Source organism: Python bivittatus, unplaced genomic scaffold (assembly GCF_059951505.1).
Source record: "Python bivittatus isolate LINGU-HERP-01145 unplaced genomic scaffold, Pbiv_v1 ctg000080_np1212, whole genome shotgun sequence".
NCBI classification, from domain to species: Eukaryota; Metazoa; Chordata; class Lepidosauria; order Squamata; family Pythonidae; genus Python; species Python bivittatus.
The window spans coordinates 73,902,841-74,042,500 of record NW_028277035.1 but is presented as its reverse complement, the minus strand read 5'-3'; the positions used below and the strand labels follow the sequence as shown (position 1 = coordinate 74,042,500).

Genomic DNA, 139,660 nt, shown 5'->3' with positions numbered 1-139,660 from the left:
GTGATGCTGTTTTCATGTGAGATACAGAGCGTTTTTTTCAAAAACATTTTTGAATCACGCACAGCACTATTTTTAAATATTCAGTAAATCTGTAATCTTATACAAACTTACCAAGGAATAAGCCATGCTAAACCCAAATCTTTTCTGAATAGGTCTGAATAGATAAGCAGACTTTTCAATCAATACTCTTACAACTCAGTGTAGTAGTCGTGCTGGTGGAAGGTGTGAACGATTCATGCCTTCGCTTATTTGGGGAGAGATGATGATGATGATGATGATGATGATGATGATGATGATGATGATGATGATTTTACTTTAATCACTTTAACCTTGGTTCCATCAAAGCTGAACTCTGGCTCTTGAAGCTGTTCCTAGAGCTGGGCTCTAAAAGATAATGAAGTAAGCGTAAAGAACCTGTTTCACTGGGTTTATAAAAGATTATCCTTTTAGAACCTGAGACACTAAAAATCTTACTGAACACTGAATGAGTCCAAGCATTTATGACAGAAATAGGGAACCTTTTGGAGCTAATAGGCATATTTGGAATTTTGGAAGTGGGAGGGGACACTTGCCAATTCATAACACGGCTGCCATTCATTCATTCATTTGTTCATTCATTCATTCATTCATTCATTCATTCATTCATTCATTCATTCATTCTATGTGTATACCATTTAATGAAAACAACTCCCAGCAGTGTACAGCAAGTCATGCTGGGACATAGTGATGTTGCTCCATGCTCCTGTTCTTCCTTCTAAGGATGATCTTTATTACCCAGCTTACCTTTGTCTTTTTTGCTAGGCATATGGTATTTCCAAAGAGTGCAATAGGTTTGTAGCCAGGTATTTTTTTCCCAAATATTTTTTGTTAAACTGATCAAATAAAGAAAAATGCAAAAGCATTTAAGAGCATTTATGGATCAAAGGCACCTCAGAACTGGTAAGCATTGCAAGAAGAAAACAAAAACAGAAATCAGCAGGATCCATGAAGCAGATGGAGGGGAGTTCAAAAAACCCCAAGAAGTGGTCACAACCATGTGATTGAAGTTTATATAATGTTGACACATGTACAAAATGGGTGGGGCTTCAATCACATGGTTGCAACTGACTTCTTGCCTTGTTGACTGATGGACCCCACCATGGACACTGCTGCTTGAAGATATGTCTTAAATAAAGCAACTCCAAAACAATTTACCATACTGCTCACAAGTCTTCTTCCTTGCCCTTTGTCAAAAAAGGCTAATTCAGATGTTGAAAATAATACATTAGTTGCTGGATTCCAATGCAGTTAAGGAAAAGAAATAATATTGTGAGAAGCTTGGTTTATTCTCAAATCAGATTTAGATGCTATTTTTAAGCTCAGATTATCATTAAAGTTGAAAGGTAGGGATTTATTTGAAAAAGCTTTATGGTAGTCCTCTAATAAAATTGAAGACAAAACCCTATATTCTTTTTATACCCATCAACTGGAAAATCACCAAGATTAAGCATTTTCTCCAGTTTCAGAGGTTTAACTGTAATAGCAATTTCATTCTGGATCACTTTAAAATGTATAAACAGTAATAAGCTTCACAGAAGCATGGTTTGAAGTTTTAACACACTTGTATCACATGCTTTAATTTCAGACATCGATGAATGAGAAATCAGGAAAAAAATCTAGTCAAAACTTTTTCCTGTGTATAGACAATAGTATACTCATTTTAGAAAGGATGCCAAATATCCACTAAATTAAATTAAGATATGTATTCTAGCAAAATATTAGAAATTTAAGAAAATAACTTTTGCAATATATACATCCAATAGAAAATTCTATTAATTAAAACAGCAACTCAAATTCCACATTCAGAATTACCACTTATGTAAATGTCTTTCACTCAAGCTTCCTCTAAAAGCTGTTTACCCTAAGGAAGAATATTGGTCTCCTAAAAAAGATAATTTCATTCCCCATACAGTATTATTTCATTGCACTAAATCTTGTCTATGCTTAGCAGGAGATCCCAATCCTTTCCTTGTTACAAAAGAAAATTCCATCTGATATAATTAATATCAAAAGCATTGATATCTGAACTTCATGCAAAATACTAATTCCCATAAAGTGAGAAAAATAAAGTTAAAACACATGCGCATATCCCCTACAGTGATAAAATTTAAACATTTCTAAATCCTGTTTGGTGTTTGTCAAACATTGCTTTACACCCCTGTTCCACCCAACTCAAATGAATAAACCAATCAGGTGGCTGTTACTGTTAATATTATATAAACTTAACAGAAAATGTCAAGTGAAAGATGTTTCATAAAGAAGGTAACCTTTAATGTAAGAAGGCATTAAATACAAGGGTGGAGAAAGAGAAAACAGAGACTGCAATTTACACACTTTCCCTGCAACCAAAATCATACAGACGTAAATACAAACATATAATTAACAGGCAAACATAAATAAGTCTAACAGCCTCATTACAGTAAACAAATCAGCAAAACATTAGAAAGAAGGGGAAATGAACCTCTCCTTGTAACTAATTATAATTAATTTTACATTTATATTACATTGTTTCAAAAATAAATTATAATGGTGCCATCCACTTTGTTCTGTCCCTATCTACTTTGGGGAGCATGGATCTTGATGTTCCGCCTGAAAATCAAGTGTGTCCTTTGCTTAAAAAAGTTACTCACTCTACTTTATGGATTTTGGGGGAATAAACTGCCCAAATGCAGTGTGGCTTACTGCTGAACTACATACATAGGATTTCATGCTTAATGGAATTAACAGTTTAGTACTGTAAACACTGCAAATATCAGTGTTGACAAGAAAAGTGTCACAACTTGCAAATGAACTTTAAACTGTGATGGCGTGTTGATTTTTAATGCTCTATGCACATAGCTGAAATTATTTGCATTAATCATATTCTTACTGCCTTTGAACTGAAAGGGGGGGAAACCCCAATTTTGTTATTTTAGACAGTTGAAATTGCTGTGCTTTTTTAAATAAAAAGATGTATATCAGCAGTTAATGAAGAGGAAATAATGATGACGGTGCGTTGTAAAATATATTAGAACACTAATTAGACTACAACCAAATTGCCTATGGAAGTTTTTCAGACATCTACCTGGTAATTTTCAACCCCCGGCGTGAGTTCATTTAACAATGCCTGCATTATTAGAAGACGGAGCTAAAATTAAATAAAAGAATCCCGGTGTGGCCCAGCATGAAACCTTTCTAGTTCCCTGTATTTCCCTGTATTTTGAGAAGAACTCTTTCTGTTGAATGATTCTTAAAAAATACACCTCAGTTCAGAGAAGATTGTCTGGATGGGTTTCACTTCTTGTGTTTGTACAGATAGGAGGTTCTGAAGGGGAGCAATGACACCCATGCAAAATAAATAAATAAACGAAATGTGTAACTGGCTCTTTGAGATACTGAGCAATGTGCAATATTCCAAATGTTATAGTTGTTAGGAGAGGTCATTGGTGCACCTGTCTGATATATCCTACTTGTTTAGAGAGGGGTCTTCATACGGGCTTACCTGCTCAGACTCTACAGCAAGGTTGAAACTGATGATAACTCCAGTGTTGGCCTTCTGCATTGCTGATGGCATTTTTGGCATTTCTATTCTGCTCTAAGGTGCCCATTATAGAGATAAGCAACCTATTGCTTGAATGTGGTTCTGGTACTTTCATTTAATGCATTAAAGAGAGTCAAAAGTGTAAGAACAACATGAAGTCATTGGTTTGTTTTTGTTGTTTGTGCTCTGGCCAGGATTGTCATTTTCTTCAGTCCAGCAATATTAACATCTAAGATCGGTCTTTAAGAACAGTCATAAAAAACTGCCTTATGTGTTTCAGTCTTCATTCATTGACAAAGATCTCTTCAAGGTCTCAGGCAGAAGGTTTTTCAATTCTCTGTGACAGAGATGGGTTGCAGGTTGTTTTTTAAAAAAATGAACTTAAAAGGTTGAAAGGGGATATGTAAGTGACAGGATGGTGACACTGGAGAGAATGGGCTTGACATTTTTGGTGGTTCTTTGGCAGTAGGCAGTTTAAAAGCAAGGTAGATTTCTCAAGCCTATTTCAAGCATCTATTTTACTTCCTATTTCTGTTTTGCTTAAATTGTGCAATCAAAATTTGATATAGTCATTAGATTTCCTCAGTGAACTCTGAAGACTATAAAAATGATTTGCCACTCGAAGATGTATATGCAGACATATACACTTGGGAAAGATAAACACAAAAATACATACACACAGAAACAAAAATGCATTTTCTGGTGAATACAGTGCTTGCAAAAATATGTACACTGGGAAAAATGCAGGCAAAAATGTGGATACTGTACAAAGAGAACTGCAAATGAAAAACACTTTCAAAATGTCTGTGCAAACAGATGAGCCAACTGGAAGCTGAAGATGCTAAATTTGGTGGGAAAAAGTCCCTTCTGTTTTCAGACAGAGCTAGGATGTTTACATCAGGTAATACTAATGACAGTGCCAGCAGTTAAGGTTTTCCTTAGCATACACAGTATTACTAACCCACAGCAAGCTTCACAAAGAGCTTGCCTATCCTATAGCTGGTAAATGTTGGGATAGGCTAGTTTAAAGAAAGAAGAGATATTGCATGCAAGATAAATGATATTCTTCAATGAATATACTTCCAAAGTACTATATACACATTCCCCATGGACTGGAGATAAGTCATTCTGAGAGAAAGACACTCACTTTCAACAGGCTTTGAATATGTTATTTCTTTGCCTACTAAATGTGAGATTACGGTTTTCAATACTTTATTATTGCACTTTTTCATTGTGTATTGCTGTTTTTCCATTTTGTTTTCTCTTCTGCTCTGAAGTTGCTTGGAATGCTGAACGGGCAGGACTTCATCTCTCTTGGATTTTCCCCTTGTCCTACATGCTTTGAAACCAAACTTCTCTAAAGATTTACACAACATAATTTTGTTTACTGCAAAACTTGGCTCCAAGTGAAATAATAATCTCGCCGGTAGAGCAGTAGGACACAATACACTGAACAATTTTTCAAACAAAGCTTTAAAGTAACCCTATAGTAGCACTAGATGATTTCCTTTTCTTTCCATTGTGTTCCTCTCTGTTTTTCTACATTAAAGAAAGGTGTAATGTTATAAGCAGGTATTGTAACTTTATTTTAATGTGCAGGAATATTCAAGAAAGCCTCTCAGCTTCTGTTCGGAAAGCAATCAGGATCTGGTATTTGCATGGACCTACATATTATGCTGACTTGTTTTAAAGTTCAAGGTGTAAAACCTGTTGTGTGGATTGTTCCATTTTCCTCCATGAAAAGGATAGTTAAGGAAATTGTCCACCTTTGTCTTCCCTGAGCCAAGTTGCTTTTGGGGAAAAGGTAGGGATGGAAATCAGACATTGTTCTCAGTGTTCAAAGCCAGTTTGGAAAAGATGGAATACTTTCAGAGTAAGCTGAGCAGCAGTCCTTGCTTTAGACTATTCTTTGAGCTGTCCCTGAAAATAAGCATAAGTGCCATAGCAACCTCCTTTCCTGGAGATGGTCACCGTAAGCAACTGCACTGAAATGTAATTAAGGATGATAGTCAAATATTTATCAGCACTTAATGTATAGCAAAACTACACATCTATTTACGTTGCTATCAAATATGTGTTACTGATCCAGGTAAAGAAATATCAGGAAAATAAACAATAATAACTGTTCAGATTGATTGGCTCCTTTTTTTTTTTAATATCTGCTTTTGCCTCCTTCTCCCCTCCTTCTCTTCCTGACAATCAGAAAATCCTCTTGCTGTTTTGATTTGGTTATAGCTAGGCATTAGGGGCTAGATCCCTCTCTACAGTAAGGCTCAGAGCCTCCATAACCTCCTTGGCTCCCATAGAGACATCTTCCTGTGCATGAGAAATGTTCAGGGACTGTGATGGAATGTATCTACGAAGGGGGAGGTGATGTGATGGAATGCAATAGAGCACCAGGTTCTCAGGAAGGAGGGAGCACATTCCAGGAGGGGAGCGGGGAGACAAGAGGCAGCACAGTCTGGAGCAGGAGCGTGGGAAGAGGAAGAGATTTAGGATAGCCACTCCCTAGAATCTCTCAGGGTATATCCACTAGGTTAGAGCAGTACAGATTTAGTCTGCAAGATTCCGTCTATAATGTGTAAGCAAATAAAGGAACTTCACTCAACTGGACTGTTTCCCTGTTGTTCGTGGGGTGAGCCTGATGGGGACATGATGGAATTTAATGCATTGGAAATGCACAGTAATATTCAGGAACTTTAAAAAGATCATGACCTGTATCAGTCTTAGGTGCCAGTTCACCTAACTGCCTAGGACCAGGTTCAGCAAAATTCCTTAGGAATCCTCCCATGTTAGAGACAATTCTAGTCTAGGCTTCAAAAATTCTAGTACCCAATTCCGGGCAGAAGCATAGTGCTAGGAAGAATCTGAATCATGGAATCCAATTCCTTGTCAATGCAGGGAATTGCTGTTGCAGCATCCATAATGTATAGACATCTAGGCTTTTTTGAAAGTCCCCACTCAATGTATACTTAGAACTTTTTAAGAGTAGCCCATTGTTGAATAATAACTTGTACCAATGAAAAATTCTCCCCTGTATTGAAGTGTGAACCTCCTGGTTGGGGAGCAACAGAAAGCGAATTTGTTCCATTATCTGCCTGACAGGGCATGAAATAGTTGGACTTAACTCTGCCTTTGTAGTGCTCTATTCTCAAGGCTAAGCACGCTCAGATTTGACTACCTTATCCCTATGCAAATCCTATTTATTTGCCAGAACTCTGAATGAATTCCACCCACTTCTGAATTTTACCACCCTATAGCAAAATATTATGACATCTTCCTCCAGTGTGACTCTTTCATCTTATATCTCAGCCTAGGCATGACTTGCTCTATCATTTCAGAGTAAACACATAGCAGAGATCATTCTTTCTGTGGTTAAATCTGTTTGTGGTCAAACAAAAGAAAAGTCATGCTAGATACTGTAAGGCCTCAGATCCATCCAGTCCAGCATTCTGTGTCACTCAGTGTCCAACACTATGCATTTTGGAAGCTCACATGTCAGGATTGGAGGCTGATACATTCCTTCCACTGTCATTTCTAAGTAGTCAGCATTCTGCTTAAGATTCTGGAAGCAGTAAACAGCTATAAATTGAAAACCTGATCCTCCATGAATTTGTCCAGTCCCATTATAAAGTCATTCAAATTGGCTACTATTACCACAACTTCTGCAAATAAATTCCACAATTTAACCCTGTGCTATGTAAAAAAAAAAAAAAAGTATTCCTTTCTGCTGTCCTAATAGGAAGACTGCTGATATATGAGATGACCTTAGAGCACACAAAATAATAAATATTAATTATCAACTTGATTAATAACACATACTCCTATCACTGTGCCTTTCAAAGGGTTAGTCATAGAAGTGACAGGAGGTTAGTGCACCCAAATTGTCTAACCACCACCACTACTCATTCTGGGGGCAACCGTACAAAGTTTTAAGGATCCATGAATGCTGTCTGTAGGTGCTACTTCCTGGACTAAGGTCTGGATTCATCACTATCAGTCATAGCAAAGCAATCACTAACTTCCAACCTTTCCTTCTTATCTTTTTCTCCAATCAGCTTATATGGACAGTGAGGTTATTGCAAAGCTGGATACATAAATATCTGTTGGTCAAACAGATATTTGCTGGCTGGGGAATTCTGGGAGTTGGAGTCCACCATCTTAAACTTGCCAAGGTTGAAAAACACTGGCCTAGAAGGTTCAATTTGGAATAGAATAACTAAGGAAAAGTCATTTGAGAATCCTAAAGCCACTTTTTGCAAAAGAATAGTGATTCTACTGAACTTAGGGGTGATCTTTTAATGAAAAGTGAATTCTATAAGGAAGACTGGACAGAAGAATAATAGTACAGAATAATACTATGCTGAAATCTGTTCTGCATTTTCCTGAAAGTTTTCCTTCCCTGTAAAAGAGACTTCGGTTTTTCCGTTTGATTCTTGGGATGGTTGAGAATGTGTTTCCTTCTTTTCATGATGTTTTTAAGACTACCGTATTGTGTTGCAGTGACCAAAGAAACTTTTTTTTGGTCTGTTACAAGACTCTTCATTGTTCTGCAGTTTCTGTGGCTGCTGATGGGGAAACTTCTATTCTGATTTGCTTTAAGGTTGAATAGAAGAACAGGGAAAAAAGTTTTTATCTGCTGCAGAGAATATTGTACAATAAAATACAGAGTATTCTCACACCCCCTGGACCGCTTATAGTTTCAAAGTTTCTAAGAGAGAGTAGTTTCAAATCCTAACAGCACAAAAATAGTTGGCAGAGAATCCATGCTCTGTTATCAATCCCTCCCCCCCCCCCAAAAAAAAAGTATTCAGAAAAAATGCTTGCTAATGTTGCTGTGTTAGTACTGATTCTGGAAATTGCTTTTAATCATGGGAATAGATCTGCAGTTTCTCCCACTGATGTGGTTGTAGTCAAAGCAGCATGATCCTTGGAACTGAAGTAGGTAGGTAGGTAGGTAGGTATGTAGGTAGGTAGGTAGATCTTTTTTCTTTCTTTTCTTGTTTTACAGTTGACAATCTTGACTGAAGCCAGTCAAAAGGTGTAGAAGTGGCAAAGGCATTTTATAGAGGTCAAGCAGATGGACTCTTTCTCCAAAACTTGTTCTTTCAACATGAGCTGTAAAGTCCTTTGGTTTAAATAGGCAATGTTACATTGTTTAACAACTGAATGTCTTTGCTGCTTTAGGAACTACTCTTTTTAAGTGACCTTGTTGAGAGTCAACTGCCCTGGTTCTAAGCTTTTCTTCATAACCAGATAATGAGAGTTTATCTTTCCTATAAATCTTGAAAACTGAAGAATAAAAAGGCTCAGAATTATTATTTAAGGACTGCTAGAACTTGTGTGGCAAGCCAGATATTCCTGCTTCAAGCCTTCTCATTAAACAGGCATAGGAAACTGGACTGAAGCTGATAACTGTAAGGCTCATGAATCTTATGGAATAAGAAGACATTTGGTATTTCTTGCCATGATATGACAAATAATGACAGTGAGAAAGTAAGTGAATGCTAGATGGGACAAACAAAACAATCACTTGCAAGGATATTGAAATAATAAGTAAGATGCATTCCAAGAGCTGCTATGACCTAGTGAGGAACATCTGTCTTCTGTGAAAGAAGGATAATAGAGATGGAGGGGGGAAGGCAAAATACATAATAGAAACTTCATTGTACTAAAGCATGTTACAGATGTGCTCACACAAATAAAGTGGCTGCCTGACTGCAAAGGTCTATAAGAAGCTTTTTTATAATATGCTTGGAACTAAGTGAAGGAGAATGATAGCCACATGGTACACATATACTCCAAGCCTATATAGTGAGGTCAAGGACAATGAACCCTCAGCATAAATTTGGAAGACAGACTCTGCACAATAATTGCATATAATAAGAGCAATGATGAAAGAGGACTGATAAGTGACTACTAAGCAAACTTCATTCTGCTCCCTGAAATGCATGAAAATACCTGTATGATGGAGAAAAGTACAGCAGATAAGTGGCTTAGACAAACTGGGATACTATATCTCTTCCAATTAGGAAGCTTGAAAGATTAGCAGTAAGTGAGGAGTACCTGAATCTTGCAGTAACCTTGAACTGGGTTACCATTCCATTGCCATCAAGCAAAACCTATAATAGCTTCTATGAATCTGGTGGAAGAGTGGGAGAATTCAATATAATGGAACTGTTTGAGAAAATGGTGAAAAGGTGAAAACACCCTGAAGTTGAATTTGACTCCTGGTGACCATATGGGTATTAAAATACCAATATTGGCAGCAATATTGAAGGTTTTTGTCATTGTCTTTTTCTAGAATGCTTTTCAACTTCTTAGTGTAGCCTACAGCTATGGTATTCTGTGGTGATCTCTCATCCAAGCAATAACCAGGCCTGACTCTGCTTAGCTTCTGGGTCTAGACAGAATTATTGTATGAAAATATTTCAAAAAGTAATATTTTGATTAAAAAAAACCCCCACATTTTCCTAAAAAAGTATGGAAAGATAGTGGCATTATTTCTGCCAAAAAGTGGATCCAAACTATGTATGAAGGTTTAGCAACTGAAGGCTTGGATTTTACTTCATCAGGTTTTAGCTTATTTATGCATACAATGTTTTTTGATGCATATGTTTCTTGCTACCATAAAACTCCCAAGTCACTTTGCATCCTTGGTTCATTCCTAGCTTATTATTACTGAAGACAGTGTTTTGTTCCATTTAGTTTAGTAAATACTGTGTTGTCTTTATTCTTACAGAATTACATATAAGAGGAGAATTCCACGTATAAATCAATCAGGTAAATTCATCCCAGGAGCATCAAGCTATTACATTAAATGCATGATTAAAAAAAAAAAGATAAAAAAATAAAACCCATTTGTAATGTTGACTACTAAATAATATTGAATAATACAAAGCCAGCATATGTTAAAGACAAATATCTTAATGAAGGCATCTTTAGGGAAATGATTATAATACAATGACATATTCATAGATTTTATTTTGATCATAGAGCATACACAAAATAATTTCTACATTGGGTAGCAAATCTGGAAAGTGGAAATTCTGCTGATCAATTTCTTATGGATGAGAATGGATTCATTCTTCCACTTTTTTATTGAATATATGGAGATTTCAACTCCTGAAAAAAAGGTTTTGCCTATGTAGTTTTGTTAAGACACAAAACAGGGGCACAGTACTGTCATGGTCACACAGTTTTACCTCTCAGCAAATTAGATTTTTAAAAAGGTTTGTTCCTGGAAGCTAATGGATTGCAATGAATTTTGAGAGCTTTGGGGGTATTTCAGGCTACTATGATTAGGTTTTTTTATGAAACCCTAGTTCTTCTCTGGGAAGCAGAGATTATGTAAATGTTGACCAATTTGTGCCAAGGATTCTTTCCCATTGAATGAAACCCATGAAAACTCTTGGTATACACTTGAACTAAGGCCAATGAATCACAGATAAACAGCTGGAACACTAGTAGAATGAGTACACCCACCTAAACCGAGCTATCATTATCAAGCCTACCCTATGGTGAGGAAAGCAGTGAATGTGATTCTGTCAGTGTCTTCCAATGAATTATTAAGGAAATTGTGGCCATTTGTAAACATGCCAGTAAAGATTTTGGTGGATTACACAAGCAAGATATTCTGAGGCTAAAATCACTCACACAGTTATAGACTCTACATAGAGGTCTGTGTCAGTTTTATTGTATGAGGAAAAGGCATGCAAGCTAATTGAAAAGTCTACCTAACCATTTGTATACTTAACATTTGTTCATCTTAGCTTATTAATTCTTCTAGAGAAGAAATGATGGGCTGGGCCCAGGATATTTTAAATGTATCCTTGGGAGAAGAAGCAGTTCCAGGATTCAGCAATTGTAAGTCTACTGCTAATATCCCTTTTTGGATAATAAACTCATTAAGTGACAGAATCTCAGATACTCTGAAATGGAACTGGAATGAGATAGCATTTTTTCAGACTAACAAATCCAATTAAAAGATATAAGCTTTCATGAGCTACCTCATCAGATGCAGGAAATAGTGAAACTGATGCAGGATTTAAATTGGGATGAGCCAGGGAGGGGGGAAGGGAAAAGAAGACAGGAAGGTCATGCAGATGCAGATTACACAAGACCGATTACAAGTATTTAATCAAAACATATTACCACCACCACCACAAAAAAGTCCAGGCTACAAATAGTTATTTAGCTCTGATTAATATATACCATATAAATGCTACGTCTCACATGAAGAATATAAGAAAAATTGGATCAGCCCACAGGCCTATCTAGTCCAGATTTCTGCTGTTATCAAAGCCTGTGGGAAGCCCACAAGCAGGGCTTGAATGCAACACCACACTCCCATTCATATTAAGAGGTGTCTCAGAGCCAGCTGGACTTAGGAAATCCTACAATTAATCAGACTGTAAACTATTTAGAATCCTAAACACTCGCACCTTAAGTTGTACCTAGGAGGCAACTGATGACCAGTACAAATTTTCCAGTACAGGCATCATATGATCCTTGTACATTGCACTCATCAGCAGCCTGGCTACTGAATGTTACAGTATACCCATGCAGTTTAAGGATACTTTTCAAGGTTAGCCTCAGGTAATGGACATTTCAGTAATCGAGATACCATTAATAATTTTCATTTCGGACTGACTTCAGGGGTTGGAAATGTGGGGAATGGTGTTGCAGTGGCTCTTCTCATTCCTCTGGGGCCAGTTCTAGTCAGTGTTGGTAGCAGGGGAGGGATCCTGCCCTTATGCCTAGAATGAAGGTCCCTCAGGGCTCCATACTCTCTCTGTCTTTATTTAACATGAAGCCACTGGGTGAGGCCATCTGTTGGCATGAGGTTAGATAACATCAGTATGCTGACAATACTTGTTATACCTGTCTACCCTGAGAAAGCAATGTCATCAAGTCCTTTCCTGGTGTCTGAATGGGGAAGATCAGGCTTCAGCTTAACACTAGCATCTGGGGATTTTCTATCTTTAGTTCTGGATCGGATACCACTCCTCCAGACAAAACTGGTGCACAATTTGGGGGTCCTCTTGGAGTCTTGTCTCCTGCTTAAAGAGCAAGTGGCAGTGGTGGCCAGAAAGCCCAAATTCATCTTGTGCTCCAGCTGTATCTATTCCTAGGTCAGGAGGCCCAATACCTTGGTCATGTTCTAGTTGGACTATTACAACACTCTGTACATGCAGCTGCCCTTGAAGAGCATCTGGAGGCTACAACTGGTCTAGAATGCAGTTGTTAGTTATGGATAGTTATGAGCATACCAATGTAACACAACTGCTTTGTGAGCTGCACTGGCTCCCAGTAGGTTTCTGAGTGCAATTCAAGATGCTATTACCACTATAAAGTCTTTCATGGCACAGGACTGGATTACTTGCAGGACTGCCTAATCTCCAATTCACAAATTACAACTCTAGACAGCTAAGACAGAATTAAAGACTAAAACAAACCAGCAATTTTTTTTTTCAAAGAGGAAAGAAAATATAGTGTAAACTGAGGCCAACCCATAACCATTCAGCTTTCCAACTGTTATAGGTCGTTTGGAAAGCCAACAGAATTAGGGCCATCTGAATCTAACTAACTAACTATAAGATTACTGTTATTAAGTTTGACTGGCTCAGGAAGGGTCACAGTTAGTACACTAGCCATAATTGTATATTTTTCAAATGTTTCACTTCAACTACCACCCACATTGACAGCAAAGAGTCAAGGAGTATTTCCAGCCTTTGAACCTGTTCTTTCTGTTTTCATCTTACTAACAGCATCTCCATCTTGCCTGGATTTACTTTCAGTTTATTTTTTCCTACTATTAAGATCAGGCCAAATTCAGGTTAGATGGTAGGAATGCTAGAGTTGGATTTCATCAGTACACAGTCCAAAGCTCTGAAACATCCTTCAGTGGCCTCATGTAGATGCTAAACAGCATAGGGAACAAGCTAGAATCCTGTGGAATACCACAGATGAATAGCCTAGGTGTTGAATAATACTCCCTCAGCATCATTTTCTGGGCATATCATGACCTTTGGAACCAATCCCACCAGATGGCCAGAACGTTTGGTGATATTGAAAGCTACTGAGAGGTCTAAAAGAATTAACAGAGTTAAAGTACCCTATCCAGTTTTGGCATATGTCCATTAGGTGACCAAATCAGTACCATATCCTAGATGTAACTTGGATTAAAATGGGTCCAGAAAATCTATTATATCCAGATACTTCTGGAGCCATGATGCCATCACTTTCTCAATAACCTTACCTAAGAATCAAATATTTGAGAGTGGCCTATAATTAGAAAGATTTCTTTTTTTTTTTTTTGCCAATAAGAAATTTAGGGAACTCCAGTGTCACACCAGAGATCACCTCACCAAGCTAAGGAAGACTGTTGTGCAACAAGCTGGATGGTCACTAACAGATTCCTAACACAATCAGATTCCAGGCAAAATGGATGGCAGTAGCAAAGTGGCAAAATTGGTAGACTGCTGGTCAGTAAAATGGGAATCCTCTAGACTATAGCCATACCACCTTCCTGCACTCATTTTAGGCTATTGCATCATAGAATAACTTGGTGGAGAGACCTGGGAAAGATTAACTCCACTTCTCCTCCTTCTCAGCCAAGTCTTTATAATGCATATCAAGTCAGTGCTTTCACCAAGGAATAACTCCTGAGTAATAGATGGTTAGATAACTCTTAAAGAACTACATTTTCTGAAAACTTACCTTTGTTAGAAACCATGTTTTCTTCAGCTAGATGTGTTCTGCTATATGTAATTTTAACTTTAATAATCCTTTTCACCAATGCACTTTGAACCGATGTCAAAACAGATTACTTATAATTTCTTGGATCTTTGTGATTTCTTTTTTAAATTGACATTTTAATGGGAACTTTCTAATCTTCTGGTATAGAGTCCAATTTTAGGAACATGATACATATTTTGGTGAATGATCACCAACTTCATATTTGAGTTCCTTAAATGTTCTCAGATGGATGCTATCTAGCCTATGTAATTTTCAATTTGTCTAGAATATTATTTTCATTTTATCTCCATAGATTGTCTTTGGAAAATATATCTTCAACTTCTGTATTGAAGGCAGAGACCCTCTCCCTCCCCCCAAAATCAATCAGCTTCTCTACAATCCCCTACTTCTTTAACACAAAGATTCCTAGCCATCCAACTACTTTTGTTTCTAACGATTCTTTGGTTTTATCAGTATGCTGCTACCTCACTACACATATAATCTGCCAAATCCCAGAGAAACAACAATGAATTGTATGTCTTTAGCAATTTCAGTTCTAGGTCCTGTAAATAATAATTCAATAAACTGGATACATTCCTCATGAAATGTTTCCTGCTCGGCCTCTATAAAGATTGACAAGAACAAATTAAGGAGTCTAATTAAAGGGGCATTGCATAATAAAGTAGCACTGTGCTGAAATCTGTCTTCCAATTTCTAAAAATAAAAACTTCTGTTTTTCTATCCTTTGAATTATTTTAGAAGGCCTTTTGGTTGTGCTTTTGAACTTGTGAGGGGGCAATCAATGCTGATATTGCTGCTTTCCATTCTACAACTCCCCATCACTGTATAGACTCTTGGCTGTCCACGTTGACTCATCTGAAAAAGCTACACGGCAGGAATTCTACTACTAGCAAGATGTGGAAAGAAGAGACACACTTTATGTGTTGGCTTGACCACCTTAGTCCTAAGCTGGTCAGATGTGGCCCTTATTTAGGATAAAGGGAGACTGAGTCTATACAGAATGCAGATGCTATGAATTGTCTAGAAGAAAAATGTGGATGTGACATGTTATCTTGCATAACTATTCATAAGTAATCATATGAATATTCATTAAATGAATATACATACTAGGGAGATATATATTTCACCCTTGTTTCCACCCAAATGTCATTCCTCAATGATCATCATGTTTTTTTACATAATAAAGGTACACCTTGTTAATTTTCTCCAGCCTGTTGGTTGATTCACTTTAGTATTTCCCCAGCAGCACCAGTGTCGAGGCACAAACTCCACCTCTTTTATACTTGTGTTATCACATCTATTCCTTTTCTTTCCCTTGAAACTGATGGTAATGATCGTTAGTCAAGAAATCATACGTATTCTTGAATTTTTAGTTAACAGACAAAGCAAATAATTAGTGTTGGCGAATACATTTCCCACTCTTTGGATTACTAAAACATACAGGAAAAAATAGTTGAAATCCATCTCCAATTAAAGACATTTTTCATTGTGTTTGTTATGCAATAGCTTACATTGAATAAGATGTGTATTTTATTTATTTATATATCAAATTTGTCACTGCCCGTCTTGTTAAAAAGTGACTCTGGGCAGTATAACACATAAGACTATGTCAGCAGTTTCATTCCTTCCAAAAGGCAGGATAAATAAACATGTGCTTATGATTGAACTTCCCTAACCAATATTTAAAGCAATGTGTGTCACTGGGTTAATTTTGAAGTTCAGTTTCTATAAATGCAGAGCTCATGTATAAGACACTGGGCTTTGGCATCTGCAGCAGCATCTAGGTCCTCTAGATTCCATGCTGCATCTTCTGCCAGGAGCCAAGCAGGGAGAAATTTCTGACTCAACTATTGCCTTTTTAATTATTTCTCTGCAGCTATGCAAATTACAGTCAAGCTGCATATTGTATCAGATATGGAAAGTATCCAATTTTGGGGGTGCTGATATTCTGGGCTGCACAACCATTATGAAACAATATTGTAAATGCTAGGTTCTGATCTTGGTTAGGGTCAACATTTTGATCTCTCCTTTAGTCAAGAAATCATAGTCATAGTTATCATCATCATCATCTACTAATCCCCTACGCGGGTATGAAGAACTTTCTATAGTTCCTGATGGAAATATGTAATTGTGGCTTTTGCACGATTACCTCACTGCACGACTGTCATTTTAGTGCTGGGCATGTTGTACAAGAGATGTATATAAGTCAAGCACATCTTCCTGGTTTCACTGAGTGTAGTTTATGTAGCTGGGAAAGTTATATGTCTAGGCTTCCATCTTCACCCCTAATGTTAAACAGTATTTCTAACGTAATGCAAGTAATCTAGCAACAGATATTTTCATCTTCAGTCTTTTTGCTCAGCCCATCGGAATCCAAAATATTGGAAGATACCCTGTCATGCCAACTTGTCTACTGATGGCACCTCATTTCATTTTCAGCTCTTGGATCAGAATCACAGAGCTATGTGGAATTTATGTATCACATTTGATCCATAATTGGCTCTTTAAATGGATTAAATAAGAGGCTTCATGGCACCCAGCAATAGATAAAGAATACATTGTTTCTTAATAATATGGTCCAGTTATTCCCAATTCTATTCTGCAACAGGGCAGAAAAACATTTAATTTCTTTCACATTTGGCTTGAGAAAATGGGGTTGAGTTGCATGGTAGCATTTGAGAGTAATTATAAATATAACAACTTCCAAAACAACTTTTGGAATAGTTTAGAGTATGCTGAGGGCAATATACAGAGACATTTCCTGTTGTGGAAAATTATGGAATGGCACAAGAGAAGGGATTCTCATTTTTAAAAACATTCAGTGTAAGTGCAAACATCTTATGTATTTATATGGTGAAAATCATTCCATAAAGAGAAGACAGTGACTAGTAAAAGAAACTGAAGCACTCTGGGGGTACATGTTTCTGTTTCCATATTATTTTATTCATAAAGGACAAGTCTGGATTCAGCCCAATATTTATATAACTACCACAGTGTAGTCTTCAAACCTTTCTTCAGTGCACAAAGCCATTAATCCTATAAAGTTGATACTGAACATAATTAAGTCTCATATAGCATTGTCCTAATTAAAAAAATACAGCTAAGAGACCTTAGCCTTGTGGTTTGAAAGATTTGGTTTTGGTTTAGAAATAAAATGAAGGTATTAGATAAAATTAGATGAAAGCTAATTTTGTCTATGTTTCACATTTCCATACCTTAGTGATTTTTTTTTTAAATTGTCTGTCTTGATGGATGCATAGTTAAAATGTCTTAAGACACTTCTATAAATTACAGAAGATCCTATGTTCTAGGTTAGATTTCAGATTGTATTAATAAATGAATGGCTGAACCTGATAAGCCTTATATGACGCTTTTCATGAATTGAGCTCACACTAAAATATATCTTGAATAGTTCTGGAAATAGAATATCTGTGAATTTCATAAAAAGCATGAACACCATTAGTTATTTTAAAAGAGAAGCTTAAGTTCAATTTTGGCTTCTAGCTTAACTATTAATATGTAAACTTAGAAAGGAGAACTATCTATGGTTTTACTGTTACATTGAAATATTTGAAATTCTCACATAACTAGAAATTTTCAATATTATAAATATTTTATTAGAATAAAAAAAATTACATACAGATAGCCATAGGATATACACACACAGCTAATAGTTGAAAGAAAATTAGATAAAACTTTTCAATATGAAACTAGTATATTCTAAACATCTCATGGAGACAATAGCGTTAGAAGGTAAATTCAGTAAATTGATCATGAAAATGGTAGTAATAGGAACATGGTGTAGAATTTTCTTGCAACATGAATGGTAAATTTACCACTCAGTGGATGAACATGTGTTATGTATTATGCAAAGGAACTTTATTCCCATTGAAAGACAAGTGTTTGGAAGCATCAGTAGTTCCCATGTTCCATGTTGAGGAACAAATAGCTACAGTATTCATATTTTACTATTTACATTATATACAGACACTAAAAGGAAAAGTTGTCAAAGTTGTAGTCATGATTTTTTGTTTTGTTTTGAAAACCTAATAAAATATAGAGCAATGTTTGAATTTTTACAGATCTTGTTCAAGAGTCTACTTCAGTGTTCAGTAGAAAGGTCAGAAAAAGTGAATCCATACAAATTGTATGAGGGGTGAAAATTATTTTTAGAAGCATCGCAATTGTAAACAAGGTATGCCAAAGAGAGATTTTTATGTATTATTTGCAATGAAAACATTGGTCAAAAACAAAAACAACTTGTTTATATAAATAAGAAAGCAGCAGTGAATCTATCATCCAGAATAATTCCAAACAATGGGGTAGAAAAATTGCAATTCGACCTACATCCAAAGACAGTATGAACTGGCATATAGAACAGCAACAAATTTAGGGCTGCATATTCAAACACATCACATAGGATGTTATTTCCTGGCTATAAGGCTCTGGTGCAATGCACTGGAAGTGTGATGTTCTATTCTGGGCACTTTATCTGTTTCTAAAAAAATACAAACCAAAATACTGACAGAAATACGATGTAAAGCGAAAAGAACAAGAAAAGCTATAGCAGCTTACAAAAAGGGATGTGCAAGCTTAGGTAAAAATAAGTTAAGTACAGATCCTTTAGAGCAGTGTTGTGCAAACTTGGCCACTTTAAGATGAGTGGACTTAAACTCCCAAAATTCCCCAGCCAGCCATGCTGGGAGTTGAGGTCCACTCATCTTAAAGTGGCCAAGTTTGCACAACACTGCTTTACAGTTTGGTATATCAAGAAGATTCTACATGTTAAGTGCCTAATTAGAATTGGATACTATGATAGCTGCATGGATGAACATAGTTGCAAGTTCCATAGTTTTGTTGTACCGAATGCAAGGCTTCTGAAACACCTTCATGGATTAATATGGTTTTGAACCAAAAAGAAGCACAATGCCTTGCTTATGTGGGTGGAAAGACCAGTAAAAGATAAGGCATCATTCAGTGCTCTAGTGTAAAAACTAATCCTGGGACCTTCCATATTTAAATTTTGAAGCTGTACAAATACATTTTCAACTAGGACATTCTAGGAGATTGCATCAGTCTAGACCCGAGAAGAATGCTGCCTCCTTGAACACTGCCTCTGCAATTAAAGCAAACAAACGAAAATGAAACCCTAAGCTACTAAACATTAATGTAAATGAGGCAACAACAACAACAACAATAAATGGAAGCATGATGAGCTTTTTAGTAAACCAGGTTATTTTTTTTCTTTTTTGATATTTAACTATTTACAACAAAAGTAAACATGTATAATTTACATGTATATAAACACAGATATCATTTATTCAAATGAAGTTTAGCACTGAGAGGCTTTTAGAAAATTATTCAAGGTTTTTCATCAAACAGTGGTGAAATATAATTTGTAATTAATGCCATATACTAGATTGGTTTCATTTCAGATAACGTTAAAATAATTTCTTGTTACTTGGAAAACATAAAGACTCTCAAAGCTTTTTCCAATGCTCATCTTCTTATTTTTGTCACATCAGAAATATGTAATGTAAAAAGTCCTTTGGTTCATTAAATCTTAAGGCATTTTATATTCCTTTAGAAGGAATTGTTTGAGATGGACATGGTCTTTATTTGTTTAGAATGAAATATCAGAAACGATAAAAAACGTTTAAATGCAGACTGGTAGTAAATGCATGCATAATTCCCACCTACTATTCCTGTTGGTTTTGTAATGGTTGTCTTAAAAAGCACTTTAAAGTAAATGATACACCTGGCCTTGCACTATCTAAAAATATGTCATCACAATATTGCATTGAAAATCAAGAGCAAAGTTATTGGCATCAGGCTGGAGAGGCAATTTAAGACCCCTGCACAACTTCCTCTTGCATCCATACCTGCAACAAATGAAAAAAACAGAAGATTAGTGGAAGAACAAAAGAATGTATTTTTAACAGTACCCTGCTATTCCATGCCCTACTTCATGTTCTCTGGATTCTTAGAACTGCTGTGATCCCCAGCCTTTTACCTGCCTTCAACCACAACTGCCTAGACTACACTTTGACTCAATTCCCTGAGAGCCAGTTTGGTGCACTAGGCTAGCTACTGGGGGACGTGAATTATAGTCTTGCCTTAGGCAAGAAGCCAGCTGGGTGACTTTGGGCCTGTCTTTCTCTCTCTGCCCTAGGATAAAGGCAAGGGCAAACTGCTTCTGAAAAATGTTGCCAAGAAAAATTCCATGGACTTGTCCATGTAGTTGCCAGGAGTCACTTGATGGCATTAAAAGAAAATCCTTACAGGTGTTTCCTCCAGATTTTTCTGTAGTTGCTTGCAAGCCTAGTCTAGAATTCATTAGGAACCTCCAAGCAACTGTAATAAATAAATAAATAAATAAATAAAAACAAAAATACATGTTTGAAATTGCTCTGGGCATCATCCTTTATACTGTATGTTCCTAGGCTGCTTAGAAGAATCCTAGAAACAATTAAGAGAGGAAATGCAGACATGCTTTTAAAGGAATATTTAAAAGGGGACTCTGAGGGGATGGTGCTCGTGGTTCCTTTGGCCTTCTGGAAACTATTTTTTCACTAAGGCTTCTAAGCAGCTTTAGTAATACATGTTCCCACTGATTGATATAAACACAGTGCTCTATTTCTTGCTAATTTTTTTAAAATGAATAATTTCATGTTTTTATTAATGTTGCCTTCTGTAGGGACTTTATATATAATTTTAGTCTAAAACAAATAATTGAGAAGCAGTATATTATCTATTTTAACATAACAAAATAATATTTAGAGGGTAAGCAGAAAAAGCTAGGCTTTTGTGCCTATTAGACTGTGCCTGCTTAGGAATGTAAGACTGCAAACATGCATACACATATGCATGGATGAATATAGATCTGCACACGTTCTACTGTTAATTCAAATGTTTGTTATAGGAACATTTAATTTTTTTTCACACTTAAAAAACAAACAGACAAAAAGCCCCTCCCCCTTTTTTTAAAATCTCTTTTTTTCTGGATTAGATGAGGAGCAGCTATCAGATTAATTTATCTTTTGTGCCCCTTTGGTGACAAATGAGGGAACAAGGGACTTCTATGAATTCCCACTGGTTCCTACAGCAGAACCTCAAGTGTTTTGTCCCCCCCCATTCTGGAATACTCAATGTCTTTCCTGTTGGGGTGTAGCCATTTTGGAACTTTCTAAAAGATTGTTCCAAGGCCAGTTGTTTTGTCCCAGTTTCAAAACAAAACCTTTTTTTCCCCATGCACACCATTGACATTAAACTATTCTGAATTTCCAATTTTGTAAAATAAAATAATAGAATTAATTTCCTCTAAATACACCACTGCCTATTTTATATTGTAATTTACTGGTTGAATTGGATGTAACTTGTTATGTATAGAGATGCTGAATATTGCTTTTTCTTGTTTCCCCCCATTGTTTTATTGCATTATAAAATGCAAACAATACATTATAAAATGCAGGTATTAGCTAGGTACAGTGGTATTTAGCAATATAAACTAAAAATTGTTTGCACTGTAATGGTTTAGATAAGTTAAATCTTTAAGTAAGGGGAACAAGTTTATCTCAATGTTAAGTATAATTTCTGAAATGTTAATAAAGGTTACTTGAATTGTACAATGGAAGCTAAGTATGGCATCGGTAGACAATTGCAAATGCATTAAATTATTTTATAATATAAAAAAAGATGTTTTTCTATCTTAGGGTTTAATGCTTAATAAAATGGTCTCCACTGTATTGTTATTTATTATTTATGTTATAAATATTTAAAAGAAAAAAGAAAAACAAAACAAAGAGAAAAAAGAAAAAAAGAAGCTGTCTGGAAAAAGTAGGTAAGTACATTTGATTTCTAACTTCATCTTAATTAGTTTCGTTTTTATAATATTGCCATAGAATCATAAAGTTGATTCTACCCTCTATTTAAACACACCAAATGAAGGGCAGCCCACCACCTCCTGTCTAACAGGTTCCATTATTGAACTGCTCTTTTTCTGATGAACTTTTTCCTTAACATTCACATGGAATCTACTTCCTGTAATTTAAATCCATTACTGCATGTCCTGTGCTCTGATAAGAAAGAACAGATCTTGGGTTGGTTCTATGGGACACCACTTCAAGTATCTGAAAAGAGCAATCATATCTCCCTTTCATGCATGTTTCCTAAAGGCTATCCTGATTCTTCAATCTTTCTTCACAGCTCTTAGTTTCACATCCCTTATCATCCTTACTGCTGTTCTCTGAACCTGTTCCAATTTCTTTGAATCTTTTTTTAAAGTGTATTGCCTGGACACAGTATTCAAGGTAGCCTCTGACCGAAGTAGAATAGAGTGGAATAATTACTTCCCCTAATTTGGAATCTATACTTCTGTTGAGGCAACCCCAAACTGTATTTGCCTTCTTTGCAGCTACATCATTCTGCTGGCTCATGTTCAGTTTGCAAATAATCACTATTATAAGATCTTTTTCACAAGGCAGGGATCTCCCATGCTATACCTGTTTTGTTGCTTCTTCAGTGAAGAACTTTGACTTATCTCTGATAAGTTTCATTACATTAATTTCAGCCTATTCTCCAAAGTATCATTATTGTTTTGCCTTTTAATTCTGTTTCTGGGGTATTAGCTATTCCACTCAATGTTCTTTAGTCTGAAAATTTAATAGGAATTCTCTTGACCTTTTCATTCACTGATATGAGTCCATATGATATCTCCCTCCAATTTGATGAGCACTCTCTGAGTACAGTTTTCAAGTTGGCTATGTATTCAATTAATGGCCATGCTATCTAGCCCACAGTTAACTACTTTGCTAAGTAACATGTCATGGGGTATTTTGTTTAATGCTTTGTTGGCCAAGATGTACAATGCTTACAACATTCCCAATTATGGAAGCTACCCAATCAAAACTGAGATGAGATCAGTCTTGCATGATTTGTTTTTGACAAACCCTTGCTGACATTGTTCTCCAGGTCCTTACTTATCAATCCCTTTATAAAATCCTCTGGAATCTTCACAGGTATCAATGTCAGATTGGCCTATAGTCTGATAAATCTTCCTCCCCGCCCCTTTCTTTTTTGAAGATAGGGCCAAATGTAGTGCTACTGGTTTTATCAGAAGATTGGTAAGGAAAAATTGAATAGTAGTGTGTGTCTCTTTCCCTCAGTTGTATGGTACAACAGAACTTTGTACTCCCATGTAGTGATTGAGTACATAGTATAGAATGAAGCGTTTATTTTAGTCACTAAAGAGTCATACTCAGGTTATACTTTGTTCTGCTTTGTCCTTGGTGAGGCACTGTGAAGGGCAGGATGATGTATAAGCTTGTCAAAATTCCCATGGGTGAAACTCTGATGCAGACCTAAGTGGGAAGACGCTGCATGCTTGCTCTCTTTAAGGGGCTCATCTACCACCACCACCACCACCACCATCATCTCTCTGAGGTTCCTTGACTAGCAAAAGGGGCATAAAGTCATTCTTTATCTTGCTGTATTCAGTATTCATGAATATTCTTTGATTGCTGTCTTGGGTTATCTTATATTCTTCAGTATTTTTGAATAGTCATTGATTACTATCTCACATTACGTTACTGTGGTATGTTCTAATACTGCCTTGCAATAAAGTCTTAAGTATTTATACTGTGTGGTCATTGCTTCTGTAAGAACCTGTGACCCAACTGGGCTGGGCTGGGGCAGAGCAGCACATAAACATTTGCTCTTATCCAGTCCTCTGGCACTTCACTTGTTCTCAGGATTTCTAAAAATAATATATAAGGATTTAGCTCCTTTGGCACCCAGAATGCAATTTATCCAGTCTTGGAGATTTAAACTCATTAAGGTGGCATTCTCTGACTATGATTCTATCAATTTCAAATGTCCATTATGCCCCTTCAACTGACTCTCATATTTTCTTGTAGGAATATGTATTTTTGTGTTGGAGAAGACTGAAACAAAATTGGAGTAGCTTTGAATTTCCTTGGTTACCTGTTCACATTTTGCATTCTTCATTGAACAGCAGGCATATTGATTCTTTTCTTTTCCTTTATTGTAAGCATTTAATACAGTGCTTTTTGTTATTTTGTGGATCCTCTTTTAACTTCAGCTGCTTCTGAAGTTTGGTCTTCTTGACATCATCTATACAATTGCAGGCAACCTGTCTGTAACTTCCTCTGTGATCTGGCCCTCTTTCCATTTTCTGCATGAATTCTTTTTTGTTTTCAGGTATTCACTTTTTTGGGTAGTATCATTGGATTTTTTTTATTTTTTTTATTGCTGTCCTCCTCATTGGAATTCTTTGCAGATAATACTTCCTTCTACAGTTCCTCCTACCCTCTTGAGTTGTTCCTATTTCCTTCCACTTTGTTGTTCCCACTCACTTTGCTTAATCAATATGAACTGAACTGCTTGGAAAGGACTGATATATTTAGGATCCCTTACTGAATAATTTCAACTTTGTGCCTGGCTCATAATTAATAAATAATATTCCTACTCCCAAAGCAATTTAAACCCAAGAATACATGCGATTTTATTACATTATTTGCTGAGAGAAAGGCTAGCTGTTTGCTTGATTTGTTTTCAACATAGAACTTCATTAAATACTAGCTCAAAAGAAGTATAAGGCCACTGAGACTCACTTATACCTGATAATGGAGTGTGGCAGTTTATATAATACTCACAGCATAATCCCCATACCTATTCAGAAATAAATCATAAGGAATTCAATAGGACTTATTTTCAAGTATAGGATTATAATTAGGCGCCAAAAGCACTTGTATACTGCTCTTGTACCTCACACTGATCAAATTTTACAACCTGCTTGGAAAATAGCAATGTTCTTTTTTTCCCTCCAATAATTTCATTTTACTACTCTGAAATCTAACCTCCTTTGTTCATGTCATCTGTTGTCTTTCAAGATACTAATTTTTCTGACTGATACTATCATTTTATCTATACTGAAATGAATGTAAATGAATGTTTTTTTTTTTACTTCCAATACTGTCTATTTTGGGAGGAAAAAAGCCCTAAAGTGAAGGATGATTAAATGTTTTATACTAGAGTATAATATACTGTACTAATTATGTTTTTGATAAATATACTTTTTTTTTGTCTACCACTGCTTCTACAAAACAAAGTTCTGTGATGTTATTGAAGAGCCTGGTGAGTACTGTCTCCATCGATGAAAAGATTAATTTGCCATTCTTTGCAAATGCAGTTACTGATCCAGGGTCTGACATTCAAAAACAATCAGATTAATTAATTGGTCACATTTTTGGAAATTATTCTCTGTGTGAGACTGGCCAGTGGGCCCAACACAAATAACTGCCTGTGAAAACTAGGTAGAAAATGCTAACTGTATGTGTTTGGGCTTGATTATGTTTATGCAGCCAGTAAATCTCTTCCCTCCAATTAAGCATAGTCATATGGCATTCAAGCAGTTCTGTAAACCTCAGATTTTAGTAGTTTGAGAAATGTTGTTCAGTAAAATTGTTTACAGGTCTAAAACACAGGAACCCTATAATATAGTGTTATTTCTAATATTACCCTGTTGTTTGACTATTGGCCTTTCATCCTTTTCTTCTTCTTTTCAATTTCTTTCTGTGTTTTGTTTGGGAACGAAATTATATGATCATTTTATAAATTCCAAAACAAATTATATGTGAAATGGAACTGTCTTTTGAAAAGTTGGACCTGATTCCTGGTACCTGTATGGATTTGTTCACGCTGTTTTCTTGGCAGCACCAAGGAACAGATTGGTCACTGCATACTTCCATGATGCACTTCAAATGAACAAACAAAAGCTTTTTAGTCTAATCTACAGCCCTGGGATTTTCTGGTAGTCTCTCAACCAAGTATTAACTAGGTCTGATCATTCCTTGCTTTCTTGGGATCAGCCACAGTTAGCCAGATCCTATCACTTACTGTATCAAACTTTCTTTTACTGATATGCACTATATATATTTTTCCTCTTACAGTTTACTCTGTATTTTTGTATTATATGTATTTTTCCTCTTCCTTTTACTCTGTGTAAATGTGTGGTTTTTTTAATAAATTCTAACTATGTATTTATTTATTGTTTTAATCTGTTGTAAGCCGCTCAGAGTCCCCCATTGGGAGGAGATGGGCGGGGATAGTTTGATAGATAGATAGATAGATAGATAGATAGATAGATAGATAGGTAGATAGACAGACAGACAGACAGACAGACAGACAGACAGATTTTTAAATAACCCTTTGAACTCATATTGCAAGAATACAATCTTTCTTTGATCTATCAGAAATGATAACTGATGTGTAGTTATTTATATAGTTCACTTACTAAAGACATTTTCCTTCAATTTCCTAAAGTAAGCATTAATAAATTTTTGCTATTTCCTTGTAAAGGTCTACTCCTAGAAGATTGTAAATGAGTGATGAAACACCTTCCCTTTTCTGTTAGCTTTTCTGCTTAAAGCATTTAAATGCAAAATCCTTAAATGGAACTTTTAACTGAACATTCACCTCATATTTTGGCCATATAATGCAAAATGACATGCTAAAACTAAAAAATCTTAGTCTATCCCCTTATTTGGAAGCAGGTTCATGAGAAAGACCAGACCAATTTCTTTCATTAAATAACATTCATATGTTACATTAACTTTCACCCTAAAGATTAACCACATTTTAACATATTTCTAATGAAAATTGAAACTTTGTATATCGGCATTCTTTAAACTTACTTGCTAATTTAGGAACTTTAATCTGGTCACTGCTAATGCCATCTCCACCATCAGTCACTGCTTTCACTTCTATAATATATTCATCATTTAAAGGAAGCAAAAGTTCAGCAGATGTTCTATTTGTGTTCAGGACACTGAGATGGTTCTGATTGCTAGTCCAATATAAAACCTGCGGCATAAAAAGAAAAGTGATGACTTCAGTGATACTACTTAAACACCATTTAATCTCATTTCTAGGTGGAAGAAAAAAAAAAGATTCCTGAAAAAGGGTGAAAAGGAGGCTGGAAATTGTCATGGTCAGTCAATCACTTTGATCACAATTTTAATTTACTACAGCTTAAAACGTTTGTTTAATTTACTATAGTAAATTAAATAAACATTTATTACAACAACAAATTGATAAACATTATGTTTGGCTTTTCAGTTAGGGAATCTGTACCAAGCACTCAAATAAGTAAGTAAGAAAGAAAGAAAGAAAGAAAGAAAGAAAGAATAGGAATAGGATACCCTGGATATTAAAGCAGACCAAAAGAATGTGAAGATTTGTGACCTGTAGGTAAAAGAAAGCCTGCATATAGTAGGAAATTATTCTGCATAAAACTTAACTGTGTCTTTCATGCTGCATTTATATGATGATACAATTCATAACCATGTATTTAATTCCACTGTAATAAACATTTATCAGGATAGAATTAACATATAAATGGCAATAGTCCAAGGAATTTATTAAACTGATCATGAAATGTGGACTAAGGAATACAGATTTTGTTTTGAGCAACTTTGGTGAGGTAACAATCTTAACTAAAAATAGGTTCTGATTATATTCTGCATATTCTAAAATATTATGTTTAATATTATTGATGGTTAGAGTTATGTATACAGTAACTTTTTACAGATTGCTTACTTCATGCCTAATTTTCTCCCAATAGTAAATCAGAAGTTGAGAAATTGGGAACAAGAAAGGAGAAAGGCATGATATAAAACTGGTCCCATCCACATATCCTAGGAGTTCAGTTCCCAGAATTCATGGAATATGCTACTTAAGGAATCCTTAACACTTCTGCTTCCTATATTCTTATTATTTGCTTTAAAGTTTATTGAATAGTCTTGGATAAGCCACTGACTCTCAGTTGGGCTATAGTTACAGGGTTGTATGCTGTATAGAGCTCACTGAAGAAAGGACCAAAGAAAAAGACTGAAAAACTAAATGGGTGAGAACTGTAAGAAAACAATGCATATAGTAAAATCTCAATTGTCTGGACCTCCATTCAATTAATTTCAGATGCACTGACAAAGTTTTCCTTACAACTTCACTCCCAAACAATGGACAAAATCTGTTCTTTCCAAAGCAGTTCAGACAACTGATATAATTGGATAATTATATACTTTTCATTTTACAACATTTGCATAATCATATTAAACAACTGAATCACATTGGTGCAAACATATAAAACAGCAATTACATAATTATGCCTATTAACCAGGTATTAAATTTGGATTTAACAGACATTCAGATTTAACAGCATCCTTTCCCCTAAATAATACATTCAACTTAGGTTTTGCAGTACATACTTTCATGATACGATGCAGCACAAAATACCAAAATCACATGCAGTGTCATCCTAGCCATATTTCTTCAGAAATCTTATGCTTTCAAATCTTATACACTACTAGCAATTTTTTATCTTTATGAAGCAAAAATAATAGTATCCACATGAAACAGGAAGATATCCGCAGTTTCAGGATAATTCCTACTAGAATTAAGGAAGAACAGAAAAACTTTTGGAAATGAGCTTCTCCCACAACCTAGTCCAGCAAGGACTGAATATATTCAGTGCACACTGCATTTATCAATGCAGGTTGATAAATGGAAGTTTGGAGGTATGAAGTAAGCTAGGAGGATGTAAGGATGACTTGCAGAAACACTGAAGAAGAAAAGTACTTATTGCAGTACAGAGTAAAAAAATGCTATCTGTAGGACTCACTCCCACATCTGCATGGGATTGCAGTTCAGTACTAGCCATATGTTGAAATAAATATGATTATTCACAGCACAAAGGTTGCATTATGGATAGCCTACCCAATGCATGGAGTTTCACCTAAATGGCTGAGTTTTTGAAATAAATGCATATGTGGAATACTAAAGGATTAATTTAAAGTAAATTTTTGTTTACCATATGATATCGTGCTGTATTGCATTGTTTGCTGTATTGCTCTATGTTTTGAAATTAGTTCTAAATAAATTGTTCTAGTACTTTCTATAGCCAGCGCATTCTATTTTTATGCTGGAAATCACTAGGATACATCTATGTTGAAAAGTGATATACAAATTAAACAGTACACAGTAATCACAGTAATTATACAGCATAAAATACATAAAATATATAATTATATGCTATCAATACGAATATGAATCAATATGGCATCTATCCCAGAATACTGCAGGTTAAGATGACATATCATTGTTTCTTGCTACACTTTTTTGGGAGGGGGGGGTTCGAGTCAGTGTTGACTCTGAGAGACTGCCGAGACCACTCCTAGATTTTAAAATGGATAGTAACGTAGCTGTGTTGAGAAACAGAACTCCGATATTTTTCCAAAACTGGCTATTTCTGATGAGCAGTTTTAGCTGTACCAGCATTGCCTTGCTTTTACTTACCTTATAGCCAACTACTTCTGACTCATTGTCCATGGCATGCACCTGTTCCCAGTTCAGCACTACCCTGGAGTCTGTAATGTTCCACTCTAAGTTCCCTGGAGGCTGGCTGGGTGCTTAAAAACATAACAAGTACATGATTTTAATTTACGTGGCATTAGAAATTTATTATGTCAGAGCAAATAATGCAGGTAACCGTCACCACATCATTTGTAGACTGTCTTCGTGTTTGAAAATATTTAGACGGATGCAATTTTTTTTTAAGTCACTGAATTCCACTGAATATTCCACTGAGTGAAATTCACACACAAGCCCACAAGTGATTTTATGCCAGTTAGAATGCTATTTAGAATGAAATACAGTGGTACCTCTAGTTACGAACGCCCCTCCTTACGAATTTTTCAAGATACGACCAGCTCCGGCCCCAAAAATTTACCTCTACTTGCGAACTCTGCCTCTACTTACAAACCGGATCCGCGGCCATTTTTCCTGCTGCCATGCAGTCGCGGCTTCCTGTGGGCGAGATCGCGGTAGCAAGGAGACATTCAGTGAGGCTTGTGGTGTGTTTTGTGGCGTTTGGAAGCTTTTTGTGGCGTTTGGAAGGTTCTTGAGGTTTAAAAATAAAATGCATATGTTTCAGAACTGTTTAGCCGTATTTACATTGAACCTTATGGGGGAAATTTACCTCGGGGTGCGACCAAATTCAGAGGGTGGATTAGCCGTATTTACATTGAACCTTATGGGGAAATTTGCCTCATGGTACGACCAAATTCGGAGGGTGGAACGGATTAACCGTATTTACACTGAACCTTATGGGAAACTTTACCTCGACTTGACACCAACTCGAATTGCAACCAGAGTCACGAAACGGATTAAGTTCGTAACTAGAGGTACCACTGTATGTGCATATGTGCGTATACACACACACACACACACAAACATATACAGGAGACTCTTTGCATAGGTATCTACACAATTCTTTGTCATTATCCTTTCTCTTCTTCTCTTAATGACTTGTTCCAGAACCCTATGAATGACTGCAAAAAAGAGACCAATTTATATTTTGAATTAAACTATGGAAGAACAATAGCCATTTTGATTTTTCAAGAAGGTGTTATCTGAACTCTATTTAAAAATAATGAATAAAATAATTACAATTATAATAAAATAGAAAGAAACATTAATGCATTTGGAATTCCCTGGGGTTTTATCCTAGAACACATATGCAGACATGAAAAAATAACTAATTCCATCAGTCTTCTGCTACTGAGATTTTGAACTGTATGGAATACTCTCACATTCAGTATTCATGAAAAAAAAAAGGGGGGTATTTTTGAGATACTAATCTTGGAAATACTTTAATTGTAAGAATATTTGATTTAATTTACACTTTTTAATGCCGTCATTGCCCGTTCACCCCTGCTCTGATACCAGTTTTTCTCCCCTGCTGGCCTTTGCCTTCCTGCACTATTCCCTTATGCCAATGCAAAGGCACATAGTAAAAGTTCATCAAAATAACGTGACCAAGGAAATTTGTCTATGAACAGATATTACCAAGGAAAAATTAATTCAGAGACAGAATAATTTCTCCTGAATGGGTGAATAAGAGTAGTCCTTGTTTAGTGACTGCCGCGTTTAGCTACCATTAGCAATTACGACAGAGATTAAAAAGTAACTTCATGACCGATCCTCACATTTACAACCTTCACAGGTCTGTAAAGCACAAGAAAGCTGAAATAAGATCATAAGCACAGTCATGGTTTCACTTAGTGACTGTTTCGCTTAACAACCAAGTTGCCGATCCCAATTGTGGTCGCTAAACAAGGACTACCTGTACAGGAAAATTACAGAACCAAAAAAAAAAAAGATTTTTTTTTTTGTAAAAATTGAAGTGAAAAGTCACTTTTAGATACTGATTAAATTATTCAGAAAACTCAGCAGATTTTACTTACTCCTATCTGATTACCAGGCAAAATCCATCTGTAACAAATTGCTATTTCCTAAAATTACAGGATAATTACATTAGCATTTGGTCAAGTGAATAAATAATTAAATCTTGGGCACCAATTTCAAAGCATGCTAATGATCAGTTGTGTAGCTTGTTCTCAGGATGACCTCCTATTTAATATGTGGATGGTCCTACTGTGAACTATCATGTACATGAATCTAGGATCTGTGTACTACAAATATCCATGCAAATGGAAAGCAGTTATAAGAAGCAGAAAGGATTGATAAAACGGATTGCATGCCAAATCTAATTTGATGTTTGCTTTCTGGGGACTGGAAGAAAGGTGAAGATGGAGGGAGGGAGAACAAGGAAATTATCTGGCCTCAATTTCACAGTGAGCAAAGAATTTTGGAGATTATATTGAGGTGATTATGTGCTATCAGATCATAGTCGTCTTTCAGGTCTTCCAATGGCAGACTTCAAGGTCTTCCAATGGTGTATCCATTACTGCTGCAACTGAGTTCATTCATCTTGCTGCTAATTGTTCTGTTTATCACTTTCCTTTCACCTTTCCCAGGATTGCAGACTTTTCCAGACAACTAGTTCATTGCATAATGTATCCAAAGTATATTATTTGAGCCTGGTTATTTGTGGCATGAGTGGCACTCTGGGTTGATTTGTTTAATGATCCAATTTTTGTTTTTTGTGGCTATCCCTGATATTATCTTCTCCAAACAAAGAATCAAAGTTCAAAAGCTTTGAAGTTCAATACTCCTGCTTCTTCAAAGTCCAACTTTAGCTTCCATAGAGTGTCACAGGAAATACCACTGCCTGCACCATTCTGATCTTTGTAGGAATCAACACATCCCAGCAACTGAAAATCTTTTCAAAGACCTTCATGGCTACCCTACCAAGGGCTAATCTGCAGTGTATTTCCTGACTGCTGGTTCTGATACAGTTGACAGTCAATCCTAAAAGGTAGAAACTATCCCCCATTTCAATATCTTCATTGTCAATTCTAAGGTTGCTTGCTGTACTTGTCATTTGTTTGGCATTCTTTATATTTAATCTCAGTCCCATTTTTTTCACTGTGCTCCTTGACTTTCATTATTGGAGCTTTGCAATTCCCAAGTTAAGCTAAAGCAGCAGAAGAAAGTCACCAAGTTACCATAATATGATCTTGAGCATATACCTACCATTTTTAAGGGTAGAGAATGAAAAGAATCATGGAATGAAAGAAGTTGGTAAATATGAATGTAAAAATATGAATGTAACAACCAAGAAACAGAAGATAACAAACTGGATGTCAGAACAAATGGTGGAAATTGTCAAGAAGAGAAGAGAAGCCATAGTCAGGAAAGACAAAGATCTCAGGAAGGAACTGAACCAAGAATTTCAGAGAACCGTTAGAAGAGACAAGAAGCAGTATTACAACGACATCTATAAAGACATCAAAATGGAGTTGTGGAAAAACTGGAAGTCTTACAAAAATCTCTGAACTTAGGAGGTTCCAGCCTCAAATTGGTATGCTAAAGAATTGATAATAACTATTTCAAGGATCAAACAAAGTTGGGAGGAATATACTGAAATTCTGCATAGCAGAAATATCAACATCCAAGATATCTGAGAGGGTATTCCCCACTTACAAAAACCTCTACTATTATAAGGTTTGCTACCGAGAGTTTCTTAGATGGGCAGCCATATAAATTGGATTAATAAAAAGATTAAGTTAGATCAGCACCCTGGACATTACCAAGTTGGAAATCTACAGAAATTTATGGAATGTCTACACAAATATGGTAAGCAGCTCTCTGAAATGTTTATGACAATACAACAACACTAACAGAACTGCACTAATCCAGTGTGTTGTGTTGATCACAAAAGGGAAATAATACCTAGAACAGTGATAGCGAACCTTTTGGGCTTGGTGTGTCAAAAATTTGGAAAATGCCTAACTTGACTCCACTGGTGTGTCACTTCCACTGAATAAAAGAGAAACAATTCTTTACATATTTATTTATTTTTTTAAAATACAGTCCAATCATGTGTGGTGCTATGTATTATATAAAGAAACGTCAGATAATTACAAAAATGAAATACGAGTAAAACAAACTCAGTTTCTTTGGTAACTCAAACAGGAAGAATAGTTGTTGGGTGTTGGTGAATGCTGGCGTGTTGCTCAAAATGGTGTGGCGTGTCACTTTGACACACATGTCATAGGTTTGCCATCACTGACCTAGAAAGACTCTTTGGGTCCTACTGTGTTGAACCACATGGCAGAATGATAAAGGAAGAAGAAAAAGAGAGAAAAAGGTTTTCTTCCTCTATTTCTGTTGCTGCTCACACAGCTATTCAGAGTTCCTGCTTGTAGTTACTTAAAGTGAAAGCTGAGAAAGTGGCTTTTGGGCCTGGTAGAGATGGAGAACAACTTTTCCCTTCCAAACTTGGGAGAATGGAAGCTGAAATAACTCATGTTAGTACATGTTCACCCAAATATATAAACCTTGGCATACAGTTAAATGTGTATAAAATTACACAGAGGAAAATGAAATGAGCTCTGGAAGAGCCAGGCTTTAATGAACAAATGAAGCTCTAGAATTTCAGAAAATAACCCTTCAGGTAACAAAATGATGGCCTTCTAATTACCTTCAGTATAATAGTATGTTTCTAATACATTGAGAACATTTTGGCAGGAATATGTTGAAGTCTAATTGCTTTTTTGTATCCCACAATGCCTGTAGTAGTATGCATTGCATTATATTTAAATTGTTATTCCCTTTCCAGAAGACACGAAAGTAGATTTTTTTGCTGAGTTATTCAGATGGCAAGTATGTATAAGTTTCCAAAGAACTCAACACAGAACTCAGATTACAAGATTCTAAGCATGCTTATTAAAAAAGGGTTTTTTGGGGGGGAGGGGGAGGGATGGAAGTAATGGGATCCCACTTCTGCCCTTAATGCTACTGAAGATACGTACGTGGTTTTTTTGTGGTAGCATTGACAGTGGCACTGAAAGGACCTGCTCCTGCACTGTTGTATGCTCGAACAGCTGTATAATACACCAAGTTGCTCATCAAGTCTGTTATTTTTACTGATGTCTCCTTTCCAATGGCTTTTACTCTGTTTGAAGACTGTTCTTTCCCGCCATTATTCCAATACCTTACCTAGAGGGGATAAGTAATAGCTTAATTTAAAACACATTGTTGACACCATTGCTTGCTCAGATCTACACTTTATCATCTGTTGTTTAGTTAAAATAGCTGAAATGCAATTTTGTTTCCAGACAATCATGGGGAAAAAAACCCACTAAGGGCAAAAATGCTTCTTTTCATATACACTCCTAAAGAGTTTTATTTTGATTTGAAGAAGTTATACTTACTGAATAGATTTCTACCACTGGATGGGTACACCAGATTTTCTACTGCTATGTATAGAAAAACAGCAGAATCAAATTGTGTACCTGAGTATCAGATTGTGCACCTGTTTTTGTAGTCAACTTTAAAAATATAAATTCACACAAAGGCCTTGCCTATATTCAATTTTATTTAAAAACCTTTCCAAAAGCAAAAACCTATGTATATTTAAATGCAACCAGGTTTATATAGATTACATTTAGGTTGGAGATACTGTGTTTGTCCTGGGTGGAGGTGCAGCAGATACCAACTAAGCATGTACAGAAGTTGGTTGCCAGCTAATTTTCATTCTCAGTGCAGTTTTAGTGAGCTTGCAGTAATTGATCTGGTGCTATGCCAGCAAATAAGACAAAACTCAAGTTGTCTATGAAAATCTGTCAATATTTACATTTGGCTTTTATGCTCCCCATAAGACCAGATTAATGTGTGGCTATATCATGTGTTCAACTAGGTTCAGAAGCAGAAAGCTGCTTTTCCAACTCTGAAGAGCCCGGCACTTTGGAAGCTTTGCTTCCAGAAAGTAGGAGTGGGGGAATGGGGAGAAAAATAACATTTCTAGATGTTTACATGGCTCATTTTTCTGCTGAGAAGTAAAGACAAGGCAGCTGATTTCTAATAGGAGACTTAGACTTCCAAACTGCAAATGACTAATTATTTGAAAGTGAAAAGTAGCCCATCACAGAAACAACAGCTTACAGGAAGAAGTACATCAGAAAATCTGTTTTACCTCATAGCCTAGCAATCTCCCACTGCTCATTTTCCAAGGAATGGGAATCCAGGATACTTCAATTGTGGAAGACGAGAGACTGTTTGCAGAAACACCAGAAGGAGCTATTGTAGGCTCTGAATTAGGAAACAAAGAATGACAAGTAAATTATACTGATGAAAAAAATGGAGAAATCTAAGTTGACTGATTTGCTGCTCAGTTCAAATGGCTGCCCTGAAATTAACAAAGCAAACACCTGTTTCATTCATTTGCAGAGAAAATGTCTAATGAAATTATTGAATAACTCACCCTCTTCGGCAGAATACACTGTGGCCACTGGACTAAATGGTCCTTCTCCTTTATTATTATATACGCCAACCTTGACTTCATAGGGTGAAAATGGTAAAATGCTTTCATTCCTAAAGACGTATCTTGGGGTGTCAGGTGATGTAACAACAGTCTGTATCCAGGTTGTAATGCCAAGAGGTCGGAAAGCAACCACATAACCAAATCCTTCACCATTCTGTAATTCTTCAGGAACTGGCTAAACACACAGATGGTATACAAATAAGATACTAAAATCATCATCATCATCATCATCATCAAACTTGCACAAACTTAGCATACTAATTCGAAAACTTATTTATTTATTAAATTGTATGCCGCCCATCTCCCCCGGAAGGTGACTCTGGTTTGAGATCTCAAAAAACCTCTAATCAATCAATTTAATAGCATAAATATAAAATATAATATAAAATATAAAGGATTTTTTCCTTTTTATTTTTGTGAATGCATATTGTTATAGGTTTTAACTGTATATTTATTTATTGTTTTAATGTGTTGTGAGCCACCCAAAATCCCCCATTCGGGGGAGATGGGTGGGAGACAAATTTAAATAAATAAATAAATAAATAAATAAATAAATAAATAAATCTTTCTGAATGCTGATAATTTTAGTTAAGTAGTAAAGGGGAAAAAATGACCTCCTATATATGAAAATTTAGAATACACTAAACTTCTATATGTAAACTTACTTATCTGGTAATAGCTCCCATGACATTCAGTGGCTCTTACTGTTAAGACAATATATTAAATAAAGCTGAAAGAATGGCATATAGGACCTTGACGCCCATATACATTCATGAAGATTGTTCTATGGAACTTATCTGTTACACAAAGTTATTGTATTTTTCCATCAATAAGACACCCCCATGTACAAGACGACCCCCACTTTTCCAACCCAAAATTAAGAAATCAATATTTTGAAGATAGTGCAGAACACATTTTTATTTAGTAATTAGGTAACATTGACCTGATACACTTGGTGGGAGAAGGTCCAAACCGTCTCTCCGCAGCTCTATTTCCATGCTCTTTTGCATAACTGATTACATTCAATCATGAGTGAAACTGCCATAGTTTGTCTCTGCAAACAGACTTCCTCCAATTGGTTTGTTCAGCATCAGCTGACATCAGTTACATAAGGCTCGTGATTGGAGGAAGCCTGTTTGCAGAGACAAGCTATTTCACTTGTGATTGGAGGCTAGCAATAGGAGGAAGCCTCTTTGCAGAGACAAAGTATGGGCAGTTTTGTCACTGCGCGGTTCTCTCCTCGGCTGACTTCCTTGCATAAGACACCCTTCAATTTTTAGCGTAAGGATTTTAGAAAAAAGTATTGTCTTATAGTCAGAAAAATACGGTACTTTAACAAAAGCTTTGAAGATTATGCTCTGTTTGTTCCACAATGCCTTCAGATCTGTCAAAATTTCTTAAATCTATTCTATTGCTAGCATGAAGATATGTCAGGTTAGGCAAACAAGTGCTTGAGTTCAGATTGGTTGTTCACCTTGTCCTTCATTCACTAAAACGTAAAATTAAATGAGGCACTGCATTACCTTATGCCTTTTCCACGAAGGTCAAAGCACCCCTTTCAGATATACAGCATAACCCTATTTAGTTATTGCTGTTTGCCGCTTATTAAGCACTAATAGTTAACTGAGCGCTATACAGAATATAAAACAACTTAGGTCTTTCTTTAGCCAAACTAGGAAGACAAAAGACTAATAGTAAACCAAACAGATATTTAATTACTGCTGTCTAATAAATTCATATGTATTAGAAGGAAGGGTTGGCAAAATGAGTCCAAGAAAAGGGAAGAACGGGCAACACCCACTTCATATTTGGGAAACCTTATGAAATGATTTGAAAGACATAACAGCAGGAGGGAAATAAAAAGGAATTATATACAAGAAAATGGGAAAATATAAAAAAGGTAGAACTGAGAAAAAGGGAGTATAAGAGGAAGGTTATAACCAGCAAAATAGAATTGAATAAGAACTGAAACATAGGCAAAGTAGCATTACAATAAGCTTTATCTGTAAAAAGCCTATGGAGTTATTCATATGGTAATAAAGTGGAGTACAATTCAAAGTGTGGATATACAAATGAGTCATTCAGTTTAATGGAAGGCATTCCCACATGAAGTTTTCACATTATTTTTAATTTTTTTTATCCCACCTTTCTTATTTTTATAATAACTCAAGGCAGCGAGCAAAGCTAATGCTCCTTCCTCCCCCTATTGTCCCCACAACAACAACCCTGTGAGGTGAATTGGGCTGAGAGAGAGGGACTAGTCCAAGGTCACCCAGCCAGCTTTCAAGCCTAAAGCAGGACTAGAACTCACTGTCTTTAGTGACTGTGACATGACATTTAGTGGCATTACTCTAGAATAAGCTCCAGACCTCTGTGTTCTTATGCTATCATCTGTTGTCAAGAGCTAAGGGCTTTGTAAGTGGAAACACTATGGTTGGAAGTACCCATTTCCATCTTTCTGTGTATAAGATTGAAGTATTAATGAGACAACTTAAAGGATCTTCTGTGTATCTGTTTGGGTAGCTGTCCATGGCCAGTGCGGGCTAACGGAAATAGACCCAGAATTCTCTACACGGTACTGCTAAACGAGCATGTGAAACCATGACTAAAATTATGGAATACTTTATTAACTGTAAATATAAATTTATGAAAAATAGTATCACAGTAAAAGGTCAAAATAGAAACAAAATGCACACATAACAAGTCAATGATATGTATTTGTTACATGATTATTCACATCAGTTAGATAGGCTGGTATGTATGAATACATGCTAGATAGTTATGAATCTGTTGGGGGAAAAAGATCCAAGAAGAGCACTTACATCCCATGTTATGACCAGTTCAGACCTGCTGCCTCCTCCTCCACTTACTTCTGATGGTGGTACTTCTGGAACTATGAAGAAGAAACAAGCATTATATCCGTAACACTTATATGCTGATTACCTTTGTTAAGATGGGGGAGGGGCAGACAGGCAAGATACTGCTTCTGAACCTTTCAGCAGCACTGAGTAAAGTGGTACGTACATACATACGTACATACATACATACATATTTGACCACCTGCAGGAGCTGGGGATTAGAGGCACTGTTTCCAGTACTGTACTTCTTTAGTGGCCAATTTCAATTGGTAGTTATAGGCGAGGAGAGATCAGCTCAGGGGTCACTAATTGTGGGGTGCCATGGGGCTTAGTCCTCCCCCCTCCTTATTGGACATCTACATGAAGCAACTAGAACAAGTCATGCATCAGTTTAGGGTGATTAAGAGTATTATGTCATCCCGCAAATAAAGAGAGAATATACGTATGCACATATATGACAAAACAGACTATGCAAGCCACACAAGCAATGTAGGCATTCTTAGAAATTCAAAAGAAAAAAAAATCATATTTTTATATAGTAAATTCCTGTATAACACTTCTGTTCAATAATCTCACAGACCTCCTTTATTTTCTTACTCCTTAACTAATTGTAAAAATAGGAGTTTTTTTACTATTGTGAACTAAACTCTGATCTTGTATCCACATTTAATTTTATTTTTCTAAACTTTAGCAACAGAGCTGCAATACAGAATAATTTACTTATTCTCATGCAAGTTTTTTTCTTTTCGCTAATATTCCAGACCTGAACATCAAACAAGGCTACTTAGTAACCTGCTCTAGTAATCTCCAACCTGTGGTGACTGAAATTAGTTTCCCCTTATCTTATGATGGGAGGGTTCAAGGTACATTCACTCTGCTACACCTCATCTAAAGGTGTTCAATGGTGCCCAAAGCAAAACATTCACTGTGCCAGCTGTGCTAAAGCCATTCTCTTAGGGAAAGATTATTTTTTTCTCTAAAGGTTAGGTGACACTGGGTTGACTGAATCTCATTAGCATAGCAACCCTAGATTATTCAATCTCCCTTTTTTGTTTGTTTAAATTAATATAATTTTACTGCTTGTCCTTGCATACACAGTCAAAATATTAAGGGTCTGATAGATGCTGAGTGATGTGTTCTCCCGTCTCTTGAGACAGATGGGGTAGTGGGGTAGGAACATACAAGAGTTGCAAACAATAAAGACCCAGTTTGAACTTTGCTGTGCTGAAATTATCAAAGGAAACAAGCAAACAAAGAGACCACTAACCTGCCTCTTCAGTTCTTACTTTTTCTGAGGGTAAACTAGGTTCTCCACCTCCAATTTTGTTACTGGCAACTACACGAAATTCATATTCAACCCAAGGATTTAAGTCTACTGCAGTAGCGGTGAATGTTCTCCCATCAATGCCATCAGGAACTGTCATAAAACATTTTGGAAGAAATTATGAAGTTCTCATTTTTCCAAGGGTTATAAAATATTTAAGGATAGTTATAAATTTTACCTGTTTTGACTCTTTGCCAGCCTACTGAAAATGGTGTCCTGGCCTGGACAGTATAACCAGTGATTGGGCTGTGATTATCTAAGCCCTCATACCAAGAAACTTGAGCTGTAGTAGCTGTTATTTCATCCACTTTTACATGCTCTGGTGGTCCAGGTGAACCTAATGCAGTAAGATACCACGTTTTAAAGTATGTTGTAAACATATACATTACAAATCACTAACCCATAGCACTGATTTTTATTCTTCCACCATTGTAAAAGAATAAATCAATTTATATGGCAATAAAAGACTTTTTTTACATTCACTGAACCATTGTTTTGTTATTTTATAGCAATAAAAGCAAGCTCTAAAATATGAATTCAATAACACAATAATAGATTATGCACTCTTTCTGAAATCTTTATTCAGATTTCTCTACCTTTAAATTGTGTCTTTTAATTTATAGTCCTTGATGTCCTGTCCTGAATCTGTCACTGTTTTGGCTTGACAAGTTGTTATCTAAAGCAGTTTTGCTGTGATGCTTAACACAACATCAGCACCATGGACAGCAATGCAGCACTAGGGACTCTGCAGCTTTCTAGAAAATCTTGACGTTTTTCCCATTTGCAAAGGTGCTTGAGGAGAAGGGTCCTTGAGAGAAGAGCAAATTAAAGCCCCTTTGAAAAACAATAATTTCCTATGGTTGGAAAGTTCACACTTAACACATTCTCCAAGTCATGTTCTTTTTAGTTATTATAAATAGAGATGGATTGGTTTTATATTTGTATCTTCAAACTTTAAAAATATTTTAATGTCTATACTGGAAAACTCCCCATTGTGGGGAGATGGGCGGGGACAAGTCTACTAAATAAATAAGTAAGTAAATAAGTAACTAAATAAATAAATAAATAAAACACACTACAAATTATTACTATAATGGCATTATCAGTTTCAAGTTGGACATGGAGACCATCTTTTAAAATATTGCTCCATTCTGAATACTCATGCCTGAGTGAGAAAGCTTGCAAAATTAATTCAGACATGCAGGTAGTCTGACGGTGCAAATACTATTTTTACCTGAAGACTAAGCATTGTGTCTGTAAGAAAGCAAGGTGAATCAAATGTAGAGTTAATTGGTGATGACTGGTTTTCCATACAGCTCATTTGTTGACACTGAAGATGCCAAGTGGTATTTATATATACAATCGTAATTTCAATTATCTCAAATTTTCTTGGGACAATTATATTAAGAAATGGAAGCATTAATAAGTGCTAACAGTACCAAAATAATGCTGAATGGAAGGTATTATGTGGTAACCAATGATGGCTTTGCACTAGTATAAAATGCTATTTTACAAGCCAGGGAACATATTATTCACCAATCTCCTATTTAATTGCAGTTCCCCATGCATACTAAAAGGTTCCCTGAGGATGGCTTATAATGCTGAGAACAATGATATGAATTGGCAGTTTTGAACACTGGATGCTCCACCTCATTTGAGTGGAAGTACAGTTCATTAAGGCAAATTTTTAATAGCGGCTCCTTCAGTCCTATAGAACCAGAAAGTCTTGTTTTACATGCTTCTTCACTAGAAAGTACTCAAAATACAAGTTCTGAGCACCTGTGATTAAATTAATTTCTATTTTTACAATTCCTTAATGTTTTTGGTTCGCTATTAAGGAGAAGAAGGCAGCTGGCATCTCCACTAAAACAAGCTGCTATGTTTTCATTACTTGCATTCATTCACACAAACACATATATGGCGTTGTATGTTTGTTACATATATTGTAGTTAATTTGCTTAGTTCGCTCAGAAAGATGCCCAGAAGAAAAGAGGTTCATTCTCATGATTTACTCGAAAAATCAGCCATAAACCCTTACAAATGGCATTCCTTAGAAAAAAAAAAAATACCTCGCACGATAAGATCTGCTGCAGATGATACACTATCCACGTCAGTCTTCACTGTGCACACATATTTTCCACTGTGTTTCAGCTGGATATTCCTAATCATTAAGTCTCCAGATGCACTCTGTTGAGAGGAGTAAAAAATGATAACAATTAGCTTCAGTTACAATATGCTTGAACTCATCAATTTCAAGACAGTTTTTTTCTCAGATAAAGAGAGAATGGAGTAGAAGATGAGACTTCAAGCAGAAAATAATAATGTGATAAGTGATAATGTGATAAGTGATAATGAGATAAAAATGATGTGATAAATAATAATGTGATAAGTAATAATGTGATAATTGATAGGCAATATGACTGTGCAGTACTTCTGAATTGAAAGGCAAAAAGGTTATTTTGTTGTATTTTTTCCTGGAATCTGTGCCATTTTCCAGGAGAAAACTAGAGAAACTGGAGCACAGTCATACCTGTACCTTAGACTGAGAAAGCTTTAGAGGAGTACCAACTGGGGTTGCATGGAAAGAAATGCTCAGGTCAAAATTCTCCAAAACTAGATACCAAAGATAATTGGATACTTCTCTTTCTAATGAGAGGAAAAGGGGAGGGCACACCTCAGGAAGCTGCTGTGGATGCAGTGGGAGTTTCAACTGAATTAAGAACAAAAGGGGATGTGTTTAGGAAATGGAAGATGGGTGTAATCACCAAGGAGGTATGCCAGCTAACATCTGCAGAAAGAAGACTAAAGCACTAAATGAAGCTAAAGCCAATCAAAAAAGCTTTTCCCACTATATTGGTAATAAAAGAAAGAAAAAGGAAAGGATGGGTCCCTTGCTAGAAAAAGATAGTAGGACAATAACAGGTCATGGCATCTAGGCAAGGCCCCTCAACTCCTATTTTACTTTGATCTTCTCCCCAGAGGGAACTGGAGCAAAGTAGAACAACTAATGGAAGTAGAGGCAAGCCAAGATAAAAGATGCTTAGACAAGTTTAAGTGTCCAGAACCAGACAAATGGCTTGTCTATGTGTTGAAGGACCTTGGGTATGGCATCTTGAAGCCCCTTTCTGCAACTTTGCAAAACCATCTGGGAAAGGTGTCACAAGTTCAGGGATGATACACACCTCAAACAGGGCACATATTTCTTCAAGATAGTGGTTTTGCTATTAAAATGTTGCTGTTATTACAACAGAAAAACTACCTATTACTTTCATGCTTCCTACAGTATTTCTATAGGCTCTCTTAATCTTTCAAATCTATTCTAGCTGTATGTCTATTTTATTAATCTTCCTACAACTTCCTAACTACTGGAATCCTATTGTTTACTTTCTATCTCTAACTACCATTCATACTTTATTTTCACATAAACTACAAACTCTATATAGCATTTTATTCTAGTTTCACCTCTTTTTGATCTTACAAGGCCCTTCTCACCACATCTAGGTTTGGTTGTTTTACATTTTTTGGCAATGTACAAGGCTTTCATCTTTTCTTTCACTGGCCATCATGAGAGGTTGTTTCAAAACTGACCTGCATCTTTTTCTCTCTGAAATTTTGAGATTTTTTTTTCTCACTTTGTTTCTTTTTTTTACAGTGTCTATTTCTTCCCATAGTTCCTCAGGTCTCTTTCACACAAGTTAAATAAACTAAATCCATTTCTTACTCTGATCTTATGTTAACTGTATGTCCTCCAAATGAAATCTTGATGGCACATTTCCTCTGTCATTTTAATCAGTATATTTGATACCAACAATTCATAGTTTGTTCATAATTTGGACTTGGAGATATCCTGGCTGACTTAGACTGAACCTTTCCATCGTCTATATTTTAATGTGTAATTAATTTGATTCTACTGTTGTCCTTCCTGTGACGTTTAGGTGTAGAGTCTGCATTCACGTTTATTTAAGCCAGTTAGCAGCAAATAAATAATTCTCTCTGCAAAACTCAGAGTATTACATTCTCCTGTCTTTATATTTATCTGATTGAAATCTTCCTATAATTAGAGATGCATCTTTCTCCAACTTTTCACTGTAATCAGCCATTAGTAGTGGGTGGTAGAAGTACTACATTTCTAGATTGCCTCCTGCAATCTGTCACAGAATCATTCAGTCTTCAACCACTGGATCTATAATCAGAGTATACAATTGTATAACACTGATTCTCAGTGAACAGCCATCAATTTTAGTAGGTATGATTCTGTTATTTATGAGTTGTAGACAACTACTTTGATTCTGTTACTTATGAGTTGTGGACAACTACTTAGCAATGTCATTTTTATGTTTGCTACTCCATACCTTAATATGGTCTCATATCCTTAACAGTAACAATCTGATTTAAAGCACCCCATTCCTGTCCATCCATGTTCACATATATCCAAAACATTCAGTTTAGTTCAATTCATTTCTGCGTTGCCCCTCCCTCCCTCCCCATTTTAATATTGGCATCATTAGCAACCAGACTTCCTTGCAACAGTGGTCTGGCCACATCATCACTTCCAGATGTACTCATGAAAGGTCAACACTTTTCCCCAACTGCAGACAACATACCTTCTGACCTGGGCACCAATATTTGACATCCAGGTCATTTAATTGTTTTAGCTATGCCCATAATGCTTTTTTGACAACAATATAGAAGTAGTTTCTTATTGCCTTCTTCTGAGTTTTTGGATTCCTTCTTGTACATGGATTGGCTTCCAACACACCCACTGCAGTTCTCATTTTATTTTTCTTTTCTTCTGACCTTATCAGCAAAAATGACCAAGCAGGAGCTCATAAGGATCATTGAAGCTATTGACCTTTATTGCTCTAAGGATCACTGAAGCTATTGATCAGTCTGTCAAGGTACTAAGGGATAAAACATACACAAATGCCTATGATTTGCCTTGACCAGCTTTAGCTCTGGTTAATGCAAATACATTTCAGTTATGAGGAAATGGCTCCTTTGTTACCCCAGGAAATGCTTCTTCATTTTGTTTTGAACAATTTAATCTTTGGTCTGCCATCTGATTATATTATGACCATAATGTGGCCCATTTTCTAAGAACTTTAATTTTACTGGAACCTAGAACTTAACTTTATGGTACTTTTATCATTCACATTACAGCTTTGAATTTATCATAGTAGATATAGTTAATCCTGAACTGGACAAATGCAAATTATGAATCAGTTAATTATTTTTATTCTTAAATATTTTGAAGAACAATGCTGAAAATCATGCAAATTTGAACGTAAATTTCCTCTGATATAAAAAAGGCTGATACTGTTCTATGGGTATTTCCTCCAGTTAATCATTTTGCCATACACACTTTGACTAACTCAAAAGATATATTATTGAAACTAATTACATTTTGTAATATTTTCTCAGAACAAAGATAGAAGCAACCTCTGAACACATAAATGTATCTTATAACCCAAGCTAATCTTGGAAAGGAAAAACAAATCCAAATAACTGGAGACTATATAATTAAAGGCCTCTTAAAGGATTAGCTCATGATAGATGAGAAGATAGATAAGTCTCCTTCCCCCATCCTCTTTCTTATTTTTCAAATCTGCAAAACTTTCTCTTTCTTAAGCACAGGAATATTCTCAAATGTTATGATTCAAGGTATTACACTTTAGATGCACCAACAATCTACTGGTATCAACACCCCCCCCCCCAATAAGATAATCACCAAGTGATAGTATTTTGCAGCCTGCTGTTTAGTTTGGATGAAAGAATGGGTGTTGCTGAGAAACAAGAGAATGTTAGAATTAGAAGAACATAACCTGAGGTATTGGTTGGCATGGCTTTTTATGGTACAAGAAAGTTAAAAGTTAATATAGATTTTAAAAATCATTGTATGAGAAGTGCCATATTAAGAATATGTACTAAATACACACCATTTATTGGTCTTAGTACAAGAAGCATTTGATAGAAAATAAACAGCGGGCAAAGAAAAATGGTTAATGTATCAAGATTTGTTACTAGAGGAACATGGAGAACTTAAGATGAAGTCAAGAGAACAACTGACTGCAGAGGGATTTCGTTTTCAATGGTTTTTATATGCACAATTAAGAGAAATATTGAATATAGATGAAAAGGTAACTGGAACTGAACAATATAAAATGGAATTTGAAACTGAGCTATGTACAAATGATGAACATGTGATTGCAAAAATGTATAAACTTTTGTTGAGATTTGAAATGAAAAAAGAACAAATTCAAGACTGCATGATAAAATGGGCTAAGAATTTTGCTTATAACATATAGATGGGTCAATGGGAGAGAATGTGGGTAAAAGGATTTAAATTCACACTGTGTTATAATTTAAGAGATTTTTTTTATAAAATTATGTACCGTGGGCATATGACACCAGAGAAATTATCTAAAATATATAAAGTCAATATATTCCAGTCAATGTTGGAAATGTGAAAAAAATGAAAGGACATTTTACCATGCATGGTGGACTTGTGAAAAACCAAAAAAACAAAACATATGCTGATACAAAGAATTTTAATGGTAAATACTGAGATGAATCCAGAATTTTTCTTATTGGGACTTATGGATAATAACTTAGAAAAGACTTATGGAAGATTGATTTTATATATGGTAACTGCAGCTGCACAACAATGGAGAAATCATTGTGAGAAATACTCACAATGGAGGAATGGATTGTAAAGATGACAGAATTAGCAGAAATGGCAAAACTGACCTGTTTGGTCAGGGACAAAACTACAAGTACTTTTATGAAAGACTGGAAACCTTTTATGAACTTTTTGCTGAACATGGAAAAAAAGTGAAATGGTGATCTATGGATTTGCTGATTGAAAAAGGGGTTGAATGTGGGATATAAAAGATTTCTGTAATGTAATCTGAATGAGGAAGGAGGAATAATAATTTTATTTGTAACCACTGCAAAGAAAACTGGAAGTTGCTTCTTTAATTCACTTTTTAAAACTTTCTTTAACTGTACTTTCTTTACTTTTTCTTTTTTCTTTTTCTAACTTTTCTATATATATTTTCATGTTTATCTTTTATCTATCTAAGCATTTTTTCAACAAATTTGTATATAAAAAAGATAATCATCAAATGAGAATTACATGAGACAACTATCAGTAGTCTATTTAGATTTTTTTTATGCTGCAATGATATTAATAGTAAATAAATGGAGTTAAAAATATAATCCACATTTGGACAGATTTTTTTTAAAGGATGTGTGTATTTTCTGTTCTAAGGCTACACAAGAAACATTTATGAGTTTAATAGCAAAGAAAAATACCATGAAAAATACTTCATTCAAAACTTCTTTAAGGGTGAACCAAAAGTATTGTCTTTGTTGTAGACTAGCTCAGAGTCATATGTGATCATCTTGTAGCTGATTTCTGGAGTTTAACCATGAAAGAAAATCAAATGGATGGTTGACCATGATGTGAACTGCAATGCTAGCTGCAGTGGGAGAGAATTCCTAGAAGAGACATAGTTTGGTTTACGATCATTTGAAGCGTGGACCTGAAGATAATGGATATACAGATGAAGTGCAGAATATCTTACAGTTCCCAGCAGGACAAAGTACATATGCAACTAGCTAGATGCTGGTTATAAAAATGGAAAAACCTAATTAAAAAGTAGATACATTATCTTAGCACTTGAGCTTTTCTGAATATATGGTGTCCAAAACTCCTGCCTGTTATTTTACACTTTTTATTTGGCAATGTTTCACTATTTGTGTCTTTATCTTCAAATTAAGACTCTTAAATGTAACACCTTGGTTCATGTACTAGGGATCAAATATCAGTGATGCCATTTTCCTTTTTTCATAATGAGCATGAAAATATTTTTGCATGATTGAGTTATTGACCTAATTTTAGAGAAGTGTTTCCACAGTTTGCAATCACATTTCATGTTCTACTATGCTTTTAACACACATCCTAGAATAAACCCTATTTCCCTATGTCCCGCTTAAATTTAGTCCATATATTCAATAGGGCATACAGTTTGCTGTCAGGAAACACACATTATTCAGTATGAATATTTTAAACCCTAAGTTGTATTTTCAATATAAAATATCATCAGCCAATCAATTAGTTTGTCATAACTGAATGGATGTGATTGGCTATTCCTTTACAAAACCTAAACAAAGAAAGTTCACATTCTTCTTACTGTACAAAAAGTTTGAGAAGATTGGGGTCAAGCATGTAAATTCTCACATCAAGCAGGAAATGACACTGTAAAAAAAATCTTCAAGACAGAAAACACAGGATGGGAAATATATGTATAATACTTCCCATATTTAGTATCTCTTTCAGCACAGCTAAATTAATCTTGTTCTAAATATTCAGAGTATTAACTTACTAGTGGGACTGTCAAAGAGAATAATTTTGCTTTAAATAAAAGTCTGAGTACTTCTTTGATGCAAATAGAAAAATCCATACCATATATAATTATAGTAAACCATAAAATGCTGCAGAGGGTGTCCATGTGTATTTAACTTGAATTGTAATCCTAATAATTCATCGTATTACCAAGAATATGCTACCAAAGTTTTTACAATCCATGTAAATCAGTCTTGGATGCTATGAAAGCAGAAAAAGAAAGCTCTGAAACTGTCAATGTTTCATGTAGTCTTGGCAGTAGAAGAGATTTCATTCACAGCTTCAACTAGCAAAATTAGATCTGTGCTGCTGTGGATAGTTTACAGTGACAGGAAGGTCACCTTTCCTGATGAGCAGTTTGCTGACCCATAGAACACAAATTGTCAACAGGCTGGGTAGAATTAAACAAGTAATAGCATTGTAACCATTTATAATACTGATATCTGCACAATTTCAGCTGACGTTAGTCTTTCTGAAATGATAACTGCAATGTTAATAATTCAGGGAGTCTTGGTAGCCATCTGGCATAATCTGAGCCTTATACTGTTGGACCCTATGGAAATTAGTAGATGATGGGTAATCCATCATTTCTAAGATTTTTACTACTCAATATCTAAACAAACAAACAATAAATAACAGTGATACTTAAAAGCAGAAAACTAAAAAATCACAAGACGACAATTTAAAAAACCTCATGGAAATAAAACCTCCTTAAGTCATAACAAAGCAATTAGAGGCCATAATGAGGACTAACAGAGCTGTGAAAATAGAAACCATTTGCCTACTTGAACATCACTGGCAATGTGCACAGCTCTCTGGGAAATTATTTGGGGTTGTAGACAAAAAGGCCTGCTCTCTGTATGCAAGGGCACTTGGAGCAGACTGAGCAAAATTTCAAGAGCCCCTACCATACTATCCAGAATAAGTACAGTACTATTTGAAATGCTATTGTTTTTCTCTGCCTGTGTTGCATCTGCAGTTTTCTGAAAAACAAAATAAGATCTACTCTCTTTTACCTCTTTTCCAATCAACTCGTTTTCCATGAATATGTGTGAACATAGCTGTTTAAAAAAAAAATCCACAAAGGTGGATGAGAATTGATAGAAGAGAGATGAGAGCATTCGCCAGAGTCTGCTATCATGCAGATTTTGACTACCCAGCAGACATTACTAGTGATTTGTATCATCCCTGACTGCCCTTCTTTCAGCTCCCACCTGCCAATATATTTTTAACTGGGTACCCATGCAAATCACCTACATTTTGTGAGCAATTTTTCAAATTGGGTTATGTGAACATTTTCAAAAAATGCGGCTTCTTTCATTTCTGAACTTCTTTTGTTTAGTAGGCAGTAGTTATTGGCACAGAAATATTCTACCAGTGTACAGGCTGCTTAAAACAATAAAAATGAGGTGTTTTTTTTTTTAAAAAAATCTTTTTATTTTGCAAATATTCATCCACTGTTTGAAACAATCAGCAATATAAATAAGCTCCATGCTATCATCATTTATTTAACTACAAAGCTATAGTCATAAGGCTATATGATAATGATAGTCGACAGAATATCATCTAAAGAGGAATATAAAGCTCTCATTTTTTCTCTTTCAACATGATTGGATTTCTAATAATAAAGCAAAATGTCACAATTACATTATAACTTACCCCACCCACTCTCTCAAAATGAGATGCATCTTTTCTGAAGTCAGTCAATGCACTATTAAAATACCATGTGAAACTTATATCCAGCAGTGGGTCATGCTGAACTTGGCAGGGTAAAATTACACTTTCTCCTACAGTCACATCCATATTTGATGGTGCCAGTGTTATCCGGGTTGGTTCTGCAAAGAACATACTGAGTCAGTTCTAGCTATCTGTGCTAATGTGTTACATTCTTGATGCTTTTTAAAACAATGTTCTATTCCACTTAAGAGTACGCATAAGAAACTGAGTCAACTCAAAGCTCCCTATTAGATTTTCCAAACTCCATGTACACTCCAGCAATATTAACAAAAAGTAATAATGTTGCAATCATTTTATATTTGCAAAAATTGAACTTAAACATTTCCAGACTTTAAAAAATGCAAACTATATAGTTTGATAATTTGTGTCCAGTCTAATCCTTTAATGGGAATCAAGCAGAAAGATCCAGTGGGTCAATATGCTACAGTGTGGTTGATTCCATGTTGCATAGCACTCTTGTGTGAACTAATCATTATACTTTGTAAAAACTGTTTTTGGGCTATCACAAAGTGTAAACACTAATGTGGCTTACTCAACAAACCATGGTGAAAATAAAGGCTGAGACTGATAGATGAACCCAAGCCTCATAGTTCTCCCACAATGTGATAAATGTGATAATGGGATTGTTCTGGCATTTCTTGTCCACCTGGAACCATATGAAGAAGTTGCAAAGGCCTACTTGCATTCATAAGCCTGGCATGTCTGATCAGAAAGGCAGAGGCAAATGTGTGCACTTCAGGAGTTTATTGCAAAGAGCAGAGAAAAAAATTTATAAAATCAAAAACTGTACAAAATCTACTTTTGAAATAAGAATATGCTATGTGGATATTCAGGCATAAAAATTTTGCAGAGACAAACACAAAACCTGGAAGAGGACAAAAGAATGACAAGCTGAGGGCATGGTTCCTTCCTTCCTGGAAAATACCTACCATTACCTCCCTTCCTCCTTTTTGTAATGGATTTCTCTAATTTTAAAGCATATAATTCCTCAAGAATTGGTGAGGACAACAACAATATATATATATATATATATATATATATATATATATATATATTTATTTGGCATGACGGTGACCACCATTTTGACATCGTTGCAGCAAATTTCCTGTTTTATTTGAAGACTATATTTAAAATTTGTATTTCATTTTCTTTAGTAAATAGAAAAGGTTCCGTGAATGATTTTCCTTGCTCTCTCCTACTGCACTTTATTTTCCAATTCTGTACAGCATCTTCCCTTTGTCAAAACTGCCGTGGTGTCAACTACTATTCCCTGTTGACTGATAATGCAAGAAAATCCTGTCTTTGAACCTTTACTGGAACATTCCATGGTTATAAATAAAATATTGTTCCCTTTTTTTTTTGCTATTTCTTTGTTCTAGATTCTGGAGGGGAGGTTCATGCCTCCCCTCAGAATGTTAACATCTGATGACACCTCTTACAATTTCCCCAACCCCTCATGCCTCCCTGGGTTTAATAGATGTTTTCAGCAGTTTTATGGCTATTCCATGCCATCTGCTCTGGCATTTCTGCACCTCAGACAGAGAAACAGTCATTTCAGTGTATAATGTGGCATTAGTAGCAATTTAATAAGATGTTAAATTATATATTTCATGTGAACTATGTACAGCATGTTATTCTAAAATAAGATGAAAATTCAAAATCAAAATACCTCTTTCACACATTATTCAATTCATATCATTTTCAAGTGAAAGACTATTAGCTATCTAATTACCTGTAACTAATAAGGTAGTTGTGCTACTAGCTTTTCCAAACTTGTTCTCTGCCAGGCAAGTATAACTTCCAGCATCTGATTTACTCACATTAGCAATTTGGAAGCTTCCATCTTTTAACAATGATATTCTAAAAATAAAAGAGGTAGAAAATATAGGGTTATTTTTTGGGGGTGTGTGTGTCTATGACCGTAAATTTTAATAAATTAAAATATACACAAACAGTTCTTGTAACAATTCTAATATGTCTGTGTACCTGAGATGACACAGTATGCTTCATACTGTATTCATTATCAGATTACATAATAAGGTATTTGTTTGGGAACTTCCCTCTATGTTTCCACACTTCAGTGAATTTGTGGATGAAAGCAGACATTCTGAAAATATGCAACCATGTATTTCATTATGGGTGCAAGGTTGTGAGCGGTGTCCTTTTCAGAAAGCAATACAGAGTGGAACATAATAGCTTTATTCCCCAACACAATTGGAATATATCTGCTTCCCACCAAAGAGATAAGGTACATGGGAAAAAAATCACAAAGATTCCAGGAAGATTTTTTTTTTTCATCTGCATTACAGCCAAGCTGTGAGAGGGGGGAAGGGAGAAGTACAACTGATCATATTGGGTGTCTTCCCTCCTTGTATGGAGTGTTTTGATAAGGACTATCTACAGTACTGTGCAGCTGAAATTAACTTAAACAGAACCAGATTCATACAGGATTCAAAGCAGCTGCCTGAAACCTCAGAGGAGCTACAACTGCATTGTGCCTCCAAGAGGCAGAACCAGAGAGGTGTCTTAGGGAATCATTGTGCAAGACTAATACGTAACTACCTTCTTCCTATTTTACAAACTCTTCCTTTGAATACAGTATAAGCAATGCTAAAAATAAGACAGAATAAACACTATTACAAATATTAAAACAGGAGTTGTCTGAAGAGTAAAGTCTCCACTTCTGATGTGCTGTGGCCCTCTTTCATGCCACGAGAAGCTGGCTTAGCTGAACCAGCGTGCTACTCCCCCATTCATAACTTATCATCATGATAAGCAATGCACCAAAGTAAAAGAAAAATCTCATTAGTATATCCTGAAATCATGTTACAGGGACACTTTTACAACTTAAGAATAAGAAACTTTTTCAAATTTTAATTTGTTCTTTGCTGGCTCATTAATAGACTGCTCTTCCTTGCATAATCCCGGTTTCTAGTTAAAAAAGTAACCAACAATGTACCTGAAATGGAACTGATATAAGGGATATGTGCATCTGGTATCTTTCTGTACTTTCAGCCATCGTCAAAAGCCATGTTGATTAACTTGATAATTAGCTTCTGCTCCAGAAGACATGTTACGGAACTAGTTTCACAGTGCTACTTCTGGATGTTGAGAATTCCTGAGTTGTCCCACCTCTGGGATTCCCTCCTTAACCTGCAGAAGCCAAGGTGCCCTAGTTGTCCCTGCTGAATGAGGACCGACTTGCCACTTCCTCAGCTTATTTTCTTTCTCTTTCCTCACTGAAAAACGGGGCAAGGTGAAAACTAAGGTTTAGACCATTGTGCCAGCTGTTTTCTGCTGTGGTACTCCCTTCACTGATTGGCTGGAGGGAGTGTTGGCCAACACAGGAAGGGGAAAATGAGGACAGTTGCAGGGTGTTGCACAGCACAATGAATGTTATGATGATGAGGGGCAAAGACAGTGGATGTGAGGAAGGCCTCTATGTTAGGCATCTGGTGGCAAAGGGATTTATTATTTTTTCCCAGCCATGGATTGGAGGACTGGAATGCTGGAGGATGAAACTACAATAATGGAAAATGAGTGGTGAGTTAAACAAGATGGACAAGCTGGATTCAAGGTTTATCAACCATGTTCCTCGGGCAAATTAGTTACAATTATTTCACATTGCATGTGAAGTGTTCTATGTCTGAAATTATATAAAACATGTTTCTTTGCTTCTTCTCCTTCCAAGTGAAACTCCTGCTTTGGCTTCTAATCGACTGCATCAATTAACATTTGGCAAGGTAGAAAAAATTGCTCTGAGGACGAGACCTATGCTACATGCTGACACCCATCTCTGCTTTAGTGCAAGATCAGTCTCTGCCCTCTGTGGTACTTTTGAAAACAGATTACAGAAAGGAACTGAAAAATGATTGATACATGCCATGTGCATTACAGATTATAGCAGTCTGTGATTCCATTGGTATCGTAAGCAATAATGGAAAGGGAGAAGATTATCCAACTATTATTACATAAGATTGTTTTATAATCTCAAATTGGTTTTAGAGATTTCTAGAGATACACATGTACTACCTTTCTACATCAATATGAAACAATGTTGACAGCTCCATTGATTTTGCAATAGAAAAAAGGGTCATCATATTAAAACAATATCTATCATCTAATTATAATAAACAACTTATCAAATGCTGAGATGTAAATTAAATTAATTGTATCATGATATTGATAATAATGGATCATGTCAGTTTAAAACTACATATATCTAAGAATTACTTTCTGAAAAGACACAAAACAAATTAATAACAGAAAAAAGTAGTATAAAAAGAAAGAAAAGGTGTTATTACCAAAGGAGGCTAATGCATATAGCAAAGAAACAATAACATATGTCAAAATATTAGACAGTCTACTTTTACAAAAAGGTTGATGACTGAAAGAGAAAAAAGTGCACATATTGTTTAATGATGTCCTTTTTCAAAATGACTGGCTCCCATTAAAATGGTTTATCTTTTTAACTGAATATTGGAAATGGAAACATTTGCAGTTTCTTCTGTGTTAATGCTCTGCTAAAGTGTTATCAATTTTATAGCTATGACTTATTATTAAGATATCAATGTGATATGGACTGTGAGTACCCCTGAAGATGGTATATACATTGATTAAGCTGTAACAAATGCATAATATTTATATGGCTTCAGTAATTATCCAACTGATAACATAAACATATTAACACCCTTTCTCTAGAGAAAGAAAAATAAATCCAGTTTTCAATACTGACCCCTATTAAGTTCTTCTCTCTCAAGTGAAGTATTTTCTGAAATGGTCTTTCAAAAACTCTGTGAAGGGGATTATCTAGGCTGAGAAAGAGTGACTAACACAAAATGACAGAGTGGGGATTTGTTCTATTCTAACTATGTGACAATATTTATGATCCCACCTATATTTGTTTTAAATGGACACCGAAAACTTTAAATTTTATATAAAGACATAAAGCTCAGACTATGCATGCATGAATTATGTTAATTATTTAATGCAAGTGACTTTAGTAGAGCTTTGCCTTGAAATGCATATAAACAGTAGAGCAAGGAAATTTTACATTAATACCACATATATCCCACTTTTCCAAACTCCAGAATGCTATCAAATAGCTAAAAGATTTGTGGATGAAACTAGAAATATAGCAATACAATAGCTTGTGTGATTTGATATAAACAAAATAAAATTGCAGAAGGCCTTTTTTTTTTAAAAAAAATCTTGGATATCAACATTTTAGTATATAGAAATAAAGCCTGGCTGGTCATCTCTGTAAGCTGAGAATGGCCTATTTCTTGTAGCATATGAGCTTGGGACAAAATGGTCCCACCTGGAATGTTCTGAATTATTCCGAGTTGGCTGCATTCTCACATGTTTTGAAGGATATAGGAAATAATAGGTACTATAGGAAATAATAGGTACTCAGAACAAACCTTTTTTTATTTGCTTTTGCCCCAGATTCACAAGAGTAAGCTGCATGGTAGTCCATGCTGATTGCTACCCAATATCCAACCAACCGAGAAAAGGGCCAGGGAGATGATTTGAGTTGAGACAATCCAGAAATAGCTGTTTTCAGTTACTGCTTGACTCTTGTACAAATAAAAATAACAATGTTAAGGCCAGCAAATAAAGCCTGCCTGCACTGTATTTTAAAACATCGAAGCAGGAAAAAACAAAACAGCTACCACATATTGTTATGTATGAGAGCATGTAAATGTAAACTAAATAAAAAAAATACACATTCCTAGCTTTATCTTGAAGCTCCAACAGGACTGAAAAACCAGCATGCATTTTCAGCAAGTACATTGTGAAACACATCATCAAGGTACAAGAGAGTGCGCAGAGAGCTCAAGAAAGCTTAACAAACTACCCAAACCAACAGAACCGGATTTAGATATGCCCTCTGAAAGATCATTCTCAAGAGAATACAAGGGCATGCTTTGAATACACTAAACACCAAACATTCAACAAACCAAAACAGACAGTCTTCGTCTTTGTACTTTCACAAACATGGATATCAAACAGCAAGCGTGAGAACCAAGGCTAAACCAAGCAATCAAAATCGGTGGGGAAGTCTTTTTGAAAATACATTTGCTAGTTCAGCTTAGATGCTTATATGAACTCTCTGTCCTATTGATGCTGTGTTTTCCAGGTGCCTTTAAAAATGAAGCCTCATTTCATTTATTAGGGCATCTTGAAGCTCAAGACACAAGATCAAGATCATGCATCCTTAAGCCATGGAAATCCTCGAAAGACATGTCTGAAAACACAGCAGTGCACGTGCAAACTTTTCATTTATCTGCCTTCCACCGGTTTTAAATAGACTTACTTTTTGTTTGCAGATTACCTCATAACGCAAGTGGCAACAGGCTAGGTGCAGCCCACCTCATCTTTAACAGGGAGAAGGGGCAGGCAAAAGACATAAAAGCAAGACTCCCTTTTAAAGGGAAAGAGGTAGACAATGCATGGAGAGCCTAGCTTCAAGAATTCCTTCCAAGCCCTTAAGAGCAGCTCTGCCCTGAATCGTCTGACCAAGAGGGAAGGGATGCGAGGAGCAGGCAGCATCTCGAACCACCACCCGAATGTGGCTCCTATAAGGATGCACCGGGGGATTTCTTTCTGGCTTTTTTTCCTCTGCGATTCCCAGCCACATCTGGTTTATTTTCAGACTTGATCTTACTTTTGCTAACTTCTTCCACCACACTACTGGTCTCATTCTGTTCACTTTTTGAGAACTATCCTGATGATGCACTGATTTCTTAAGCCCCTTGCGTAATTTCTTTCCAATGTTCTGTTGGGTTGGGAATAATAAAAGGGGCTCTATTTAATATATGCATTCAATGTGTATAACCTAGCAAGCAGCAGTGCAATGCTATTATCACAGTACCTAACTGGGAGAATTTTCAAAAATTAAAAAGCAGGGCTTTACAGGGATGCTCTTTTTAATTTTAAAGAAAACTAAACTGAAAAACAGGGGGGAGGAGGAGGAAATCTCTCTTCCACTCATCCACTCATAAAGCCTGCTTCACATCCCTACTGGCTACCAAATATTGATGCTATATTAAAATCAAAAAGTCCATTTAAAAATCAAAAAACAAAGGCATACATTTGTCCATATTTAACCTTCGATTCTCCTATAGAAAACAGGAGCTATTGTTAAAACCTTTGGGTATATTCAAATATTTGGTGTTATAAAACTAGTTTCCTTTGCATTTTGGTATGTGCTACTTTATCCAGCAATAATTTAAAGTCTCCTACCTCTGCTTAGAGCTTTCTCATGTGGCTTGCACTTGCTATCTCTTCCTTTCTTAGGTATACTATGACTGTAAAATGAAATCAGGCTGACCAAATGCTGTATTCTTCTGAAGAGCTGAGCCAAACTAGATACAGTGATAACAGCTATTAACCTTCCCATGTCTGCACATAGAAAATGGAAGCCAAAAATTCTTATTTAGCATTTAAAACAATAGGTATTTAGGACTGAGAGGCATAGTGAATTTCTTTTCTCTCTTGAAATGTACCTCTCTTATTCCAACTTTTCTTTATACCTGCCTCACTTTTTAAATCAGAATGGGAAACAGAAAATTGGCTGAGTCAAAGACTATATGCAGGTAGCATAAGAATGGAGAAGAATTCAGTTCTCTTCTTGTGCAAAACTCCAGTCTCATGGTTTTACATGTGAATGGAGAGACACAAGATTTCTCTCCCCCCCACCCTACCGGCCCATTCACCCCCCCAGCTTGGTTTTAATGTCTACTACGCATCTTTGTATCTTAGAATCATATGGGCTCAACCTGGAGAATAGCATCAGACATCACTCATTTACAGGAATGTCACCCTTAGAAATGCTCACTTTATTTATAACTGCCATATTGATTGTGGGGCCCTATGATTCACAGAACAGTTGAAGAAAGTGGAAGCCACAGCATTTTGCCTTTACACACTAAACCCTTAGCCTGTTTGTTATATAGCCATAAAATAGCATGCCTGTGTGCAGGTATGCAGGCTTTTTTAAAATGGGAAGCATCATAAAAATAAAGACTTTATGGAATTAAAACTGCTTGTAATAATTAAAAAATGGGCTATGCAGGCTATGAAAAATAAACTTTATTTTCAGATCAGAAATATCTGATAACTCAAAAATAGCTTTATATATCTGTCAGGCTTTTCTCAGAGAACTTCACAAACCAAAGGTCCTATTGATATAATAAATAGGATGTATTACTTTCTAGCTGACATTTTAACAGACAGGTTAAGCTGAAGCTACTTTTTTGATATATTAATTGCTTACTAAATTAAGTTAAACTGGACTGCTCAAGAAGAAAGGTTGAGAAAGTAATTCCCACTGATATTAATGCTAAGTAACACACAAATCTATTATGTTCCAGGTTACAGTTTTAAACCATGAAGCAAATTTAAGTATGAATGAGTTCAATTTAATTCTGCCAAAGGTTCATCCAGCCAGCGATCTCAATCAAAACCATTTTAATTTTCATCAACACACCTTTTCCTGGTCTATTTTTAAATTTAATATGATTTTATCACTATTCCTTCGCAGCATCCCTGATAAAATTTAATAAGACTTGGCTAAAACATATGACATGAGGATGAGAATGTATGATTATGAATGTGTGTCTCTCTCTGTGTGTAGGGTGAACATGACCACTGAAGTTTATGATTGTCTGTCCTTCTGTCCTTCTGTCCGTCCGTCCATCCATCCATCCATCCATCCATCCATCCATCCATCCATCCATCCATCCATCTATCTATCTATCTATCTATCTATCTATCTATCTATCTATCTATCTATCTATCTATCTATCTAATAATTTATTAATATTTAGCTCACTTAAATAAATGATCCCCCTAACTCCTTCCCTTAACTATAAGGAATCAAGAAGAGGAATAAATCCAAATTAATTGCAGTTCACAGAAAACTCAAGGGAATAAACAGGTGATATTCCTTTGTCAAGTCAGGATATATTACAAAGCATTCCTACACCGTAGCAAGAAACATCTTAGTTAAACAATGAACTTAATTAGTCTCACAAAACTTGTTCTTGACAATTCAGTGTTTTTACAGAACAATCTGCTTATGATCTCCTGTAGAAACTTCCCAGAGATCAATGCAAAACAAATTGATCTGTAATTCCCTGGGTCTTCCTCTTCCCCTTTCTGAAGGCAGGAGTGTTTGCTCTCCTTCAGTTACCTGGCACTTCAACAACTCTCCAAGATTTCTCAAATATCTACTACAGCAAAAGTCAAGAAAAAATATTTTAGAACATCTGAATCATAGGCAGATCATGATCCACATCTTTGTGTGATCATTGCCCATATTTTAGTTTTTTTGTTTAGTTTATTATTATTGATTAGCCATTGGGCCATATCAAGATACAGAGTATAAAACATATAAAACATACAGTAAGACATTATTAAGACCGTATATTAAAAATAGGATAAGAGAAAGAAATTAAAATTAAAAAGAAAAAAGATGCAAATCATATTTCTGTATCATCCCTACAATTTACTCCGATCAGATCCACATATGCAGATCTCAACTGTACTGTTTTGTTCAAATAAAGGGCTGTATTATATGTAACTTTTTGAATTCTGACCGCCCATTAAATATGTTGTTTTAATACAAGGATCCCAATAGATCATTCGTCTAATGTGCAGTCCAAGATACTGATCCCTCTCTTTTTTATACAGTTGACATTCAAATAATATATGTGTTATGTCTTCTATCTCTGGAGCTCTGCAAATACAAGTGCATTCATTATAAGGGACTTGGTTAAATCTTCCATATTTAACCATTGTGTCCAACTGCTCAAATCTTGCTTGAGATATTTGGGCATTTCTGTGTTTAAATACATGGCAATTTGGAAAGTACATTTATAATGGCTCATCCATTTCAGTGAGCCAACCTTACTATGGGTGGCTATATTTTTCTGTGCTGCTATATCCAAGATTCTTTGTGCAGCAATCTTTTTAGCTTGTTCTCCAGAAACAATTGGACATAACACAGGGAGATCACAGCTCCTAATGTAATTTGTCAATTGTACTATCCAAGAAGTCTGTAACTGAGATTTTGTCTGTTCTAACAAACACAATTTTGGGAGTCTGTCAGTTTCCATAGCATTGATTTTGCACCAATAATTATAAGCCCTGATTTTAGACGAAGAACAGTTTGTATGGATTCCCAATTCGGCTCTAACTGCAGCAGCTGAACGTTCTTTTATCCACACCCAGGATACGTCTCAGATGCTGTGATTGTGTTTGTTCTAATAACGATTTGTTTTGTAAGCCCCAAACCTCAGTGCCACATAAGAGCATAGGAGTAACCTTGACCTTGTATACTGTGATAATTGGGGCTAAGGAGCCTGGATAGCTATGATTTATTAATTTGAGCAGTAAATTCATACGTGCTCTAAACGAGCTCCTTTGCTGATGAAGCCAAGATCCAGTCTCAGAGAAGACTACCCCTAGGTAAGGGAAGATATTAACTTGCTCTATTGTCTCACCATCTAATAGCCATCTATGGTTATGATGTCATTTTCCAAGGACCATAATTTTTGACTTTGACTTATTAATGATTAGAGAATTATTATGACAGTAGGAGCCAAGTCTTCTTAACAACCTACGCAACCCAACCTGCAATTGTGATAATAAAATCATATTGTCAGCGTATAGCAAGGTGTTACAATATCATATTTTAGGCTATTTTGCTGTTTCAGTTTTTTTTAAAATATATCATGCATTTCCTTTCCCACGTACTTCAAAAGTGAAGAAAGGCAGAATATAATCTAACAAAGAATAATAAATATTTTATTCATTTATTTATTTTTAATTTTTTTGCTGCTCTAAAAATTTGCTTGAATAGAAAGGTGGGATGCAAACTTTGGAGAAGGGCACAATTATATTCATTAGAAAAATGGAGAGCTCTCTCTCTCTCTTCCATTCCACTTTCCTTCTTGTGAACCATTTCTACAGCACTAACATAAAATGATGGATTGCTGGGAAACTGAATTCATTTATTTATTTATTTATTTACAAATAAATAAATAAATAACATTTATATGGCCACCCAACTTCATCAAGGTGACTTTGGGTGGCTTACCAAAAAAAAAAAAAAAAGGCAACAAAACCTAATGGGAAGAATGCAAAATGCAATCCATACACCGACAAACAATAATGAAACCATTGGACATTGATCCACTGATCATGATGGCTTCAAGCATGCACAGAAAAAAAAAACTACTCCTCAAGGCATCTCTGACCTTTACTTCTAAATTGTCTAAAACTCATTGTAGTGGAAGGATCGATAATGAAGCTCAAGCTCAGATATTTTGGCCACCTAATGCGAAGAGATATCTCTTTGGAGAAGACCCTGATGCTGGGAAAGATTGAAGGCAAAAGGAGAAGAGGACGGCAGAGGATGAGATGGTTAGATAGCATCACTGAAGCAATGAGCATGAAACTGAGCAAACTCAGGGAGGCAGTGAAGGGCAGGAAGGCCTGGCGCAATATGGTTCATGGGGTCACGAAGAGTCGGACACGACTTAACGACTAAACAACAACAACATTGTAGGGAGCCAAAGAATCTACAAATCAACTCTGTTCCTTCCTCTTATCTGTGGGTAAGGAGAAAAACATTTTCCTGAACTGTTTTCAGTCCTCTGGAGTGAGTGGAGAGGCAGAAACACCAATATGCCTCTGGTGAGCTCAGTGTGAGACATGTTAACTTTCTCTTGGCAATAGCTTGAATCCAATGATCAGTCTAATGGAAGACATTATTGCAGGACTTGGCATCTGGCCTCAATGGAGAAATGAGCAGGCTAGAACATGTGTTTTTCTAGTAACACTGGGAACATGGGCTGTGAACTGGACTATGTGTACATTTTATCTGTTTTTATGGATGTTTTGGTTTTGTACACCGCCCAGAGTCATTGGAGTTGGGCAGCTATAGCAAATCTAAACAAACCTGAAAGTTTACACAATAAATCAAAAGGCTTTGTTTGCTAAATGTAACAAGGGATCAAACTGAAAGGCAAGGTATCCATTCATTAAAGCAAATCTGTGATCCTATAAGATGTTGCCAAAAGGCAAGGAACCCTAACCATGCATTGCAACTCCAGAGCTCAGAGTAAAAAACGGCAGGTGGTGACAGCTCAGTATTTTGCTGACAGTGTTCAATGAACCAATAGTTCTCAACTTACTATAAACTTAAAATTTGGAAAAGCTGAGCTAATTTCTTCTCATGACCTAAACCTTTGTTAACACCTCTCAACACTTGCTCTTTTTTCTTGGCTATGTATTCCTATACCAAAAACAGGGAGGAAGCAAGTTAAGAACAAAGCGAAGCAATAGGGTCTTAAAAATTAAAGTAATATGTTGGCTGGGTTCTATGAAGAAACACTAAAGAGATGAGAAGCCGTATTGCTTTCATAGGGAATAGGGGCTTCAAATCCCAGGCTTCAGATAAAATATTTTTTTCCACTCTGAATTTATATCACTTTTAATTTATTAGCTAATCCTAGGTTAATCTAGTGCATTCATGTTACAAACCTTTGGAAGATTTAGGTCAAAAATTCAAGGCTGTATTTTCTAGAAACAATTTCTCTGTGGTTGTCTCCTTATCAAAAGCATTGATGTGTGCTTGAGCAGGTGCATAAATCTAATAAAGCACTTTAAAAAATAACTATTTTTTAACAAAAGGACATTTGAGCACATCTGTGCATGAAAACAGTGTCAAGTCAATTCTTACTGGTTACTGCTGCATAATCTTCCTTCTCTGTTGAAAATCCAGCTGCATAAGAAATTTCCAGTATAACTTATACTACCATCCCATGAATGTTGGAATATTCACTGAACTCAGTGAGAGTAATTTCAGGTAAATGTTCTTCGGATTGCACATTAGAACCTGCAATAATGCCATTGCAAATGTTTTTATAAACATGGGATGAGAGCTTGGCTTGACTCCTTTGGTTCTGAAGTTCTTTTTTTCTTGTCTAAATTGCTCAGTCTGCAGAAAATGAGACTTTTTAAACATATGGACATGATTGATAGGGCAGAACCAAAATAAAGTGTTTATTATTGTTTCTTCTCTGGTAAATAAGTCCTGGAAAACTATGAGTGTAAACTATGACAAGAAATGGAGAGACACATGAAGGATTCCTGTATATTTTTCCAAAAAAGGGTGGAGGAGGTAGAAGGGGAATAATGATTTATATCATTAACTACCAAAGTTAAAAAAAAAATAGTTTAAATTTTAATTTCAGTTAAGAACTTGATCAAAGGGGCATGTCTTCACAGATTTTCTAAATGCTCAGAGTGGGGGAGCATAGAGAGTACATTCCATAGTCAGGGATCAGTGCATTAGAAGGCCCTCCTGCACAGATCAGTCTCTGACTGTAGAGCCTTCTTCAAAAGGGTCTCTTTGTTAAGCCCCACACAGCTCGGCAAGATGAAGGAAGCAAGAATTATACAGGCTACAATAAAGTATCTTTGATGCTTGCCTTGGGATAAATTCCAACTCTCATTTATATTGAGTTCATTAAGACAAGGTCTATTTTATTGATCTGAAATGTTTCTTTCTAAATGTCTTGCCACCTGGACTGAATTGTCATTTATAAGATAAGCTACCAATGGATTTTCCTTCTATTTCTTGATTGTTTATGTCTAATCTCCCTTTCATTTCTTTCCTAGGCTCCCCACAATTTCTTACATTGTCTCAAAAACAGGTTAGTAACATAAAAGGTGGTCCCTTAGAGAGAGTCTTTAAAAATCAATATCAAGACCTTAAATTGTGCTTGATGAGCAACTGGCAATCAGTATATATTCTTCCATAAAGGCATCATAAGATATCTCTAACTTGCACCACTTTTCAAGGGAACCCCCATGGAGAGGCCTTGCAGTAGTCAAGACTAGATCTAATCAAAGTGTGGATAATCAACACCAAAGGTGACTAGTTCAGAAAAAGTCACACTAGCTCACTGTGTAATTAATCAGAGGTGTGCCTCACCAGAACTGCCTTCTGTGACTCCAGTGATAGCTGAGAATGAAGCAGCTCTCCTAGAGTGTAAACCTGCTCTTTCATGGAGAATGTGATCCTATTGAAAACAGGCTAACATGCAATCCCTAAATCCACTTTCCCATTACCAACAGAACTTCTATCTTGTCTGGATTCTGTCAGGGAAAAAACCACGTTAAACACGAGAGGCAGACACACCATAAAACAAGTTACTTCAAAGTTCTAAAAGCTTTATTAAATGTTAGTTCAACAAGCAAGTAAAGTTCAACCAATAGCATACAAGGTACTCACTTAGATTCACATTGCAATGCCAACCATTCACTTAGATTCACACCGCAATGCGGACCACCCACTTAGATTTACATTGCAATGCCCACCATCACGAGCAAGCGGTCAGGTAAGACAGCTTAGCCGTGTGGCCCCGACCCCCTCAGATGCAATCCTTTTTATCCTCAAAAACCACAAACCACAGACATGACTCCTAGGTTTAGCAACTGAACCATAACTTCCTTGGTGCTAATTTTACCATACTTTCCTGTTCTATTTGTCCCTGTCACGTCTTTTCCCATCAACAAGTCTGCTTAGTCTTGCAAGTTTACTTATTTCCTGGTATTGCCCTACAGGTCACATTTCAGCTAACTTGGCTTTATTAAATGCAATCAAAACTAACATTAAAACATACAAAAGGCTACTAAAATTTTCTTCTCACAATTCAATTTCAACTTGTTTTCCCGCATCCAGCCTGCTATCAAGCAGCAACATTTAAGGGTTTCCTTAGAATTATATAGTAAGGAGCAAAAGAACTCAAATCTCCAGATGGCCCTTTTTAGCATGGGGGAAAAGACGGAGTGAGACACCATAGGTCACTGGCATAGGTATTCAACACAAAATGGGACACGACTGCAGCACCTCCCTCCCAGCAGCACATTGTACAGGTATCCTGGACAAGAAGTACTAGGCCCCATGTTCCAAACACTGTCTCCGAGGCAAAAACCTGCCGTGAAGTCCAGAAGGAAAACAGAGTAGAATCACAGAAAGAATTAGCTATAAGCAGGCATTTGAGCCATTGTGTTCAAGCTGCTGTCTGGTGGAAGGATCCAAATAAAACCATCCAAGGCAACTGGCAGTCGAGTTTCCACTTGAAACTGAGGAAAGTTTTTTGCAGCATTTAAATGAATTCTGCCTTTCTATAATTAAATCCATTCTTCATGCCATGCATTCTGGGATGAGAGCAAAAACCTTCTTCGTTATAGTCTTTCATGTATTTGAATAGTATTAGTCTTTTCTCAAAGCTGAATATACCCATTCATTCAAATGCTCTTCATGGGACTTAGTTTCTAGTCCTCTGATCATCCTCACTCCCTTTTTCTCAACCTGTTCCAATTTTTCTGAATTTTCTTAAAGTGTAGTTGTCAGAATTGGGCATAATCGTTTAGAATGGGGTCTGATCAAAACAGAATGAAATGGAATTATTACTTTCCATGATTTAGAAATTATACTTCTATGGTTGTGACTTCAATGATTTTTTGTAGCTCAATCACACTGCTGACACATATTCAACTTGCAATCAAGTATTATTCCAAGATTTTATTCTCATTCTTTCTCTTTCTCTCTCTCTTTCTTGCCAGCCAGCCAGCCAACCAGGTAGGTAGGTAGGTAGGTATAATCCATCCTAAACCTATGTATTTGATACTTGTTTTGAAAATGAAGATAATTACCTAATAATCTTGAAGTTGGGAATACATTTCAAAATGATTTTGATAGATTAAAGTAATAGAATGACATTTAACAGAGATAAATGCACAGGTATGAAATGGATGATCCCTGGCTTCATAAAACTTGTGAAAAAGATTCTGAACTGAATGATCACAAAATATGACCTGCTTATGAAAAAGGTAAATGAAAATGTTGGTTCTTCAACAGAAGTATAGTTTTCAACATTATGGGAAAAATATTTCCAATAAACTCTGCACTTACTATTAGGTTCTTCTGCCACAGAATTCTACTTATCATTGCTTGGACTACAAAAAATCCACTTTTTTGTAGTCCAAGATATGCATTCAACTGCATTCAGCTTTAATTTTCCTTACCATTAAGTATCCAGTGGTACCTGATCACTTGATCCCAACGGTCCTACTACTGATCATACTACTTTTGTTTCCTTGACTAGGTCTTCTCTATTAATTAGGCTCAAACCAAGAATAATTGATCTTCTTTTGCTTTCTCTACCTCTGAAGGTAGAGAAAGGAAAACAGCAAGACAGGTCACAGATTTCCAGGAAGGACCATGCTGGCAATTTGTTCCTTAGTGTTGAAGTTCCCCACTACTACTGCATTATTCCTCCTTTTAAACATGCTAGATATTAACTGACATAAGAATATATTAAATGTGATAACCTTTTTTTCTGCCCTAGAGATTACCATCAATTTCATCTCTTTCTCAAGCCATAAATCTCCCTTTTTCTTCCTTATTACTCATCTGGAAGTATTTTCAATTCTTTTGAATCATCACTTGGCATTGCTCACTTCCTTTCGGAGATAGAATATTTAATGTCTAAGGGCATTAACATCAATTTATGTAACAAAAAATCAAGTTTCTAAGTATTCTTTTCTATCTTTCTTGATATCTTGGTTCATTTTATTTTGACTGCAGCTGTAGACTGAGCACATATCTCTGCTGAACATTCTGCAAATGATGCTCCAATCTAAGCAGTTACAGTTAATTTATAACAACCCAGTCCTATACATGGGTAGTTCAATTTCTCCCTTCCAACATACATTACACTGCATTTGTCAGCACTGATTCTAAACTGTCATAGTGCTGCCAGGTTGCTTGGCTTTATTAGTTCCTTTGGCACTACATCAAATATCCTGAATAATTTGTATTGTATCCTGATTTGCTAGTAAACAAGGGCTGGGTGGGAGAAGAAGCAATCAGCAATTCTGAATAGATTCTGTGCATTCTTCCCCTTGTGTGTGTGTTTCACTCTAAGAATATTGTTTGTGATGGCACTAAGTCACATATAAAATTGGTGCTCTCTGATTTTCAAAGACTCCATCTCTTCACCTTGCCCCATGGGCTTCATGCAATTTCCTCTGAATATACATAATCTGGTGGGATGTGTTCATGTGTGTACCCAAACATGCATATATACATAAGTAAGCAATATGATCTGGTGGTCTTAAATGAAGTAGTCACTTTCTCCCCCCTTCTTTAAATAGTTTATATTGCATTTTCTTTTCTAAATCGAATTTATACTTTTACACACTGGAAATCAAGGTCTGTAATTCTCTCCTGTTACTCTAAGGATGCTTTAGAAATCTACCACATTTGGTTTCCAGTATAAATACTGTTTCTGTTGTGCCATTAATTATTTCAGTCTTTCTTCATAATAATATAAAATTATTCCTGCTGGATTAGTTTTAAAAAAAATCAGTTTAATCCACTGCACTCTTTTCTATAACAGTCATCCATCTCTCCACAAGGAAGACATGAGCACAATAGCAGCTTCCTATTTGTGGTCCCTATCAACTGTTACTGAGAATGTGCTTCTGATCCTAGAATTAACTAAGTGCCATCATGATTAATAGCCATTGATAACTTTACCTGCAAAGATGTTATCAAAGTTTCTAAAATCCTTCAAACTGATAGTCATTGGTGTATCTTGCAAAAGTGACTTTTGTATAATTTATTATGTACTATATGAAATGTCTGTCTTGAATCTCCCATCATTCTGCTTCATTACATTATTCTGGATTTCTCTCTCTCTCTCTCTCTCTCTCTCTCTCTCTATATATATATATATATATATATATATATATAGTGACTGAATATATCAACTTACTCAGTTTATTAGGGAAGAGAGAATAAGAAAGGCTACATTAATATCAGAATATAGACTTTCTTTTTTTTCCTAATAACCTGAGTTTCTATCAGAATGCAGTTTCAGTTTATATCAGAATGCAGTGGAATGGGCATTGGAATATACAATAAAATATAGCTCTAAGCATTGATGACAGAGTCATTGTGGAATGTACCTGTCAAGAATATATAAACTGTGTTCTCTTCTTACTCCTCTTGCAGATATACTTACTTGTCTTTCACAGTTTTTGTACATGGACATTTCTGCCCCATCCCAACCTCCCCTCCTCCACCCCCCCCCAAAAAAAAGAAAAAGAGAATGAGAATGAAACAGTGCTTATAATTGAGCAGGTGAACAAGAAGTGTGGGAAAGACTGGCATGAGTGTCTTAATTTTCTGAAATAAATGGTTATTCTTCCAACTAGAGGCCCTCACTTCTAGCTGCTGCTTCTAAATGCCAGGTCTGTCTGTAATAAGGCCTCCCTCATTTGTGATTTAATCACAGATGAGAACCAACCTGACATGTATTACTGAAACCTAGCTGGGTCCGGGGGAGGGGGGTTCCTCTCAGAAATATGCCCAGCTGGGTTTTGGGTGTGGTATCAGCCAAGATCTCAGGGCAGGGATAATGGTGTGGCAACTGTCATCTGAGAATCTCTTAAGGCTTTCAGAGGCACTGCTCCACAGGTTGCCAGATGAGAGGTCCTGTTCATTAAGTAGGGTTCTTGGGATCAGTTGAGATCGTTGCTACTGTACCAGCCTCCCTGCTGCGTAGCAACCTCCCTCCCTGAGCTGCTTGACTCCATTTCCAGGTTGGCAGTAGAGTTCCCCAGACTTATGGTCTTGGAGACTTCAATCTCCCTTCCCTGGGAGTGGGGTCAAAGGCAGCTCAGGACTACCATGAGAGTCATAGGCCTATCCCACATCATCCAGGGCCCAATATGGGATAGTGGTCACATGCCTGATCTGGTTTTCCTGTCAGAGCAGTGGCAATGTGATCTGGAATTGGGGGAGCTTTTAGCATTCTGCTTGTCAAGATCAGACCACACCCTGATTACCATTGGATTTCTCGGGCCACTACCTGCTGCAGGGAGGCAGGACCTATTAGATTGTCCCGCCCTTGGTGACTGATGGACCCTGATGGGTTTCAGAAGGAGCTGGGGCCTGTTCCTGCTGGTCTGCAGCAAGGCCCATCTGGGGCCCTGGTGGCCTCTTGGAATAAGAGGACTGCTAGGGCACTGGATCAGATTGTGCCTATGCAACCTCTCCCCTCCACTGGATCCCATCATTCTCCTGGTTCACAAAGGAATTGAGGGAAATGAAGCGAGAGATGTCTAGAGCACTGCTGGCCTCAGTGAGGGATGAACTTGACTGAACATGTTTTAGAGCCTCTATAAAGGCCTACCTCATGGCAGTAAGGATGACAAAGCAACAATACTTCTCCACTCTTGAGTCCATATATAGTTGTCCTGTGGCCTTGGTTCAGGTGACACATGCCCTCGTGGGTAGAGAGGGCTCAGGAAGTGGACAGGGTTCTTATGATTGTGAGCTCAGCCACCTGCTCTCTAGATCCATGCCCCTCCTGGCTAACTAAAGCTGCCAGGGAGGTGTTGTATGGGTGGGCTCAAGCGGCAGTGAATTCCTTCCTGAGTGAGGGGGTTGTTCCTCCACCCCTTAAGGAGGCATTGATCCACCCCCTCCTCATGGAAACCATCACTGGATCCTGCCATACTGGACAATTTTCATCCAGTATCTAACCTCCCCTTTTTGGGGAAGATAACTGAGAAGGTGGTTGCGCAGCAGTTTCAGACAACTCTGCATGAAGTGGATTACCTGGACCCCTTTCAGTCAGGATTCAGGCCTGGATATGGGACAGAAACAGCATTGGTCGTACTTTTGAATGATCTTGGTGGGAGTGGGATGGAGGTTGTATGTCCATCCTTGCCCTGCTTGACTTCCCATCAGCCTTTGATACCATCGACCATGGAATCCTTCTGGATCGGCTCTGGGGATTGGGGGTGGGTGGCACTGTATTGTGCTGGTTCTCTTCCTTTCTCCAGAGTTGTTTCCAATCAATGGTGATTTGAGAGGAAAGATCCCGCTTTCAGTCCCTACTCTGTGGAGTAGGGGTTTAGTGCTCTCCTTTCTCCTATTTAACATCTACATGAAGCCATTAGGTGAAATCATCCGTTGTCATGGGGGTGAGGTATCATCAGTATTATCTTAGCATGCTGAACTTATTTTCCAATCTGATCTTCCATTCTGATGATGTACTGTTTGGCTTTTTTTCTTGTTTGTTAATTTTGTATCAAAGGTATTCAGTTATAACTGCAGCCATGCTGTACATTAGTTGGTTTGTTTCTTGCAGTGAGCTGGTGTTTATACTACAGTATTGGCATCTTTTAATACTTGTGTTATCTGTTTTTTTATAACAAGCTTCAATGCAGGCAACCTTATTCTGTTGTCTCTGTGCTGTTCTAGATGCTCAGTTATTCTTTGTTTCAATTCCTCTTGTTTTTTAGTTACAAGGCTTTGTTTTTTCCTGAGGAGAAGGCAGAGGAGAAGGTGTCTTGTTTGGGAATGAAAACAATTCAGTAGCTATGATGTCTTCCTCTACTCCCTCTGATTTGCCTCTACAATCTGAGCTACTTCTGGCAAAGCTTTGGTTTCTTTGCCCTGGATGGACTTTTGCAGTTCTTCCAATTCTACTTCTGTGAATACTTTATTTCGTATTATAAATTAACATTGATCTGCTAGCCTCTGTTCTGTTATTTCTGATTCTGGATGTTGCTCATTCCAGAACTGATACATTCTTTTCAGGTATCCTCTTCTCGTTGGACTTGATTTGTAATAGCAGATCATTATTTCTTTGTTTTCAGTCTTTGTATATATGCGACAGGTAAACAATTTTTCTTCCAGTAGTCCTGCAGCTGCCGGCCCTGGTTGCTCAGCCAACAGTCCTGAATCCTATAGCCCACTTGTCACCAGATGTTCAGGAACTAGAACACCTAGCATGGTCCTTGTTGACCCGGGCAACAACTGATTCGGTATAGGTTTCTGTAAATTATGTCTCACCATATCGTTTATGGGAGAGGGACTCTTTGTCTGGTTCCTCTGATGAGACCTGTCCAGTATGGCTGAACCTCTGGCACAGCTCTCATCCTCCTCAAAGAATACAAGCTCCACAACCACATCAAGATAGTGCCTCAATGTATTTATTATTATGGTCAGTTGCAGAGTCAGCCAGATGTTTAGACTGGATTTGGCATTTTTATTCACCTATCAAGTCCTTCCCAAGGACCTGGGATAGGCAGATGTTGTTTGATGGTGTTAAAGGTATTGTTGCAGGATATTATTATTATTATTATTATTATTATTATTATTATTATTATTATTATCATCATCATCATCATCATCGGTCATGCAACCCTAGTGGACTCTGCAGTATCATAGCAGTATTGTAATAGTTGCGGAAGGCAAAGCTTTTGACCTTGTCTTTACCACAGTAATCCTGATGGAAATTTTGCAGAGAGCATGTAGTTTTTATCATTATCTTCCTTAAGGCAATTGCCTGAGACACCATGCCAACTATACTTTGACAGGCTATTGAGTACACAGTTGTCTTGGGTGGGGGGCAAGATGTGTACCACAACCACATCAAGATAGTGCCTCAATGTATTTATTATTATGGTTAGTTGCACAGTCAGCCAGATGTTTAGGCTGGATTTGGCATTTTTATTCACCTATCAAGTCCTTCCCAAAGGACATGGAGGTCTTTCTCCATGCAACCTTCTGTGGATAAAAAAACCATGATTGGAGCAGGAGAGAAACTCAAGAAACAAAGCAGGAAGAGATCTGCTCACTGGCTTCATCTGTGGCAGGCCATATCTGAGGGCTGCAGATTCCCTATAGGGTCTACTGACAATAATGTTTCACAGTAGATTATATCACTCAAACAAGTTAAAATATATAAAAAGTACGAGAAGACTGAAGACTGAGAGCAAGAATATGGACAAAGCAGAGGGGGAGAAATCAAACATCCCCAGATATTATATCTTAGTTCTTTCAGGTTCACCAAAACCCCCTCAGAGCAACAGAAGTAAGGGATCAATCATTGTTGAAACAATGTCTGAAAAACTCAATTTTTTCATTTTCTTTGTATCTAATTTGGTGCTATAATTCCTATCAATTAATATCTGCTCCAAGTTTATTTTTCTCATAAGTCTTTGCTTGTTTAGGTCTTATATCAAATAAAGATATAAATAAATAAATAAATAAATAAATAAATAAAAGCTTTCTTTGCTTTCTTCTTTCCCACTCTTTGTTATTTTTCTTCACCGTGACTATCTAAATTTAAATTATAAATTTCCTGAGCTGTGACCAGCTTTTGGCTTATTCTTCATTTTTACTCTACATATTATGCCAACCACCATAGACACTAGTGGGAATATATGTAACAGCAATTCAGGACACCAACAGAACCATATAAGCAATTCAATATTTGCAGCTATGTTCCAGAAAGCGTTTACAATGCAATCCTGAACATGTTTACTCAGAAGTAACCCTTACTGAATTGTTTCGAGAACAGTAGGCCTAGTCTCCCCATTCAGGATATTATTTAACTATGATAGTTTTCATTCTTTTTCTAATCCTGACATCATTTATTAAATTTAGTGTATGTGCTATCATTGTAACTTTTCTGAAGTTTCACTGTATAAATATAAAATAAAATGTATGCATGTGTGTACATGTGTTGTGTGTGTATTATTTGGATTCACCTTCAAAGGGCTAAAAAAACCCCTTATTTTTAGTATATGAATCTTTTCCTTGCAACAAGGAGAAGGGCATGAGTGGAAAGCAAGAATCTGTGTAAGCTGAAATCAGAACAACACTGACTACAGTTCAGAGGGCTTGGAGAGGCAACTTGAACTCAATCATTATGTAGTCTGGCCTCCATCCAAACCCAACATCTAGGGTCCAAGTTAATAGGAGCAGTAATATGGCAGCTCTCCCATTCCTCCAAGTGGGAATGAGACCTAAATATCTGAGTCTATGGAAAGGACTCAGTTGCTTATTTACCCCTTCAATGGATCCAAATCCAGCATCTACCTACACAAAAAGTTGTGCCAGAACTCTGAATTAACATACTGGCAAGCAACAGGAACAAGCAACACTGCCATGGAAGAAGCAAAGGCAAAACAAAATGCATCACACATGCTAATTAGATAGTGGTAAAATGCTTTTATAGTTAGCTCTGTTAACCAACAGCCAACTTCCACTCATAGCAAGGTAAGTAACTCCGTTTCTGCGGAGAGTAGGTGTGGAAATTGATGTGGCAATACTAAAGCCAGATCCAAGCCTTTTGTTTTCAATTCTGGAGAGACCAGAGGTGGTAGATTTCTTCTAAAGTCTGCCACTAAGAGTCCCAACAATGTTTTGAATAAGCTCCTGGGAACAGAATATAATCAAGATGCTTCTGTGTGGCATACTATCCTTGGTGAGCAGAAAATAACGCACCTCCTCTTTCATCTATACAGTATACCAGTTCCATTTGAGTAGGATGACTTCGATGAAATTGGTGGACTTTGCACATTTGCTACCTTAGTTCTTAAATTAAACAGTGAGTGTTGCTATTTATTTCACAAAATGGCAATAGTTAAATTATAACATGAAGACATTCACAACATAATACCTTTCATTTTCTTGGAGCAGCTCACCTCCCTTTTTCCAAATAGTTGTCGCTTTAGGGGAAGCTTTTGGCTTGCACTCAAAATGAGCTGGGCTGCCCTTTAGAAGCTGAATCAATTTCTTCACTGGGCTTTTAGAAAAGTCAGGAGCAGAAGCTAGCAGCAGAAGAAACATATTAACTATGAAACACAACTTCTCCAGCATGTCCTCAGTGAGTTCCACAATTCATGTTACTTTTTTTTTCTTTTTCTTTAAGCACTGAAGAATATGAAATTCCCATTCTAGTTCAGCAAATATAGCACTGAAACAGAAATTGTATATTAAGATGCCACTGAATTAAGCTGGCAAAGGCTTTACTTTCACTTCACTGATCATAAGAGTCCAAAGACTAATATTGTCCAGCATTTGTTTGTTTTTTTACAGCAGCCAACTTTTCTCCTGCTGCGATTTTCCATCAACTGGTATTTACCTGATGCATGTGCCCGGCTGAATCCACAATATTTAGTACAATGGCATATTGTTACCACATTACATCAGTGGTAAGAATATGCCCCAAATGGTTCCCTTGCTTCCACTGAGTCTCCCTATCCCACTTTATTTTTACAAATGCAGGATGTTGGCATGTTGCAAAAGAAAGCAAAGGCATTTCATGTCATATTTATTTGCAGCAATGTCTTTGTATTCCACAAAAATCCTGATGGGATGGTAAACAGAATCTTGAGGGACTACTTTACCTTATGGTAAATAAGTATTTTGTGACTGGCCATGATCACTGTACCAACCATTTTGTCCCATGGCAGGCATTTCTAAGTACAACCACCATTTTATGAATGTACCACTGGGCCCCCCAAATTGTATACCTTACAACTAAGCCAATCTACCTTATTTTATTGATATAGGAGGATGAAAAGAGACATCCTATAGTGATTTCATAGTATTTCTAGAAGTCGTTCTGAAAAAGGCATTAACTGATTTGAATCAAACTGAAGTCAAGAGTTCAGATCTCAACTGCAGAGGTTTATTTCAAGAAGACATTACTAAGCTATTACTGGTGCTAATGATGAAGCATTAGCACATTTTCTCATTATCGCATTTTCTCATAACATGTTTTTTCTATACATAACTGAAAGCTGTTTTGCTATGTTTGGAAACAGGCTTTCAGAAAATATACAGGGGAAGAACAGATGTAAGATTAGATTAGAGCTTTTCCACAAATTGATTTTTCAGAAAGTATAACAAAATTGCACTTTAATAATTCATTGTGAAGGCTGTCCTGGAGATAGAAGAAGAGTAGTAAGATAGGTCTCAGCCAGGAGATTGCTTGGTGATACTTTTGACTTTAGGGAAGGAGACAGGGAGAAGATGGAAGACTGAAGGGACAGAAAGAGAAGTGACAGAATGGGTTATTTTTCTTTCCTTATGCTCTGTCTAAAATATTCAGAGGGCCAAGGGAGGTAATGTTAGCAAAACTGCAAAAAAGAACATAAAAATATATTTTTTACTGACTAAAAGTAAAGTGTCCTTCAGGTTGAGTTTAACTACAGATATCTTCATTGAGACATCCATATACTGTAAGTAGTTTGCAATTTCCTCCTGGGATGTTATTTTCAATTTCCCAGTGTAGCCAAAACTCTGCTAACTACTTTAATTAACCAGGTCCAACTCTACTTTGAGATCAGCCACAATTGGGAAGGTGCTGCCAGTTAGCTGGCTTCATTGGCTACTGCAAGACTTTGCCAGAGAGAGTTTATAGAATGGGGGAGTAGAGTCAGGCTGAGTTCTTCCCAACAAGATTTCTACTTGAATCACATGAAATTCAGCAAGGAAAGAATGGGCCTGGAACTTCATAAATCTAGGTGGATAGAATGTCTGTCATGGGTTTATCTGTCTGTTTGTCTGTGGCATTTCTATGCCAATATAGATCATAAAGATATCTAGTAGCTTGCAATAAATCAGTGTAAAAATATTAAATACAACATAAGACATCAGAATTAAAATTCAGGTATCCAGGTTACATATGGACAAGCTCATGGAAGAAGACTTGCTGAGTTTGGGATTGTAAAGAAAAAAATAATAATAAAAGTTGCATTTTCCTACATAAAAAAGAATATGTCTACATTGTAGATAGAATTTAAAACATTTCTTATAAGGGATGCTTTTCATAGGCAACCAAAAGTGATGCCACTATACTCTGGTTGAATGATTTAATTCAATGATTTCAAGAGTTCCCATTTATTTATCTGTTTCAGTGGGAAACTTTTCAGCACATTTTGTCCAGCTTTGCTAGATACATTTTAGTCTCCCATTCTGGTCAAAAAAGAACCTATGTTCAGTTTAGGTGTTTGAAGGTGAACATAGTAGAAGAATGATCTCTGTCAGCAGATGGACAGAGTCAAATTACCCTTTAATTTTATTCAAAAATCAGCTTCTCTGCCCAATCTAGACTTCAACGATCTGTACAAATTATATTAAGTATTATAATACCAGAAGCTGATTTGGGCATCAAAACTGATAACTCTGCAATCAATGGTCTAATTAACAGATTTGTTCAGATTTGCACTTACATGCTTTCTGCCACTTTAACACTATATTTCATTTAGGAAAAACAGAAATGAACACAATGCAAAAGTATAACTTTAATTTCCATTTGAAATATAATATAGGATTGTGTGAACTATAGAACACACAATTTCCCAGATTGCCTAGGCTGCTAAAATGTTCCACAGCTACCTCAATACAAATATTTCAGAACGGACCATGTTACTTGTAAAGAGTAATATAATTTTTGAACTGGCACATACAGTCCACACATTACAAACTATTCAATCTGTTCATTAGGGTTGCTGTGTTAAAGATTACTTATTTGTGATTATAATACATGGACAAAATTCCTGGAAGCACTGTTTATATTCCCCATTACTGCTGATCACATTAGTGGCTAAGTATGCAGGAACAGATCATGGTTTCCCAGCTAATATTAACACCCAGAAAAGCAGTTCACTGGGGAGTGGAAAGGAATAAAGTGCATCAATGGTGCATCAGCCCCCCTCACTTATGCAACCCCCAAAGAGGCCAATATGGCTCCTAAACTCAAAGGATACTCATCTCTGGTTTAGGAAGCAATATAAAAAATGTAAACTGAACTTGCTTATATCATCTGAATACATCAGAAGCTCTGCCAATTCAGCTCTCCACAAGGATAAATCCTTGCCATTTGTTTTAAAAGCAAACTAGCATCACCTTCATAAATAATGATGGGTCCCTGCACTCATATCAAGGAAAAAGTCAGAAAGTTCCCTATTGCTTTCCAACGACATTGCTATCTTGAGAATACCAAAGTTATGATGTGGAAGGTCAGTACCATGCAGTAATATGCTGAGCCAATGTTGCTTCCCGATTGTGTGATTAGTTTTAATCACTGGGACAGTATCCAAGCTTTGTCTCTCTTCTCCCCATAATTAATAATTTATCTTGGTGTCCTTGTTTTAAATCACTGAATGATTGAGCTATAAAATATAGTAGGCTTCTTTACCCCCCACCACATCCCTCAGATACAGTTGAGAAAATTACTCAAGAAATGCTGATAAATTGAGTGCTGTGAAAGCATTTTTGCTACATTTTTTAAGATGGTGTAGGAAAAACATGACAGCTACTGTAGCAGTGGGAAAAACAATAAAATATTAACAACAACAAAACAGAAAGGAAAGTTTCGACTTACCTACAACCCGGAGATTGGCACTGGAATATATCATGCCATGTTTGTTCTCTGCTATACACTGGTACATGCCAGAATCTGTCAGGTTTAAGTTTGTTATAGTCAAAGCTCCATTTTCAATTTGTACTCTTCCCTGGGTAGTAAAAGCAAAACATTAAAAAGGAATATATTTAAGTGACTGATAAAATAGACAACTAAGGATGTTTTGGCTGCACAGGCCTTCATCAAACTTCATTTGAAGAATTCATACATAGCTTAACTGATGTTTAAGTCAACTGTGGAACTTCTTGTATGCATTGACCAAAGTGAGTAATATACTAGTAACGGTTCTTATGAGAGACAAAGCTTTATAGAGCTTTGCAGTAGATATAAGCATTGGACTGGAACACCAGCTTTGAAAATCCTCTTTCAAATTCCGATTGAGTTGGATTTGTTTGTCAGTGAGGTCTATTCCTAACAATCCTGGGATCAACTCACTTTAATTCTGAGGCTTACAAGCTTGTCTACTGCAAAATGCTTTTACATGGAGAAAAAAGAAGTATTTTTTTATTTGAAAGTGCAGCTCATTTTGAGGTCTAATTCTTGCTCAAATTATATATTTGCATCTTTTCTGTTCTCTATAATCTTTTCTAAAAGTATACTCATAATAGCTGTCAAGCTTTCTACCTAATACACATTTTCTTTTGGGCTAAAATTATGATTAGTTGATGTTGGGGTTAAAGTATCCTCTGTGTGCATTTCAACATTCCTGATAACATAGATTTGATATGATCAATGATAATGAAGCAGGTTTGATCACTTTAACAGAAAGGAGACTTATTTACAGGAAATACATAGAAGGGACAGGCAAAGTCTAACACCTGGCTGAGTACACCCTACCAGAAAGAGAGTCAAAAAGTGTGCGCCCTCCATGTGTATGTCTCAGAAGAAAGGCAAAAGGAAGTGACCTGAGATTAGCAACAACTTTGTCAAGGAGCAGGAAGAGTACTAGAGAGAACACAGAATACGTGCTATTACCTTACTTGTGGTCAGTAGGTCATATGATGCTGAAGAATTAATGCTATTGGATCATGACCTCCAACAGGTAATTAAGTGGGAGATGAGCATTCTGTCATGTGAACTATATATAAAAATTAAACAACACCCCAATCCAGTACAACAAACCATTCAGGGGAAGGTTCAGGCCCAGCCCAAGAACGACAATGGGGCAGTCCAGTCCAGTATAGTTCTTTCATCAGCTTGCACCTCATAGAATCTCGCCAGACTAAACCTATGCTAAAGCAACTAGTGGATATACCCTGTGAGACTCTAGGGAAGGGCCAGTCTCAGCTTCTTCACCTTCTCACAGTCCTGCTGGGGGCTGAGGAAGCGCTTGGTCAGGAATGCTCCCCTTCCCTCATGATAACCTTGGTCCTCCATTCCAGTATCTTCCTCACACATGCCTTCCATTACAACAGTACATCTTTAGGGCTTTCCTAGAAGCTGTCTTTGATGGCAATTTATTTCATATTTCTGGGGCCACCACAGAAAAGGCCTTCTCTATCATTTGAACATAACTGAACAGTCTTCAAAAGAGGACAGGTAAGAAGAGACTCTGTTCCTGGTCTTAAAGAGAAGGCAGATTGATCCAGGTGAAGGGGATTTTTAAAGCAACTTAGGCCTAAATTATCTAAGGCCAGAGGCTGAGTCCAAGTAAATATATTAGGGGACTTTCCTACACATACACATGCACATTCCATCCATTTAATATACATGGTAGTTTTTTTTAGTTTGTTTTTTCCCCTTTCCCCTTTTCTGTTATTTAGCTTTTTTCCTTTCTCTTTTATTTTTCTGATTTTTATCATTTCTTAAGTTTAAGGATGTTTAGTTTAATGTTATTACAGTGTTTAAATAATAAATAAATAAATAAATAAATAAATATAAATAAATAAATAAAATTCCATTTGGGGACACAACACAAGTGCATCTTTTGTTCACTTGCTATCCATACAGAAACACTATAATGAAGTTTTAACATTATTTCTATTGATATTAAAGGATAGTGTTTTTAAGTCCTATAAGGGTAGAGTGCCTTAGAAGAAGTTTAGTTTTCCTTTTGCAAACCTAAACTGTCTCAATTATACATCCCATGCACTGAGCCTTAAAATAACCTTAATACAGGTCAACTTTTTTTTTTTTCAATTTATGTCAAGAAGAAACTTGGGAAAAGTTTTTTTCTCTAGTCAGCTATTGATCAGAAATAAGAGGGGTGTGATCAAGGGAATGGGAACAGTGCTTTGAAAATGGGGCAGGGTGAGAACCTTGATAAAGAAAGACTTGAGAGAGTATATGGGATACACAGGGGACTATGTGAAGTCTGGAGCATGGAGGTTCCTCTGCGAAACTTAGCTTTAACCAACACCTTGACTTGGGCTTGGAAACACACCCGTAATCAGTACAGTATATATACTACAGCTGTGTAAAACTTCAAGAAGATGATTTGATCAAAAGGAGATTTGATTAAATCATCCTTTCAAATCAAATCAATTTTCTCTAAAATCAGAGACTCCATGGAATTTCTGTCCATTCTAGCTTTGCAGAATCACAATATTTGTACTCCAGTCTCTGTTGGCCCCCATGTCCAATCTGTCCAAAAGAACCCATTTTCAGTCCCTTTTAATATCCTTACATTCCCCCACTTCTGCCCCAAAGAATGAAAACAACAACCAAAAACACACCAAAGATGCTTGTTTCCTTTCTGCTACTTGTCTTTCTCTTTCTTGCATTGTACAGCGTGAATATTTTCCACTGTGTGAATGGATCTGAGATAATTTATTTGCTGCCAGATTACTGCATACTAAATCCAGCCAAAGGTATTTGGGAAGACTAAATGGAAGGTAAAACAACAAAGAATTTATTATGGTAGTGTGCTATAGACTGCCAAACCATACAAAAAAATTGGAGATATCTTCCTGTATGAGATTACAGAACTTTCAGCCTATAACAGCAATGGAAAACTTCAGCTACTTAGATATCTATTGGAAAACTAACTCAGCCAAGTCTGTAAGACTCTAGTGTAGACTTGCTGTTTTATTTTCCAGAAAATTGAAGAAGAAACAAGAACATTCATTATCCTAGACTTGATCCTAATCAATAGTTAAAGAGGTAAAGGCAGTAGGAACTTTGGAAAAAAGTAACAAGTTCATATTGGAGTTCAAGACATTACAAGAAAGAGAATGGTCTATTACAACAAGCTTAGAGAAGTACATGGATCCACGGACGAAATCTTCAGGTCAAAGGGAGAATAGGTGGGTTAGAAACTTCTAAAAAATCAGGTACTTAAAAAAATGCTAAGCATAACATTAGACTGAAGCAAATATAAAGATACAACAGTTTAGCTCTCTAAGAACTAATAAGAGAATCAAAACAGAGGTTGACAAAAACAGCTATAAGAATTTACAAGAATTTCTAACTAATCTAAAGCAGCCATCCTTAATTTTATGGCCAATCAGTCAAAATAGGAGTTTTAAACCTTATGTTCATAGTTAACTTACTGATCAACTTGGCAGAAAGGTATGTGAAGAATTATAGTCTATAAATAGTTTCCAAATTGAGTTAAAGCTAGTATCAGGCTTAATTTTTAGATATAAAGTTATTTTTGACATTGATACATACTCTGAAAGCTTAATTCTCTAATGGAGGATTAAGCATAATGTTCAATGAGAAGCACTGAAAATCCTACCAGTGCTTGTTACATATAAAGCCAACTCACTATATTTCATACGAGAATATGTCTTGGTAATACTTAACAGAAAAACAGCTGGCAGAAAAGTGAAGTCAATATTTAAAATTTCTTTCATCCTCAAAAACAGATACTGGGAAGCAATTGCACACCATTCTAATTTTTAAAAAAGGAAGTAGCTTAAGAAACCATTGTGGATGCCAAGGGAGCTTTTGATTGATCCAAGAGTTAAAGGAGCCATGCATAAGAAATGGAAGATGGGTGTAATGATCAAGGAAGTGGACCAGCAAGCAGCTAGTATCTGCAGGAAAAAAAAAATAGGCTAAAGCACAAAAGGAACTTAAGACTAACAAAAGAAAATAAAAGCAACAAAAAGGTTTGGGCTTTACCTATAGTAGAAGGAAGAAAAGGTGAAGGATGGGCCTGCTGCGAAGAGAAGATGATGGAGACAGGGCAGAACTCTTCAATTCCTGTTTTGCTTCAGTCTTCTTTTTTAATTTTAATTAAATTAAATTAATTTAATTTAATTAATTTAATTAATTAATTTAATTTTAATTAGCTTAGAGAAATACATGGAGCCCATGGACAGTAATGGAACTAAGCAGAACAACAGACAAATGAAGGGAGTGGCAACCCAAGGTAAGTAAATGTTATGAGAAATAATATAGTGGGAGAAATAGATGAATGGAATGTGAGCCTAAGAAATATGGGGACATGCCGAGGTAGGTAGGCAAAAAGCAAGGAATAACCGGGCCAGGTCTGGATACCAGTTACCGGATACCAGAGATAAAAACTGCCACGCAGCAGGTCACAGGGAAGCAATCCATCAAGTTCAGACAAAGACTGAGTAAAATTAACTGCCATGCAGCAGGTCACATAATGGTCAATGTGGAAAGGAATGTTGACAGAGGCTGCTGGCAAAGAATAAAAAGACAAGCTGTACAAGGTCTCTGCTGGAAGACCACCAATTCATACAAGCAATTATAATCTCTGAGACTCTGGAAGGAACTTGCAGATATCATATCCGAGCCCCTTTGTGTGATCATTCAGAAATCATGGAGGATGGGCATAGTGCCAGAGGAGGATGGCTATAGTGCCAGAGGACTGGAGAAGGACAAATGTTGTTCCTGTCTTCAAAAAGAGAGGGAAAAGAAAGAACCCAGGTAAGTACAGCTTGATGCCAATTCCAGGCAAAATCCTGGAATGGATTATTAAGCAGTGAACTTGTAAGCATTTAGAACAGAATGCAAGAGGCTACATGAGTTTATCAAAAATAAATCATGCCAAACTGACCTAATTTTTTTTTACAGTGATGAGTCTAGTCTTTGATAGAGTGATAGAGTCTTTGATAGAGTGATGAGGCAGAAGACTAGCAGAGTACATCCATGAACACCAACTAGGAGGCAGTAGTCATGATGAAAACTCCTTAATCTCACTCTCACAATGGACAGACTCAACCATAGTTTCAAGTGGGAAACTGTGAGCATCCTAGACCAAGCTAAATCTAAAGATGCTAGGGAATTCCTGGATGATTGGCATTCAGACAAATCAGCCATCAATAAACACATAGAAATAAACCATATGAACACACCATTCAAAAGGGATAATAAAAAAGCTAAGAAGGAAACAAAAAGAACAGACACATCTTCCCCAGCAGCCAACACCCAGATAAGCAGGGATGAACACCAGGCAAACGATCAAGCAGAAAACAATATCCTAATCAAGGAACTACCAAGGAGTAAACTACATCCCCACCAAAACTGTCAGGGCAAACTACTGTATATAAACAGGGAGCAACCCCCCCCCCCCCACACACACTCTTGCACTGATGATGTTACCTAATTGGGTAATGAACTGTTTGCAAGCAAACAACCAAGCTCAGGGAGCACCAAGGGCTCCAGAGTGATGAGTGTAATTGTCCACAGGAAAGAGGTAGACATGGTGTACCTTGACTTCAGCAAAGTATTTGACATAGTATTTGAGAATCTCTTCCATGAGATTCTAGTAGAGAAAATACAAAATGAGGGCTGGATCATGGTACCATTAGCGAGATATAGAGCTGGTTGAACAATTGTACACATTGAGTAAACATCAATGACTCTGCACTGAATTGGAAGGAAATGTTGACTGGCCATTTTGCAGGACTCCATTTTAGGCTCTGTGCTGTTCAACATAACTATAAATAACTTGGATAAGGAGCTAAAAATATCATTATCAAATCTGCAGATATCACAAAAATCAGGGGATAGCAAGCATCAGGGGATAGTATCGAGATTCAGGAGTATCTTGAAAAGTTGTAATAAAGGACAGGAACTAGCAAGATGAATTTCAGCAGGAACAAATGCAAATCTTACATTTGGATAGAAAAAATTAAAGGTATGACTAAATGATGGAGGACTATACTGAGCAGTAGTACATGCAAAAAGTATTTGAGTGGATCACAAGCCAAGAGTGTGATATAGCTGCAAAAAGAGTAAATGCAATCCTAGGCTGTACAGTGTCAAGAAGTCACTGTTCTTCTCTATTCCTCATAAGTCAGGCCATGCCTAGAATACTACATTCAGTTCTGGGTACTACATTTTTGGAAGGACACTGACAAAGCAGACTGCATCCAGAGGACAGCAATCAGGAAGGGGCTAGTCAGAACAAACCTATAAGGAATGTCTTTAAACATTGAGTGTGTTTAGCCTGGAGAAAAGAAGACTGCAAGGAGACATTACAGCTGCAGTCAAATATCTGAAGGGTTGTCATACAGAAGACAGGGAAGAATTATTCAGAGCTGTTCCAGAAGAAAGAACAAGAAAGGATGGGTTTAAATTACAAGAAAATAGATTTTGAGTGCACATCAGGTAAAACTGCCTAATGGTAAAAGCTGTTCAACAATGGAACAATCTCTCTCTGGAGCTAGTTTGTCTCTTTTGCTCAATATGTAAACAGAGGGACATCTGTTGGGGAGGGTGAAATACTGCTTTCCTGTACTGGACAGTGAGTTGAACTAGATGAACTCCAAGGTCACTATCAATCTTGCATTCCATGATTCTTTGAACAAAAGCAGAAGTCAGTCATTATGGAAAGGAACTAAATATGCCATTAAATACTAGTGACATAATTTTCTGAAAAAAGAAAAATGAGAATGATGCTAATTTTGATATATCAAATTTATCCAAGGTCATAATGAGCTGAAGTTAATAAACTGAAGAGATTTATTTATGGATTATCTGCATATATACAGGCGAGAGGACAGAAGAAAATATAATGCTGTACCAAATATGTTAATGGAAATTAACGTCAAGAAATATAACTTATTTATACAATGGATCTAATAAGTCTTAGTGACCCAGAAATTACCTTTACCAGCACATGGAAATAAGCTAAACAGAACATAGCCTCATTTTGCTTGACCATCCTTTTATTTTTGCTTTATGGCCCTCTCTTTCCAAGACTTTGAAGATGGGTAACATTCACCCATCAGGACTGGAGAATGGGTGCTTCCCTCTTCTCCTGTGCTATTCTGGAAGGACAGCATTTTTTTCTTCTCATGGCTAGTGCACTAAACAGTTTCTTAAATGTCAATCACAGTAGAAATGATTTAAAGGTACTGTTTCAATTTGGGGAGGCCCTGACAATTCTTTTTCATAACTTCCCAACTTTATTTCAAAATACTGGTACTGAACAAACATCTTTTTGTTATAAAAGAAATTAAGTTTACTTTATCATGCTACAATACAGGTAAAAAACATTAAATAAAATGTGTAACATCACATAAGATTTTAATTTTAGTCTCATACACATAGGACGAGAGAGAGAGGGTTCTGACGACAAACTCTGCAGAACTTTTAAGTTTTTTTAAAAAAAAGTTTTAAAATTTTTAAGTTTTAACTATTGTTTTCTGTAGTTTGCCTAAATAGCTGTCTTGGGAACACTGTGATGTTCATGACTACTGCCAAAAAGTTGCCTAAATCGATGCCCTTCTATCTGCCTTTTCCCTTTCCCATTTATTTATTTTTTTTTAAACTAAAGCTATCTGTCAATTTCTCTGAATTATATCATGATAGATTTGACTGGGGTCATTTTGATTATCACCCTGCTCCATGGACTAATTCAATTTAAAGCATACCAAACAAATACTTTTCCCACTGCAAACAAGTTTCTGTTTTTTCATTTTACTGGTATTTTCAGAATTCATGAACCTTTCTTTAGAATGCCTTTCGGCAATGTTTTGCAGCTTGCTTCAATGCTGCATCTGAACAATGTTGCAACATGGCAGAAGCAGCTGGTGTTTTTGTATTCTGTTATATATAACTTCATTACATGGAAGCCTCCCTGACTGCTCATGCTTCCTGTTCTGAAAAACAGCCGTTGAGCAGTTCCCTTAAGATGCCTTCTTCTCTCATGCTTTAACACAGGAAGACAAGCATCTGAAAACGCTGGAGAGAAGATTAAATAATGAAAAACAAAAATTCACATACATATTTCTCAGCCTCCTTGAAAATTCCTTTGATTTCTTCCCCTCTCCCATCAAAAGGAAGATGCCTAATTTAAAAAAAAAAAATGCAGAAGAAATTTGCCACAGCACCAATTTCTTACTGATAACTCTTGAATTGCCCAGAAGCTGCTTGACAGAGACTACTATTATAAACTAACTCTTTTTGAATTACAGTACTTGGGTGGACTCAACAGGTTACTAGTGTGCAGTCAATATGACTGTACAAATTGCTTTCAAAACAAGGTGAACAAAGGCACGTTACCTCTAATGCTAGAGGTTCTCCATTTCTCAGCCACCTGTAAGAAGGCTTGGGTTTACCACTTGCTCTGCACTCCCAGTATATGCTGTCCTCCACTGCAGCTTCAAAATCTTTTATCAGTTGAACCCAGTGAGGCTTAGCTTTAAATAAAAACAAAGGGAAAATAGAATAAGAGAACTAATAAAGAGAAACCATGTTTGAGAACTGGAAAAAGCAAAACAAGTGAATGCAGAAAATTCAACTCAAAAATGTTCCCTAAAAAAATACATTTATCTCACACTTTGTTCACACTGTCCTGTAAACATTTCTAACATGATGGTAGTAAGTGGTAATTTCATTGTCTCGCTTGACCAATAATGCAAGCATCCAGGAGGAGGAAAATATGGATACAGATATATTGTAGGTATAGACACAAGATTGAATGAAAGTTCAACATAACCTACTGCCTTTGAAATTTGGTAAACTTAGATAACTTTTAAATCACTTTGGCAGGGAATGGAATAAACAATTTATTTCATTTATAACCTGCTGTTATGTCTAATTGCTGATGCTATGGATCTTGCTATATGGGAAGTTAATAACAGCAGGCCTAATGCCCACATAAGCTAGTCACATACAATAACTGCAGAAATAAAAGCAAAGGAAAGCGTTGCGACAGACACTGAAATAATACAAAGATGGTGTCAAAGAGACTTTGGGGTCATCTACACAGCTCCCTTGCTCCAGCTCTGAGGTGGCCTATTTATCAGTCACTGAGTACATAATTTCACCCCAGAGCCTCCATTTCAGACCCAGCCTGTCATTAAAGCAGACCTAAGCTGGGTCAAGGTGATCCAGGCAGAAATCTAGGACTGTTCCCTCCCATCTGGCTATAGAATTCTGTTCCTCTGTGGCCATTTCTTCTATGACTAGCAGAGAGAGCTAGTTTTTCAGTTTTTCTTTTCCTTTTGGCTCTGTTATGAATACCAACCTGGTCAAAGGTATTCCACAAGGTCAGTATTTCTACCTGGTAACCTGCACGATGGTGATCCCTGCCCTTAAGTCTATGCTTGTTGGGACACGCTGCTATCTCCTTCAGCAGTAGCACTAGGGCCACAGCATGGTTCTCCAGTAACCTTAAAGTTAAGGGCAGGAATTACTGTCATATGAGACAATGAGGATCCACAGTTGGGGTGTGGGGCGGGGCGGGGGAGAGAGCAGGCAGAAGCTAAATGAACAATCAATTTCCCTGCTCCTTATTCCCCAGCATCTTGTTTGAAGTGCTGCAAAATAGAAACATTTTTCTGTTTTTCCACCCACCTTGAAAATGCTAAAAAAAATGTCAGACACAATGTTTTTCTTTGCTGGGGGTGGAGATAGTAGTACTGAGCATTGCGGGTAAAAGACAATGCCTCCATACAGACAAATCTTGTAACAAGACAAGCTAGAATATTTGTTAGGAACTTAGTGGGAAAATTCAAAAGGAATAGTTGATTTGGGGTCAACGTTGAAGATGTGAAAGTATCTTCTCCACATGACATACCTCAGTTCCATAAGGTATGTATCAGTTTCCTCACAGTCTAGGAAAATATAACCTTTCTTGCTAGCTTGGCCATGGCAGAAAAAATGGTGGAGAGGTCCTTTTCTTTTTCCTAACTATGATAATGATTCAGTTCATGGGTATGAAACAAAGAATCTTTCTAATGACCATATCTAAATTGTAGTACTCCTTTCTCTGTCCCTTTTTCTTATGATGTTTCATCATTAGGCAAAAGCCTTTCTGTTTGGATTGTCTTTTGTCATATTAGAGAATTTCCACAATAGAGCTAGCAAAGGAAAAGAGTCAATAATAAAAATATAGAAACCGTTAATTCACTATGAAGTATTTAATTTAATTTTAATTTTGTTCGTGACTTTACATCCCGTGAAACAATGTAATCTGAATTTTCATGTAATTTATTGTTAATTACCCAGGACTGTGTGTTATACATCCCTGTCAATCTCCACTTGATAGTTACTAGATTTTATCAGCATACCAAAGTCCCAGGGGTAATTGATAGGGGAAAAGTAGCATTCTTGGAATACTTCAGCTGAAGGGAAACTGCAACTAAATTGGAATCATTTTATTCCTTGATAAAAATACAAATTTATTTTCAGAATAAGGACATAAAACAAAAGGTGTCCCAATTTCATTGCTTGTTAAACAGGCCTGATTTGTACTAATGTTCCCATTGTCAAATCCCCATTGTTGTGCTCATACTTTACTCATCTTAAAATAAGGGTTTTTTGTTTTCTATTTGGATCATAATTTGTGCTGTAGCAATCATGCTATAGTCATGCCTAGTTCCAGTTTAGTCCGCAGGGTCTCAGAATGGCACATACAATCTACTTTCCCCTAAGCTGTCAGAGTAGAGACATACAGATGTTATACTGCACCATGGTGTATATGATGTAAAACCCTACACTTGGGGGCATGATACAAGATAACATCTGTATCTCCGTCCTCTGAGAAGGTATAAGAAGGCACTGCATATAGTCATCTAAAGTGCAAAGGTCTGTGAGTAGAGAGCTTGAATCCCATAGAATAACATCTGGCTATCCACATCTGATTCCCAGTAAGGATGAAAATAGTAATGGAGTGCCTCCTGGTGGTCAATATAACTGAAAGTACCACACAGGATATACATTTAGTTCACAGGTTTATTCATATGTTTTTGTCTAACTTGATGCAGTGATTGTGGATTATCTGGGTTCTCCTTTTTGACTCATTTAAATCTTTTTTTGCAATCTCTGTATGAGGCATGCAGCAACAGACAAACATGGCTACTTTCTAGCAGATGGATAAAGGCCGACTGACCTTCATTTATTTCTTCTGGTAACAACTGAAATCCTGGAGAATGCAACTGAATCACATCTAAAACATGCTTAACTAATCCTTCCTTGGCAAGTTATAGGAGGGGAATGGCAAAGGAATATCATCCTGTTTTTTTAAAAAAGGAAGGAATCCTATATAGAAGTAAAATGGACTCACTGAAATTCACCCATCAAAACTCTTTTTCAGAGTTTTTGGGGCTTTGGGGTGTCTTGGACTCAGTGCTGACTCCTCGTGACTGCCTGGACTATCCCTGCAGTTTTCTTGGCAAGATTTTTGGAATTGCCTTCTTCCTAGAGCTGAAAGAGAGGGTCTGGCCCAAAGTCCCTGTGAAGGTTCTTTGCTTTCCAAGGACTGGACACACCACAGCATAGCACATCAGTACACAATGCTTTATTGTGGCATACACCTTCCCTAACAATAGGCTATTGCTCTGGGTTAACTCCACCCTCCTAGGCCTTGCAGGTTGATGTAGCCACATAAATACATCTTTAATACTCAGTTTTTAATACCCAGTCTTTAAAGCAAACAAAAGTCTCAAAGTCTGTAAGGTGGCAGACAACTTTGGCCTCCCTCCAAAAGTTCTTGCACTGATGAGGATGAGGTGCTGCCTCAGGGTGGTTGCTCCTTTTCTGGTTGCTGCCGAGCTCCAGGCCAAGCTGCAAACTCTGCTCTTAAGCAGTGCTGCTTTTGGGCACTCCAGCTGAGCTCCCAAGCCAAGCTCTGGCAGGACCCCCACCAGGCTATGCTGCTTACCATAGCTTGTGGTCCTGGCAGTTGACTGATAGTCCTCTTGCCTGCCTGTAATAGTCGTCAATCTCCAAATGCCGCCTCCAGCTTCCTCATCTCCTTGCCGGTTTCCTACCTCCTTTTCTCCTACACACCCACACACATTCTGGCTCAGTGTTTGTGTTTGTAAGCTAAGGGCCTGGGTGGGGTGAGGCTGCCTCTGGATGTTGGCACATCCTTGAAAACACCAGGGTGTAGCTCAATTAGCCAGGCAGCTGGAATGCCAGCATGGATGCTTGTGAGTAAACTGTGAGTGGGGGAATGAATGAATGAATGAATGAATGAATGAATGAATGAATGAATGAATGAGCCCATCTCATGTTCTGGAGGCTGTAAATTTTTACAGACCTTTGGGAAAAAAGCATGAGTTGTGCTGAGCCTTGGGGGAAGCATTTCTGCCTGGCTGCCACTGCTTTTCCCAAGGGCAGACAACAATCCCAGCTTCCCTTCCTCACAGTCACCCAGCTGGCTTTGTGCCTAAGGCTGGACTAGAACTCATGGTCTCCCTTAACCACTACACCTAACTGACTCTCTTTTCAGATTGCATGAGGCATGGAAAACTCTAGTAAGATCTAGAGACAGATTCTTTTGGCCAGGAATGACCAAGGGTGTGGAAGCTCATGATCAATCCTGTCCAGAAAGCCAGTATGCAAAACCTAAAGGAAAACATAGTTCCATGGAAAGAATCACACTGGTCCTTGTTCCATTTTCCAGAACTGCAACAGATGTAGCTGGATCCTTGCCAAAGTTACTAAAGCAACTCATGGACATGCTTCCAGGCAAAGGGAAGTTTTGTGAAGCCTATCTGGATGATATTCTTGTTTATAGTATTATCTGGAAAGAATATTTTGCACCAGCTAAAAGAAGCTATTTCTAGTCTTAAAGACACAGGTTTAACTTAATAGTCGCCTGGGGCTTTCTGAATCGTGTTACCTTGGGTACATATTGTGGGTCAATAAGAAGTTAAACCAAAAAAAAAAAAAAAAAGGAAATGCAAGCTAGTCAACAGATGAACAACTCTCCTGGGAACTGTGGGATACTATGGATGATTTAAACCTCCTTTTTCCACCGAAGTATAAGTCCTCATAATCGTAACTAAGAAGAATGAATCGAATAAAGTTCACTGAACTCCTGAATGTGAAAGACTTAAATACTGTTTGGTATTGTCACCTTGTGTTAAGAGGGCTAGATTTTAATTTTCCATTTGTTTTGTTCATTGCTGTTTCTGATGTGGGGTTGGAAGCTGGGTTAGTGCAAAAATTTCTAATCCTTTAACTTCAGAAAAAAACTCTTTCCAAGGGAAAAGTATATAGCAATACAGAGAAGAGGCTTGTGATCTGAAATAAGTGGTAAAAAGTCTTGTGGGGTTGTAGATTCTCATTAATCACAGACCTTCATAAAAAATGAAAGACATCAACAGAAGACCACATGCTGGTATCTTACCACACAAACTTGTGGTGCAACATCAGACAGACAAACAGCACCAGGCTGTTGATTTTCTGTTTAGCTATGGAAATGACCCAGAGATTGCTCTGTAACACAGATAAAAATGACACCAGGGAAAGGCCTCTGGACTCTTCCTCAGCCTTTTCTTTTAAAAAAGGTGGAGTGTGTGTAAGTTATGTGATACTCTTCAATCCACCATGGATTCTTGTTAGCTGTTAGACATCCACAAAGCGCCAAAGCTTTGTGCTAGTTAGCTGAAGGGAGAAGTAGAGATTAGCAGTTAGCCTACTTTCTCATTGGAGGATGTTCCCAGTGGAGGAAAAAGGGCTATTGTATTGGCCTAAGAGGGGGAATCCTAAAATTCCCAGATAAACTCTGGGAATAAGAACTGGAAGTAAGGGGGCATATTGGCTTGCACAACCTCAGATAGATCTAGACAGTGATAGCTGTTGAAGATTCATGAATTAAGAAAGAAAAATGTTGGCTGGCGATCCTGAGATATACCACAGTTTTGATTCCTTAGAGATTGAAGATGACAGGAGATCAAAAGTTTTACCAACCAGAGAACAGCCAGCTGCCAGACTCAGTGACAGAAGGAATTGCTGGGGCAGAATCTCCAAACCTTTCTGTGATTCTAGATAGTGGTGGTTAAGAATATTTAGAAACTTGTCAAAATTTTTGAATAGAGAAAAAAAATTCTCTGCAAGGCTACTTAACAAAGGCAAGTGGTTGCACTTATTTTTTTAAAAAAAATGTAATGGAGAAGCAATGGAATGCAGACTCCTAAATTAAATTGTAATTTATTATTTGGAAAGCTTGGCTGTGAAATCAAAATAAGATGCTGGTTGTTCATTTAATAAAGTAAAAATAGTCTAAAGTGGCATCTTGCACTGCGTTTTCTACCAAATCCTAAGAACCCACACAAAGCCTTGTCACACACAGATCCAAATCACCATCTCGTTTATAGACAGAGAAGATGGTCAGAAGCACCTTTTGATACACCAACTGAATCCCTTCTTTAAAGAAAATGATCTTAAAACTGTGGCTTACACTTATCACCTCCAGCCATAACATTCTCTACACAAGGCTAATGTTGTGTCTAGACAGGAAATTTTAATGGGTGTTTATGTTAGAAGACTCTATGGTTCTGTTCACCTTATCCTTCATGGGCATCAATTCTTGTTCTTTGCCTTTTGACTTATTAAAAGTTGTAAATGCCAATGTGTTATGCTGCAATGGAAGGCTATTGCTAAAGTAACACAGTTTGCTTCTTGAACTAGTCAGGTTGTTCTTGGGATCTGACCACTGAGCTATTATTAAAGCTAATATGTGATAGAAATATAGTATTTTAGTACTAAAAAAACAAAATATCAGGACCACCAAAGGCTACCAAAACTACTCTTCAGATTTGATCTTGCACTGCCTTTTTGTTCCCAACATACCCATACCAGAATAGGGGGGAAAAAAATCCCTAGAACTTATATTAAATCACATATAACATACCTGTCAACTACAAACATTCTCAAGACAGGAAACAACAATTTAAATCAAAGTTCTCAAATCAATAAAATCAATAAAACTAATTAAAACAAAATCCAAGTTATCATTATAAAGCAGCCAGAGACAAAGGAAAGGAACAAACAAAAAAAGGCACAACAGTTCAAACACTTGTCAAAACAATCATTCCATTATAGCTCATTTAGAATGGGCCAAGATTATATTTCAGATCTCAAAACTCAGCCAACTGTACACTTTTGAAATCCAAGACAGGATCTTGAGGTGATCATTAACTTAATTTCAAAGAATGCATAAGGTTTATTTTATTTTATTTATGCAATTTCTGTAGCCACCCATCTCAATCCAAGTGACTCTGATGGGGTATATAAGACAGAAGACCTAGGCAAATAGGTCTTAAAGCATGGGTAGCGCCCAACCTCAAGGGCAGTCAGTAATAGGCAGTGAATTAGTGTCCTCACCATTCAAAGTGAACACATACACACTTACATCACTCATACAACACACTTATCTTTATATCTCATTGCATAGGAACAGGATTTGGGGCAGGTTCTGGAGAGACCAGGTTTAACCACAGAACCTCACCGGGTGACTCTCTCAGATCAGCTTCCTTCACAGGGTTTTTGTGGTTGGAAAAAATGGGGGAAGGAAATGCCTCTCAACCAGATATTTTTTAATACTTTTAAATCTCTGAAATTATCTGGTTTATTCATAAGATTTACCCCCCCCCCCAAAAAAATGCTTACCATAATACGTCAGCCGTCCCTTTGCAACATTCTTCCCTCTCGTATTTTCAGTAATACACTCATAGAGACCAGCATCTTCTTGTTGGAAATTGGGAATTTCAATCATGCCATTGGATTTCCTCAACACTACTTTGCTTGGAAATGGCATCCCATCAGTTCTTCTCCAGTTAATTTGAGGAACTGGGCTACAGCATCAAAATTGAATTGAATATTTTTAAGGTTATGCTGTAAATCATTATCTGATTAAAAAAAAAAAAAAGCTCAACACATGAGTTAGATATTAGAAAGAATTTACAGTATTTGGTATGTTTTTGGAAGACAATTGTCAGCTAATTGTTTAAATCTGCCCAAGAGTGATTTTTACTTTTCCAGGCAGGCTTCTTCAATCCTTCAAAAAGATGGGGGCTTCCGGTGGCAACATGGCGGCTTAAACATCTCTCCGTGACAGGGGAGACAATACCGCAGCTGGATTGGTGGCTGGCAGCAAGCACTGGCCGCCCAACTTGCTCCGGATTAAGGAGGAAGTTAGGAAATTGATCCGCATGGTCTCCGGACAGCCTTTCCTCAAAAGCTAATCATAGAGATGGAAGCTTCTGTGAACGGCTTTTGAGTCAGGCATCTGGGAGGTGGGTGACCCATCTTCGTTTGACACTGCAGCTTTTATGGGACACTAGAGCCGACTGATTCTCATTTATTAAACACCTTGGATTATAACTATTTTTCATCTTAAGAGAGACCTTCTTTCACAACAGATAAGGAAATCTCTTAGGGATTATCCTTATTTTGGGGTCTATATTTTTAAATGAAGAAACGGAGCTTTAAATCAAGCTGATTAATTCTCAAAAAACTGGAGGAAAAGTGAATTTTAAAAGAGACTTAAAATTTACTTAGTGAAAAAGGAAGATTTATGTGTTAAAAATTTACTTTTTGATGAAACTCCATTCGCAGCAATGAGGTTTGCCTTTTCTGTGGGAAAATGTCTTGTTTTGTTCAATTCTGCCTGCTGATTGGTAGGGCTTTTAAAACAGAAGTAGACTGTAACTTGATTCCTGTGTGCTCCCTTTGAAGCGAGCATGCACGCCTGCAATTCCAGCTTAAAAGACACTAAATGGTGTGAGCTGCAGTTTACTTTCACTTGTAATTAATTGTATCTGGCTATACAATTTATTTGTCTAAATGGGAGAGAAGGAGAAGGAGAAGGAGAAGGAGAAGGAGAAGGAGAAGGAGAAGGAGAAGGAGAAGGAGAAGGAGAAGGAGAAGGAGAAGGAGAAGGAGAAGGAGAAGGAGACGAGGAAGAAGAAATAATAATGGCTAAAATAGGTCCTTTGGAGCAGCTGTTAGACAACAAAATAACTCCTTTAAGTTTACTCTAGTCAACCTTTGAGGAACTAGAAGCTAAATTTAAGTCCCTTGAAAAAAAAGATAAGAGGAAAGAGTCAATAAGACAATTAACTGTGAAAAGGAGGTGGAAACTGAATCGAATGTGGAATTGGAGTTCAAAAAGATGTTGGACTATGAAGGTGATATGAATAAAGAAGTTGTAGATTTAAACATGGACTTAAGATGGCCAAAGGATGATATGGAAAAAGATGCCAGAATGGAACTAAAATTGTGGAATCAACTGATGTCACTATGTTCAAAGGGGACATACAAATTATGGAGAAGAGTGATTTGGAAAGATGTTTTCATCTTGGATTTGCAAAAAGAATGTATTGCATCGGTGAGGATGTTCCTGGAAAGAGACAAAGAGAAACTACTGGAGATGTTTTTGGGAGAAGAAAGGAGATGATGGGGAATCAACTTGTGGGACATTATATGAAAGGATTAAAGTTTAAGATTTTTAAAAGTAAACAGAAAGTTTACAAAATGAATTTATTGGACTATGGTTAACATATATGCTGAAATTCTTGGTAGTTATTAATGGGATTTGTTTTTGTGACCAGGATTGAATGACAATGTTTTAAGGATTTTGGTATAAAGTTAACTAAGGTTAAAATATATTTGTTATTAAATTTATGGAATTTCTGTTCTTATATATGACTATAGTAGTAAGGATTTTATATGCATAAAGGTGGAAGGATATGATATCCATAATTTTTTTTTTATATATGATAACAGCAGCAAGGTTTTTAAATGCATAGAGGTGGAAAGATAAGACATTATCTGTAGTGGAAGAATGGTTTGTGAGGTTGATGGAGTTGGCTGAGATGGCAAAATTGATGGTTTTGACTCGAGATAAGACGCTGTGTAATTTTAGTGTTAACTGATTTTTTTTAAAAAAAAATTGGACTTTTTATGGGATATAAAAATGAAATTATGTTGTATGGGTCTGATGGTTAGAAATAATATGGGTTAATAGAAATAATGGAAATTATGTTGTAAATTTAGACGGAAAATTTGATGTATATTGTTACTTATATCTGTTGCAGGGTGGGTCAGAAGTCCTTTGTTGTTGTTTTCTTTTCTGCACTTTTGCTTTTTACTCTTTTCTTTTTTTCCAATTTTTTCTTTTTTCTCTTATTTTCTTTCTTAATATTAGTTTGGGTTAGTTTTTACTGTTCTTTTTTAAAAAATAAAAAGTTAGTATAAAAAAAAATCCTTCAAGAAGATGAGGTGAAAACATAATTTAAATCTCTCTTCCCACCTACTACATTATGGATGGAAGGAAGGAAAGGGGAAAGGGAAAACAAAGACTGAACAGAGTTTTTTTTTTATCAGCGTCAATAGCCCTACAATGTCCATATGGCCTGACTAGTATGCCATTTTTTTGTATCACCTGCTGCTACTTGAGTACCCATGTTATGCTTATTTTAACTATTTTTTAAACAGAGTTGTCACTGAATAATTGATTATCACCACCAGCCTTAGAGCCTTGGTCCAATACCAGCTACGCAACTAACTAGGGATACTGAAATTCTGATAAGAAGCATGATAAAGCTCTTTTGAATCTGGTTTCACTTTCTGCTTGATCAGCACAGTAAAATCTTCTGGGCTCACCACTAAGGACTGCCCTAGTAGTCCTTCTATTGACCTGGTCCCAAGAATCAACTATGATAATAAATTGAGAACTTTTCAGTTTTTCATTAGTCAAATCTCCTAATATGCACTGTTTCCAATTCTAATTTTCCTTCCATCAGCAAATTTCTCTGCATATTTATTGATTAAATAGAAATTTGGCCAATATTATGCATTATCATAGCTTTTTGATTATCTCAATTAATCTATGTAAACCAGGTTCAAGATACCGTCATGTAAAGTTTATGTTGAATACATAGTATGAAATCTATGTGCATTTCTTATTATGACTATGATCTACAATAATAATTATATGATGAATAGTCCATTCATAAAGTTCTTCAGTTTGTAATCCAGTATTACTTCACTTAAAAGTGGTTAAAGTAAGTACAACGTATGCAAAAGCATGTTCTATATCCAATTCTTTCTATACAAATAAAATACCTATACTTACTTTCCGAGGGCAAAGCATTCTAGTTTTACAGTTGATCCTTTAGCAGCAGGAAGTGTTTCAGGAAACTGAACTTCTATTTTGGGTTCATATTCTCCCATTACCCCTGTTATTCCAGAAAAGGGAAAGAAAGAAGAAAGAATCTTAGCACCCTGATCAGCAACTGTACAAGAAATCTATTGAAGTAGAGATGCATTACTGCTTCCATAGCCATTGCTTTTACACTAACCTCTGATCCCTTGATTGACAGCTGATATGACTCAACATGCCAACTTTTGCTGGTACCTCAGGTAGTTCCTTTTAACATTAGAAAATGTAGTATAGTGTAAGAAAATAGAGAATGTAGTAGAATGTAATAATTAGCTAGGTAACTTTGAAACTTGTCTGTTGCATTAAAACTTTTTCTTGATATTTCATGCATGCACAGACACATCTGCCTATAAAAATGAAACAGCAGCACAACTCTGATGAACTGTTACAGATCTTGATTGAGATTTTGAGTGAGTGGAAAAAGTAATTTATTATACATGTAGAAATAACAGCTAGTATAAATGAAAAGCCATAATCAGTATACAAGCTTTTGGTGTATGGAAATGTACATCTGGTATCTCTGAATTCCCTTCATCAATAATTTGTGTTGTAACTATGGTTGGGGTGAGGGGACAAACTTGTACTGAAGGTAGGTTAAGGGAGATCCTCCCTTTCTGTGAACAACGGAAGTAAGTAAAAAACAAACCAAGGAGTTGGCATACTTATTTTCCTTCCACATGATCCCATTCCTGCTCCAAACCTTTGCACTGGTAGTATAGTTTACAGGTGATGTTTCATCTGTTGCAATCTATCATTCCTTGAAGTTAATTGGTTATGGTAAAATAACTGTGACTGTTACCCACAGTGAAAAGTTCTACACTTAATTATACATGCTAAAGTTGAAGTTGTTTATAAATAGGAACAAGAAAAGGAGGTGCAATCACATTAGCTAGCAAAAACAAAAACAAAAAAAAAACCAGACAGTAAATTTTATGGCAATTTACAGAGTGTGTTTCAAAATTATATATAACACAATTGTGCTTTCCAAAAATATACGTAGGTATGCAATAAAACCATATACAATTGGCTATACCACATTAGTATAAATGCATACCATCAGTCCGTAGCACCAAAGGTGTTGGTGACCCAAGGATGTTGGTGTTAGTTAGTGCACTGGTCACAACACAGGTGTAATTTCCTACATCAGATGGCTCTACTTTAGCTATGTAGAGATGCCCAGTTTCCTGAGAAACAAATCTCCGACTATCTTCTTGCACAAAAGTTGGGTATTCATTGAAGATCCAAGCATAGGAAAGTTCTGAAAATAATAAGTGAAAATATACATGCAAAATTCCATCACAAAATAATATGTACTTGTAAGATGCTAAATCTGAACATTTTACATACTTGCAAAGAATTATGGCCCATATCAAATGTAGTAATTTATTAAGTAGACAATTTCATGCATCTTTTCCCAATTTTTAAAAATAAGGATTGTATCTTAATGTACCTTTAGAACACTTTTTAAAAATTTAGTTCTTCATAAGACCAGGCACCTATATTTATCTCAATATTTGTTCATTCAACACTTATCACAAGAAGATGGCAATGGAGCAGCAGCTTCCCTGCTGAGTTCCTTATGATCTTTTATTTGTTTAGGCAAATAATCTAGCTACATATCTTGATTTTTATCCTACTGTATTTAATAAACATATTCTCTGAAAGAGACATTTTAAATCTAAACAAGTTCCTAAAGCCTCGCAAAGCCTTCAGATACAACAGATTGACACTGAAACAATGGGAAAGAACAAGAGGACAAGCCCAGGCACACAGACCCTACCTAACCCAGCAAACCAGCCAAACATTTATGACTACACGATGGACAAGAAAACTATGAGTAAAAAATAATAGCAAACCAAATTCTATGATCCCATCCCTATCAATCCCTACCCCTAACCGTTAGGGTATCTTGAAATGGGATCTGGAAACAGAAATCAAAAAACTACAACTATTACACCTCTTCTCAATCAAACCATCTGATTGAATCTCTGTCCTTTTTATCCTTCTCCGTTGTGAATACATTTTTGATGAGGGAAGAGCAAGTCAAGCAATTGACAGAGGAATTCATAACAGGCTTTGCTGCTAGACAATGCCTATTAACTGCACAAACTGTAATTTCAATTTCTGAATGTTTCACTTCTATAAATACAAAGGTGAACTCTTCCAAAACAGCCTTTGAAACTTTCATGCAAAGTTATGCAGATAAGCTAGTAGCATTTACAGTAACTTAAACGCTTATTACAAAATACATATTGAAGCACAGGAGAAAAGTAAAGGAAATGAAACCCCAAATTTCACCTATACCAGATTACTTCCAAAATACTATCACATAGGTTGCTATATATGGGATATGAAATCCTTCTGTATGAAGTGCCTGAGACACATTGAAAATAAATGTTTATTAACTAAAACCCCTCACATACTTACAATAAATATGAATCTAAAATTGACTATGTATATGGATTATGGTTATAGTTTCCTTACAAAACACATGTTCTGAATGCTTAGGACCACCGAAACCAAAAACTAAGTCCCAACCCCCCAAATTCTTCCCAATGAATTTCCCCACCCCAAACCCAAAGTACACCCTCTCGTCTCCTTTCCCAAGCATGATCTGTCTTTCTAGCTCAGGCACTCCCATCATGTTTTTTATGAAATTTTACTTGGCTTGTGTTAGAGTTAATGTCTGAATTAACATGAAAACCCAACTATATTTTGTCCTTAAAGTAATGGAGTTTGGCTTTGTAATTTTTGTACAAATGTAATTTGAAAATCCACATAGCCACCATGTCTACAAAATTATTTGCAGCTACAGAATAAATAAATAAATGTATTTGTTAAATTTGTATTCAGTATACTATCATTATTTTCAAGGAAAAATAACATTTGGTGTGCATTTTTGAGGTTTGTATTCTTTTACTATTATTTATTACAAGTTAAGGTAATCATTACAGTTCCTTTGTTGACATAATGGAGGAGAAATAGTTGTTCAAACTATATTTATTATTAGGGTTATGCATCAATCACAGATCTTGTTGATCCACGTAGCTAATTTACAAATCACTGTATTTTCTTCCCAGTAGATCTTTCTGAAATGATAATACCCGATCAGTCGCAGAGAAATATGCGCAGAAGCTTTTGAGTTTGGCCCCATTTTTCAAAACAATTATGTGCCTTTCAATTTGAAAGAATAGTTGCCTCTGTCTGCCTAATTTCAGATTGATAACTGCAGGTGTTTTTCTGCAAAGGGAATGTCCTTGATTTGTGCTCTTGTTAAACAAGTGATTTGAATGACTAAATGCCTAACTATTTCCGAATGTGATGTGCTGTAAAAATCATGTATCAGTGAGAAATTTTAAGTACTAGGTTAAACGGAATATATTTTGAGTATGAAATACCACATTTACACAATCAAAACCATGAAATTTAAAAGATGTTAATAATAGGAGTTGAAGGGCATCCTTTTACACTTAAACAATTTAAATATTTAATTTACTATCCATTTTTTTCTTCAAAAAAATTCTGGTGGTTTATAATAATACAGCTATTAAAATGGATTCACAATAAAACCACAAAACATGAAGATACAAGCTCAAAGATGATAAATACTTAAACGTAATCCAAGCCATGCTAATAGTACCTGCAAAAATAAAGTTTTCCATAAACTTTCACAATCTCAGTGTCATTACATAACTCTCATCTCAGTCAAAAGCTCTTATTTTAGGTGAAAGCCTCATATCCAACCCAATGTTATACTGCCATTTGGTATGAAACATTGTTTTTTCTGGTATAAGGCTTTCAATACGATTAATTAAGAGTTTTGAAAGTAGAAACCAGATCTTTAAATTGAGCTCAGCACCAGAGTGGGATTGGGGATCCCTTAACCTTAAGAGGAGTGAGGCACTGATGATCAGAACAGAATGACTTTGAAATATTAGAAGTATTAGAGAACACAGCTATGAATGTTACAAGTGCTCCCTTTAGGCAAAATATTCTGCTATTCTGTTATGTATATCATCGCCTGTGCTGATGTAATCTTTATTTGCCAATCTGGCTAGTTTATATATATAGGATGTCATCTAATCATGGATACCTGCTACAATTTAAGATGATTTTTAAAAAATGTGCCTTGCAATGTCACAAACACAAACACTGGCCCTATGTATTGTGTCCTGACATTGGATGCAATTATATAAATCCTGGGCTCTATATCATGTCATCACAACACATTTTGCCACTTCTCCTCCCTCCCCCCCTTGGGCACTAGTACATCTAATCATTTGCTCAGCAGCAACATTTCTTGGTCCACTTCTGTCTGGCTGTCAGTATAATGATTTCATAACAGGAGAGGTGTTCTAGATGAATGGTCCCAGTTAAAATATTACCAGCTATGCAGTAATTCTATATGGTTTCCAAAGCCAGCTTGCATACATTGTATTGAGGTACTGCAGCTGTTCCACCTAAACCTCTCTTAGGTTAAATAAAATCAAGAGTATGCCTGTTTTGAATAAATATTAGGGTTATAAACAAATCTGCAGTTATCTTTCCTCATTTGCACTATGATTCGGAGACAAAGAAAAACAGTTATGAATATATCACTAAAAAATGCTTTATGATTTCACAGGAAGATGCCAAGAGGATGCTGGTCTGGCTAGCACAAACTTTTCTAGCACCTGTTAAAAGTTCCTCCTCTTTTCATTCTTGTCTTTCAGTTTGCTCTGTCTTTTTCCCAATAAATTAGTGTAAATTACTCAGCATGAGCACTGTGACATTTACAGTGCTACAAGCTGATATTAATAATACTTGGATGAGCATTTTCTGCTGCAAAAGAGATGATGAGCCTTGTAAAATAAAGAACAAGAATCTTGTTATAAAGAGGTAAGCAAGAAAGGCATCAAAGCCAACATATCATATCCGTATCTATATTGTGAACAAATTTTAAAATTCCTAAGTCTTACACACACCACACAGGAACAGCTAGGACAGGGGAACGACTCCATCTTCCAGCTGTGATTAACTGCAGGGGGAAGAGGGGAGAAGCAGAGGCTTTCCACAGTGGAAAGCCTCCAGTGGGACACTTTGGGGATGGGATGGAATGACCTTTTCATCCACTGACTCCAAAGCTACTTCATTCTCCATGGATGTTCCAGTATCAGTGCCCCTGGTGTAGCAATTTTAGACGATGCAACTGATTTACTCTGCTGAAATAAAATGGGAGCGACAGAGGAAAAACAATACAGCAGGAGTTTTGCCCTCATTTCTTACCCTGGCGAATACACTCTGAAAGACCTTTCAAAGTAGCAACACATGAGGTGCTATCTTTCAACTTTTAACTCCATTTAGGGCTGCAATGGATGCTTTAAATTTATACACACTTACATGAGAGTAAGTCTTAGTAGGATGATAAATAGCAAGTGGGGAGAAGAGAAATCATAAGCTGGTGGCAAATTACTAGGTGGTTATCAAGGTCATCTTTCATCTCCTGAAATCATTAAACTATTTTCAAATAGTTACATATCCTGAACCTTTGTAGTGAACTATAGATTTCTATGTATATACAGCGTGCAGATAAATCTAGTTGCCATTTTATACTTGATGCTCTTTATGTTCTATACTAAGTAGGCCCCATTAAGCCAGAAAACTACCATTCTTGCACATACTTATTTGGAAGTAAGTTCACTATATTCTGTGAACGAGCACATGCTTACATTTTTCTGCATAGGACTGCCATTTCCATTTATCTCAAATTTTCATTGATTCTCTTGGAAAGAGGGCACTATGTTCCTTCTGTAACCCACCACAAGAATTTAATTTTATATTGACAGAGTCCTAACAAAATAGGATTATTTTCCAATAACTATGTATTAAACACCTTGCTGCAGAGATTTTGTTTATTCTATTCACCCCTTTCTAGAGATATTACTTTAAGAAAAATAAACTTTCCCCTGTCAATTATACTTCTTCAGACAATTTCCTATTAAACATAGTAGTTATGATTCTTAACAATGTCCTGGGAAATATTTCTCCAACTCAGATATTTTTAAAAACAGAAGGCATGAAATGTTGTGTTATTTGGTATTCAGAGCTCCTCTTTTGCATCTAGTGCTTTTTTTCTGTTAACTCATAATTTACTTTATACTTCCTTTCGTCTGGATACCAGACAGTCACAGGCAATTGTGGGGTACGGGAGAGAGGAGGAGCAAACCTCAAATGGTCGGTAGCATCAACATGATGAAAACTGCCCTTTATACACTTGTGTATCAGATGTAAGTACAAAAGTATAAAGCTTGTGTTGTGATGAAACAACACACTGTCACAAGCACTTTGGGTTCATGGGAAATACAACATATATATCCAACACACACATCCAAAAGCCACCTGGTACATTTTTAACATTATATATTAACAATGCAATTTCTGCAGTATTATGAGAGTTAAACAAGCATGATTTCTTCCCCCACACATTCCTCACTTCTCTGCCTTAGCTACAAAGCAATAGGATTGTGGCAGTGATTTATTGCTACTTGTGCCAACAAATCCGAATTAACTGTTTCTGTCCAGGTAACGTAGACAGCTCAAACTTGTGGTTATTTAGGATTATAGTTTTTTGTACAACCCCCTTCCCGCTTAGAGATAAATAGTTGTGTTAATTGTGCTGCTTGGCATTCTCTCTTGGCCTGGTAAGACCTGGTCTTTCTTCAGCCTCTCCCAAGGCCCTCTGCACTAAGAAGGCATGTCCCTCACCAGCCATTGGTCTTATTTTGTTGATTTCTCTAGATACCATCCAGGAACACTTCAGGAGTATTGTCTTGGGCTCCTCTGAAACAAAAAAGCTTCAGCAGCCAACACTTCCTAGAATCCATTTTAGTTCATCAGGCATCTCCCTCTTCTTTCCTTCAAATCTAGCCAGCTCTGCTTAGTCCAGTATTATCTGTCTTAGAGTGTCCAAGCAGATGCATTAAAAAAACAGACTCATAACCATGAACCAGAGAATGATAGTCTTCTTCCACTACAAATGTTGTTGCTTATGGAAAAGGTAAACAACCATCCAGGCTATTAAGATATTAATAGCCCAATTCTCTGTCCAGTGTACTTTTACAATCATATGAGCTGGTTTCCATCACTACATTTGTTGGCAGCAATTTCCATGGTTTAATTGTGCAGTGTGTAAAAAAGTACTTTATTTTAGTAAGTCCTGAATCTCTTTTCATATACTTTTAATGGATTATTAAAGTTCTAACTTAACATGCTCAGACAGAAAATTAACTCTCTAACCACATTTTTGCAACATGCATGACTTTATACGCTGCTATCTTGTCTTTCTTTACTTGCCATTAATCCAAGCTAAAAAGCCTCAAAACCTGAAGTCTTTCTTCATAAGGTAATGGCTTTACTCCTAATCATTTTCACTGTCCCTCTGTATACAGGTAGTCCTTGCTTAACAACCACAATTGGGACCAGAATTTCAGTTGTTAAGTGATGCCATCGTTAAGCAAGATGTGATGTGACTGCTTCACTTAGCGACAGCAATTCTCCTTGCCGTCATTGAACAAATTTTACCAGTTGTTAGCTCAGGACCCACCCCAGTCCCAACCATCCTGGGCTTGGTCCCTCCCAGCCCCGAGCCTCAGTAAGGTAAGCAACTGCCTCCAACTCCTCCACTTGCCTATGTCCCCCCCATCTCTGCCCTTTTGGCCACCCTGCCCCCTGCTTTGTGGAATGACAATCAGCCCCAGAACTGTATGGCTCTGGGGCTGCTTGCCATACCCCAGGAAGCCACAGACACACCAGCCCAGTCCCACCTATCTCTCCCTCCACCATCTATGTCTTTTTGGCCCCCTGCCGCCCTGCGCTCTGCTGCCCCAGTGGACCTTCTTGCTCCTCCTGCTGACAAGGCATGCTTGGCCAGGCTGGGCTGGCTTTGGCTGCAGAAAAAAGGGGGGGAAAAGTGTGCACCTAGCTCAGCCCCACCCAAGAGCTCTTTGCAAGGAGACTGCTTTGATTTTTTTTTCCCCCCTGCAGCCAAACCCAGCTCCAGCCCTGCCCAGGAGCATGGCAAACAGGGGCGTTTTGGCACCCTGCCACTGAGGGGTTGCCTTTAGCATTGTTTTTTCCTTTTTCTGCACTTGAGGCCAGGCCAGGCCAGCCCAGGCACACCCTGTCAGCAGTGGGAGCAAGAAGTTGGCAAGGTCAGCTGGGGCAGCAGAGCACAGAGCAGGAGGGGGCCAACAAGGCATAGATTTAGGGGGAGATAGGAGGGTGGGGGACTTGCAGCACCCCTGCAGTCATAAATGCAGACGGGCTGCCAAGTGCCCGAATTTTGATCTTGTGACGGTAGGGGCGCTGGAACAGCCATAACTTCAGGCACCAGTCATAAGTCACTTTTTTCAGCATGTTTGTAACTTCAAACGGTCACTGAACGAATGGTCAGTAAGCGAGGACTACCTGTATTTTCCAGCTCTAGATTTTTTTCATGAGTGGTGAGAGCACATAGTAGTCTTAATGTGCTCTTGCCATAAATGTATATATGACTATTTTATTTTCAATTACTTTCTTTCTGAATTCAAGTATTGAAAGGTTTTTCTTTTCTAGAGCACCACATACTAGGTTAATGTTTTCACTGTCTTATCAAACATGATTTAAGATTCCTCTTCATATAAATTTGCACCAGCACATATGTATGAAACGTATATGTAAAAATATTGTATTTTTTACATCAATTTACAAGCATTTTGTATTTGTACCTCTTTCCATTCATATGGTGCTGGACTATAAATATTATAGATGTATTATGAGTGAAATCAGTGGACAAGTAGGTCTCTCTTGCAAACTAAGCAATTTGTTTCCTTTATTACTGACTCCTTGGCAGATATGACTAGTTAAAGCATAATTAAAATCTGTTTTGTGCTTTAGGAAAACTTCAAACAAAATATATAAAATAACCTCAGAAATCAGTGTTATTTCAAAATATTGCCTTTACAGGTTTTTTGGGGTGGATTTGGTGGTTGACTTATTTGGGTTCATAAAATTAAGTTACTGGTATCAATAACTTAAATTTATGAGCCCAAATCTTCCATTTGAACCAGCAGTGCCCATCACAGGAATTGTAATAATCCATTTGGCTAAGGAATGTAAAGCCCGTATATATCTTAATCTCAAAACACTTGGAAACAGACTTTGAACTACGCATTTGACATTAAAAGTATCCATTAGTTTCTCCATCTGGAATTCAATGTTATGAATAAAGGATGGCATGAAATAAAAGAAGAAATCTTTGTGCCAGATCAGTTTGCCACTAGCCCCAGTATAAATTTAGCATGGACTAGCTTATACATTAGGTTATCGGAACAGATAATGACCATACAGAAGAAGCAAGTATAATCTGGGGATAGATTCCAGTCTCCATATCACGATAAATTGTTGGAGAATTTGGCAGTTTTGTAATATCTGTCCAACTGTGGAAAACTGGCAGCATCGTACTTTCTCCTCTTTGTCTTTCTTTCTAACTATTTAAGAAATATAAGATTTGACAATTAGTCAACCGGTCATTAGTTTCAAATTAAATCTGTGCAATGTTACTTTCTGTATGTGCATTATAGCAGCACTGCAAGTTTTCAGCACTTCCACAACAGTCATTTATAGATAGTCTCAGTGCAAAAGGAAAAGAAAAGAAAACAAGGGCAGGCGGAACTTCTAACCCTGTAACAGAAAAGCTGATAGGTTGAATGTTCCTTGTTGTTTTGAGTGATGCTAAATTCAGAATGGTAATCTCTTACCAAACACTTTCACATATTTGGGCTCATTGATGAACAAACTGTCAATTTAGTTTCCCCTACAACTGGGAGGATCTGGTAGATCAGTCCTCTTTTATCTTATTCCTGAGATAATTACTCCAGAATAACAGGGTCATTCAAAGTGTAAGGCACTATTCCATTTTCTTTGATCTTATCTTGAAACTGAAAAACTGCTTTAAGAAGTAACATTTAAAAGTACATTTTTATTAAATATAGCTCATTTGTTGGGTGTTTTAATCTTTTCCCAAGAACTCTGCATGTAATTGTTTTGAACATTTTTAACAAAACAATTGTGTCATTTTCGATAGCTGAAAGAATTACAAATTGTGTCCTGTTGATAATGAAAAGACAGTAGTGGTGATAATTTGTTAGCTAAACTAAATTATCTAATAAATGAACATAAAACTGCATAATACATAAACAATAGCCAGAGATCAATGTTAGTTAGTTTGCAGTAGTCATTAACAGAATTCAACTTAAAATAATTATGCTTTTTATTAGAACAAGTTTCTCTTTTGTTTGCTGAAATATTCAGGTTGTGAATTATTTTATTAAAAAAGCACCAGTATTCTCTAAGTGTTCGTACCCACTTTATGTTTCTCCGATGTTGGAATAAAATGCTTGCTTATCAGAAACTTGATTCAGGCTTCTGCAGTGTGGCCAGGCCAGTGGCCGACACACGAACCAGAAACCTAGGATAAGGGAAGGTACCAGATAATAAAAGCACCTAAAAGCACGATAAGGCGATCACTGCTTGAAAAATACCTGATGCTACGTAAGCAAGTAGGGAAACGTATAACCATGACAGGCTATACAGGAAACATGGAATAAACCAATAGTGTTGCTTAAAGCTGTTGCATGACTATAAAAGGCTATATGCCCCCACCACCTGCCCCCACCACCTGCTTCCTGCTTTGTAATACCCAATAAAAGAGTAGTTCAGAACACGCTCTGGGCTCACTCACCTCGAGGAAAACCTGCGTGTTTGTCTTCACTCTCGCCTGTCGAGACCCCATGAGTGGCCCACCCTGATGCGGACAGCAAAACCGCACTCCTATACTGTTGTGATATATTTTTAAAAACCATAAAGGCAGGAAGACAGTACATGATTCCTAGTTTTTGCTCTAGTCCTTGCCTTCAGTCTGTACCTGCTACTTGCTTTGCAATTAATTTTCTAAAGTACCTCTTTAAACTCATAAGATTTTACAAATAAGTTACTAAGGACTGAGTTATTTACAAATTCATTCATTCAATTTACATCCTGCTAATTACTAAATTAATAAAATCCAAAGTAGAATAAAATGGAGATAAAGCCAATGAAAGAATAAATCTAATACAAATCTATAAAGCGGAATGTTTGTAAGAAAATAAAGAAATTGGCACTATCAGTGATAGAGGACTGCAACCCTCTCAATGATTCATAGCACGTGGATGGACTCAGTTACAGTGGCAATGGGTGAACCACTGGAAGACACAAAAGACCAAGTTAGGAACAGATTGTCCTGGAGAAAATTTATGTGGTCACTAAGACACCAACTTGATGGCACATAATCAAGTCTTCTTGGATGTCTATGGTATTCTCAGAAATCTTCTCCAACACCAAAGTTCAAGAGCATCAATACTCTTCCTTTCCTGCTTCTTTAAAGTCCAGTTTTCCAACTTTTCACAGAGAATACCATGGCTTGTATTATTCTGATCTTCAGAGGTATAGACACATCACAGCATCTGAATATATTTTCCAAGGCCTTCATGAATGCTCTGATGTGCTAGTTAAAACCCTATCTCAGTCAGATTTGCTGGTGACACTACTTTATGGCCTGATCATCATTTCGCTGGATATCTGTAGTGCACTTCAGTAGGGCTCCCTTTGGAGATTACTTGGCAGCAGAAGCTGGTACAAAATCCACCAGGTAGACTGGTAGTAGGACAATCTCATTGCTACTCTATAGCTAGTAGCAGAAGATGTGAAAACATGTCTTTCTGAAATCCTAATAACCCAAGCTAGGCTGGATATATAATTTCTGAATCCTATAAAAGGTAGTAAGATGGAAGCTTGGTTATATATATATAAAGTATAACCATGATTATATATAAAGTATAACCATGATATGAAATACTAATTTATCACTTATTTAAAACAAAAAAGCACAACATTGATATGAAAAGCAAGAACAGTAAGAACACTTTTTCTCCCAAATGATACCAGTGGGAAGAATGGGCTTTTCATCTTTGGTGAGGGACTGTTTCAGACCTATTGCTCATAATGCTTTGCAGAATGCACATTTTCTCACCCTCACCCCCTGGACAATATTGTCAAAAAATCAAAAAGGGCTGGACTGCCTTCATTGTAGTAGAAATTATTTACTTAGCAGGCTTCTTCTGGAATACATGCTACAAAAAGCCAAGCAACAAAGCTCAACTGTGAAATCTGACAGGGAGGTTTGTAAGCGCTAGCCTAACTGTACACAACTGTTGCTAAAATGCATGAGAGATTGGCAGGTTTCTACAAGTTATACCTACAGGATTCTTTAACTGTCCATTTCAGCCTGCACTGCCAATTTTACATGATATCTTAGGGGGAAAATTAAAGGAAGTTTAATAACCTGTGAAGCCAGGCTACATGGCTTAAGATTGACAATAGATTTTTTTTTTTTTCCCCAGTGCACTGGAGTGAAGTTTTGTCATAGTATGAAAAGTTTATCTAACATTTACCCAACTGACAAAACATGTTTGTTTTTACTAAAACCTTTAGATTCACCAGCTGGAACTAGGAACAAAAGACATAAACTTACAACTGAATAGTTCTATTATGAGTAGCAGAACAATGCTATGTTCTTAGTTTTAATCATTTCAATACAAGAATAATTGTGTGGGAGGAGTACTTTCACTGTAGCTGTGGTTGGAAAAAGGGAAATAAAAAATCACTGAAAATACCCAGATAAATTCTGATTTATTTCTCCCTGTTCCTACTCCCCAAACCACACACAATTGCCATTTTCAAATTCAGGTTTAGCACTTAAAGATATACTGTCCTTTAATAAAGTTCCTAAATTATATACATTTTTTGTAAGGACAAAAAAATATTACTCACCATAAATACGTATTACATAACAATTACAATGCTTAATTATTATAATTATTAATGTGAAAAAATTGTACATATTATTTATTTAGCAAATCAACTTATATGTCACCTCAATCATAAAATGATTTTTGGTAGCTTATATAATAGGAATAAAAGATCAAGTACAAAAAAGAAGAAGAGTAAAAATAACAATAGGATAGAATCAACAGCAGAATACACGGCACATACCCAAAAAAGTAACTAAACAAATATATTCCCAACCAATCATCATGAGAGAACAGCTTGCTATATTCTACCCCAGGACCTGTTGGAAGTTCTAAATTTTTATAGCTTTACAAAGCTCTACAAGGTTGGAGCCACGTGCACCTCCGGGGGAACACTGTTTCTCAGGGCAGGTATACTTATTGAGAAGTAAGTTCCACAAGATGCCAATTCATCCACGTCTTACTGATCAGACAAAAACAGGAGAAAGACAGTCCCATAGGTAGCCAAGTCTTAAGCCATGAATGGCTTTATACTGTATGTGACAATCAACACCTTGGAAGCCTATGATGTAACCAGAACAGTTGTCACATGGGTCATATAAGAAGGCCCTTATCTATCCTGTTGCCACATCCTGGACCAATTGTAGCTTTCAAGTAGTTTTCAAGTATAGCCCCATGCAGACACTTCGTAATACATCAGGCAGGAAGTGATCAGGACATCAGCAATTGTGAGAAGAACCTCCCAATCCAGGGACAGAGGCAAATAGCCACAAAACAGATTTGTTCAAAAGCCCTCCTGGTCATGGCTGCCACTTGCTGATTGTGCAAGAGGTAAGAATCCAGGAGGATCCCCACATTTCATATTAGTTGTGACTGGGCCAGTGCCACCCCATTGAAAAATATCAACGTTTAGTTTGCTGTTTGGTATAAGGATTGAGGAAAATCTACCTTTAAGGTCTGATAACTTCTGTATTGAGACTTGTTATGTTGTTATAATTTATTTATTTATTTCCTTCCCTCCCATGCTCCCTTCCTTTTTATGACTAGTCAGAGTTACTGTTCCTCTCCAACTGCTATACAGTATGAACAGCAGCTGCTAGTCTAGAAGCCCATTGTGCATTTATTACTCTAATTCCAGTCTGCTTTCCCTTGGTTTTTCATTCAGCCAGCTTGGCTACAAAACTGAGATCAGTTCATCCAATACACTTCTTTACTTATAGGTAAAGAATGCACGCATGCACATACACACACACATACAACCCCATATAGGTTTTATTTATGTGTGTGTGTGTGTGTGTTTATTTATTTATTTATTTAGTCCTTCATTGAATTGTCCATTAATTTCTCATCAGAGGGAACTTTTTTTACCTGATTAAAAAAAGCCATCCTTACCTCTGTAATTTGTAAATTCAAAATACTCTGCAAGTCATAGGAGGCTGTAACTCTTAAGGAAAATTGTTAATGAAACAACCTGAAACAATTTAAAATGAAACAGAAATTTCCAAATGAAAATGGAGGTTCATGATCTTTTAATTATTCTTTATCAACATTTGCCCAATATATTGTACTGTATAAAGTAAAACATAGACTGAGGTCTGCAGAAATCAGTGTGTTAGTGATGAACATAATAGGGAAGTCACCATGAGCTATCATGATATGGAGAACATCAACTGTTTCTGTATGAAATTAAGTCTGTCCCACAGAATCTCACAATGACTGAGGAAATGTACAAGGTTTGTAAAATTAGCTTAGATCTGTAACTATGCAACAGAATTCAATTTAAGGAGTTGAGGCTAAGGAGTATGATGATATGTAAGCCTTTCTCATATGTTACATTGCTAATTGTATTCATTTTTAGATTGTGATCAATTTTAAAAGATTATTTAGAATATGGTCAACTTTACAGAAGTGACTGTACTGAATCAACAACAGAAACTATGTAAGACTTTTCCTCATATGTTTCTACTTCAGAGACTATGCACCAGGAGACACATTTTGATCCTGATTCTGTGTATACATAATTTAGTGTTTGGCTTTGGTTCTGTTTCTTGTGACATGGAATAAATATTATGACCTCCAATGTGGATGAATAGTTACTCAAATGGAACTATTCCATTATTATTATTATTGCCATTTTATATGCTAAGTGTTCTTAACTAAGATAGTAAAAAGCATATATTTTTAGATTCCAAACTTTTAGGTCTTACAATTACACCTTGTTTACTATATTTATATGACATTTGTATCCATGATAGTACATTGTATATATGGGTGCACATAAATATGAATATATATATTTATTCACACAACTTTTGGTTCCATGTTTTTTATCTTTGATTTCAATTAGAGAGAAAAGCTATGCCATTTGATGCACCATGGTTCACTTTAGGAAGATCCAGCATTAATTAGGAGTATTGACCATTAAATTCTATGGATTTGCTTCTAAGTAGTCATGCATGAGATTGTGTTGTGATTAGCATGTGACTATACTCTTGCTCTGAATAGCAAATAGCTTCCCACTTGTCTCTATTTTATTTTTCCTTTTCTCTATAGATGATCTTAAAAACCTCTTAAAGACCTTTGTTTAAAAAAGAAGTAAAAAAAAGGAACAGATGGAATCGCATTAATTCCTCGGAAATCTTATCCGCCAATACCTGCAGCTGCTGAAAACATTTCCAATTCAATAATGTAAGAATGGCAACACAGTTTTTGGAAGCCAGAAGAAATACAGTCTCAGTTCTCAGCAGCATGAAATAGATTTATTCCATTAAATATATAATCTTGATAGTTTTGATGCTAGTGCCAAGTTTAAAACAAATAACTTTAAGTGTTGGCTGGTGTGGGTCTTCCGGGCTGTGTGGCCGTGTTCCGGAAGTTCTGTTTCCTAAAGTTTCGCCAGCATCTGTGACCAGCATCTTCAGAGGGCAGGAGCAGTTCTCTCTGTGCCCAGGAAGATGTGACCCTGTTGTGGGTATTTATAGAGATCAGCGAGGGTGCCTGAAGGGTGTGTGTGTGTGTGGGGGGCTTGAGTTAACGACTGGCTGCTTGTTTTGATGTCAGAATATGTGTGTATCTTCCTGGGGGTTAGGCAGGGTTTTTTCCATTGAGTTGTTAAGGAGTGGCTGCTGAGGGTGATTAGCGTGTTCATTGTGTGAATTGTTCAGGCATCCTGGTGGTTGAGCTGAGTTCGTTGACCTTCTGCAGGCTGTATTTTTCAGGACTGGTAGCCAGGTTTTGCTGATTTTTAGACTCTCCTCTTTTTTATTGAAACTGTGCTGGTGTTTGTGAATCTCAATGGCTTCCCAATATAGCCTGGTATAGTGGCTGTTGTAGTAGAAATGACAGTAGTGGATTTAACTAGATCCCTGAGTTTCTATGATTTGAGTTTCCTGACATACTGAACGATGAGAATATTAGACGTGTTACTTATATTGCTTGCATGACTTTCTTTCAAGAAATAGCTTGCACTGTCCTTTATCAGGGCCATGTCAATCTCTATTCAAATCATTCCTTTTCATACTTCCCCTCTCTCCACAAGCATCCCAGTTTACTGTTTATTAAAATATATATTTTTAAAAACAAAAAAAAAATAGCATGCAATAGCTAAATATATAAATACTGTAATGCCTAATATAGTTTGAAATAATGACTTTCAGAGATTCATAACATTTTACTTAAGGAAAGTTGCCCTGTTGCACATCAATCATTAGAACAGATTACTGATTTACTGATTCCTTACCTCCAGAATGAGCTGGTGCTCCACAGAGGAGAACAACTCCTTGCCCTTCCCGCACAGACACAGTACTTCTTATTTTTGTCTTTAAATGTTCAAAACCTGTTTTTCCAAAAAGAAAAAAAGAAACAGAAGTTTTAATATTTACAAAAAGACCTATATCTGGTCCTAATCAATGTAGTTCCATTAACTTTCAAATTAATTTCCATAAGAGTAGAAGCCAATTCTCTGTTAAACATTATTACTAGCAAAGCTACTTCATCTGGAATACAAACCAGCTTCAATCATTCATAATGGGTATTTTCAATATGAATGTTACAATCCTGTCTTGTTGTCCACCACAACTGTACCAGCCCAAGTATCTGTCTGATTGCTGTTATTCAGCTGATGATGAAAAATAAAGGACATTTTCTTTTCTTTACCTTCCTTCTACTTTCTAGCAGAAGGAACATAAAGGCACCAACATTTGTGGGAAAGTTAGTTTTCCCAGAGTATTTGAATGCCATATTAATGTCAGACAATGAGGAAAATTACATTTTCAAGTGCTTGATGATGATTTAAAACATCAGAAAGAATGATGGGATTCATTTCTCATTGAAGGATATCTTCTATTGCTGAAGCAGGAAGAACTGCAAGACATAAAACTCATCAGGAATTGACTATGAAGCCGACGGAAAGGATGCCTTAAAGGACTTTAACAATTGACTTGCTAGAGTTGCTTGTAACTGTCAGTCACAATTCAATTTAAACCTGGCAGAATTTGCCCATTACCATTTAGAAACAATAATTATATTTTTAAATAAATGTGGCTAGAAAAAAATAGGATGAGGTTAAAACTGATACATAAAAATCCTTCCCTGGAAGTTTCAGTAGCCTCAATCTTAGCCCCAACCCTGCTGGCTTTTCAAAGCCTGGCTCTTCCCTCAGGCTATAGGATCAGGATGTTAGTGAAGCCCAGCCTGTGTTTTTGCCCTGTGCTGATTGTGGAGTTTATTTTTTAACCGGATGTCTTTTTCAAAAAATTCTTTTAGTTTGATATGTATGTTACTTGTTAGCTGTCCAGAGTTATTTGATTAAGTTGGGAGGCTAAATAATAACAACAATAACAAAGTTTCTTAGAAAGAGATAAGAGTTGCATGCAAAAGTTAAAGACACCCCCCACCCCCCAGTAAGTTTCCACTTATTTCTAAGGGGATAGAAGCTGGCATTATCTAAATGGGGTACAAAGTTAACACAACAGCGTTCTACAAATCGGAATCCACATTTGCATTTATGTCCAGTTGTTTACAATTCAAAATAAGGAAGCTGTATGGCTATATGTGTCAGATGTCTTTTACATCAAACTGGACTGGAAGCAAATATTCCAAAGCAACATGTATCTCTGTTCTCAGATTAGTAATATTTAGGAGGAAAGAATGTCAAAGTAACAATACATAAATATTCATGGTAATGTTTACTCTCAAATGACTGTGTGTGTGTGTGTGTGTGTGTGCACGTGCCTGCGCCCACGTGCTATTCAAACAGCTATAATTGTGATTTTTTTTCTCTTTCACATGCCCTTTCAAGGCAGCGGAGAAAAGAACTGCCTGCTTGGAGGGGGTCAGTTTGCACCTGCTAACTGGCTGGAAAATGGCTGGTGGCCACCTTATCACTGTGTGAAACAATTCTCACTCCATGTGTGGGCTTGCAGTTAGTTTAATCTGGGGAAGTGAAAGAGAAGCTTCTGAAGGTTTCCAAGTTAGCCGTCTAGTCCAATCCAACAGAAACGAGCAAGAACAAAAACAACCATCAAACAGAAACAGAAACAGACCTCAAGAAATATGTTTCAGCATGTTGCCCTTAGCCCTGTTTCAGGGTAGATATCATAGCACGCCCGCATGAAGTGTACTAGTTGTTGCAGAATAGGTGATTTAAAGACAGTGGGATATGTTCTTCTGTATTCTTTCATTCTCTTTTAATCATTCCTATTATAGCAGGCAGATGTAATGCATTTTATGCATCTTGTCATCAGAACAATAGCAAGCAATAGTGGCCAACTTTTGCAATAGTGCACCTGCAAAACATAGTGTTTTATTCTAAACTGACATCAAAGAACAATTTCATCACTTTTTTTTTTCTTTTTACAAATTGAAAGCTACTATATTCAATATACAGGCAGTCCTCGCTTAACTGTACTTGGGACTAGAATTTCCATCACTAAGTGATGCGGTTGTAAAGCGTGATGTCACGTGACCTCATTGCTTAGTGATGGCAATCCCTGCAGTCCTCATTGCCATCATTTAGCAAAAATCACGGGTCATTAAGTGAGGACCTTATGGCACTGCAATTTGCAACTTCCTGGCAGCTTCCCACAAGCAAAGTCAATGGGAAAGCCAGCTGGAATTTACAAGTCCCGGGCAGCTCGCAAGTAGGCCGGAGGGAGAGTGATTAGTACAGAGTTACGGTGAGGGTGCGGTGTCAAGTGTGTGCAGGCTGGGAAGGGGTTGTTGGAGCGCTGCATCAGTGCATGTGAGCTGGGGAGGGGTACTGCAGCACTGTGCGAGTGCATGCGGGCTAGAGAAGGGGGTGCTGCAATGCTGCATGAGTGCATATGGGCTGGGGAGGGAGTGCAAGTGCTTGTGGGCTGGGGAGGGTTGCTGTGGTGCAAGCACACCACAGATCCCTGGGATCTCGTACTCCGTAGGGGACATCCTGGGAGAAAAAGCAGTGGGAGCAACTTGCAACCTTCCCTGCTGGCTTCCCAATGGACTTTGCTTGTGGGAAGCTGGCAAGGGAGTTCACAAATGGCAATCATGTGACTGCAGGACACTGCAACTGTTGTAATCATGAGCTGGTTGCTAAACATCTAGATCACAATCACATGACCATACAGGTGGTGCAACAGCCAGAACTTTGCGGACTGGTTTTAAGTACCACTCGTTCAGCGCCATTGCAACTTCAAACAGTAATTGAACTAGTGGTCATTAACCTAGGACTATCTGTAGAGCATACTTTGATTGACGGAAATGTCATTTATTTAATTTATAACCCACTTTTATTTTATATAACTCAAGGCGGTATATGTAATACTCCCACTGCTTATTTTTCCCCACAACACCAACTTTGGGAGGTGGGTTGGGCTGAAAGAAAGCATCTGACTCAAAGTCTCCTGGTGACTTTCATGCCATGGCAGGACTAGAAGTCTCCCCATTTCTACTCCAGCATTTTAACCACTACATCAAACTAGCTCTCAAGTCACACCTAAACAAAGGAAATCAGTTATTTCCTCTCTTTCATGTGATTCTAAGACATTTCATATAATGTGGAGCTGAACTCTTTGGTTGGAAATCCAAAAATTTGTTTAAAAGGGTATACACAAAATGTGTTCTTACAAGTTATTTTAAAAATGTAAATACATAATGCTTTCTCCTGATCATTTTAAAGTTATTTCATCACATCCAGAAGGAACACAAGCAAATAAAACAAAGCAAATGTACTTATAAGTTTAAAACTGAATTGTATTTCAGTTTATTTCCCTTAATTTTGGCAACTCTACACCATTATTTGTGAAGACTGTAATCATGCCCAACATCTATGATCATTGTGCTAAAGCAGAGATGAAGACTCTATGGCCTTTCAAATATTGGCTAGGAAGGCCTGGCTGATGGGATCTGGAGTCTGGAAAGTCATGCATTTCCTGCCCCTGTACTTAAGTCTCCAAACTATTTAGCCAGAATTTTCAGCAGTTTCACAGCTCAGACCTATGCAACTATGATAATTATTTCTTTTTTTAGAAAAAATAAAAGGTCCTTCCCATATTTGGAAATTACCTCTCACAGTACTGATGCAGGCATTCTTTACAATAAAAGAGAAAAATGAAGTGGAAATAGGACAAGATACAAATGGTATAAAATCTGGAATCCAAATGTGAACTAGAAAGTTGAGGACAAAATTAGAACAAAAGGTGTTCAAAGTAGCCCATCTTCTGATCCATCAGAAGTCCCCTTTCATGCAGTAAAGCCCAGATGCCTACTGTACTGTACATTCTTAGATAGTGATTATGCCAGTACTGCCTTCCCAGATGTACATATACACCCTATTCTGTCTTCGAATTAATTACAAACAGAAGAATATAGCCTACTTATCCTTAATAAGGTTAATTCAGAAAGCCGCCAAAGAGATTAGAATCTGTGTTTTTGTTTATAATTTTATAAAATATAGCTTCCCAGGTACAGATGTTCGATGGGGTACTCAAAGGACACTTTAAAGTAAATGATCTTTACAACAAAGCATAATGAAAACAATGACGTGAGGGAAAAAAAAGTTATTTTCCAAAGTGTAATTGTATTTCTAACACTAAAAAAAGCAACAACAGATGTTTGCCCAAGCCACTTAACAGCAGTAATTGCCATTTCAATGCCTCTCCATTTTAAAAGTCAATTTGCTGAATGTGGCAGTCGTAGTGCTAATTTGCTGTTCGGATTATTTTAATGTTTTTAGAATAACCATATAGTACATAAGTGACATCTCTATAATGTGCAAAACTGACTTTTTCAAATACGTAATTGAAGCAGAGCTCCAGTTTCCCTGAACGTTCTCTGGAACCCCTGTGCAACCATTCAATTTCTGTTTTGTGCAAAGGGGTAATTAGAGCAATTGTTCTGCTGAAAATCATTGATCATTACTATTCATAAGGCCTACACACAATGGCTACCCTTCTTTCAGTGAGGTGCTTCACACAGAAGTGACCCAATTCTAATCTAGGTAAGGAGTGACTCAAGGAATTCACTTCACTTGGAGGCCTCGTGTCTGTTGCAGAATTTGTCACACGTGAAAGAGTTGGAAGCAGCTTCCAGCAACTAGAATTGCTTGATAAAGAGCTGAGGGAACCAAAGCAATCCAACATTATTATCTACCATATTTGTATAATGTCTTGCATTCAATGAACTATATATTCAGCGAGTGAGGTCAGCAAATTTATCCTCCAAAGCTTCAGCTATGTTTCTCTCATTAAAATAACAAATCAATCTGTATAAAGGCATGAAGCTGACTATATCCACACTACACCCTTAAACTGCTCGCGTCTTGTGTTCATTCTGGCTTCATACCACACTAGTTTAAGAAAATCCTGTCCAGGCTGAGACAAATGTTTAACCCGGACTGCAGGCTATCATATCTTCCCACTGGATAATTCCCCTGTTTTTGTATCGTTCCAACTTTCCAGTCACTTTCCTTCCTGTTTGTGGGTCTTATACACACATACGTACATATAAATTAAATTTACATATACAAAGTAAAATCATCAAAACACACATATACACTGGTATAAAAATCAGTTTCAAAATTAAAAATCTTTTCTTGCTGTCCTATTGGTCTCTAAAGTCATCTAGAGCTACTTTTAGTAGTTGTCCTGCAATAGACAGTGATTACAACTCTTGCCTGTTGCTGGCTCAAAACCCAACAAGGACTATTTTTCTTTTCCTGAGTTCCTTATTTGTGCTGGTTATTCTTTTAATAAGTCAAGGGGCGCACTGTTTTACCATTTCTCTGGCCACTTGAGGTAAGAGGGAGTGCTGTGGAAAATAGGAACATGCTGCAGTCAAAACAGAGAGAGCGATGTTTGAGATGACAGAAACAAGAAATAGTATTTTGAAAGCAGAGCAGAAGAACATAACTGGAGGGTGATTTTGTAAGGAGTGAGGGGGTGAATACATTGTCTGTTCCTGCCATTCAAAAATGGTTACTGGTCTCTACTGGCAGGGTAGATAAGCCCATACTAGACGTGATCATTAGTTTACAAAGGCTTTAACAAGAGAAACTACCAAAATCCAAACTAGTTTGATGACTACAGGAAGTGTGATCTGTATGCACAGCCAGCTTTGTTAAAGCTTGATGAATGCAACTTAAAACCAAATACCATTAAATGCTAATGAACTGTGGCCCAGCAGTGTTCATGAAAAGCATTTTGCATAAATATTATGAAGTCAGTGTTATTTACAATAACATTTTAAACGTATTTCTCATTCTGGAGAAAAGGTAAAGCTTGTAATCTTGCTGCTATTATAAATGTATCAGTGCATTGTGTGGGGACGTTTATAATAGTATTTATTAATTATAAATTGCCTTGTAATCTAAATTCTACACGCTCACAAAAACAATAAACCTGGCTTCAGGCCTATAATCTAATGAGTTGGAGAAAGGTAACGAATAGAAAAAAGGAAATGAAGGAGTTGTGTAACTGTATATTTGAACACACACAGAGAGAGAGAGAGAGAGGTATGTTTCAAACATTGTTTAACCGAAAAATTTCAGAAATAAAGTTTATTAGGATCCAGACTGCTTCAAAGAAAAGAACAGAAAAGAAAAAAAAGAAGTTTTAAAATGTAGAAGAGGAAATCTTAGATTTAATTCTTGTAATAATACAGAGAAGAATTTTCCTAAGCATATGAATAATAACTAAAACATTATTTTGGATAGTTTCTCTGGTTTCCTATATTGTTCCAGGCAAAATTCAAATGTTTGCTTTATCTATGTATCTTGGGGGCAACAAGTTATCTGAAGGGCTGATTAATCCTATGTAAATTGACTGTCTAAAAGAATCATGACGAGGGCCTGTTCCAAATATAGACATGATTTTTCAACAGCAATTTGAAAAATAGCCCCCCCTCCCACTTTCCTGGTCCCATTTGTCTGGTATTTTTCCAAATGAGATTTAGGAGCAGACTGAATCTGTTTCTTTTTCACTCTACATTTAATGAAAAGTAGAAAATCCATTGCTGGATGTGGGTCTTTATAAAAAAAAGAAAGAAAAACTTGTTGTATACCTGTCTTATTGACTAATTGTTCTACTGCAGGAAGCATGATCCACCTGATACCTATCACATAGTCTGGACTACGACTTCCATAATCCACTTCAATTACATACTCAAGGACCATATTTATAGAACAGACTGAACCATATCTACCTTTTAATTGTGTTTTAAACCAAGCAGCCCATTTGGTTAATTGGTAATGTAGGTGTTGAGTAAATGTAGACAATTTATTTGAGTAAGGATTATAGTTAAGGTTTAGATCTGTTTTACTCATGAGTAAGTATGATATTCAAAATACTTGGAGAACACTAAGTTACCTATTCTTAAGTACCATGTGAACTATATTAAAAGTTAAAAAGTTGTTATTATTGTTATAGTTGAGAAAGTATTTAACTCATTCACGAGAGCATTCTGACATACTCATATACTCCTCACTCCCCCCAAATCTGTTAAGGAGGAGTGGAATAAGCATGTGGAATCATATATAACTGTGTTCCTTAAGGGAAGATCTTTATAATGGTACAACATACCATGTTGCTCTTGTTTTAACAGACTAATACAGCTACGTTCTACAGTATGACTTATTTCATATTACTGCATCTAGGCAATATTTTTAATTTAAAAGTGGGATTTAAATGCTAAAACACCTTATTTGGGGTGCTGATAAGCCAGCTGCTCAAAGGGGTGTGCTTGCCAATGAGTAAATATTTAGTTAAACACAGAGATTAATTAATTACTGCAGAAGATGATGATCAGTAAACTAGTATAGACCAAAACCAAAAATAGCCAAATCAACTTGACTATTTTTAGACAGTGTCCATTTTTGCATGATTTTACTTATTAATCTGTCATTTTAAAAAATAGCAAAATCTTTCTCTCAGAATATTATTTCAATAAGTGTTTTCTTTCAAAGAACCAAAAAAGCAACATGGACATGTTCACATATTTACCAGGAACCTGGAATCTTGCATGACCCAAGGGAGATTTTGCTATTGTTATTTCAAAGGAGTAATCACACACACACATACACATACACACACACACACAGACACATTTAACAGTCCTTACTGCAGATACCTTACAATGGAAAAGAAAAGATGAAAACTGTTATGTAGAGAAATCCCAATCCACACATTATTTGAACATATGAAGCCAAAAGGACAATGGATAATGATAAATATTATTAAACCAAATTATTATAGTTGATTATAACACAGTTGACAATAATAGACATTTAATACACCTATTATGGCAAGACAACTTATGCCACCATACTCAGAAGTGATATTAATTAAAACTATTTTCAAAAATTAGTTAAGAATTCAAACGGAAACACAATTGGTAAACATTGATTTTGGAATATTTTTTCAACAAACTGCTCATAGATGTAATGATTTCTTAATCTAGGCAAAGGTGTGTGTACCCTTCAGTGGTGTCTGCATGTTCAAAAGGGACAGGGCTTGCATTGCAACAAACCATCTGCCATCTTGCCAATTTTGAGCTCCCATTCCTTGTTGATGTTGTTGGTACCATTCTTCTACTGTTAGAATAATATAAGGTCTATATTGTCAATAACAGCTTTCTCTTCTCAATTCTAAACGATTTGTAATTATTAAAATGACCTATAAAAATTAAACTAAGGTGTAGAATGCCAAACTGTATAATATGTAGATCCATAATCCATTGGGTACAGTGTCACAGTATACCACATTTACAGATAGCTTCAGATTGATTACCTGGTTAGATTACTTGGTAAGTATGGGCTTGAAAAAATTACCATTCTCTTTTAAGAAACACAGAAAGCCTAATTCACCTAGTTTAAATGTTATACTTAGATTGGCTGAAACACAAATTTATTATAAACAAATGATTATAATCTCCTTTCAACAATAAAATCAAGCAATTAAGGGAAGGAATGTTGGACTAGACACAACACAAACTAAGTATTAGCTAAAACAATATATTTTACTTTTCAGGTTTATTAGAGCATACTTTACTTCAAGCCTGATGGAGATGCATTACAAGACAGAATTCAAACCATGAAATAAGTAAATAAATAAAAGCAATTATAATGAGAAACAAAACAACCCATCCCAGAATTGTTAAAACAGAGAACCTTTGCAATCCTATAAAACATAACTCTAGAAAAGACTATGGAAATTGAGTCTTGGAGGCTTTCTTAAAAGCCCATAATTATGATTTGACAAACTTAAATTGGCAATATATTCAAATTTCAAATTTCTTTATTCAATGTTTATAGGCTATTAACACTGAACAAAATAAGGCTAAAAACTAAAATATTATTAAAACAGGAGACATTAATTCAGCACTGGCTCTATACTTTCTACCATTTCTACATGAGCTATCACTGGTGCAGCAAGGGCAAACAAAGCTACTCTCTATGAGACAGCTGCATTAGAATAAGATAAAAGGAAGTATATTTTTCTTCATCTACTCTGAGAGAGTGTCCATCTTTTTTCAATATATTCCTTACAGACTGATAAATACAATGGGAAATATAAAATATAACACTGTAAATCCTTAATCTGAGAATAACCACAAGGGCAGAGTCTTCATTCAACAGCAAGTTGCTAATATCTACTCTTGATATTGCTGTGGGCATAATTTATAATTTTAAGGCTGTAAAAGCTTGGCAAGCTTTAGAGAAAGTTTTATTAAATATATTGTATATGTAGCTATTTTATTGTCCAATTTCAACCTGCCATATGAAGCTGAGAACATAGTTATCATTATAATGTTTTTACCCCTCATACTGTCCAAATTATAAATCAATTCCCACAGCTCCTTAGTCTCCAGAGGAATACAGCTAACATTGAGGGTGTATGCTTATCCAACAATTCATACAAGGCAGATTTCCAGCCACTTTTTTGGACTGACATATCCAAACACTGCCTGGTCAAGAATGTGGGCTTTTAGAGAGATACCCTTGTAAAAGATGAGCATGATCTCTTCAGCATGAGTTTCAATTGTGCTTAAGTCTGATCTGTTTGTAGATGAACAGGAATTCCTATGGAAAGCCCCATATTATTTTGGAAATTTCTAAAGCTCTTATATGTTGAGCATTTCACCCCCAGATTTCTGCCCGAAACAAGAAGACAAGAGAGAAGTCAAGATACTTTATTACCATCATAAAACAGCTCTAAAACAGAAGGAAAGCACGAGACAGTAAATAAACACCACACTAAAACCCAATAATTATAAAACTGGGATGCTTAAAATATGACCTATTTTACAAATAGTAAAACAAAACTTAGCCATGTTAAGAGATCAGAAAATAGGAGCAATGAATAACATGGATCCAGATGGCCTGGAAATCTGAGTAGATGGGGTGTTATTAATTGGAACTGGGCATTTTTGTAATAGGAGCAATATAAAAGAATATGGGTCAGTATTTCAGGGACTCCTTCATCACAGGGGCAAAGTCTTTGTTCAAATGAAATGCCCCACAGTTGCCCGAGAACTGCTGTTGCGGGGGTATTATATGTTGCCAGGGTTAAGGCTCTTCTGAACTTAGGAACTGTTATTTTGTTTAGGTATCTAGCCATCTTGAAAACAAGCAAATGACTGCCCAGGAACACATCTCTGGTTATGACAGCCAGGTCTACTGTAAATGGGATGGCAAATCCTTGACACACTGTTTAAGGGCCACCTCTGCCCATCCATCATCAGGACTGTATTAAGTGAGAAATCCTAGCCTGTCAGTTTCTCATGCAGTGTCCTACACCAAGATATAACAAAGTCATCCCTTAAAATGAGAGGTGTTAAGTGCCAAGTGAAAAAAAGTAACTTTAACCAGTAAGAGAAGACATGTGTCCAAATATGGCTTTCATTTTGGTTAGACCCATCTCATGGTGTAAGACAACATTAGGAATGCATTGCGGGACTTGAAATATGTTCCTTAAAAATTTGGATTGCACTTTCTCTAAAGAGATGGTGATGTACGGTCCTAGTTAGGCTCCAAACAAAACTTGTGTCCACACTCTAGCTGAAAATACTTTTAGTGCAGCAGGTACAAATAATACACCTTTACTGTAGTAAAAGGACTGCAGGACTGCACAGATTTTGGACAACGTATTCCATATATGCCCAGCATTTACTGGATGCATGAAACACTACCCTAAGTATTTGAAGATTCTAACTTGTTCAGTCAGGTGCTTATTCAGTTGCCAGGCATGAATTTTGGGGTGCTTAGCAAATACTAATACCTTAGTTTTTGCAGAGTTAATTTTCAGTGCTTCTGTGCTACAATATGCAGCTGAAGCATGTAAAGCTTGCTTTAGACTAATTGGTGTCTGAGATAACAGCACAGCATCATCTGTCTATAGGAGGGTTGTGATGTGTCTGTCTTTCAATTTAGGAGGATAATGAGCTAGATTATTCATCTTGCCCACAAAAGGATTGATGTACAGATTAAACCGCAATAGATTATCTTCTTGCTCTTCATCTGAAATGGTTAAGATGCTGGACTAGGACCCAGTATAAAGTCCAACCCCAGCTACAGAAGCTTATTAGGTTAACTTTGGGCTAGTCATTCTTTACCAGCCCAAACCTACTTCACGTGCTTGTTGCTGATGGGAAAAGTTGGGGAAGGTCAGGTTAAGGACACCCTACTGAGCCCCTGAACCAAAGGCAGCATACAAATCTGACAAGAGAGAAAAATAAAATAAGCACATACTTCCCTATAAAGTTTTCAGAAATATGGGCTCTTTTTCAGACATATTTTTTAAAGTTGTTGATTTTTTGGCAAAACATTTGAAGAAGAAAGAAAAATCAGATTCCACTGAATGCTATCCTAAAGCAAAACAAGTACAGTATCATCATCCCTTGGAATTACTCTTCAGAGAGGAAATGAATGATTGAATATACTCTTCCTCAAATGTTATCCCAAACAGCTAGCCCAAACAGGTACCACCATGAGAATCAAAATGCCAGTCAAGTATCCCAAGAAAATGATCAGATTCCGACACATATAAAGGTTATGTCAAAGCAAATTTTGAAATATTGTGAAATAGATTAGGACAATAAGTACTTGGAATTCCACAGCCACCACTCTCTGGAATATCTTTCTCCAAAGGGGAAAAATAGAATTATCGATCTTGCAATGCAAATATTATGCTTACTGTTAGATTAATCTAAAATTGTATACTGTTAGGTAAAGGCATAAAATATATAACAAAAGCACATAACAATGCAATATCAACACAATAAATCTGGTATTTCTCTAAAAGAACAAGATTTTATAGCAAGAAATATTTGTTCTCCATTGTAATTATGAACAGCAATTAAACTAAATGGGTTCAACAATACTCAAATTGGTTTTAAAGATATCTAGATTAGAAGTATTTTCCATTTAAAGTAAAATTTTACTTAAATTGACTGAAAAGTTTAAAAAGCTATTAGAGATAATGAGAAAATAATTCAACACTGTCCCAAACCATAGAGAACAGTAATAGCTGTTGTATTAACTAATAACAAAAAAGAAACCATAGAAAGATGTCTATAGTGGACTAAAACAAAACAAAAAAAGGGGAAAAATCAAATTGATGGTATGGCAGTGAAAGTTAAAAAGTAATATTAACTTGAGGGCTTAAATCAAGAGGATAACTAACTGAGACAAATCAACTACTGCTGAGTTGTAGAGAGGCTGATAAAGACAGAACATCACAGCTGACAATGGTAAAATACACAAATATTAACAATGCATCTGGCATCAATAAAAATCAAGTAAAACCTGATGCTTTAAAAACAGTTATTTTTATTGATGAAAAAGTTAAACTTGTTGCACTTTCATTCTACAAATATGAAACATTCTGGGTTCTGATACAATGAAGTCAGGATAAAATAAGGGATAAATGAGTATTATTGCAGAAGTGATGTTCGCAAAAGGAAAGCCCACAGAATTTTGATTTCTATTGCTCATTTTGGATAGAATTTTTAAAAAATGTTGCTAAAAAGTCAAAAAAGTATTCCTCTCCACTTCCACTCCAAAGCTGTAAGTATAATATTCTGGGATATATAATATTCTGAGATTGCAAAAAGGATGCTAAATCAGAATTTCTGATGTTTTGTAAGAATTAGGGTCCATTCAGAATTTAAATATCTATTGGTACTTTTTTCTCCTTAGAGAAAAACTCAAAATTTCAAATATCTAAGGCTGGTATCATTTAGAAATACCAGTATGACAGCAAAATACACAAACATCCCCCCCCGCCCCGGAATAACTGTGGCTAATAAAGAACTACAGATTTTAAATTGCTTCAATTTCTTGGGCAAAACATAAATACAAATGCTCAGTGAAGTGACATAGTGGTTTTCAGTGTTGCCAAATAAATTGTTCTATAAAATAAAATCATATCTTCAGTCCCATCTGTTTAAAAAGAGAGAAAAACCCTTCTGTTCTGGAGGGGCAATGAAGAGAAAAATGAATTGATGAGATTATTTGGTAACATTAACCTCTTTGCATCAGAAGGCCAAGTGACATCCATATGGAGAATTCCTACCAGTATCTGATATAATAACATCAACAAAAAATTATAGCAAGCCAGGCTGACAAGTGGATGGAAAAGTCAAAAGAGAGGACAAATGAAGCTGCTTTTGGCAAACTTTTAATAAGCTGTGAACCTCCAAAGTGCATCCTCTGTGCATAAATAAACAAACAGGCTCAAAATTCAAAAGGACTGTGACAGACTTAAACATTGGTCTTTTCCAACAAAATACAATTCAATGGTGAGAAATGTAGGTTACTCCAGTTAGGTAGGGGGGGGGGGAAACATAGATGTATAGGTGGTTCCTGGCTCAGTAGTATTACTTATGATAAGGATGTGGGTGCCTTGGTAGACCACAGATTAAATATGAGCCAGCAGTGTGCTGAAGCTGCCAAAACCTAATACAATGTTGGGCTGCATTAACAGAAGTATGCCAAGATCATGGAATGTGATAGTTCTGCTCTACACTGCACTGATCTGACCGCACCTGGAATACTGTGTCTAGTGCTGGATGCCACAATGCAAAAAGGATGCTGAGAAACTGGAATGAGTGCACAGAAGAGCAACAAAGATGGTGAAGGGCTTGGAAACTAAATCCTATGACAATGTAACTTTCAATACTTGAAGGAATGTCACAGGGAAGAGAATGCAGATTTATTCTCCACAGTGCCCAAGGGTAGAATAAGAATCAGCAGGCCTTACAAAGAGAGATCCAAACTTGAAATAAGGAGGAATTTACTGACTGCAAGTATTATTAGGCAGTGGGACAGCCTGCCTCCTGGAATCCTGGGTGCTCCACTGCTGGAGGTTTTCAAACCAGGGTTGGACAGCCATTTGCCCGGGCCTGTCTGAGTATTCCTGCCCTGGGTAGGGGGTTGGGCTAGATGACCTCAAAGGTATCTTCCGACCCTATGATCCCATAAAATTGATCACTGTTAAAACCCTTGGGTCAGCTGCATTATTGTGATGGAATGGAATTAGGAAGGCCAGGCTCAGGGAGATAAACATTTTCTTAGCTCGCCGGAGGAGCATGGGAGATACAAGAGGATGAGACTGACACTCCCTGAGGAATTCACAATGTTGTGGCTGGCTGACTTGGGAGCTGGGGTTTCAGTCTGGGAAGATTGATGTCAGGCCTAGCCCAAGGAACTTCAAGAGACAATGCAAATTCAGTTCAGCTATGTTTATTAGCTGCAATCTCTAGCAAGAATCTTCCCAGACTGAAACCCCAGATCCCAAGTCAGCCAGCCACAACATTGTGAATTCCTTAGGGAGGTGCCAGTCTCATCCTCTTGTATCTCCCATGCTCCTCCGGCGAGCTAAGAAAATGTTTATCTCCCTGAACCTGGCCTTCCTAATTCCATTCCATTCCATCACATCTATTGTTTATAGTTAGGACCCTTACCAAATCATAAGATAATGTACAAACTAAGTTTAAGGGAAGAGTGTTCCAAGCATCAAAATGCATGTCTAAAATAATTTTAAGATGAGAAACTGGACAGCTAAGGATTGAAATAAGAGTTGGTTATTAACTTTTAACTCTTGGCACAAATGTCTTTTTTCCCCCCCTTGAACTGTTTATTCCTCTTGTTTGGTCTGACCAATTTCAATCCCCATGATCTCAAGCAGTTTTGGGAAAACTATAACCATCTGGCTGCTCTGTAGAACTTCTGTTTCCTACATAATTCATTTAGGCCAAGAAAAACCTCAAAGAAAGGTTCTTGGATATTGAATACCAAAATGAGAGTAGTTTTATCTCAGAATCTATCTGAGAATGAATCAAGCACCCTAGACAGGCACTAGCCAAATATATTATTTCACTTATCACCCCATTTCAAGAAAAATTTTTTCTTAAAGGTATAATGTTCTCTCTTGAGCACTTTTATATGGAAAGTTTAATAAGATCCTATACTGAGTAAAATCTGCCCCTGTGGTGCTGGCACAATTAAATCTATTCTTCACATGTTACTGCATCATTCTTTTTACAATGACATTTGAAGAAGCCTTATTTTTCTTTCCTACTACCTGCTCCAGGCCAGTCTGATGAAATGTTATGTTCATATTCTTTTATCAGATTGGACCATTCTTATTATGCATAAAGTTGCCAAGTTTTGTAAGTCGTCATGAATATGTGGAAACAACTGACAACTAGTTTGCATGAGTAATATTTTTATTTGGATCTTTTAAACTAAATTTCACATAGAGAGCATTTCTTACATTATCTATTGTTCCACTGTTTGTTACTGGTCTCTGATTGTAATAAAAACAATCTTTTCCCTCCCTCCCTCCCTCCCTCCCTCCCTCCCCTCTCTTCCTCTCTCTCTCTCTTGCATGCTCTTTCCCCCTAATTCATCCAAGCAATATGACGTGTCGTTTTTTAAATCAAGCTGTATTGTACAGCTGAAAAGAATAAAAGTGTGTTTTCCCCAATTCTATATATTTCAGTATAGAATCTGGAGTCAACTACAAGATGTACTACTGTACAAAGATGACATAATTCGAGACTTATGGCTATTTTTTCTTTCTAAAGCATTGAAGAGTTTATTCAGTGGAAACAAAAGCAAAAGGATCAAATTAAGCAGTCATTCAAAATCTTGTTAAAAGATAAAATTTGTATTTAATCAAGCAAATTCAGGTTTTTTTTAACTGTAGTTTGCTAGCTGCATGATAATTATTAACACTCAGGGAAACCCAATGCTGAAAAATATCATGGCTACTAAAAGGCAAACAAATATGGAAACTGAAATATAGGTGTGATTTCAGTGGTCATTTTGTTCCAGGCTGTGCTATCAGCAGAATACGGTATACTATACAATTTCAATTGTTTTATAACTCACTGAATGCAAACAGAGACTTGGATTATTTTTGACTGTAGGCTTAAAAGAATTTGCAATATAGCTTAGCCAAAATTTCTACTTAATGACAACATTTTAAGTGACTGGTTAAATAATACTTTGTTTATATTTGGGTTTAACATGCTAAAAATATCAATCATTCTAGATAATAATTTCAAAATTAAAAAATAATTACAGCAGAAGACTATATCAATGCAGAACCATAGGAAAATGGTTAAAATACATTCACCACTTATATGAGTAATATAATGTCAGTAGACTTTACTTATATATAGGACAAAACTGCAGTTATAACAAGATCTGTTATAGACAATATTCAGAGGATACATTATTTCTGCCTTATGATTACTAGTTTTGTTTGAATCATCATGACCTAGTAAGGAGAATCTTGGACAAACATTTATCATAGACTGGAGGGTTTTTTTTCATAATTCCTTTCTTTCACAAAAGACACACACACACACCAATCAAAGCAACTGCTAGGAAATGGATGGTGAGATTCTGCTGATTTCACATTTCTCTTCTTTTGCTTTTATCATCTATCACACTGATCTGGAAGGCCTGAAACAAGTTTGCATGGACAACATTGTTTACTTAGTTTTCTTTCTCTAGCACCATCTACTTGCTTTTCCAGCAGTAGTTCCCTGTAAACACAAAACCCCTAGAAAGACTGGATCTAGGCTATAGCTATTATTAGAATGATCATTCTTTGTAAATAGCTCCATATAAAAATGAGAAAAAATGTACAAATGAATACAAAACATACAAGTTCAAGAGAGCTTTTATCAATTTGTATTTGATACATTGCAATGAGAGACTGAAGGAGAGATCTAATCACTCATTCTTTTTACCTTGATATCTATGTATTTAGAACTTAGACATGGGACAACAATTTAGAACTTGTTCACAGGATGCTAATTTGCAGATGAAGAGTTATTTCCCAATGACAGAGCTTAAACAGAAAAGAGATCTCTTATGATTTTTAAGAATTTTAATGAGAGAATAAGAAAATGTACTCATTTTCTATTCTTATTCCATCATAGTAGTAACACACCATACAATGGAATATATGGTCAACCATAATGCTTAAAAAAGATTGCAGAAACTATGACATCCAAAGAAGAATCTGAAGATAAATGCTTCTACCATGATAATCTTCTGTTTTGCCAGTTAAAGCTTTCTAATTCTTATGAATTGCAAAGAAGAAATAAGTTATAAATTTAACTTCAGCAGATGTGCTAGTTAAAACCCTATCTCAACCAGATTTGCTGGTGACATGACCTTTTGTCTTGATCATCATTTGGTGTAGTGCACTTCATTAGGGCTCCTTCTGGAAATTAATTGGCAGCTGAGGTTGGTTCAAAATGCAACTGAGGTTGGTACAAAATGCAGCAGGTAGACTGGTGGTAGGACAATCACATTGCTACTCTACCAAGTGTTAGTCTGTAGCATATTTCTTGACTGCTCATTCCTTTCTATTGATCCTAAAAGGCAGAACCTATCCACCACTTCACTCCTTCATTATCAATTCTAAGGCTGATTGCCGTACCTGTTATTAGTTTGGTCTTCTTTGTACAGACAGTCTCCCACTTATGAACAGGTTACATTCCAAGAGACTGTTCATAAGTCTGTTTTGTTTGCAAGTCCAACAAGCATAAAAAACATGCACAGTTTGTACCTTATGTAAGTGGCATTGACGTAGGTACTTGCAGCAATGGCGCAGGCACAGCGATGGCATAGGCGCTTGCAGAGTTGGCGGAGGCTCATCCTCTGTAGTTGAAACAGCACTTTTTTCCACCTTCCTGAAGAAGAAGCAGTCCAGTGAACTTTCGGTGGTGGATTTCCTCTTCCCATAAATGATGCTATAGCAATGGATTGCATCATGGACAGCTGCAGATACCTTGGTGAAGCACTGCATGTTAGGGTCCTGAATCTCAAACAACGATAGCACTTTCTCAATTAAGCTGAAGCCCTCTACCATCAGCTTGGTCTGGAACTGCTTTGGTGGTTCGATCTCTTCCTCTTCCTCTTGTTTTCCCTGCTCCTCCAACTCCATGAGGTCTTCATTGGAGAAATCCTCTGTCTGTGCAGCTAGCAGCTCATGAAAGTCCCCCTCCTCCAGGTTGAGCTGAAGCTCCTTGCTGAGGGCAACCAAGTTGCTGATAACAGCCTGCGACTCCCTTTCTGCCACCTCAAGCCTGCAAGAGTCATGAATGAACTGAGGGTACAGATGTTTCCACACCCCATTCATGTTTGTAGAGATAAACTCATGCCAGGCTGCATCAATGTTCTTGATGGCCTTGTAGATGTCGTAGGACTTCCAAAACTGGTGCAAGGTCATCTGGGAGTCCACTCTGGTTGCCTGAACTGCCTGTCTAAATGTGCACTGAAGGTAGTGTTTTTTTTAAGGTTGCTATCACTCCCTCGTCCATCATCTGCAGGAGGGAGGTGGTGTTGGGAGGCAGATACACAACCTTCATGTTCAGATGGAAATTGTCCAGGTAAGCTGGATGACCCAGGGCATTATCCAATATGAGCAGAATCTTGAAGTCAATGTGTTTCGGGCAGCAATACCTCTTCACTTCTGGGATGAAATGGTAGAAAAACCAGTCTCAGTACATCAGCAGTAATTTTGTATGTTCATCCACATTTCTAAAGCTAGCTTGCATATATGGCATCTCCCTTTTCATGTAAGATGAGTAGGATGATGCCAAACATTATTATGATAGCATGTGAAATTAAGGATATTGTATAATAGTTGGCACATTCTATTAACTCTACTTTTTTTGTCATTGGTATGAACTAACTTCTTCAAAACTGATGGCCATGGTGTTGTTCTCCAAATTTGCTGCCACAATTTGATTAAAGGCTTTACAGATTCTTCTGCTGCTGCTTTCCATACTTCTGTAGATATTCCATCAAGTCCTGTAGACTTCTCACTTCATAATCATCAGAGTGCTAAATTCATTTTCTAGTATGAGAGGTTCTTGAAGTACATAATATCTTCTAAGATATTACAGATTTTTGACATCTCTCCTGTATAAAATTCCATTATATTTCTTCCACCTTTGTTTGAACTTCTTTGAATCAGCTACTATCTGTCAATTGGCATCCTTTAGCATACCAATTTGTGGTTGTGTTTCTGAGTTCAGAGATCTTTTGGAAGACTTGTTTCTCAATGTCTGTTTCCATCTTTCATCTTTAAATATGTTGTTGTAATAATGCTTCTTGTCTCTTCTAACAGCTTTCTGAAACTTTTTGTTAAGTTCCTTCCTGAGATTTTTGTCTTTCTTGGCTTTGGCTTCTCTTCTCTTTTCAGCAATTTCCATCATTTGTTCTGACATCCAGTTTGCTTTCTTTTGTTTCTTGGTCTTTGGAAGTCTCTTTTCACATTCATCCTTAACAACTTTTTAAAGTTCATTCCACAGTTCTTCTGGTTCCTTTATCAATGAGGTTCAGGACTTCAAAGTGATTCCTGATTTCTCCTTCAAAATGATGGCTATATGGTCAAGATCATATGGTGGAATCTTGTTGGCTTCTTGTGCTGCTTTAGCTGAACTTGGATCATGGAACTTGTGCGTGGTCAGTTCATGATCTATTCCAAAGTTAGTACCTGGCCATGTCTTTGCTCTTATAACTGAGTTTTTCCATCTCTTTGTACCAATAATATAGTCAATTTGATTTGTGTGTACCCCACTGGTAATGTCCACGTATACAGGCATCACACTGGTTGTTAGAAGACTGTGTTAGCTATGAAAAAATTACTGAATTGAAATTGATAAGTTGTTCTCCTGCTTTATTGTAGTTTCCTAGGCCATATAGTCCCAACAGAAGAGAATATATGTAGTTCAGAAATGAACTGTGGAGTCTTTGGTGCTCTCTGAGCTTGGTTGTTTGCTTGAAGAAGTTCTATTACCCAATTAGGTAACATCATCGGTGCTGATGCACTGATGATGTTATCTAGTCAACCCTGTTATCTAGTTCAACCCTGAGTTACATATACAGCTAGTTCTCAATTTATGGCCATTCATTAAGCAACCATTCAAAGGTTGTCTGCAAAGTCTAATTGATATTATTTTGTCATTTACTGCATTGCAGCCAAGTACTGTTCTTGCCATATCCTTCCTATCAAAGCAACACCATTATTTCTTTGTTTTTTTACATCCTAAGTAATAAGCAGTATGATCTTCTGACTGATAGCGCCCAATTGCAGTCCATTTAAATTAGCTGATGCCTAAAATGTCAATGTGTATTCACCTCATTTTATCTTTCACTATGTTGAACTATTCCATGTTTATGCTGCTGCTCCTCTTCCTCCTTTACAGAGAGATGAGTCAGAATATCAAGATTCTGGCAATCTGATATCAACCCCCATTAATCTCAATGGCTAATTTTGGATCCAGCATTCTTGTCAAAATGATAAAAGCAGGGTCACATCACTGCAATTCAAGGTCCCTCCCTTTCATAGTTGCATGGTCACAACACACATAAAAAAAGGTAAGAGTCTGCACCAACACTGGTACATTGCTGCTTTTGTCATTCTAACGCATACACACACAGAGACACACCCACACTCTTTGGCCCTTCCTGCAGATGCTCTTGTCAGTCACTATCTCTCAACTGAATTATAACACCAAGTTCTAGTAATGGTAGAAATGGGAACAGGGAAGAACCATTTATACTTGCATGAATGAGGCAGTTAAATCTCTCTCCAGACACTGAAGAACACAATCATATGCAAAATCTTATAGTTCCCCATTAAAAGTAATGGGGAAAAATATAATTAAAGCATGTTTTACTTCAAAATTTCTTTTATTCTTTCTTTTTTTCAGTCATAGGTATTCATCATGTACTCATAACGTTTATTTACTTTCTGTGATTGTTACCTTCCAGGTACTTCTAATGTATTAATGGTTTCTATTCTGATGAATGAAACATTGTTTTGGGGAGATATTTAATGTAAAATATATGAGCTTGATTATAAAAAAGTTTTTTATGACTCTTTCTGATAGGAAAATTAACTCTGTTGCCACTGTAGGAAAAAATAAGATTAGCAGGGTCTTCCTCAATAGTAATATAGGTTTCCACAATGGATCGTTTCTAGTTTCTTTTTATCAAGATGACTGCTTTCTGGTTAAAAGAATGGGGGAAAAAAATAAGATAGCATGCTTATTTTTAATACATGACATTATTTAGATTGCATTTATCTACTATTTAATGCCTTCAACAAGCATACAGGGGGGAAAAATGCTTAACTGAAGCATCCCAGAATCCAGATTATAATCAGATGGTGGTGTTTTCTGTTTTATTTTGTTTTTGGCATTTTTTCTTCTTTTTTTGTTTTTGGCACTTTATTGTCTCTTTCTACTTTAGCATGCTCAGCTTTTCATTACTGCTATGTAACAACACTACTGCGTTCCCACTATATATGCTGCTTATAAAATTTTTAAGTGCAATTCAAGGTGCTGGTTATTGCCTACAGGTAGTCCTTGACTTAAGACCACAACTGGGATCGGAATTTTCATCACTAAGCAGTGTGGTTGTAAAGCATGATGTCATGTAACTGCATCTTTTAGTGACAATCCCAAGCAGTCCTGGTTGCTGTCATAACTCCAAGATGTGCAGGACGTTAAGTGGGAAGAACCAGGAGTCCTGGGTAAGGAGCACGGGGGTGCCATGGGGGGGGGGAGGTTGGGGAGGTTTGGGAGGGCTGGCGCAGGCCATGCACAAGTTAGGTGAGGGGGATGCTGTGGTGCAACGTGAGCTCAGGAAGGCTGGAGAAAAATATGCTGCAGCTCAGGAGCTTCTTGGTCCACCATGGCTCTGAGGCTGCAAGCTTTTTGCAGCCCCAGAGCCACAGTGTGCCAGGAAGCCCTTTTGCTTTTGGGCTGTTTGCTTTTTGCTGGAGCAGGGGCTGGGGCTGGGCTTCAAGTGGTACAAAGGGGTTTCCTGGCACACCGCAGCTCTGCGGCTTTTTGCAGGCCCAGAGCTGTGGTGCTCCAAGAAACCAAATCGTTCTGGCCCAGCCTAGCAGCACAGTGCAAAGAGCCGTGCCCTAAGCCCCAGCCATCCCAGCCCAATCCCAGCCACAGTCACCCTGCACTCCAAGGTGTCTCCGCCATGCACTCCACTGCCCCAGCTGACCTTTGCCATCTTCTTGCTCCCACTGCTGATGAGGCATGCCTGCCCTGGCTCTTCACAAGGCAGCTGCTGGCCACATGAGGCCATCTTCCCCAGTACTCATGAGGAAATCACCACGAACAGCCTTGGGAAGAAAGCCTCATGCAGCCAGCAGCTGCTTCGTGAAGGGCCAGACCGAGCATTCTTGGTCAGCAGTGGGAAGATGGCGAAGGTCAGGTAGGGCAGCAGGGGCCACAGAGAGCAGGGGGCCAAAAGGGCATAGATGGTGGAGAGATGGGGGGAGTTGAAGCACCCCTGTTGTAATTGCGAGTGGGATGCCAAGTGCCCAAATTTTGATCATGTGACTATGGGGGCGTTGCAACAGCCATAACTTCAGGGACCTGTGTTCAGTCCCTTCATTCAGCACTGTCATAACTTTGAACAATCACTGAACAAATGGAAAGTCAAGGACTACCTGTCTAAAGCTTACGCTACTCAAGGCCTGGGGATCTTAAAGACAACCTATTATGTATAGATTATCCAAGGACAATGGGAAGGACGGCTGAAGGCCCCCACTTATTGAGAGGTATGACATGCAAGGGAAGAAAAGGGGACATTCTCTGTGAACATGTCATACTGTGCGGAGTCTTCCTATTAGTGCTTGAAGATTTTGTGTTTACCCTAGATTAGCATTACAGATGCCTTGCTGAAAGGCATGTCACTCTTGTTCCCTTGATCTTGTCAGCTACGTGGAACTTGATAGGCACTCCGTTCCTTGGAATGGCCTGGCCCCTAAGGCAAGGGATGCATCTTTCTCATGACCTTCTGGAAGCTCTTAAAAAAGGCAGAAGGCTCTTGGGACTTCCCAGTGCCAGGAATCTTTTATTAATTTTTCAAATCACAATTAAATTCTATATTTCTTGTACTATATACCATTGCACTTTGTTGCTTTTATTGCACTAGCTGCTGTTGCTTTTGCACATGCTTAGAGTCACTTTAAATGAAGCAATTTATAAATTTATAAATTATATTCATAAACGTATACTCTTTCTTGCTATGAATACAAGCCTATAAATTGCTTACTAATTCAAACATTTGTTTTTCTAATCAAGGCCTGCTGTTATTTTAATAGAACAGTGCATATCTAAACGGAAAAGTATGCCAGAATATTTTTAAGTTCCGTTCTTGGCTAATTAAAAAAGAAAGAATGATGATGATTATTTCTTTGACACTGTGGGTATCATTTTTATAAAACAGATCTTCAGGTAACCAAATAAATACAGCTTATAAGAAAAGGTCAGAATTGAAGAAAATGAAGGAAGATACCTACCAATTACACACTTCCTTTTCAAAATATTATCTTTATCCATCTCTTCTTTCCTCCCCCCACCCCCAATATAATATTTAGACTTTAATTAATTAAGAAAAGAGCACCCACTATCAATTCTAGGTAAAATTATATACTAATAAAGGATTAATTATGTCCAGATTTCTCAGGAGACACATTTTTTTCCCACTCCAGCAATATCTCACATGGAAAAATCTCCTAAAGTGCCTGGGATCAAAGCAGTAAGAGATAAGCAGTGTTGGGCATCAGTGAAACGAGGTGGCACTTCCCAGCCACAGTCTCTGGGAAGAAAGTTTTGCCTCCTTATTGGTGCATGAAGAGGAGGAAGAACGGTCAGCAAACATATAAGTTGAGCAGCAGTATAATCCTGGTCAGGAGATGTCAGAAAGGGTAGTCTGGGGTTATATGGGATAAGGACTTCAGAGAGAAAGAAAGATTATTACATTTTATGTAAACTGATTTAAGTAGTAAAACTCTTTTGATTTCATGTAAATGATTGTTTTAGTAGCAAAGACTTGTGTTTACATATCACAACTCTTTTTAAGTTTTGATTTTGATTTTTAAACACACTACAGGCCCAATTAGCTCTGATGAAAGTAACCAAAGGAACCAAAAGTAATTTAATTATTAGATGCAATTTCACCATAGAAGAGGAACATAAATTACTAAAAAAAAAAAAAGTGTGCACTGTGCATTGCGTTATCTAAACAATAAAATAAACCATATTTCCAATGTCTTCTTTTTCACAAGTACAATTATAGTAACCTAACACTACATTCCTATACATAACTATTCAAAAGTAAATCCATTAAATTCAATGGGGATTCCATAACAGTATAAGCTAAAGGTTTAAAAAAACACTTAAGGGTATACAAATGCTATTGCAATTTATATACATTTATTAAGTCAGTTCACATTGTTTCTGAAAAGTGTGATGCTGAATCAATTTGTATCTTAAAATATATTCCAGATTTTAATACACCCAGGTCTTATCAGATCTGCCAAAAAGCACTACCAAAAAAATAACCGGAAATGGAACAGAAATAAACAGAAGGTTCAAATATTTCAATTTTTTTCTTTCTGCTTAGAATTTTCTCCCTCTCTCAAACAATAAGGACATGGGAGTATTAAATAAATGAGAGATTTATTAACATGTATAAAAGTACCAGTATGCACAAAACGGAAAATATATTCTTGTGTCAAACGTAAACGGAACTGTTTCAAATTAGCTACAGATGAGCAGAAATAAAACCCATAATACTTTGGTTGTTCTAGGTTTTGGCTTACTGTCATGGCTCCTTAGCAGTAAGGAACAGTCTCCCAGTGCAGCATACCCCACCAGTCCATCTACTTCTGATTTTTCCATCGTCTACTGCTGCTTCCTTCTCCTGCCTTCCTTAGCCTCCACCAATGACCACAGAAACCATTGGCAAGGAAAATCCTCAGTAGTGGTTTTTCCCCACTCCTACATCTCTAAACCAAGTATGTTTTGGTCTGTATCCAGAACAAAATATGATGCTTCATTCCTCATATGACAAAAACATTGGAAATGCCTATATTTTAATTTATACATGGAACCCCCAAAATAGCTGTTTTGTGCATGGACATTTTGTGAACAGAATTACTTTACATCACACAGAATTACCCTGTAGAATTCACTACTACCAGATGTTATAATCACAACAAATTTGGACACTTTTTTATACACACATGCACACACACTATTAAAAATTTTAAGTATAGAGTGAGAAAAAGGAAAAGAAAAAAGAAATGAAAGAAAGACCTAAAAGCATAAGAAAGAAAAAACAGTAAAAAGAATGTAGCAAAGAAAAAAAAAGATACAAGCTTCTGATCTTTACAGCAGTTATAAGTACAATTATAAATTTACCTCTATGATTACAACATAACTTTTTTCTATAATCTATTTTGTCTAACCATCAAACCACAAATCATATTTTTTTTCTGTTTCACCCAAAAAGTCTATAAAGGGTTTCCAGTCAGCAATAAATGAAAATACTGTGTTTTCTCTGATGAAAGAAGTAAATTTGGCCATCTCAGCAAATTCCAACATCTTCACCAATCATTCCTCCATTCCTCCACCAACCATAGTACTGAATCTTTCCATCTTTGGGCAAATAATAATCTTGCTGCAATTATCATGTATAAAAACAAGGTTCCAACTGTTTATCCATCAGTCCCAAAAGAAAAGACTCCAGTTTCAATTGTATATTAATCTTTAAAATCCTATGAATTACTGTACACATTTGAATCCAAAACTTTCTGGCATTTTACACATCCAACAAACATGTTAAAATGTCCCTTCTTGTTGCTCACATTTCC

General features: G+C 36.7%; 1 protein-coding gene across 1 annotated transcript; it reads right to left on the bottom strand.

The window, feature by feature from the left end:
* Positions 1 to 20,107: 20,107 nt before the first annotated feature.
* Positions 20,108 to 116,630, bottom strand: LOC103059347 (contactin-3). Its single transcript, XM_088134696.1, has 21 exons — positions 116,561 to 116,630; positions 113,707 to 113,802; positions 98,159 to 98,362; positions 97,018 to 97,120; positions 93,549 to 93,733; positions 86,205 to 86,341; positions 77,739 to 77,868; positions 74,025 to 74,175; positions 52,184 to 52,311; positions 50,374 to 50,549; positions 42,377 to 42,494; positions 40,486 to 40,644; positions 40,251 to 40,400; positions 38,948 to 39,018; positions 36,066 to 36,300; positions 35,778 to 35,893; positions 34,615 to 34,801; positions 29,693 to 29,805; positions 27,034 to 27,202; positions 20,576 to 20,674; positions 20,108 to 20,202 (listed from the first exon to the last, which is right to left on the bottom strand). The coding sequence occupies exons 1-21, from the start codon at positions 116,628 to 116,630 to the stop codon at positions 20,108 to 20,110; spliced, it is 2,892 nt and encodes a 963-aa protein (XP_087990822.1).
* Between the last annotated feature and the right edge of the window lie 23,030 nt (positions 116,631 to 139,660).

Coding starts and splice junctions, on each gene's coding strand:
- LOC103059347 (XM_088134696.1), bottom strand. CDS start 116,630: ATGGCGCTGAACGAGTGGTACTTAAAACCAGTCCGCAAAGTTCTGGCT. Junction 93,734..97,017: donor GAATGCTTTGCCCTCGGAAA/GTAAGTATAGGT, acceptor TTGATGCTGTAG/CCCAGTTCCTCAAATTAACT. Junction 20,203..20,575: donor TTTTCTTTTAATGCCATCAA/GTGACTCCTGGC, acceptor CATTTGTTGCAG/GTATGGATGCAAGAGGAAGT.